This window comes from Delphinapterus leucas, chromosome 1 (genome assembly GCF_059928025.1).
Source record: "Delphinapterus leucas isolate spDelLeu-1000000601 "Yukka" chromosome 1, BTC_Dleu_Yukka2, whole genome shotgun sequence".
In the NCBI taxonomy this organism is placed as follows: domain Eukaryota; kingdom Metazoa; phylum Chordata; class Mammalia; order Artiodactyla; family Monodontidae; genus Delphinapterus; species Delphinapterus leucas.
The window spans coordinates 76,415,061-76,559,239 of NC_143129.1; the positions used below are offsets into that span (position 1 = coordinate 76,415,061).

The 144,179-nt window shown below is 40.6% G+C and overlaps 2 protein-coding genes and 1 non-coding gene across 11 annotated transcripts; 2 read left to right on the plus strand and 1 right to left on the minus strand.

Moving 5' to 3' along the window:
* Nucleotides 1–20,981: 20,981 nt before the first annotated feature.
* Nucleotides 20,982–46,991, plus strand: FCRL4 (Fc receptor like 4). Of its 3 annotated transcripts, XM_089913315.1 has the most exons (13): nt 20,982–21,507; nt 23,420–23,443; nt 30,456–30,710; nt 31,727–31,981; nt 32,415–32,693; nt 33,502–33,789; nt 38,823–38,933; nt 39,347–39,457; nt 40,078–40,105; nt 40,852–40,934; nt 41,134–41,202; nt 45,203–45,234; nt 45,332–46,991. In XM_089913315.1, the coding sequence occupies exons 1-13, from the start codon at nt 21,447–21,449 to the stop codon at nt 45,446–45,448; spliced, it is 1,713 nt and encodes a 570-aa protein (XP_089769441.1). In that variant the 5' UTR covers nt 20,982–21,446; the 3' UTR covers nt 45,449–46,991. The 3 variants fall into 3 exon arrangements, with proteins under 3 accessions (XP_089769441.1, XP_022415059.2, XP_022415057.2); XM_022559351.3 differs by lacking the exon at nt 39,347–39,457 and having other exon boundaries at nt 20,983–21,507; nt 45,304–46,991; XM_022559349.2 differs by lacking the exon at nt 39,347–39,457 and having other exon boundaries at nt 21,362–21,507.
* A 15,713-nt stretch (nt 46,992–62,704) lies between these two features.
* Nucleotides 62,705–62,811, minus strand: LOC115801599 (U6 spliceosomal RNA). Its single transcript, XR_004021902.1, has one exon. It is a non-coding gene; the product is annotated as a U6 spliceosomal RNA (small nuclear RNA).
* A 6,146-nt stretch (nt 62,812–68,957) lies between these two features.
* On the plus strand, nt 68,958–118,804 carry FCRL5 (Fc receptor like 5). 7 transcript variants are annotated; one of them, XM_089913278.1, is made up of 18 exons: nt 68,959–69,104; nt 76,327–76,347; nt 77,598–77,852; nt 78,935–79,207; nt 79,497–79,781; nt 81,242–81,517; nt 84,311–84,460; nt 89,421–89,699; nt 93,020–93,298; nt 96,623–96,901; nt 100,226–100,504; nt 113,343–113,621; nt 114,061–114,177; nt 114,852–114,879; nt 116,004–116,086; nt 116,289–116,357; nt 118,463–118,494; nt 118,573–118,804. In XM_089913278.1, the coding sequence occupies exons 1-18, from the start codon at nt 69,074–69,076 to the stop codon at nt 118,660–118,662; spliced, it is 3,105 nt and encodes a 1,034-aa protein (XP_089769404.1). In that variant the 5' UTR covers nt 68,959–69,073; the 3' UTR covers nt 118,663–118,804. The 7 variants fall into 7 exon arrangements, with proteins under 7 accessions (XP_089769397.1, XP_089769423.1, XP_089769404.1 ...); XM_089913284.1 differs by having other exon boundaries at nt 118,466–118,494; XM_089913271.1 differs by having other exon boundaries at nt 68,958–69,104; nt 118,463–118,804.
* Nucleotides 118,805–144,179: the final 25,375 nt, after the last annotated feature.

Here is a 144,179-nt window from a genome sequence, read left to right on the forward strand (position 1 = left end):
TAACTAACACAGGGAAGGAAAAGGACCCCGGCACTCACTTAATATCCCCAGTCACAAAAGGAGCCTATTAAAATGCCCTGTGCCAAGAGACTGCAGAAGACCTTCAGAGCGAAATGTCCCCATGAAGATACTAACCAGAGGGACAGAAGGGAGCCTGGCACACACCAAACAAGTGGTTGCAGATCTCCATGGCCTTGAAGGGTATTTAGAGTGTTTTAAAGTGCCTTATTTTCAGGACAGAGGAAGGAAGAATATAGACTCCAGCAGGATGAAGACTACCCTGCCGGCTAAGGGTACCTGTTAAAGTTCATGTTTATTTCATTTAAATATTCACTTTTTAAACCTTCCAGGCAAGACTGTATATTACTTGTGCAAAGCAAATCAGTGATGGCCAAATAATTAAAATCCTCAAGAATTCAAAATTGTGGGTCCTTTAATTTCAAAATCAAGTATGTCCTGAATATATGCTATAGGATTACCCTGAACTGTGCCTATGTGGGACACAGAACAGCATCTCAGCCTCTTAAGACTGGAAGAAACCAGGTCAGAGTCACCACGCAGTACAACTCCAGGGGATGCCATTCACATTGTAGCCTACAGAGACAGCATCCCATAGGGTTAAGCAGCATAGCCCTGGAGTCAATAAATCTGGCTGCACAACAGAATCAGCCATAGAATAAACAAATATCTGATCCCAGCCCAGACTTACTGAATCTGAATTTTTGGAAATGAGGATCAAGAAATGGTATTTAGGGCTTCCCTGGTGGCGCAGTGGTTGAGAGTCCGCCTGCCAATGCAGGGGACACAGGTTCGTGCCCCGGTCCGGGAAGATCCCACATGCCGCGGAGCAGCTGGGCCCGTGAGCCATGGCCGCTGAGCCTGCGCGTCCGGAGCCTGTGCTCCGCAACGGGAGAGGCCACAACAGTGAGAGGCCCGCGTACCACAAAAAAAAAAAAAAAAAAAAAAAGGTATTTATTTAATTCCCTGAGTAACTCAAAAGCACAGCCAGGTTTAGGCTAATTCGTAAAACTAACAAAATAATATTAATAAAAATAATAGCAGCAAATATCTTCACCGTGTGTCAAATGCTGTTACCATCACTTTAGCATGCATTGACTAATTTAATCTTCATTTGAGAGGTATTATTATTATTACTGTTTTTCCCATTTCACAAATACGGAAACAAGAGGTACAGGAATGATGACTAACCCTAAAGTGACCCAACTACAGGGTGGCTGAAGAAGTGCGGCCCCAGAGCTCATGTTTAATGCACTACACTATACTCATAAAGAGCACACCAAGGTCTACAGAAGCTAAGTGATTCACTTAGGTTACACAGCCAGTAGCCAAATCTCTAAATTTTCCAGGTGTAAAGCACCTGCTGTCTGCCCCTGGGAAGGCAGGCATTTCACATTTTTCATTCATTCCACTAACACATATTAAGCACTAATTCAATGCCAGGAGCAGGGGGTCACGTAGAATGTGGGATGCTTATTCTGACTGTAAACTTCCCAGCAAGAGGCCTTCCAGACCATCATCTACTGATATGTGAAATAAGTGGACTCCTTTTATGCCAAATCCATCCTAGAGAGAGCTTCCCCTTGGCAAACACTAGTTCTTCTCTGCCTCACAGGAGCAGGTTCTGGTGCCGACCCCCACAGGTGAGGCCTTTGTGTCTAGCCCACATTTATGTGTTGGTTCATTTATTCAACATCTAGGTGTGCATGTACTGTGTGCAAAGGATGCTGGAACTCTCCTTCTAACTTATTTAACACTCAAAATGGAGAACTTGGAAAATGGCTCAAAAATAGAAATTTGAACGTGCCATATTCTGCACCCCTCCCTGCTTCTAGCCCTACCTTGCAACACTCCATGCCTTTCTGGGTACTAAATCCTCTGAAACTCTGTCTACACTTTAGCCCCCTGGCCAGCCTTTCTTCTCCTCCTAATTCACTGTCCCAAGCACCAACACATTTTTTTTGCTTTCAGAAACTTTCAGCCCAGGTCTCCCAGGATGCCTCTACTCTAGCTCACCTGCCCCAGCCAGGGACCAGGAGCCCGTGTATAGCAATGGTGAATACTGCTGTTAGGTCAGGGCTCCAGGTGAGGAAAGGTGTAGGGAAAGGGCCAATGAAGTGAGGCTTGTAGGGATGTCCTTGACATCCCAGGTCCTGCTGAGACTCATTTGGGGTTGTCAAGGTAAGTATGAAGCATGTGGTCAGGAAAAGTGCCTGTGTGAGTCCCTGACCACCACCACCTGTCTAATCTTGTCCCCTCTTTCAGTGAATCCAGTGTGTCCGTGCATGGTTTATTCCCAGGTCTGGAGCACCCAGCAGGGACAGGAGGGTGCAGGTGAGCCTTGGGGGCAATGCTTTTGTCTTCACTGGAGCTGAGGGGGTAAGTGGGCTGCTAGGCACAGCAGAGCTTTCCAGAGCAGCAATGTCTGTCCCTTGGCACTGATAGCAGTCATCGCCCTGCACATGAGAAGACAATGTGGGTCTCTCCTGATGGCTGAATCTTAAAGAGCCTGCTGCTATTGTGTCTCTTTCCTGTCTTGGGAGAGAGGCTGAAACGCTGGGGGATGGTTTAAGGACTGGGCTGTAAGAGGCTTGCTGTTTTTCACTGCTCATGATTTTCTAATTTCCTCCCCAGCAGAGCACCTAGGAACATGTCTGGAAGGCAAGTGGGTCCACATTCCTGGCTTGTCTCTTCCCGGGACTTATTCCCCCTCAACGAAGCATGTAGTTCAATGCATTAGACACAGTGGGCCCTCAACAAAAACAGTAACTTCCTTTCTCTCATGAGCTTGTTCCCCTCAGAATTCCTCTGTTGTCTGTCCTAAGGTGGGGAGAAGGCAGCCTCCAGAAGCCTCAACTCAGCATGAAAGGAGCCTGAGAGGCACCTGCAGTGAGTCAGAACAGGTCCTGCAGGCATGTCTTGACCTTGACTCAGATCACTGGGGTCTTCAGGTGCCCACCAGGATAACTGTGTACTTCTCTCCCAGGAAGGAAAAGAATTATTTGCCAGGGACTGAGCAGGGAAACTCAGGGCTAAGAAGTACGCCATGAGGTTGCTAGAGAAGGTTATGAGAACATCCAGTCCCCATGACCTGCTTGTGACCCAGACCCTGCGCTTCCTTCAGGGACCAGGCGTTGCTGTTGGAGCCATCTTTCCAGTTTTCTTCATGCCCTCACCCGGACTATCTCTATACCACCCTGAGGTAGAGCCAGAGCAGCCCAGGGGCCCTCATCCCAGAGACCCAGGTCACAGACAGGACACAAAGGCAAGGGGACCCTTGTGAGTAGGAGCTGCCCACAAATCCCCCGAGGGCCAGCTTTGCAGTCAGCACCTGCACACAGTAAGCAGAAGACTTGGGCCTGTGTTAGCAAGTCGCAGGGCCCTAAGAGAGAATCCCTAAGTTTAATTGTGAGAGAGGGCTCTCAACGTGGCAAGCAGTGGAGGAGATGTAGACTCAGCCACTCACACTGCAAAATTGGTGTCCCTGTCAGAAACTGTGATTCTGCTGTCCAGTGAATCCTCGTGCCAGAGCAAGATCTGATTTCTCTTAACAACATTCCTGAACAGCGTCAACTCATGATCTTGCTCTCATTGCTTTGGTCACAAGAAACCAAGACATGAGCTTTCAAGCACTTTTAGCATCAGGCAAGACCTTGTGGTATGCGTGTCATGTTCTAATTCCACTCCTGGCTTTGTTTTACTAGTTTACCCCATTTCTTCAGCTTTCATCTTTCGACATACATTTAAGTCTTGATCGTCATATATATTTTTATATATATTCTAGCTTCATGAGGCTAGAATAGATCAATAAATTAAACATAATAATGTAGCAAAGTAATTCTAATTGGAATAAAAAAACTAGTTGTGAAAAACAAACTCTTGCAATGACTTCCTGTATCAGTGGTAATATGTTTTTATATTCATCTGCTCCTACTATAGCAATGTAGTCAGACTACATCATATTACATTAGTGTAGCTTAATTATATGAAAAACTACCTCAAAACCATTAAGTTCCTAGCTAAAGGGTTTCTCTCCTCACTCTGCATCTTCTACTTCCCATTCCCCCCCACCAAAACCCAAATTAATTCTTAAAACTGCTTCTAGATTAACTTTCAACTTCACATAAATTTAAAAGAAAAAGAAATGACTTTCTTAGGCAATTTGAGCGTAAATATTCTTTCCAGAATCGTTTTTTATATACTATCAGCCTTAATTTCATATCCATTTAATCCCTAGTCCTAGAGATTTCAAATAGTTATGAAATGAGGCTTTCATACCAAGAAATACAAAATAATTGAGACCGATATAAACCTGCCTTTACAGAAAGTTTGTTGCACTGTCCCTGAAAGCAGAGACCTGTCTCTTTTATTCCAAAATGTTCAAAGTCCATGGTCCCCCAAATACCACAGACTGTCTCTCCTATCTTCCTTATCCCCACCTTTACTTCCTACCATACACTACCTTCAGCCTCTTTGCTCTGGATTGCATGAAAAATTTAAATCTTTGAAATGTTTCCAGAAACTTTAGGCAAATTAGACAAGACATATATTTCTGAAACAAAAGGGAGGAAACTAAATTCTAAAAAGGAGAAATGATGAGTCAAACAGCCCCTGGTCACTGCAGAAATAATAAAAAGGTCATAGACAAAAGGAAGGAGAAAATAAAAAAGAAGAAGAAGAAAGGAAAACCTGACAACTACCTCCGGTAAAGTTGAGATAAGCGATGGTTAATTTTATTTGTCGACAGGACTGGGCTCAGGGTTGCCCAGATCACTGGTAGAGTATTAATTGTAGATGTATCTGTGAAGGTGTTTCTGGAAGAGGTTAGCATTTGAATCAGTAGACTGAGTATAAAAGACCCAGCCTCATCAATGCAGGTGAGCTTCATCCAATCTGTTGACTGCCAGATTAGAACAAGAAGGTGGAGAAAGGGCTTGAGTTGGGACATTGATCTGCTCCTGCCTTCGGACATCAGCACCCGTGGTTCTTGGGCCTTCAGACTCAGACTGGTTACACCACTGGCTCCACTGGCTCTCAGGCCTTCAGGTTTGGACTGGAACTACACCACTGGCTTTCCTGGGCCTCCAGCTTGCAGACAGTAGATCATGAGACTTCTTAATCATGTGAGTCCATTCCTCATAATAAATGTCTTTTGATATATCTACATATATTCTACTGGTTCTGTTCCTCTGGAGAACCCTAACAAAAATACAAAGCACAAAGGACTATCTAGGTCAACAAAAAAGAGGATGGTGTGTTTGGAATAAGAGCATCCATACTCCACCTAGCAGCACTTGCCTCTGTGCTCCGGAGCTAGCAATCCTGACATGCTCCTGTCAGTAAGTTACAAACCAGTGAGATCTAAAAATAAAATGAGGGTCTGAGAATGTCTGGTTGACACGGTGGTTAAAAAAAATAACTGCAGAGACTTAGCAATATGAGGTTCACAAGGTATATTTTGGGCTAGAATCTCCCCCCCCCCGGTTTTGTTTGTTTGTTTGTTTGTTTGTTTGCGGTAAGCGGGACTCTGACTGTTGTGGCCTCTCCCGTTGCGGAGCACAGGCTCCGGACGCACAGGCTCAGCGGCCATGGCTCACGGGCGCAGCCACTCCACGGCATGTGGGATCTTCCCGGACTGGGGCACGAACCTGTGTCCCCTGCATCGGCAGGCAGACTCTCAACCACTGCGCCACCAGGGAAGCCCCCCCTGCCCTCTGTTTTTGGAAGAGAGATGACCTTGTAGAACAAAAAGAGAACAAGATTTGGACTGGAGGGGAATGTTGACTGACTTTTTACCAGTTGTCTAACCTTGGGAAATTATTATCCTCTCTGAACCTCAGTTATCTTACCTATAAAATGGGAGTAAATGCTCTTATCTCATAGGGCTATTAAAAGATTGAGACCTTCTAAGAAATAAATGTCTTTTGTAAAGAAGGCATGTAATAAATGGTAATTTTAATGTTTGAATTATTGTTATAATCATTATTATGGGAAACATTGTCTCTTACAGACATTCCAAAAACAATTTATCAAGAGGTTTCTAGTGAATTTTACCCATGTTGCTGTTACCCCCTTTTTTCAAACATAGGCACATACCTAGAACCCTACATGCATTCTACATACCCTTATGTATTCTAATCAATGGAGTAGACTTTGCAGAAAGCTCATGTCTCTTCTCCAGTCTTCAGGTAATATTTTAATCAGGGTTCTTGGTTCTAGCAACAGAAATCAATTCTGGCTCTCTTTTCAAAAAGGGGATACTTTACTGAAAGTATATCAGAGACTCAGAAAACGGGAGGACTGGGCTTAGGAAATGAATAGGAACAAGAGAGAGTGGGAAGCCCAAGCAGTAGGGACCACAGCAAATGTCATGCTACAGAAATGTTGTGATCCACACATGGACCTGTCCACTGCAGCAAACCCGCATCCCAACGCCACCAGCTCAAGCTGCAAAGTCTCGGGCCAGAGGACTGACTGACTGAGCCTAGGTCACGCATCCATCTCTTGACAACCCAGGAATAGGGAGTGGAATAATCTTGTTCACTGGGCTTTTAAAAGGAGAGGCTGCCCTATTTCCCACCAAGACCATACATTGGGTTAGTCCACCTAAAAGGAAATCAAAGTGATGATAAGAAGGGTGTGTTGTACTCAAGAGATCAAATAAATAACAAGAGTCTACTAAAGATAGTAACTTGGGCATCTTAGAATATGACTAATTGGGTCTATACCCTTATTTTTCTCCTTAAATTGCAGAGAATATCCATGTGGATATGATTCTTTGAACAGCCACTTCTTATAAGTTTTTCATCCTAACTTCATGAGAACCTCAGTAACCACAACTCTCATAGCAGCTTTGGGGCATCGAGAGTTTGCAAGTCAGTGGTACTATTTATATTCCAGTATTTACCCCTGGACATCTTCATGAGAGTGCCAAGTTCTGCTGGTCCCGGCTCCACAGATAACTAAAATTAGTTGTGTATAGCCTGCTTTAGCACCCCACACCTCACCCCTTACAACCATGCATACCCACACTCACCAAGTTCCATTCCTGACTGGAAAACTAGGACATTAAAAGAACTTGCATCTCAGAAGTTCTGGATTCTGTATGTTCCAATCACAGATTTATTTGATTAATCAGAGTGTTTTCTTGACTCTACTTTCTACTATGAAATGGAAGATTTATGATTAGAGGTGCTTTGTGATCCTTATAAAAATACCTTGCTGGTGTGACTTACCCTGATATAGAAGGATCAATTTCTTCTTGCTTTGCTCTCAATTTATACCACCATTAACTCCCACAAACCAACAGTAACCTCAGTCCAGCTCTGGCAACCACACATATGCTGAGATTTTTTTTTTTTTAATTCTGGAGTTCTTCAAGGTAGGAACTCCACCCAGTTGCCAAGAACTGGACCGGGAGATAAGCTTAGGAAATCCTCCAACTATCTGAACCTAAGAAATGTCTTCTTGGGCTTGAGAGACCATTATATTCAGAAGTAACTGGATGAATGGGGAAGGGAGAGAAGAAAGGGTCCTTAGATCCTGTCCTACTCCCCCAAGCAGAACCCTTTCTTGGAAAATTGATGGTTCAGTGTTCTTCATCTCTTTGGGTATCCCACCTTTTTTTTTTTTTTTTTCCAACCATAACCCTTTCCACAATCTGGAGAGGATGCAAGGGGTCTTGCTTCAAAAGGAGTTCAGATTTTAGATCCTATTAAAGAAAAGCATCTCTGTCAAAGAGGTAGAGTGTTTCATCACGCAGAGCATGAGGAAGCTATGGGAGAGGGAGATATTTTTCTTCTTTCTTGAGATCAAGTCTCCTTCAGAATGCCTCCTCAGTCGGCCCTCCTGCTACTTTTGTCTTTTCCTTTTCCTCCCTGAATTACTTTACCAAATCCTGGAGCAAAACCCTGAAAAGGTTTTGTCCTTCCCTATTTTGTGTCCCTATTTTATACTATCCTATCATTCATTTATACATTCATTCATCTAGTCTGTGTTTAAGCCACTTTGCTTAATACTACATACTGACTGGGAGGAGAAACGTAAAAATCCCACTCTGCTCATGTTCATCTGGTGCACATCCTTGACTCACACAGTGTTTAAAGTTACAGTTTAAATCAGTTGTAATTTAGAACTCAGGAGGTTTCACATAAAAATCTGTATCTGGAGCTTCTCTTAAGAAGTTTGAAAAATCAGATAACAGATTTTCAGATTTGGTGACAATATTCTAGAGTTGAATAGCAGCTTCTGCTTTCAAATGGAGCACATGCTCTCCAATTGACCAGAGTATCTGCTATTCCCTTTGTTTCATTGAATCTAAGCCAAGTGGCAGTTTCCATTTATTCTCTCAAATGTCCAACTGTTTACTTACAGTAAATTTAAGAAAAGAGTGACTTTTTTACCCATGTCTCTACCAAAAGTAGGAAAACAGAAGACAGAATGAGAAGAACTTGTGGTTTCAAGAAGAACTTGTGGTTTCAAGAAGAAGAGATCATTTCTTTATAAAAGTAAAAAGTATTCCTACATATATATGCAAATAAAGTGTGTCTTTTTTTTTTTCTTTTTTGGTCACAACCCGAGGTTTGTGGGATCTCAGTTCCCTGACCAGGGATTGAACCCGGGCCACGGCAGTGAAAGCGCCGAATCCTAACCACTAGACCGCCAGGGAATTTCCAGTGTGTCTTTTTTTTTAATTAAATGCAAATAAAGGTACAATTATAAAACAAATTATAGCAAGAATTATGACAGGCTAGAGAAAGATGCACATTGAAGAACTTAATGAACTAAAAAAATAAAGAATTGAACTTTAAAGAGGACCTCTTTTTAGTGTTCATAAATGAAATACTACCACTATAAAATGCAGTTATGTGCTCAGTAAGTAACAAAAAGTTTTCCAAGTACAAAAACTTTCACAGAGGGTAAATCTATAAAAGAATGTCTCTTGAGGGCAAAAATATTATGTTTCCTGAAGAGAATCAAGCGTTGGCTGATGTTCAGGAAGTTGAAAATATGGTTTAAGAGCTGAAAGGCTAAGTGTGTGGTATTTTTAACCAATGCATGGCATTTTCTACAGCAGTTTATAAAAGTATAAATACTACCACCTGGAATAACTATATTTATTTCAATATCATTAAGAATTAAGATGGAACTAAAAACTTTGGTCGTGATGCTTATAGTGTATTGAGATAAGTCATATCAGATAGTAATTCTGTGTAAAAAGAACCACCCTAAAACTTAATGGCTTAAATCAACATACATTTATTTATCTTATGATTTGGCAGTACAGTAACTCAGCCTGGATTTATCTCAACAGCTGTTCTGGCCTGGGCGGTGCTGGACCGTTATTGGCGGAACTTACTTATGCATTTCTGCTGTCAGCTGATGGCTGGGTTTGGGCTGTCTGGTTTATGATGAAGCAGTGAAGGCAGAAGCATGCAAAACATCTTGAGACATTTATGATTTTCATATCATTGCTTCTGCCACTCTTTATTGGCCAAAGCAAGACACAAGGCCAGACTGTATTCAAGAGAGAAAGAAACAGATTTCCCCCTCTTTTATGAGAGAAGCTACCAAGTCACATTATAAGGTCACAGATGCAGGTTGGGGAAGAGTTTGTGGCCATCTTTGCATCTACCACAAGTCTTGAACAGTTGAAAATAGTCTGGTCAAAATTAGTAAGACAAATATAAATGTGCTCCTACAGTGGCCAGTGTTAATGGTGAACTTGTTATGTAAAGAACTAAATTCTAACATAACACCATTCATGATAAATCACTCTGCTGAAAAAGAACCCATCTCAAATTCAGTCATTAAAATCATAAGCCAGATAAATTCCCAGGATTTAGGAACACAGACAGATTAGCACTTTACTTGATGAATAAGAGGCAGAGTATGGTGGTCACTTATACATGAATTTTAGGTGACTTACTTGTGACAGGGTACCAAGGAGAATTGAAAGAAATTAACTCGTTCATGTCATCGACCTTGACTCCCCACCAAAGATTAGATCAAATACTTGGTCTTTTTAGTGAAAGATACAATTCATTTAAACACTATTTTCTCAGGGAGACATTTATTAGTAATTACCCAAAATTATGGTCCCATTCACTGAAATCAGTTTCTAGAAATAAAAGGGATAGATTGAGCTATCTATCTCAAATTATGGAGCTGAAAAGTAAATTTGGAAAAGAAATGTGAAAATAAACCAGCATGATTAGATTGGTCTTTTCCAATTAATGTGACAGCTGGGTTCAAGAGTTACAAATAGAAATAATTGAAGAGTAAAGCAATATAACTGAACAACAAATATGACAAGGTAGGAACACCAGAATTCCAAACATCCAAGAACTAGTCCTTCTAAATATAAAATATTTATATTTTAGATATAAAATCTAAATATAAAAACCACTATGCAAACTTTCTACCCATGATCAGAGGTGCTTATAATAATATAATATAATATATAAATATGTGATATTTCATTGTATATGTGTGCCACATCTTCTTTATCCATTCATCTCTCGATGGACACTTAGGTTGCTTCCAAGTCCTGGCTATTGTAAATAGAGCTGAAATGAACATTGTGGTACATGACTCTTTTTGAATTATGGTTTTCTCAGGGTATATGCCCAGTAGTGGGATTGCTGGGTCATATGGTAGTTCTATTTTTAGTTTTTTAAGGAACCTCATACTGTTCTCTATAGTGGCTGTATCAATTTACATTCCCACCAACAGTGCAAGAGGGTTCCATTTTCTCCACACCCTCTCCAGCATTTATTGTTTGTAGATTTTTTGATGATGGCCATTCTGACCACTGTGAGGTGATACTTCATTGTAGTTTTTTTTTTTTAACATCTTTATTGGGGTATAATTGCTTTACAATGTTGTGTTAGTTTCTGCTTTATAACAAAGTGAATCAGTTATACATATACATATGTTCCCATATCTCTTCCCTCTTGCGTCTCCCTCCCTCCCACGCTCCCTATCCCACCCCTCCAGGCGGTCACAAAGCACCGAGCCGATATCCCTGTGCCATGCGGCTGCTTCCCACTAGCTCTCTACCTTACGTTTGGTAGTGTATATATGTCCATGCCTCTCTCTCGCCCTGTCACAGCTCACCCTTCCCCCTCCCCATATCCTCAAGTCTGTTCTCCAGTAGGTCTGTGTCTTTATTCCTGTCTTACCCCTAGGTTCTTCATGACATTTTTTTGCTTAAATTCCATATATATGTGTTAGCATACAGTATTTGTCTTTCTCTTTCTGACTTATTTCACTCTGTATGACAGACTCTAGGTCTATCCACCTCATTACAAATAGCTCAATTTCGTTTCTTTTTATGGCTGAGTAATATTCCATTGTATATATGTGCCACATCTTCTTTATCCATTCATCTGATGATGGGCACTTAGGTTGTTTCCATCTCTGGGCTATTGTAAATAGAGCTGCAATGAACATTTTGGTACATGACTCTTTTTGAATTTTGGTTTTCTCAGGGTATATGCCCAGTAGTGGGATTGCTGGGTCATATGGTAGTTCTATTTGTAGTATTTTAAGGAACCTCCATACTGTTCTCCATAGTGGCTGAACCAATTCACATTCCCACCAGCAGTGCAAGAGTGTTCCCTTTTCTCCACACCCTCTCCAGCATTTATTGTTTGTAGATTTTTTGATGATGGCCATTCTGACCACTGTGAGGTGATACTTCATTGTAGTTTTGATTTGCATTTCTCTAATGATTAATGATGTTGAGCATCCTTTCATGTGTTTGTTGGCGATCTGTATATCTTCTTTGGAGAAATGCCTGTTTAGGTCTTCTGCCCATTTTTGGATTGGGTTGTTTGTTTCTTTGATATTGAGCTGCATGAGCTGCTTGTATATTTTGGAGATTAATCCTTTGTCAGTTGCTTCGTTTATGAATACTTTCTCCCATTCTGAGGGTTGTCTTTTCATCTTATTTATAGTATCCTTTGCTGTGCAAAAGCTTTTAAGTTTCATTAGGTCCCAATTGTTTATTTTTGTTTTTATTTTCATTTCTCTAGGAGGTGGGTCAAAAAGGTTCTTTCTGTGGTTTATGTCATAGAGTGTTCTGCCTATCTTTTCCTCTAAGAGTTTTATAGTGTCAGGCCTTACATTTAGGTCTTTAATCCATTTTGAGTTTATTTTTGTGCATGGTGTTAGCAAGTGTTCTAATTTCATTCTTTTATGTGTAGCTGTCCAGTTTTTCCAGCACCACTTATTGAAGAGTCTTTCTTTTCTTCATTGTATATTCTTGCCTCCTTTATCAAAGATAAGGTGACTATATGCGTGTGGGTTTATCTCTGAGCTTTCTATCCTGTTCCATTGATCTAGATTTCTCTTTTTGTGCCAGTGCCATAATGTCTTGATTACTGTAGCTTTGTAGTATAGTCTGAAGTTAAGGAGCCTGATTCCTCCAGCTCCGCTTTTCTTTCTCAGGATTGCTTTGGTTATTTGGGGTCTTTTGTGTTTCTATACAAATTGTGAAATTTTTTTTCTAGTTCTGTGAAAAATGCTATTTGTAGTTTGATAGGGATTGCGTTTAATCTGTAGATTGCTTTGGGTAGTATAGCCATTTTCACAATGTTGTTTCTTCCAATCCAAGAACATTTTATATCTCTCTACCTGTTGGTATCATCTTTAATTTCTTTCATCAGTGTCTTATAGTTTTCTGCATACAGGTCTTTTGTCTCTGTAGGTAGGTTTATTCCTAGGTATTTTATTCTTTTTGTTGCAATGGTAAATGGGAGTGTTTCCTTAATTTCTCTTTCAGATTATTCATCTATAGTGTACAGGAATGCAAGTGATTTCTGTGTGTTAATTTTGTATCCTGCTACTTTACCAAATTCATTGATTAGCTCTGTAGTTTTCTGGTAGCATCTTTAGGATTCTCTATGTATAGCATCATGTCATCTGCAAACAGTGATAGTTTTACTACTTCTTTTCCAGTTTGGATTCCTTTTATTTCTTTTTCTTCTCTGACTGCTGTGGCTAAAACTTCCAAAACTATGTTGAATAAGAGTGGTGAGAGTGGGCAACCTTGTCTTGTTCCTGATCTTAGTGGAAATGCTTTCAGTTTTTCATCATTGAGAACGATGTTGGCTATGGGTTTGTCATATATGGCCTTATTATGTTGAGGTAAGTTCCCTCTATGCCTACTTTCTGAAGGTTTTTTTTTTATCATAAATGGGTGTTGAATTTTGTTGAAAGCTTTTTCTGCATCTATTGAGATGATCATATGGTTTTTCTCCTTCAATTTTGTTAATATGGTTTATCATATTGATTGGTTTGTGTATATTGAAGAATCCTTGCATTCCTGGGATAAACCCCACTTGATCATGTTGTATGATCCTTTTAATGTGCTGTTGGATTCTGTTTGCTAGTATTTTGTGGAGGATTTTTGTATCTATGTTCATCAGTGATATTGGCCTGTCGTTTTCCTTTTTTGTGACATCTTTGTCTGGTTTTGGTATCAGGCTGATGGTGGCTTCATCACCACTATAGAATGAGTTTGGGAGTGTTCCTCCCTCTGCTATATTTTGGAAGAATTTGAGAAGGATAGGTGTTAGCTCTTCTCTAAATGTTTGATAGAATTCACCTGTGAAACCATCTGGTCCTGGGCTTTTGTTTTAGGAAGATTTTTAATCACAGTTTCTTTTTCAGTGCTTCTGATTGGTCTGTTCATACTTCATTTTTTTCTGGTCCAGTCTTGGAAGGTTGTAGTTTTCTAAGAATTTGTCCATTTCTTCCAGGTTGTCCATTTTATTGGCATATAATTGCTTGTAGTAATCTCTCATGATCCTTTGTATTTCTGAAGTGTCAGTTGTTACTTCTCCATTTTCATTTCTAATTCTATTGATTTGAGTCTTCTCTCTTTTTTTCTTCATGAGTCTGGCTAATGTTTATCATTTTTTTTATCTTCTCAAAGAAGCAACTTTTAGTTTTATTTTTCTTTGCTATCGTTTCCATTTCTTTTTCATTTATTTCTGATCTGATCTTTATGATTTCTTTCCTTCTGCTAACTTTGGGTTTTTTTGTTCTTCTTCCTCTAATTGCTTTAGGTGTAAGGTTAGGTTGTTTATTTATGTTTCTTGTTTCTTGAGGTATGATTGTATTGCTGTAAACTTCCATCTTAGAACTGCTTTTGCTGCATCCCATAAATTTTGGGTCATTGTGTTTTCATTGTCATTTGTTTCTAGGTATTTTTTTATTTCCTCTTGGATTTCTTCAGTGATCTCTTGGTTATTTAGTAGTGTATTTTTTGGCCTCCATGTGTTTGTATTTTTAACAAATTTTTTTCCCTGTAATTGATGTCTAGTCTCATAGTGCTGTGGTTGGAAAAGGTGCTTGATACGATTTCAATTTTCTTAAATTTACCAAGGCCTGATTTGTGACCCAAGATATGATCAGTCCTGGAGAATGTTCCATGAGCACTTGAGAAGAAAGTGTATGCAGTTGTTTTTGGATGGAATGTCCTATAACTATCAATTAAATCTATCTTGTTTAATGTATCAATTAAAGCTTGTGTTTCCTTATTTATTTTCATTTTGGATGATCTGTCCATTGGTGAAAGTGGGATGTTAAAGTCCCCTACTATGATTGCGTTACTGTCTATTTCACCTTTTATGGCTGTTAGCCATTGCCTTATGTATTGAGGTGCTCCTATCTTGGGGGTATAAATATTTACAATTGTTATAACTTCTTCTTGGATTGATTCCTTGATCATTATGTGGTGCCCTTCTTTGTCTCTTTTAATAGTCTTTATTTTAAAGCCTATTTTGTCTGATATGAGAATTGCTACTCCAGCTTTCCTTTGATTTCCATTTGCATGCAATATCTTTTTCCATCCCCTCACTTTCATTCTGTATGTGTCCCTAGGTCTGAAGTGGGTCCCTTGTAGACAACATATATACAGGTTTGTTTTTATATCCATTCAGCCAGTCTATGTCTTTTGGTTGGAGCATTTAATCCATTTACATTTAAGGTAGTTATAGATATGTATTTTCCTATTACCATTTTCTTAATTGCTTTGGGTTTGTTATTGTAGGTCTTTTCCTTCTCTTGTGTTTCCTGCCTAGAGAAGTTCCTTTAGCATTTGTTGTAAAGCTGGTTTGGTGTTGCTGGATTCTCTTAGCTTTTGCTTGTCTGTAAAATTTTTAATTTCTCTGTTGAATCTGAATGAGATCCTTACTGGGTAGAGTAATCTTGGTTGTAGGTTTTTCCCTTTCATCACTTTAAATATGTCCTGCTACTCCCTTCTGGCTTGCAGAGTTTCTGCTGAAAGATCAGGTGTTAACCTTGTGGAGATTCCCTTGTGTGTTATTTGTTGTTTTTCCCTTGCTGATTTTAATATGTTTTCTTTGTATTTAATTTTTGATAGTTTGATTAATATGTGTCTTGGCATGTTTCTCCTTGGATTTATCCTGTATGGGACTCTGTGCTTCCTGGACTTGATTAACTATTTCCTTTTCCATATTAGGGAAGTTTTCAACTATAATCTCTTCAAATATTTTCTCAGTTCCTTTTTTTTTTCTCTTCTTCTTCTGGGACCCCTATAATTCGAATGTTGGTGCATTTAATGTTGGCCCAGAGTTCTCTGAGACTGTCCTCAGCTCTTTTCATTCTCTTTATTCTGCTCTGTGGTAGTTATTTCCACTATTTTATCTTTCGGGTCACTTATCCGTTCTTCTGCCTCAGTTATTCGCTATTGATTCCTTCTAGAGAATTTTAAATTTCATTTATTGTGTTGTTCATCACTGTTTGCCCTTTAGTTCTTCTAAACGCTCGTTAAACATGTCTTGTATTTTCTCCATTCTATATCCAAGATTTTGGATCATGTTTACACTCATTACTCTGAACTGTTTTTCAGGTCGACTGCCTATTTCCTCTTCATTTGTTTGATCTGGTGAGTTTTTACCTTGCTCCTTCATCTGCTGTGTGTTTCTCTGTCTTCTCATTTTGCTTAACTTACTGTGTTTGGGGTCTCCTTTTCACAGGCTGCAGGTTCATAGTTCCCATTGTTCTTGGTGCCTGACCCCGGTGGGTAAGGTTCGTTCAGTGGGTTGTGTCGGCTTCCTTGTGGAGGGGACTGGTGCTTGTGTTTTGGTGGTTGAGGCTTGATCTTGTCTTTCTGGTGGGCAGGACTGCATCCGGTGGTGTGTTTTGGAGTGTCTGTGAACTTATTATGATTTTAGGCAGCCTCTCTGCTAATGGATGGGGCTGTGTTCCTGTCTTGCTAATTGTTTGGCATAGGGTGTCCAGCACTGGAGCTTGCTGGTCGTTGAGTGGAGCTGGGTGTTAGCGCTGAGATGGAGATCTCTGAGAGAGCTCTCGCCATTTGATATTATGTGGAGCCAGGAGGTCTCTGGTGGACCAATCTCCTTAACTCGGCTCTTCTACCTCAGAGGCTCATGCCTGACACCTACCCAAAGCACCAAGACTCTGTCAGCCACACAGCTATAGAAGAATAAAAAGAAGAATGACGTTCAACTTCTCCTCAGAAACCATACAAGCATGAAGAGAATGGGTGAAATATTTAAACTGCCGTGCCCCCTGGAGCCGTTGCCTGCCTGCTGCCTCTGGAGGTGTGGGGACGTCCCCTCGGAATCTGGTCCTCGTTCAGCAGCTTTGCTTCATGAGCTTTCAGACTCTGAGCATTTTTTTTTCCAAATTGGGTCCCAAAACCAACTGGAGTTGACCTAGGTCCGACTTAGAAACAAGACTGACTTATTTTGAAACTGGAAGTTTGTACCTCTTAATTTCCCTCATCTATTTCTCTCCTCCCCCCACCCCCTTTCCCTCTGGCAACCACATTTTTGTTCTGTACATCTATGACTATTTATGTTTACTCATGTTTGTTCGCTTCTTTTGTTTTTAGATTCCATATATAAGTGAATCATACAGTATTGGTCTTTGTCTGACTTGCTGCACTTAGCATAATACCCTCTGGGTCCATCCATGCTGTCACAAATGGCAAGATTTCATTCTTCTTTATGGTTGAGTAATATTTCACTGTGTATTTATATGTATACATATACATATATACATAATATTTCATTGTGTGTGTGTGTATATATATATATATATATATATATATATATATCTCACATCTTCTTTATCCATTCATCTATTGATGGGCACTTAGGTAGTATCCATATCTTAGCTACTGAAAATAATAGTGCAATGACCATAGGGGTGCATATGTTTTTTTGAATTAGTATTTTCATTTTCTTCTGATAATATCCAGGAATAGAATTGCTGGATCATATGGTAGTTCTATTTTTAATTTTTTTAACGGCTCTCCATACCATTTAAAGGTTACAAGGTTTACAAAACTGAATCTTATATTGTATATACAATGTGAAATGTAAATTCTGATACTGATTTCTTGGTGCAGAAGAAAAGATGTCAAGTTTCCAGTTCCCAATGGAGAAATAATAAATAATGTAAGAGAAAAAATAATGAATTAAGTCTGCATTCCAATTTGTAGTTTTCAAGTTTGGATTTAAAATATAATCTCTAGTTTCACACATGCTTGTATTATGTTACACACATATCCAATAGTTTGGTAAAATAATTAAACTTTTATTGCATTATGGTAATTGATTTTTCTCACACTCTACACTGCCTGTCTGGCTCCCATAGGCTTTGAATACACACCCCTTGAAATAGACTGAGTCAGATTAAAACATGCCAGAGGCACCGATCTATGAAAAGCAATTAAAACAGAGTAAATTGGTAAAATGTAAACTTGCCCCACTCCCATAAAGTAGAGAGCACCCTCCCATGTAATTTTTTAAGACTACGCCTCTTGAAAAACCAGCCTTCTCTCTATCAAGGCTTTTGTGATGTGCACTTGCAGCTAAAAATGGGTAGATACAGACAAAATTTAGAACCAGATGCATAGTTTAATGCTGTTTACCAGTGATGGGTGATTTTACTTTGGTATCTAAATTTTAAATTCTTTCATATACAGCCTCCTAATGAATTGCCTGGCTTGGAAAATTACAAAATCTAACTAAAAGTTATGGCTTCAAAATTTTTATTTTGTTTATTCTTTTTCAAAATGTTTTGGCCAATGGAAATGAAGTAGTAAGAAAATCAATTTCCACATATAACCAAAATCATTGGAAAAGCAGTATCTCACTTTCCCTTCCAAATACATGTTAGAGACCACCTAACATGTGTGGTCCAAGACAAGAGTAGAAATGGAGGCCTTCATTGTATATATCTGGAGGTTTAAAAGTTATCAATCAATCTAGTGAACTAATAAAATATTTTTATCCTACACCTTGACAAATATACCTTTATAATGACCTGGTAGTCTAGGTTCAAATATAAAATTCTTGGGTCTTTGGAATTCCATGCTGGAACATAGAACCATAAGAAATGCTAGCTCTGGTTGCAGATCCCAAGCCTGCAGCTTCCTCTTTCTCTCCCCACACCCAGCTCCACCCCACAGCACAATCCATGTCAAAGGGAAATAGAAGCTCAATTGAAAGAGCTCCCAATGCCCAAAGCTGAAACAATTAAAGCAATGAAGTAGCATTGGATTATTACCTAAAGTATAAAATAAACGCACATGAGTCCGTAGGGATATAAACAAAGATTGAATGAATGAATGAATGAATAAATGAACACACACAAACAGACAAACAGTAAATAAATGGTGGAGAAAAGACAAATCTTCATTACAAATTTTCATTTCTTAATCTCCTCCCAGCCCTACTTCCTGAGTGTGGGCTAGACTTAGGGACTTGCTTCCAGACACTAGAGTATGGAAAGGGATAGATAGCTTTACATTGAAGAAAGCTGACAAACACTACCATAACCCAGTGATTGAGATAAATAGTACTTACAGTAAGGCATGTTGATATCACGTATCCCTCGATATGATGAGATGAGAAATGCACTCCACCTCTGTGGCATTCCCTCTGCAAACCCATAACCCCAGTTGAGTCATGAGAAAAACATCAGACAAACCCAAATTGAAGGGCATTACAGAATATCTGGCCAGTGATCCTTAAAGTTGCCAGTCACGAAAAACAAAGAAAGATTGAGAAACTGTCACAGACCAGGGTAAACTAAGCAGAAATATCTAAATGTAATGTGGTATTTTAGACGGGATGCTATAAATGAAAAAGGATATTAAAGGGAAAATTGGTGAAATCTGAGTAAAGCGTGGAGTTAGTAGTTGACAAATATACCGCTGTAACATGAGACGATACCATTACAGGAAACTGAAATGGGGTGAGGGATACATAGGAACCCTCTGTACTATCTTTGCAACTTTTCTGTAAATCTAAAATTATTCCAAAATTAAAAATTTATTTTTAAAATGTAGAGTTTTAAATGTTTCTTTTTTCATAAATGAAAAAGATCAGATTTTTCACAGTTTCTTATGCTGTCACTAAATACAAGTATTACTTTCCCTCGTTAATATAAAATCTAAAAGTTGTCCCTGATTAGTTAAACAATTGCCTAATAAATTGTGGTATACGTTGGTGTTTTGAAATGAAACTACAGTTTTGATACCAATAACTGAGGCATTTATATCAGTGACTTAAACACAACAACAAAAATAGTACCTGACTTAAATTATTTAAAATTTTACACAGTGGTTGCCAATATGATTTTTGTGTTTGGACATCTTATATAATGTCATAAATATAAAATTTTATTTGCTAATTGAAAATCCTTCATTCAACAAAATTGATGCCAGAAGCGAGAAAACAGAAGATGTAATTTCAACTTCCCCTCAACCTTTACTCAATCAATATTATTAGTGCTTAGTCTAAAATACTCTTTGTAGAATACTGCATCAATTATAAAGTGCTCTCCAGCTCATGGTCCTAAAATAATAATAGTGATTTACTGAGTGTTTACATGGTGCCAGGCACTGGGCCACGAGTTCTACATCATTACTGCATTCATACACACATCAATAGCAACATCGCCTTAAAGTGGATATTATTTTTATCTTCTTTATACCAGTGTTGAAGTTGAGGCCTAAAGAGGCTAAGTACTTGACCAAAGTCACACAACTAATAAAAGTTGGGGCCAAGATATGAATCCAGGTTCATCATGTCTCACCCCTCCGGAGCTGAAAGATGATAGAAAGGTCCCAGGGCTAGGTGACAAAGGACATAAGTGCCACCTTGACACTCTTTATGTTCCCATTGTGCCTCATGCCTATGTCTACTTTGGCCCTTACCACATTTTACAAAGTCTTTAAAGGAGATGCATTTTATTTATTTTGTGATACTTCTAAGTTCATGGACATTGCCTGGAATTGATGTTCAATACAAACCCCTAATTAGAGAAAGAAACTATTATAGATATATAGAAAAATGTTGCTGTAAGAGAAGAATGCAGACCATTCCACATAATTCATCCTATGTCTGTTATTTTCACCTCCTAGGAAGGCCAACGGTCATTTATTCACAGATATCATGAGTATGATGAAGACAGTGATGCCACTGCATTCACCTTTGTCCTTGCTCATCTCTCAGTCAATTTGGGTGTCTCTTCCACAGGGAAGCATCTCCTGATTCCCCAGAACTGGGTCAGATTTCCCCCCCACTGAACTCTAGGAGCACTTTTCACTCTGTATTTAACTCCCCGTTAGCTTTTCTGTCTCCCCACTAGAATGAAAGCTTATCGAGTCTTGCTTACCACTGTGCTCCCATCACCTGGCACCATGCCTAACATACAGTTATATAATCAATATGTATTTGTTGAGACATTCATTCCTTTAGCAAATTTTGGATTCTAGGACCTTAAGTTAAAAATTTCACAGTCCATTCTCCAGGAAGAAAGTGATGAGGCTATAATTTATTCGTTGCTGCCTGCTCAGACCAAAGTTTGTGGCTTCCTCTGAGACAAATGAGTCAGGATATTTTCATATATGTCAGACAAGGTGCAAGTTGTCTTATGATTCAGATACTTCATCATATACAGATGGTCATCTGGAGGTGGTCCAGCAGAGTCTGTCAGGGGTCAGAGAAGGCATTTCTGTATTGAATGAGAAGTTTTCCGGCTCAGGAGTGATTTAGACACATCCTTGGATTATGTGAATCTCAACAGAACTGCAGTCTTACCTGATGTCTGGTAGCAGAGAGAATAAGTTGCAGTTTCCTTGGAAGGCAGAGACTGGAGCTTTCTGAAAATAAGACAACTAAAGCCTTGAGGGGCTATTCACACCAATATATCAGAGCAGTACTTAAATTTTTTTTTTATCATATGTTGACTTCCGTCATTGAGATTTTCTTACACCTCGTAACATAACTGTTCGGTATTTTAAGAAAGATTCCCCTACTTCCTCCTTTCACTTTATTAACTCAACCAGCTGTACTCAGAGGAACAACTTGCTGAACTCACTCTCCAGCGCTGGGAACTGGCCTGTCTCCTATGAGATGCTCCTCAGGACCCCAGAGCAGACTTCCATGCTACTGTGGGCATCCTTGTTGGTCCTCGGTAAGTAGTGGGGGAAGCCTCTGTTTGCTGGGAAAACGGAGCCTCTCCACAGGCAAAAGACCTCTCCTCTGTGCTGCTGAAAAAATGGATTTTAATCTCATTTAGAACAGCAGAAAATGAACAAAGGGGAAAGATATTGATACAATGGAATGAGAGGGAAAAATTATTTCTAGTAATGTGTTCCTTGTTTGCTTTTAATTGCCTATGAAAAATTCCTCTTACCCCCCCAAAAGTGGGCTTTTTTTTCCGTGCAGAAAACTACAATTAAATTTGGTTACCTTTCTAATTACAGATCATGAAAACCAAGAGTGAAAGATGAACTGAGTCCCTTGTGAAAGGACCATGTTCTGACCGTGAGCTGATGTAGAATGATTTTCTGCTGAGAATAGTTATTTCTTTCTTGTATTCTAAGATCAAACCTGCTCTGATGTTCGCAAAGAACATGAGAAGAGGAGAAATAAGACAATTTCCCTTTGATTTTTCTTCCCTGCTTGCCAATATTTGTTCAAATGAGACACTGATTTTCTAGTAGCTCAAGCTTAGGGAAATAAAGACCAGTCAGTCATTTGTACACCGAATTTTGTTAAATGTGTTTGCCTTGTTCTCAGCTATATCTCCAGACTCCAATTAAGAAAGGAAGAGTACGGGGCTTCCCTGGTGGCGCAGTGGTTGAGAGTCCGCCTGCCGATGCAGGGGACATGGGTTCGTGCCCCGGTCCGGGAAGATCCCACATGCCGCGGAGCGGCTAGGCCCGTGAGCCATGGCCACTGAGCTTGTGCGTCCAGAGCCTGTGCTCCGCAACGGGAGAGGCCACAGCAGTGAGAGGCCCGCGTACCGCAAAAAAAAAAAACAAAGGAAGAGTTATTAGTGTGACTGGCACATTATGGGAACTCAGTAAATAGTGAATGAATAGCTATATGGGGCATAGCATGGTGCGGGGCAATGCAGAGTATGCAGGGACACGGAGGACATGGCCTCTGCCCTCAAAAACTGACATTCTGATAAAGAAATCAAAGGACAAATAAAAGAGCATTTGACATGTCAATACAAGAAAATTATTACACAATGGATCATAGGATAATGATAATTAATTATTCTTGCTGAGCGCTATGTCAGACAGTCTTCTAAGAATATCCCATTGTATTAATGTATCCAATCCTCGAACAATCAATGAGCTGGAACTTCTATAAATCCTGTTTTACAGATAAGGAATCTAAGGCATAGAGACGGTCTCTTGCCTTAAGTTTCATGCAGTAGTAAAGTGGCAGAGTCAGGATTCAAACCCATAATCTGATATTGGAGCTGTGCTTTTAACCACTGCCCCATACTGTATGTCCAGTTATGAGTTTCAACTGAGCGGGAATGGGAGGGGTTCTGAATCAATAGAAAAGTGAGGGTGCTGCAGCCTACAGGCATCTCAGAGGGCTTCATGGAGGAGGTGGGATTTTATCTGGGCTTTGATGTGTGAGTGTAACTTGCTTTTGCTTCATAATGAAGGAGGAGAATAACACTCCAGTCAAGAAGATAGTGAAGCCAAGCCTCAGCAGCAGCCACAGTCATGTCAAAAAAAACAATTACAGCAACCTTAATTGACGACTTACGAATTTAACTCATTAAAATACGGTCATGAGGTCAGTTTGATGGCCCCCATCTTACAGAGGAGAAAACTGAGCCGTGGAGGTTTTGTGTAGTTTGCCCAGGGTCACACAGCTAAAATTCAAACCTGTTTCTTCCTGAGTCTGCAGCCTGAGCTTTTGGCCATGACGTTATCTTGTTTCTTCAGGGTGGGTGGAACTGGGCATGTTTCTCCTCCGTTTGGCTGGAAGTCGAAAATGGGCGGGTGAACTCTCACGGTAGAATGGTTTGGGACTCGTTGCCTTGTGCTGATGCCTTGCTCTTGACTCTCTTGCAGCAGCTCCAGTCAGTGGACCACTTGGTAAGTCCATCTTTTCTTTCCCTTTCTCTTTTATGTTTCTGGATATCTTTTATTTACTTTCTATTTTTTTTATAAGGGTGTTGTTTTCTTTTTTTTTTTAACATCTTTATTGGGGTATAATTGCTTTACAATGGTGTGTTAGTTTCTGCTTTATAACAAAGTGAATCAGTTATACATATACATATGTTCCCATATCTCTTCCTTCTTGCATCTCCCTCCCTCCTACCCTCTCTATCCCACCCCTCCAGGCGGTCACAAAGCACTGAGCTGATCTCCCTGTGCTATGCGACTGCTTCCCACTAGCTATCTACCTTACATTTGGTGGTGTATATATGTCCATGCCTCTCTCGCGCTTTGTCACAGCTCACCCTTCCCCCTCCCCATATCCTCAAGTCCATTCTCTAGTAGGTCTGTGTCTTTATTCCTGTCTTACCCCTAGGTTCTTCATGACATTTGTTTTTCTTAAATTCCATATATATGTGTTAAGATACGGTATTTGTCTTTCTCTTTCTGACTTACTTCACTCTGTATGACAGACTCTAGGTCCATCTGCCTCATTACAAATAGCTCAATTTCGTTTCTTTTTATGGCTGAGTAATATTCCATTGTATATATGTGCCACATCTTCTTTATCCATTCATCCGATGATGGACACTTAGGTTGTTTCCATCTCCGGGCTATTGTAAATAGAGCTGCAATGAACATTTTGGTACATGACTCTTTTTGAATTTTGGTTTTCTCAGGGTATATGCCCAGTAGTGGGATTGCTGGGTCGTATGGTAGCTCTATTTGTAGTTTTTTAAGGAACCTCCATACTGTTCTCCATATTGGCTGTACCAATTCACATTCCCACCAGCAGTGCAAGAGTGTTCCCTTTTCTCCACACCCTCTCCAGCATTTATTGTTTCTAGGTTTTTTGCTGATGGCCATTCTGACTGGTGTGAGATATCTCATTGTATTTTTGATTTGCATTTCTCTAATGATTAATGATGTTGAGTATTCTTTCATGTGTTTGTTGGCAGTCTGTATATGTTCTTTGGAGAAATGTCTATTTAGGTCTTCAGCCCAATTTTTGATTGGGTTGTTTGTTTTTTTGTTATTGAGCTGCATGACCTGCTTATAAATTTTGGAAATTAATCCTTTGTCAGTTGCTTCATTTGCAAATATTTTCTCCCATTCTGAGGGTTGTCTTTTGGTCTTGTTTATGGTTTCCTTTGCTGTGCAAAAGTTTTGAAGTTTCATTAGGTCCCATTTGTTTATTTTTGCTTTTATTTCCATTTCTCTGGGAGGTGGGTCAAAAAGGATCTTGCTGTGATTTATGTCATAGAGTGTCCTGCCTATGTTTTCCTCTAAGAGTTTGATAGTTTCTGGCCTTAAATTTAGGTCTTTAATCCATTTTGAGCTTATTTTTGTGTATGGTGTTAGGGAGTGATCTAATCTCATACTTTTACATGTACCTGTCCAGTTTTTCCAGCACCACTTATTGAAGAGGCTGTCCTTTCTCCACTGTACATTCCTGCCTCCTTTATCAAAGATAAGGTGACCATATGTTCGTGGGTTTATCTCTGGGCTTTCTATCCTGTTCCATTGATCTATCTTTCTGTTTTTGTGCCAGTACCATACTGTCTTGATTACTGTAGCTTTGTAGTAGAGTCTGAAGTCAGAGAGCCTGATTCCTCCAGCTCCGTTTTTCGTTCTCAAGATTGCTTTGGCTATTCGGGGTCTTTTGTGTTTCCATACAAATTGTGAAATTTTTTGTTCTAGTTCTGTGAAAAATGCCAGTGGTAGTTTGATAGGGATTGCATTGAATCTGGAGATTGCTTTGGGTAGTAGAGTCATTTTCACAATGTTCATTCTTCCAATCCAAGAACATGGTATATCTCTCCATCTATTTGTATAATCTTTAATTTCTTTCAACAGTGTCTTATAATTTTCTGCATACAGGTCTTTTTTCTCCTTAAGTAGGTTTATTCCTAGATATTTTATTCTTTTTGTAGCAATGGTAAATGGGAGTGTTTTCTTGATTTCACTTTCAGATTTTTCATCATTAATGTATAGGAATGCCAGAGATTTCTGTGTATTAATTTTGTATCCTGCAACTTTACCAAATTCATTGATTAGCTCTAGTAGTTTTCTGGTAGCATCTTTAGGATTCTCTATGTATAGTATCATGTCATCTGCAAACAGTGACAGCTTTATTTCTTCGTTTCCGATTTGGATTCCTTTTATTTCCTTTTCTTCTCTGATTGTTGTGGCTAAAACTTCCAAAACTATGTTGAATAAGAGCGGTGAGAGTGGGCATCCTTGTCTTGTTCCTGATCTTAGTGGAAATGCTTTCAGTTTTTCACCATTGAGGATGATGTTGGCTGTGGGTTTGTCATATATGGCCTTTATAATGTTGAAGAAAGTTCCCTCTATGCCTACTTTCTGGAGGGTTTTTATCATAAATCGGTGTTGAATTTTGTCAAAAGCTTTCTCTGCATCTATTGAGATGATCATATGGTTTTTCTCCTTCAATTTGTTAATATGGTTTATCACATTGATTGATTTGCATATATTGAAGAATCCTTGCATTCCTGGAATAAACCCCACTTAATCATGGTGTATGATCCTTTTAATGTGCTGTTGGATTCTGTTTGCTAGTTTTTTGTTGAGGATTTTTGCATCTATGTTCATCAGTGATATTGGCCTGTAGTTTTCTTTCTTTGTGACATCCTTGTCTGGTTGTTTCTGGATATCTTAATGGCTATCCTGTATCTCAAATACTTGTAAAAAGAGGCCTTGTTGTGCCCACATCATTTTCTTGAGGACTACGGGCAGGTGAAAACATGTCTTACGACTCTGACCCTAAGAGTTTGGGAGTCACACTCCTGGTTGAAACCTGGCATCATGCTGGATGATCTTGGAGACAGGGCTGGGATACATGTCACAGAATTCAAGGAAACGGGGTGTCCCCGCCTGATGTGGGATTCTAGCCAACTTGACAGAATGCGTAGAATCCTAAGAGGGGAAGGACAGAAATAAGCCATTACCTCATTGGGGGAGGATGAGGTGCAACCAACTTTCCGGCTTCCCCATGTCCCCCCAAGCGTGACAGAGCCATGGGCAACCAACTCATCCCGAACTTCAGCATTCTGTGTAGACATTTCTCTATTAATAAGCTCAGATCATGATAACTTTGAGCCCCCATCCTACTGGTCAGCAGAAAGTTCAGCCTTCTGTTGGGAGCTGTCTCCACGAGTTTTGGCAATACCTGCTGATTTGTCCAGCCCACCCCCGCCCCCCATCCAGGGAGCTTCTTATGGTCAGCCAGCTCCAGCCAGTGGGAGCCACTGCCCCTTGATGCACACCATCCCCTGCAGCTTCTGGGCCTGTGATTCTCCCCCTCAGTGCTGTGGCTACAACCCATTTCCCACAAATCTCTGCCTAAGTGGGAGGAGATCTTAACTGGACTAGGTTTTGTTAAACATTCTAGGATGGAGAAATAAAATACAGAGAGTGTCAGCTAGTAGATGTAGCTAATCTCAGAACCCATTGACTCAGTCCCAACCTCTTAAAGACGCTGACAAGATGTGTCTCCCCCTGACCACTGTACATGGCAGGGGCAACTTACTTGGACCAGCGAGGAATAAAGCTGCATACACCAAAGAAGTTCTCCCTTCCCTCCAGTATAAGACCTACTGCCCAGTCTCCATTTCCCTAACCCCAGATGCTTCCCAGGAACATAAACAGTGCAGATTTCCATTCTCTTTAAGAGAAACACAACCCCGTACTCACTGGGGCGTAGTATATCTGTATAAACCTCTAGAGAAAGAGAAAGGAAAAAAAGTCTGCAGAGACACATGAATGTTTCTATAATCGAACAGAACATTTAATTTCTTTATTTAAAACAAGCGTTCAGGTTATTCTACAGTTTTTGCCCCCAAACAGAGTATTTCCATTACATTTGGGTACAATTCTAAGGCATATTTGGGGCAGTTCTTACAGAAAAAGGTAAGAATATTTAAAGTCTCAAGCTTTAAAAAAACAATTGCTTGTACGCCCTTGAATACAGACAGTTCTCCTTACCTGAGTATAAAAAGTACTAAGATAAAAACACACTTAATTTATTCCACTTATGATTTTATGGTAAATTGCATATCCCCAACAATGAGATTTTATTTTTGGAAAAAAGACAATACAAATGGAAATAATGGTTTTATTTTCTACATCACAGAATTTAGATTACCAAGGCAATTTGTAGAACAAAGCATGAATCAAATGTTTTTTGTGTGGTTTTTTTTGTTTTGTTTTTTTTTGTATGTGATAGCTGTAGGAAACTAAAACTGCAAAAGAGCTCCCCTGCTATGCTTCTCTCCTTTCATCATAAAGGAAAAATCTTCCCTCAGAATCCTCACCCATTAGTTCACTCCTAGCTTTATTCCTCTGACATCTCCTTACTCAGAACTGTGTCACGTGGCTGGGCAAGTTAGTGCTTCTGTTTTTCAAACCCGCTGGTGGGCAACAGGCTCAACAGAAGGACATTGGGACTAACTTTCAGAAGCCAAACAAATATTTTCCCTATCATTGTTTGCTCCTCTTCAACTGTTAACAAATCTTGCTTTACTACACTTGTCAGTGGCTTTGGGAGCCAACAGAGCTGTGGTCCCACAACACTTTCACCACCTTCATGAATTACTGCATCTTTGGCAGAATCTGAAGTATCACTTTACAATAAATTTTCATTGTATACACAATGAAGGATTAGCCTATCAAAACATTGATCTTTGTGCAGGCTAGAAAATAGTAGTGTTAAAGGGGTAAGAATGTTTGAGTGGTTGTTTCCAATAGTGAATAATTTGGTCTGTGATTACTTTTATTATGTCAAGGAAGAAAACCTTTTTTTTTCTATCCTCTTAGGTTTTCATAATGAGGGCCTGCAAATTAAACTGACAAAAGGCAGACTAGCAAGAGAAAAGACAAATTTTTTTATTAAAAACTTACGGGAATACACAGAAAAATATAAACTAAGGAGGCAGTTAGAATTTGGGACTTATATAACATCTGGATAGGGAAAGGGGCAGGTGAGAAGGCTACTTACTGGAAAACAAATGATTTTTAGGAAAGATAAATGGGCCCTTAAGAGAATAGATGGGAGCTATGCTGGTTTTGTGACAAGTTCTGCTTTAGGTGTGGTGCCAACTTCCAGTGTCTGGTGATAAGAGCTGATCATTTATTTGCTCCTGGGGAGGTGATTTATGACAATTGAACTCTTCACAGGCTTTGCTTTTAGGCAGATAAGAGAATTCAGAATAAAAAAAATAAAATCTATTCTCAAATGCCTTCAGCTCAAAATAATTTTTATGCCACAGTGGTAGATTCATCCTCCAGTTACTAACTCTCACACCTTGAAGCTACAAAACTTAGGAAATAAACTCAGATAAGAAAGAGCCACAATAATGGCTGCAGGAAATAAAGTTAAAAACAAAATCTCCCAACCCAGAAATCCTCTCCACAAAGGTAATAAAGAAAGCAAACACTTTTAGCATTGAAGAAGCATTAAACCATATGCTTAATAATAAACATGCTCATCACAGACAATCCACCAAGAGATTGCAAAGACAGAAAAGGATCTCTCACTCTTATATTGCCAAGGGGATTCAGCCCATTACATACATGTTTTCAAGATTAAACAGTAACTAGTTCTCAAGCAGGAGGACTTGACAGCACCTTTTGTCACACATAGTTTATCCTAAATTTATCATGGTTATTGGCTTTTTTCCAGAGGAGGAATAAACATCTCATATCTTTAGGACTGGAGGTAGTCTTGCATACTGCAACAAGGTACCTACCAAAGGTAAATGCTTACCCTGCCACAGGAATGGGGAGACAGGATCCAGGGGAGCTATCCCGCTAGACGTCTGCATTTCAAAAAGATGGCTCCTGGGGCTTCCCTGGTGGCGCAGTGGTTGAGAGTCCGCCTACCGATGCAGGGGACACAGGTTCGTGCCCCGGTCCGGGAAGATCCCACATGCCGCGGAGTGGCTGGGCCCGTGAGCCATGGCCGCTGAGCCTGCGCGTCCGGAGCCTGTGCTCCGCAACGCAAGAGGCCACAACAGTGAGAAGCCCGTGTACCGCAAAAAAAAAAAAAAGTTGGCTCCTTCTTGAGAAAGATGTTCCTGAGTTATGAGACTGGCAAGAGGCTTTTTAGCCATTATAAAGATTCACATACATTTGAAAGAAATTCTGAAAGAAAAAAACAGAGGGAGAAGTTGTTTCCCTTATTTTCAACAGGGAGAATTAAACCTCTTATCTTTAATTTGTATTGATATTTACCCTTACATTCTCCAGCTTCTGTCCATTAATTATTCAAAGATCTTAAGGCCTGATTTTATGCAGGGCCCACATTTTATTTTCATGAAAGAGTATCTTTGGGGTGTGGGGAGTTAGAAGCACCTAGTTCCCAACACTCATACTCTTTGTAGTTATTTCAATATAATTTTCACTTCAGACAACAGCCTGCTCACCCCTCCCCTACCTACTTCTTGTTGGAAAAACATACTATGGACCCTTTTCCATAACTGCGTAATTGACCCCAATTCCTATACTCCCTCCCTCTACAATCCCTCACCCCACCATATGGCCACGCCACACAAATGCTCATCTAAGAGAGGTGTGTGTAACATGAAGAGCCCAGGTGGGAGGGAGTTCAGGAGGAATCTACTTGAGGACCTGGCCTGTTGGAAAAGGTAAGGGGGTTTGCGAACCTCCCATCACTGATCTTCTGTGGTGAGTAGGTCCTGCTGGGGTTGCCCTCTGAAAGGTTAGTCTGTTTCTGTAGACCACAGAGCAGTTGCTGCACTCCTGGGTAAGGTGAACACAGCTGGAAAACTTGAAACCTGGGGAAACAGCAGCCCCGCCGGGGGGCCTTTCAGAGACTCACCAAAGCTGGGTGCTTCAGTCCACTCCACACAAGCCACTGCAGTGGGGACTGCAGACACCTCCACCTCAGACTCATTTCTCTTCTCCCCAGCTGCTGTACCCAAATCCATGATTTCCCTCCAGCCTCCATGGACCACTGTCTTCCACGGAGAGAGAGTGAATCTGACTTGCAATGGATTTCACTTCTATGCACCAGAGAAAATAAAATGGTACCGTTTGTACTCTGGAAGACAACGTCCAAGTGAAACCCAAGGAAACACCCTCGAGGTTCGTGATTCTGGACAGTACATTTGCCAGGCCCCAGGCTCACTCCCGAGTAACCCTGTGCGCTTGCTCTTTTCTACAGGTGAGAAAGAAGGTGAATTAGTTAAAACATTGGAAGTGCTTGCAGTACATCTTAGCTCCCTGGATTTTCCAAGAACTGAGACCCTTCATTCTACTCTAACTTTGATCTTTCAGGTTCATGTCCCCCCTCACTGTCTATAAGTGTTTTTCAAACTACTATTGACATTAGAGTTTAAATGTCTGATATTAATCAACAGACATTCTTACACACACAAAGAAGGAAGTTTTAGTTTTAGGGGATTCAAAAGTGAAGCTGTCTTAGGTCCTGCCTTCAAGGGCTCTACAGCCTCCTTGGGGAGAACTTACGTATACATGAATGTACTAAGCACAAAATAGAAAGTGAAAAGTGCCATAAAATAAGAATTCAGAGGTGGGAAATCTCCAGCCTCAGGGCTTGTGTCTTCACCTGTCTTAGGATATGTCCCTTCTCTATTTCAGAAAATTTAGATCACTCCTCAGGCATTGGTCTATAGGAGCAGGCATTCACTGCATCGTCTCAGAGAGAAAGGATAGAACTAGCCTGTAATCAGAATCTGAAGAGCATGAGAGCTTCATGAGTGGACCGCATTCACGGTCCCTTGACCCTGAATTTGTATCTGTGACCATAAGCCCTCTGCATAGCGCACTCCAATGCACTGTAACAATTCCCAGTGTATTTCTCCAAGAACTACGTCTTTGACGACTCCTGTTCTGTTATTTGGTGAGCAAGTCGGTGTTGATCTTCTCCGTAATCAATGATGTCAGAGATTCGGTCACACCTCCTCTCAGCTTTTCCTCTCCACATTAGAATCCTTATATTTCTGAATCTGTCCCTGAATGGTTAAATAGACGTGTTTAGGATTTATTTAGGAATTGTATCTGAAGCAGGTCAACTGATTTGGAAGGAAATGAGTGAGCTTGAGTCAGGAGACTAAATCCTGGGGGAGAAAAAAGGAAGAAAAAAAAATCTCTGTAATTCAGGATGCACAGAGGAAGGAGTGCCTCAATGACAACGTCTTATCTGTGTGTGGTTTCCAGCCTCCTTCATCCTCCAGGCCCCACATTCTGTGTTTGAAGGTGACCAGTTGATTCTGAGATGCCGGAAAAGGGGGAGAGAGAAACTGACTACTGTGAGGTACTTTTGGAATAGAAAAGTTATTTCTGATTCTAATAAAAGCTTGGATCTTCTGATATCACAAGCAAGTTTAAACAACAGTGGCTGTTACCAATGCACTGGATCCTTGGAAAACAATCGTGTATTGAGAACAAGTCTCGCAAATATTCGAATTCAAGGTAAACACTTCATTTCATACAAATTTGCTTAGCAATGTCAGGGCAGGGTAAATTGGGCACATCCGCGGGGATCTATGTAAGTGGTGTTTTTTGGTTTTTGGTTTTTTTGGCTGTGACGCTCAGCTTGTGGGATCTGCTTAGTTCCCTGACCAGGATTGAACCAGGGTCCTCGGCAGTGAAAGCACAGTGTCCTAACCACTGGACCTCCAGGGAATTCCCTATATAAGTTGATATCATAACAAACTCTGGAAATATTTGAGACCACGTCCTCTAAGAGGCAGAGAAAGTGGAACAATTTGACTTAAATAATCCTGGGAAAGAAAAATGTGATAGAGGGGTCAATAAGTTTGTCTTGCTGGGTGTCTGAAGTTTTCCAGAACCGCGAATCCAAGCCTGCCTCATACTGAGAACTTGATTCACCTCTTCTCTCTAGAGCTATTTCCACGTCCAAAGCTGAAAGTCACAGACTCCCAGCCTAGAGAGGGGAATTCTGTAAACCTGAGCTGTAAAACACAGCTTCCTCTAGAGCGGTCGGACACTCGGCTTCGCTTTGTCTTCTTCAGAGACCATGGGGTCATCCTCTCAAACTGGAGTGCGTCCCCAGAACTCCAGGTCACAGCCATCTGGAGAGAAGACTCAGGATCATACTGGTGTGGGGCCATGACCAGCGGCATCCACAAACGCAGCCTTCCACTTCAGATTGACGTGCAGAGTGAGTGCTGGAGAGCCGGGCAGTGGTGTCTCCCCTGACTGCTCCTTCTGGCCCAGTGAGGGTAGGGACTGCCCAGTACAGATGGATTTTTTCATCCTGACAGAGGCACCAGGCTTAGACTGAGAAGTGAGGTAGATAATAAAAGAAATACAGGATTTCATTTCCACCTCTATTTCTCTAAAAACTTAGTCTTTCTTTGAAATTCTAGCACCTTGAAATGACAGAGGTGATTCACGGAGGCAGATACAAGAGTTGGGCAAAACAAAATGAAAACAAGAAACAAAATTCTCTGCTACTGAATCAACAGATTCTAGGATGTCAGATCTTGGGGCAAACTATTTAGAAGACACATATCCACAGAGGTGGACCCTAACCAGTAACAACAAACAGTGTGATGTGTAAAACAGAAGAGAAGGACATACATACACACAAAGATAAATACAATGAATATCAGCTTGTCTTAGGTACCAAAGCAGAACTTCTGGAAACGGATGTGGTCTAGGTCAGTGTGATGATAGCCACTATTGCTATTACTTCTCCCAGGTCAAAATAATTCACACTGACAACTAGGAAAGGACATAAAACCCAAATGATTTTTCAGGGAGACCCAATTTTTCTCTCCTGGAGTCTGGATGGAAAGGTTTCTACATTTAATGATACTCTAGGTCCCAAATCCACAGTCTATGAGCTAGAGTGCTAACACCTGCAGAAGAGTATATCTTGAAGTCCCATAAAAAGTGACCCTGTCCAACATCCCAACCCTGTCCTCCTCTCACCATGCCCTCACCTGTTGTCTGTGTTCATACAGGAATCCCCGTGTCTGGAGTGTTCCTGGAGACCCAGCCGCAGGGGGACCCGGTGGTTGAAGGGGAGATACTTGTCCTTGTCTGTTCTGTGGCTGAGGGCACGGGGAACACCACGTTCTCCTGGCACAGAGAGGACACCAGGGAGAGTCTGGGGCAGAAAAGTCAGCGCTCCCAGAGAGCAGAGCTGGAGATCGCTGTTATCAGGGAGAGCCACGCAGGGGGCTACTACTGCACAGCTGACAATGGCTACGGCCTCATCCAGAGCGAGGCGGTGAACGTCTCTGTGAGAAGTAAGTCTTAATCCCCATTGACCTTATTTATTCTCAGATTTCTCAAATTAGGGGTGGGCATAGCCAACACTATCTTTGTGACTCTAATTTTTCTATTTCCATTTTGCCATTTTCCACTGCGATATTCACTTTTTTCCATTAAATATCAATAATTCAGGTTATAAGGAGGTACTACAGTGAGGGAATGCTGGCCAGGGGCCATTTCATCTCTTGGGGATGATTCTGTGTGCCTGTACGCTGATCCATTGTGTGTTGCTCTCAAACAGCAGTCTTCTGTCATTAGCAGTGTTTTAGGGTAGGGTATAGCTCCTTCACCCTAAGCGTCAACTATACTCTCCTTTTGATAATCCTCCACAGGGCCAAAGACATAAAACATCCCTTTTCTCCATTACTGTAGGTCTAAGAGTGTGTCAGTACCAACTTGTATGCAGGTCAGGAAACTTACAAGTACCAGGAGCGAATACAGAGCCCCATTATGTCCACAGAGGAGATAAGCCTTCCTTTGGGATAGCACAGTCGTAGCTTATATCTTTACCTTCCTCTGTCTCCAAGGAGTCATACTAGGTCAAGCCAGGTTCCCACTCAGCTCCCCTGGGACTAAAGAAATGGTTTCTATGGGGCTTCAACTCATCCTCTATCTAAGGTTCAGTTGCATCCCAGGCTATCCAATAAAGCTAGTTTTATGGAGGAACTACTGGAAAGCTAGATTTCCCTGCTTTCCTTTACAGTAAAGCCCCTTAAAAGAGTTATCTCTACTCACTCTCTTTACTTCTGTTTTCCCTCAAACCCATCACCTTGAGCCTTGCCTCACTCCAATGGTACTTCTATACCTATTCATCAGATACCCCTTTTAAGGTTTTTTTTTTCTTTTTACTGGATCCCCATCACATTTTTAAAAAATAAATTTATTTATTTTATTTTTGGCTGCGTTGGGTCTTTGTTGCTGCGTGTGGGCTTTCTCTAGTTGTGGTGAGCAGGGGCTACTCTTCGTTGCGGTATGTGGGCTCCTTATTGCAGTGGCTTCTCTTGTTACAGAGCACGGGATCTAGGCGTGAGGGCTTCAGTAGTTGTGGCACGCGGGCTCAGTAGTTGTGGCTCGCGGGCTCTAGAGCACAGGCTCAGTAGTTGTGGTGCACGGGCTTGATTGCTCTGTGGCACGTGGGATCTTCCCGGACCGGGGCTCGAACCCGTGTCCCCTGCATTGGCAGGCGGATTCTCTAGATCTTCCAACTCTAATACACCTGCAAGTCCAGATAGCTCTACCTTCAAAGTATCACCAAAATATGACTAATTCCCACCACTTCCACTGCTACCACCTGATCCAAGCCACCTGGATGATTGCAATAACACTCTGATTTTCTGCTTCACCTGTGGCTCCACACAACCTGTTCTCAACACAGTATCAGAAGGAACTCTCTAAATCATAAATCAGATCATGTTACTCTTCTGCTCAATATCTTCCCATGGCTTCCCATCTCCTTCAGAGGGAGAGCCAATGTCCTCTCAATATCCCACCAGATCCTGATGATCTGGCTATCCTGCTGTTCTGAGCTGATGGCCGACCACTGTCTCCTCACCTTCTCCACTCTAGCCACCATGGCCCCCTGTCTCTTCTTCAAAACTTCCAGTCACACTCCAACCTCAGGGCCTTTGCACTGCTCTTCCCCAATATCTTCATGCTCATCCCCTCACTTCCTCCAGGACCTTACTCACTTTCTCAATGACACCTTCCCAGCCACCCTATGTAACATAGCAGCTCTTCACCAAGGCCCTCCCTCTCCAAGTCTTGCTTGATTCTTCCTCACAGCATGTGTCACCAACTGCCATGCCATGCAGTCTTTTTCTGTCTCTTTCCATGCCTCCCATAGTAGCCTCATAAAGGTAAATCTCTATTTTGACCATATTTTATCCCAAGTGCCTATTCCACTGCTTAGCTCATATTAGGCATTCAATAAATATTTGCTGAATGAATAAGCTTTGCACATATCATTTTTGCTTATCGTAGTCATAATCCTAGAAAATAAAGATATTATCATCTCCATTCTACAGAAAAGGAGTGTGAAACTCAGAAAGGTTTGGTAATTTGCCTATGGTCACAAAGCTTATACCTGGCAGCCCAGATTTGAACCTCGACACAATCTTTTAGCTCAGAAAGACAGAGATCTTTCCCTCTGTCTGACTTGTCATACTTAGCATAATGCCCTCAAGCTTCATTCATGTTGTTGCAAATGGCAGAATTTTCCTTCTTATGGCTGTATAATATTCCATCATATTCACCTTCCATCATGATGGAATATTATTTATATATATATATATATATATATATATATATATACCAGATTTTCTTTGTCCATTCATACATCGATGAACACGTAGGTTGCACATGTCTTGGTTATTGTAAATAATGTTGCAATAAACATGGGGATGCAGATATCTCTTCAAGACAGTAATTCCATTTCCTTTGGATATATACATAGAAGTGGGATTGTTAGATCATATAGTAGTTCTATCTTAAAAAAATTTTTGAGGATCTTACATACTGTTTCCATTGTGTTTGCACAGGTTTACATTCTCACCAACAGTGTACAAGGATTTTCTTCTCTCCACATCCTTACCAACACTTGTTATTTCTAGTCTTCTTTTTTTTTTTTAAGTTATAGGGAGTAAAGTTTATTTTGGCAGAGAGTGTTAAACAAAATTAAAGTTGCATACGTTAGTAACATAACTCAACGTCCTTAATTTAGTGTAAGTGTGACACATTTTCAGGCTCCAGACGCGCAGGCTCAGCGGCCATGGCTCATGGGCCTAGCCGCTCTGCAGCATGTGGGATCTTCCCGGACCGGGGCACGAACCCGCGTCCCCTGCATCGTCAGGCGGACTCTCAACCACTGCGGCACCAGGGAAGCCCAATTTGACTGTTTTTGCTTATGCTATGATTCTAAACAAACTTTATAAAAAAAGCCATTGTAACAGGTGTGAGGTGCTACCTCACTGTGGTTTTGATTTGCATTTCCCCAATTAATGATGTTGAACACCTTTTCATGAACTTGTTAGCTTTTGCATGTCTTCTTTGTAAAAATGTCTATTCAAATCCTTTGTCCATTTTTAAATTGGATTATTTGAGGGTTTTTTTTGCTATGGAGTTTTATGACTTCCTTATATTATTATATATTAACCTCTTAACAGATACATGATTTCCATGTATTTTCTCCCATTCTATAGATTGCTTTTTCATTTTGCTGATTATTTCTTTTGCTGTGCAGCAGCTTTTTAATTTGTTGTAGTACTATTTGTGTATTTTCACTTTTGTCGCTTGTGCTTACCGTATCCTATCCAAAAAGTCATTGCCAAGGCTAGTGTCAAGGAGGTTTTTCCCTATGTTTTCTTCTAGGAGTTTTATGGTTTCAGGTCTTACATTTAAGTCTTTAATACATTTCAAGTTAATTTTTATGAGTTGTATAAGATGGAGGTCCAGTTTCATTCTTTTGCATGTGAATATCAAGTTTCCCCAGCACCATTTATTAAGAGATTATCTTCTCCACTGAGTATTCTTGGCTCTCTTATCCAATATTAGTTGACAGTATATGCATGGGTTTATGACTGGCCTCTTGATTCTGTTCCACTGATTTATGTATCTGTTTTTATGCTAACACCAATTTGTTTTGGTTACTCTAGTTTTGTTATATAGTTTGAAATCAGGAAGTGTGAAGCCTCCAACTTTGTTCTTTTGTTGCAGGATTACTTTGGCTATTTGGTGTCTTTTGTGGTTCCACACAATATATATTTTGTAATTTCTGTAAAAAATGCCATTGGAATCTTGATAGGGATTGCAGTGAATCTGTAGATGACTTATATAGTATGGACATTTTAACAATATTAATTCTTCCAATTCACAAACATAGGATATCTTTCCATATTTGTGTCTTCTTCAATTTTTTTCAGCAATATCTTATAGTTTTCAATATACAGGTCTTTCACCTCCTTGGTTAAATTTACTAGTAAGTATTGTATTATTTTTGATGTTATTGAAAATGGGATTGTTTTCTTTATTTCTTCTTTGGGTAATTCATTGTTACATGGATAGAAACACAGCTGATTTTTGTATGTTGATTTGGTATCCTGCAACTGTAGTGAATTTGTTTATTAGCTCTAACAGATTTTTTGTGGAGTCTTTAGGATTTTCTTTATATAAGATCATGTCACCTGCAAACGGAGACAATTTTTCTTCTTCCTTTCCAATTTGGAGGTCTTCTATTATTTTTTTCTTGCCTGATTCCTCTGGTTAGGACTTCTAGAACTATGTTGAATAGGAGTGGTGAGAGAGGACACCCTTGCCTTGGAGAATGGATCCAATGGAAAAATCAGAATTCCCCAACAATTTAGTTTATTCCTTCCATCAGTTTCTTTCCCACCTCCCCTTCAAAGACTCAGGCTTCTATGAGGAAGGAAACTGGTGGCATTTCATTGTGGTGTCCCAATATATTTTTTTAATGGAGAGCAATCTCAGAGTTACTGCTGGTTCAGCTAGTGCCCTAATCAGTGGTGATATTTGCTTTCTTTCTCAGGCAGGCTGCTGTTCCAAAGTTAGGTGCTGCCAAGCCGCTGTTGCATAACATCTTTCCAGATGTCTAGGGGAAATTTCCAAAAGGCCAAAGTACAGAATAGAGAGATAGAGAGGCAGATGTAGATTTTCCCCCAAATATTAATTTCTGAAATGATGTCTGGGGGTCAGTGGAGGGAGCTGTCTACCTTTCTCCCCTTTGCCACAATCCACCCAGGCTCTTGTCTTCTACCCCTTCACAGTGAGTCACTTCCTGTCTCATGCAGGCTCAGGGCTGTGCTGCCCACAAGTAGAAACCTGCTTCCTGTGCCACACCAGTCCTAGCTTAGTCCTCAAAGGCCCCCATGAGTCCTCATCTTTTAGATTCTTCCCTCTACCAGGGCTCAAGGCCCCAGCCAAGCTGAGGAAAGGTTCCAGGGCTCCAGGCCCTAGACCCCTCCCGTGGAGGCTCATACAGGCTTTTCCCCTCCAGGCACCCCAGGGAAAAGAAGAGGCCTTGTTGCCGCGGGAACCACTGGGGGGACATTCAGCGTTCTCCTGGCTGTGGCCCTGCTGTTTTACTGCTGGTACCAGAGGAAACTAGGTTTGTGTTCTCTCTTACCTTTTGCTAGAGCCCATGCCCTGTCCCTGCCTCAGACACCCCAGCTCATCCCAACCTCAGTAACAGCCACGCCACCGTTCTCTACCTCACCACCCCAGCGCTCATAGACACACTCATACTCTTCCTTGAAATGGCAGTTTCCTTAATAGGTATCTAGTCTAATTTACAAAGCCTCAAGTGGAAAGGTAGGGAGGAAATAAACATTTTAATGTGAAGTTTCAAAAACTTTAAATGGTTTCCTTGAGTAGTTTCTTTGGTCCAAACAGACTGGTCAACTAGATGCTTCAGCCCACCCTACATCCCCTAGAAGTGGACAATCAAAATAAACTGGAAGCCCCTATGAAGAAATGACTGAGAATGGGAGCTGGCTAATCTTTATCCTTCTTCTTCCTCAGAGACTTGCCAGAGTCAAAGTCTGAAACGAGCACCTTGTGCTCCAATGGCTCTGCTCTCCACAGGTCAGGCCACTGCCTCCCCCTCTACTTGGTGGAGAGAGTTTCTCCCTGGTGCTATCTGCCATGTGCTTCCAAAGGCTTCTTGCTTTAACCCAGGTCAGGGTAGTTTCAGATGCCAGGAAACCTGGTGTAGAAGACAGGCACAGAAATTTTTCAGCTCTAGTATAATTACCCATCCTTCATCCCTGCCTTTTAATTTAATTCAATTCAACTCAACTCACCAGATCCTTCTGAGCACCTGCTATGTGCCCTGCACTGGGCTGAATGTAGGGAGCTTTGGACCTTTGACCATGAGTCTCCTTAACGAGCTTGAGACTGAGGTTCCTCTGGGCATAACCACAGATGTTCCTGGAAAGCCATCTACAGCCCCTCACTACTCTGCAAGAAAGACAAATTTGGCTGTATTTAGTATTTCCTGAGGTAGATCAACACAGCCTTGAACCTTAATAAGTCTCAAATAATTGCATATTCAACATAGAAATGTGTAGCCCTGTCCCCAGCAAGTTATATGCTTTGTTCAGTTCTTTTTCACATGGTTTTCATGAGAATATGGGACTGGGCCCATGTTTGAAATAACTTTCTGATGACCTCTCTTAGGCAGTGCATGTGTGTGAAATATTTGAGAATGAGCTCCCTCTGCTGACACAATCTGCCTTCGTTTTATTTTGCAGGAGATGGTTCTCTGGGAGACACAACCAGGTGAGGCCTCAGCCTTCTGGTTTCCGAAGAATAAAATGTGCAGAACTGTGGGGCTGCAAGTTTAGGCTAAGTGATTTCTCTGTGTCCCTGTGTCTAGGTACTCCCGTTTTCACATTCCTTAAAATGGCCACAATCACAGCTTCCTAGAATCCTTCTAATAGTTTGTATAATGGATTTTGCATGTATTTAGATCAGTTTCTTATTTGAAATTTATCTGAATGGATGATACCAAAGGTTATAGATTTTCTAGGTTGCTGCAGAATATTTCTGGTGCAAATAGTCCTATAGTTAGGCAACGTGTTACTATAACTATGTATAAAATGACTGTTAATTCTAGACTTTCTAGAGGAACCTCAGCTTCTAGGAATCTTCTTTTTGCCCCACATGTGCTCCTATACTCATCAGATTTTGTGTTTTTAAATTTGGTTTGGAAAATATGGTCTTCTTCTGTCTGTGTCAGTGCCTCAGTCTTATAGTCAGGGACCTGGAGCATGGATTATGTCTAATTTCTTCTGGAATTGTCCAGATAGAATGCTTTGAGGACACTTCCTCCAGGTGATGAGGCTGGGTTTTTTTAACCAACTGAGAGTCACCATTCTATCTATGAGATCATCATTCCTATGATGTTAGAGACTCTTCTGGCCTTGTTCTGCTGACCTCTCCCCATTCCTTTTTGTCTCTGTCTATCCCACTCTTGTGCATATTATAATGTTCCAAGGATGATCCTGTGTTTCTGTGCCTCGCAGGAGACCCCTGACCCTAGGCCCAGGAGTGTCCTTCCATCCCATGTGCCCTGCCCCAGTGGAGCTGCAGCAGTTGTATGGCAATGGTAAAGATTTCCTGGTAGGAAACTGCTCCCAGCCTGAGCCAGGGGGAGGTACTTTGTTCTGAGGCCTGGCAAAGGCCCCTGGTCTCCCTAAGTATCCCAAACCCAGACATTCACAACAAATAATTGCTTAGGAAGAAGCACCTGCAGCATACCCCACTGACTGGGACAGCTTAGAAAGTGTTGCTTTTTCTGTTCTCAGTGCACCCCAAAGAAAGAGACCTGGTATATTCTCAGATCCAGATTATTCAGCCTGGGGAACAAGGAGAAGGTAAGTCACTGGGGAGAGATTCTTGCTGCAAACTATATTCATTCATTTGACACATATTTACTGAGCACCTCCTATGTGATGGGTACTGCTTTAAGTAAAGGGAGTAAATCAGTGAACAAGGCAGATAAAAATCCCTACAGTGTGATGCTTAGATTCTGAAGAGAGAAGGCAAACACAGAAAACTACATAACATATCTTTGCTGATGATCAGAACAAAAATTAAACATCCTTCTAACAGATATTATAATCATGAAGGTGTATGTACAAAGATTTCCCTTAAGTAATGAATGAATGATTGCAACGCACCTATTATGTGATAAGGATTTATATGCATTATAATATATAAAAATATACATATGTATGTATATGTTTAGTTAATCCATATAACAACCCTGTGTAACCAGTATACTGAACAAGCAAGACTCATGACTTAATTACAAAAATCTTCCGTCTCCCACTGTCTGTTTAAACTTTCTTCTGTGAGAGATCTTCTCGGGCACTCTGGATGAAAATTCTGGCAGCCAAAGTCTTTACAAAACATTATCTTAGACAATAGACAGTAGGTGGACACTTTATGTCATAGTCTCTATTAAGTAACTAGAACACCTAGTTTGAAGATGTTAAGCAAAACTTTCCCCTCTCCTAGTTCAGGGAAATTTCAGAATGGAAGCTGGCAGTGGTAGGGATGAGGGGGAGGACGAGGCAGAGTTGGCCTCTCTGTTTCTTTGGTTGGCTTCCCCTAATTAGCCTGGAGAAAGAAGTGGGAAAGGAGTTACTTCAGCTGGTATTTTGGAAGCTGGCTTCTGCCTCTCTGGGATGGCAGATGGTTAAGCAGGCACTCCCCTGTATAAGGTACATGTGTGGTCTCTTGAGGTTTCCTGCTGGACCCCTCCTTCCTAAAATTCCTTTGGCACACCTGGTGCATTTCTAATTCCAGGAGTTGTTTGTGACTCCTTCATTGGCCTCACCTCCAGTCAATCACATCCAGCTTCCTGCTGCTGGATTCCCTTGGTACCTGGAGGCCCTATTGAACAGGACCCAAGGTGACCATACTCCTGCTTGTTCTGTCTCCCACGTGGACCACATCTGTCCTTGGGGACACCTGGGAATTTCAGGTCCTTGCTGACCCACAGCTTTCTTCCAGTCCCGCCACCAGTCATGAGTCAGAGCTCTCAACGCTCTAGATAAGGGTGTTGAAATATTTTTTATTGTTATCTGCAGTAAGAAGTGCAAATTGTACCGTTAAGCAGTGTGAATGTGCACACACTCACACACACAAACACACACATAACTGAACTAAAGTTTTAGGAGACAGTACTTAGTGTGATGCACTCTGTTTCCTAATCTACTCATTGATTGTTTTAATCAGCTTTATTGAGGTATAATCGACATACAATATAATTCTCTACGTTTAAACGCACAGTTCAAATTATTTTAGTAAATGCATCCATTCACAGAACCACCACCACAATCACGACGTCGAACATTTCCAACAGCCCAGAAAATCCTTTCATGCTCCTTTGCAGTTAATCTCCCCCCAGCTCCACCCCTGGCACCCACGGATCTGCCTTCTGTCCTATAGTTTTGCTTTTCTATAATTTCATATAAATGGAATCTTATGTAATGGAATCTTTAGGTCTGGATTCTTTCACTTAACATAATGTTTTGCAATTCATCCATATTCTAGCATATCATAAGTAGTTCACTATTATTTTTGTCATGTGAAAAGCTATGCACATTTAATGTATACAACTCATGAGTTTGGAGATGAATTAACACCAAGGAAACCATCACCACCATTAAGGCCATAGATATATACATCATCTTCCAAAGTTTCCTTCCACACACTTGATGATGATGGTGCTGTGTGGTAAGAACACTTAACATAAGATTTACCTTAGCGAACTTTAAGTATACAATAGAATATAGTTAGCTGTAGGCACTATGCTGTATAGTAGATCTCCAGAATTTATTCATCCTTCGTAACTCAAACTTTGTACCTTTTGAGCAATACCTCTAGTCTCCTTTCCCCCAGCCCCTTGGAACCACCATTCTACTCTCTGCTTCTATGAGTTGGAGAACATACAGTATTTGTGTCTTTCTGTATTTGGCTTATTTTTCTTAGAATAATGTCCTCCAGGTCCATCTGTGTTGTCACAGAAGACAGGATTTCCTTCTTTTTTAAGGTGGAACAATATTCCATTGTGTGTGTGTCTGCGTGTGTCTGTGTGTGTGTCATACTTCCTTTATGCATTCATCCATCAGTAAACACTTAAGTTGTTTCCATATCTTGGTTACCGTGAATAGTGCTGGGATCTCTTCAAGATCCTGATTTCAATTCCCTTGGATATGTACTCAGAAGTGGGATTGCTGAATCACATGAGAGTTTTACTTTTAAATTTTTAAGAAACCTCCATACAGTTTTCCATAGTAGCAGTACCAGTCTGCACTCCCACCAACAGTGTACCAGAACTTCTTTTTCTCCACATCCTTGCCAACACTTGTTATCTTTTGTCTTTTTGATGATAGCCATCCTAACAGGTGTGAGGTGATATCTCACTGTGGTTTTCATTTGTGTGATTACTGATGTTGAGAACCTCTTCAATAACTGTTGGCCATTTGTATGTCTTCTTTAGAGAAACATCTATTCAGAACCTTTGCCCATTATAAAACTGGGTTATTGTTATTGTTGTTATTTTAGCTATTGAGTCCTACGAATTCCTTATACATTTTGCATATGAATCCCTTATCTGATATATGGTTTGTAAGTATTTTCTTCCATTTTGTAAGCTGCCTTTTCTACCTGTAGCACCTCTCCAGTATTTTTGTGCCTAGTAGAAATTTCAGTTGTAACGTGATCCTGAACATGGTTTACAAATGAGGTTAAGGACTTTTACAAGGTCACAAGCCAGTAAAAGACTAAGTCTTCTGTTTTGCTGTAAGATTTGCTGTATATAGTGCCTATTGCTCTATTTGACTAACATGCATCATCTGAACACCTGCTTTGTCTGTTACTTTGGTTTCTCAGCCATCCCCACTAATCAGGACCTTTTGAATGATAGAACTGCCACCAATTTGATTGGGTTAATTGGGTACATCTTATAGAGTCACCTTGATCAGTTGCTGCTCTTCACACTCTGCCCTTGACATATTTGTCAAAACACCACTGACGCTGAGCACTCTTTTGGTGGACGAGTTATATTTTAGGCACTTTACGTGTTGATGATCTGTAGCAAGATTTCTTCACCAGTGCCTCAGTGTTTGCATGAAGCCCCTGAAACTTTATGCAAATGTCCATGCATATGTCTATTGTTCTGGGGAGGGAGTACATAGCTTCTATCAGGTCATTAAAAAGATCTGTAAATCCAGAAGGTCTATGGTAAAAATATAATGAAAACAAAAGAGTTCCAGGATGCATCTTTTTTCCCAAGCTCTATCTCTCCATAAAATTACTATATATAGCTCTCATGATTCTACCTTCTCTGAGATTCTTAATTTCTAATATGCAGGATATGACAAATCATACCTGCTAAACTCTTCTCTCACTATGGCTCCATCTCTAAGAAACTTTGGCAATAAAATCAATAACCAGAACATACTAATGCAAGAGAATTTTTCTCACAGGGCAGACATTTGAAGAGGTCTAGTGGGAACTTGCAGAACAAGCAGGGGTTGGACTTCAAGGTTGGTAAGATGGAAGTTAAGAGAGGCAAGAATTGTAGCTAAGAGAGAAATTATCTCTTAACATCTGGTAAAGGAAGGGAGTGAGATTTCTTTCTGTGGTATTAAGGGAGCCTGAAAAGGACATGCAGAGGGCTGGGTTAAGAAATGGTAAAACAAAGTCACACGTGTTGTAGGACATGTTGGGGGTCGGGGAGGAGAAAACATGACAATCAGTGCAAAAGGCCTAGTGACTCCCAGATTCTGGGAAACAAGCTATAAGACTGAGTTCTGAGTGGATCCAATACTCATAGTTCAGTGGTTTCCTTTTCTTCCACAGGAAATACCTTCAGAACATCTCTAGAGGACCAGGTGAGTTTCATTTCCTGACTGTTTTCTCTCCCACTACTGCTTATAACCCCATACTCCTTCTCCTTCCAGTTCTTCTTCTACCTTTTTTCCACCCCAGCATGCCTCAATTCTCTACTCTGAGGTGAAGACACAGCTCCAAGATGATTCAGCTGGAAAGGTCGGCTCTAAAGATGAAGATATCATGGAAAATTACAAGGATGTCCTACTCATGTGACTTGTCCCTGATCCCAAGACCCAGCTCAGTGCAGTCCTTGAGGTCTCTAGACTGACCAACTAGTTCCAACTTGCCGGTTCTTCTTGCCCATGTGCATTCACTCCCAGGACTTCTGATTCACCCACTCTGATGCCGTGATGGGAAAGCCCCTCAAAGACGTCACTGAAATGACCAGGGTCCATGGTTAAAAAAAGAGCCTGTGTACCTGCTCTGAGCCTAACCTAATGTGTTCCCTAGGGTGTGATTTAGGGGAAAGGAATAAGGGGGGAGAAGGACTGCTGCTGAAAAACAGAAGCATAAATTTTGGAGAACTGGGATTTGCATCTAGACAGAAAGGACCAAGTGACTCAGGTCTCTGTTTAATACATCTTCAACAATTCTCCCACTGGGGAATCAGCTGCATCAATTAATTTCACTATGAGTGGCTGCATGTGTACTTTACAGGTAATGCATAACCCCATCCCTCCTGCTTACACTGTTTACACTGTCAAGATTCAGTTGCAGGCAGAAGAATCCATTCCAAGTGGTTTACTGATAAAGGAATTTAAGTTTATATTAACTACTTTGAAAAATCATTAGAAGACCTGAAGAAGCAGGCTCTAGACTGAGTTTCCAAAAGCAAAAGCTAATTACGTTAATGTTATTAGGGACAAAGATTTTTAACATTGGAGACAAGAAATACAAATATAAAATTAAAAAGTTAAGTAGGTAACTTTAAGTAACCCCCAAAACCTAAATTTGAATTGGAAATGTTAGTACAAACTGATGACAAACCCTGTCTTTTTTTTTTTTTCAAACCCTGCCTTTTAAAAAAATTATTTATTTCCTAGTTCTGTCCACTGGAAATGTCTAGAAATAATTAACAACTCAATAACAATGAGCACCCATTGCACATGTTGTAGTCTCTAAATACTATTCCCTACTCAAAGGATACAGAGCTGCCTTTCTTGTAGGAGCTGTATCTTTGAGTTATCAAATAGGTGATGTTAGAATAATTCTTCCAATAGATGAAGAAAGACTGAAAGAAACAGAAAATGACTATTTTGTGTGAACGTTTCATGCTACTGATCAAGTTGACATACAAAAACCAGCCTAATATTATGTGCCTCCTGATGGAAGTATCCAATACCACCTACAAAGTATTTATGCCTGAAATATCAAAACTGAATCCACTCAAGTCGCTAGGTCTAACTACCAGTTTACAGGAAATAAATGGGACAAAGGACTATGTTAAATAGCACCATGGGATTGCAATCAGAAAAATCTAAACTATGGAAAAATTCTACAGGACAAATGACCTGGTTTCTTCAACAAACAAATGACTGAAGGAAAGAAGGAAGGAAGGAAAGAGGGAAGACCTATAAATTAAATGAGACTTGAGACATGTCAGTCAAAAGGAATAAGTGAGGCTGGACTCAAACAAATTAAGTTAAAAAGGAATTACTTATGGAATACTAAATGAAATTTGTACATTAATATAAAGAAATTATGTTTGGATAATTTATGTGTTTGAAGAATTTATGTGTTTTGGATATAAATGATAGTATTGTGGTTATGTTTTTATTAAAAAATATTCATCTTTTACTTCATACTGAAGTATTTGTAGATTAAATGATATGCTTTTGTTTGAAATAATCCAGTAATGAGAGGGTGGGCAAGAAGTGGATAAGGGTATAGATGAAACAAGTTTGGTCATGTGAGCACCGCTTCTGAAGCTGGGTGGTAGGTACATTACAGGAGGAAGGAGGGTTTATGCTGGCCTCCGCTTTTGTATGTTTCAAATTTCCATGATAAGAAGTTAAGGACTCCCCATCTCCCTTACTCTGCTTTACTTTTTTTCTCCACAGCACTTATCCCTTTAAAGTATACTATACAATTTTCTTATTTATTATGCTTATTGTATGTCAGCCCTCTAGAAAGTAAGTTCAGGGCAACAACCTTTGTCTTTTTTGTTCACTGATATATCCCAAGCACCTAGAACAGTGCCTGGTACATTGTAGGTGCTTAATAAATACTTTTGAATGAATGAATTACCTATTTCATTGAGGAGAATAACCACCCTCTCCAGAATGGAAGAGCTCTAATGTAAACACTCTACTACCATGTAACAAGCTGGCCCCCCCATGGATCTGGCAGTTTATCAAACTCCGTCTGGCCTCTGTATGTGTCAGGCTGGGCACTTAAGAGTGGCCAGACTGGCCATGGTGAGCACATGCTTATATAACTGAGTACATACTTAACCTCTGCATCTTCCACCGATGCCACTTTTTACATGAATCCTTAGAGTAATAGGCAGAGAAGCCGGGTAAAGAGCTGACTGACGTTCACCTAGGGCAAGTTATCATGTCCCTCAGATTATTGAGATCCTCTTCTGCAGCAAGGCCTTTGGTGAGCATTCATATGAGACACAAATACTCTCATGCTCTGGGTCCAATCAGAGAGGTCCACCCATGTAACTTTTTCCTAATCTCCTAACTTTTTTATTTCCAACCCCCAGACCATATGGCCCCTGCTCATGAATCAGAGTAGACATCCATCTCTGGATATCTCATCTTCCAGTCAAAGTGCACCTCTATATGTGCCACTAAAAGTTCTGTCACTGGCAAAACTCTTCTTCACAGTCCTTCAAGTACTCCCCAGATGGGGCTACAGTGTTGCAAGAGTCACCTCCAGCTGACACTGGCATATTTAAGCCAGGATAGACTTTTTCCTCCTCTGTCAACTGGTCATAGGGAACTCACCACCAGGCCATAGTTGTTAGTTGAGAGAGAAGTTGGAGAGACGAATATGAGCCAGTTATTATTTATTCAACTTACTCATACCTTCAGGTGTCAGATCTTCTGTAATCACTTCCACTTGGTGATGGTATGAGCTCTTGATTAGTGGATCAGACATCTTCCGGCTAATGATGAACAGCTCAGGTCTCTGGTGTGTCATGTTCAAGTGTTCAGTGACTACCTGAGCAAGGCTACCCAAGAGCTTTTGCAAAAAGATGGTAGTTACTTGAAGAGGGCATAGGTTTGCTCCAAAACCCTAGGGTCATTGACTGTGATTCTCCTGTCTAGGCTTGCTACAGCATCCACAAAACATCCTAATTGGCCTCAGCACTTTTGGACCCTTTGGGTATACTAGGTCATAAAAACCAAGGACAGAACTGATTGTACTCTAGCCTCGACCAGCTGAAGAACTCTTCCTTCCTCAGGGACTCTCTCAAAGATAACAGCTTTATGGGCAGTTCAGTTATTGAGTCAGAACAGGGCAACCAGTGTGATATATGTTGCTTCCAATATCCAGAGGTCTGGGTTGGGCTTCTTTCTTAACAGAATGCAGTAATAACTAATCTTACTTTGAGAGGACTATCTCAATATGTTGTAGAGGGCCAATAATACTGCAAAACCCAGAAAAGGAAGGATAACATGGTAAGAGAATTTTTTACATTTATGAATTTATAATAGCAAAAGCCTGGATATTTTGCCGAGGATAGTAGACTAGGGATGGAGGAAGGTAATTTTCTTTGGGGCTAAATTAATTGATATAGTTTCAATTGGTAGAGATCCTGGATTCAGTGTATGAACACAAGCAGCTAGGAGTGGTCCTAAATAGTTGCTCTCTTGGAGGATCAAAAATTATACTCAGCAGTGGCCTGGGTTAAATGAGGTTGAGAGAGCAACTATGTATTGGTATAATGTAGTGGAAAGATTCAAAGATTAATATAAATGAGATTGCTGAAGTGGATTTATCACATATGACCCACTCGCATACACTCTGACTATATCTCCCAAAAGGGCCTGGAGGACACCCCTTTCCACACATAGCAGTGAAAAATACATGAGTGATAAAAGTCCAAGCATCTTTGTGAAGCATAATAGAAATAGGCAAAGGTGAAGATACCACTTCTGAAATAAGCTCCCTGATAGTGATGGAGTTCAGTGTAGCAGAGTCCAAGGAGGGCATGTCTACTATAATAGGAGGCAAGGTCAGAATGGTAATTAGAATACTATGGCTGAAAAGGACTTTGAATCGTGGTACCAAAATAGATGAGCAAGCTATATATGTACAACTTGTACATATATAAAATGTATGTACATATGTACATTACATATGTACAACTTGTACATATGTAAAACAAACTGGACGCCTGAAAGGGATTTAATATAGGGTATTAAGGGACAGGCTGGAGAATGAGGCTCTAGGCTGAGCCTCCAAGGGCAACTCCCAGAATAAAACTGCCAATTTGGCCTGGCAAGAGAGCAGCCACTGCAAGATCCACAGGGTCTCAGCTGCTACTGGCAAAGTTTCAAAACTGAGAAGCTGCTATAACTTCCATTCAACACAAAAGCCTCTCCTTCTTCAGCTCAGAAAAATCAAAACATCCAGCTCTACCATGCAGCTTCCAGAAGAGCTCACAGCTGCAATTTCATTACACCAAAGTCCATTTCTAAGTCTGGCAGGTGATCTGTTTAGTGAAGGAGAGGTTACATGCAGAAACCCTAGCTTCACCCTTCTAGTCTCTATTGAGTAAGAAATCACATAGAAAGCATTGGTATTAAGAAAGCCATTCATCATGACCTCCCATGACAGTTCTTTTAGAATGGTGTGTGTGTGTGTGTGTGTGTACTTTTAGTGTAACTAAAAGTAAAAGTCACAGGCTGGAGAGTGTATCAGAATGAATATGGGCTTTTAAATCCAAAAGATTTCAGTTCAAGCCTTGAATGTGCCACTTATAAGTTCTTTGATAAGTTACTTAAATTTTCTGGGTTCAGTTTCTTTCTATGCAAAATGAAGATACTATGTACCTACCTTGTACAGCCATTGTGAGCACATTCCTACTCAAGGCTTTTGTCCTTGCAGTTCCCTCTGTTTGTAATGATTTCCTCCTGATAACCACTACTTGTTTCCTCTCAACCTTACTCAAATGTTATAATCCCCACAAGGTCTTCCCTTATCACCCATTTAAGATAGCCGCATCTCCTAACCCCCATTAATTCCTCTTCTTCTTATGCTACTTCATATTTCTCCAAAGCACTTTTGCCATCTGACATTCTAAGAGTTTTTTCTTATTTGTTTATTATCTGATTACACAAAGTATAATTTATGCTCTATGCAAACAGGGACTTTGTTTTGTTTACTAATGTATCCCCAGGGCCTCTTTCAGAGCCCAATACATGTTTTGTCTACTAATGTATCCCCAGGGCCTCTTTCAGAGCCCAATACACAATACATGGTAACCACTTAATTAACATTTGTGAATTATTAGAATTATATAAAGCAATGAATATGTGCTCGATAATGTGCCTTTTGCATATAAGCATTCAAATCATATTATCAATATTAGTATTTAGTAAGCCATTGATATATTTTCTAGGTCAACAAATATTTATTGTGTACTTAATATACCAAACATAAAGATTGATCAGAAAAAGTGTTTCCCCTTAAGATGTTTCCAAACATCTTATTGGAAGAGATAGATACATAAAGAGATAATTACCATATAATATGAAAGTAACATTAGATGGAGCACTTAGCCCATGTGCTAGGGAAAGTAACATTAACAGTGTTAACAGCACTTCCCTGGTGGTGGAGTGGTTAAGAATCCGCCCACCAATGCAAGGGACACAGGTTCAATCCCTGGTCCAGGAAGATCCCACATGCCTCAGAGCAACTAAGCCCATGCATCACAACAACAGAGCCTGCACTCTAGAGCCTGCAAGCCACAACTACTGAGCCCATGCACACGACTACTGAAGCCCTCACAGCCTAGAGCCCATGAGCTGCAACTACTGAGCCCACATGCTGCAACTACTGAGCCCACAGCCTAGAGCCTGTGCTCCGCAACAAGAGAAGCCACTGCAATGAGAAGCCTGTGCACCACAATGAAGAGTAACCCTGCTCACCACAACTAGAGTTGTGGCGCACAGCAACAAAGACCCAATGCAGCAAAAAAAAAAAAAAAGTAAAAACAAAAAACAGTTGTAACTGATGACCCTAGAAGTCTTAGGAGCTTTCCAAATAAAGCATCACTTGCTCCCAGGATGAAGGGCAAAGCTGTGCTCCATCCAGTCATTTAGGAACCTAGGCTGCTTACATCTCATGATACTGTCATCTTCTGGGCTTCCAATTTCTTTGCAAAAAGAGAGAGAGTGTGGAAGGTCACCAGAGAGACTTTAGGGGCCAGCCCTGAAAGTGGCATGCACTCATTCCTCCCATAGCCCATTGACCAGAACTTAGCCACAGTTTCCTTGCCTAACCTAGGGGTGGGAAAAGCAATCCAGCTGTGGCCTGGGAAGCAGAAGACACAGATCTGTTGAACATCCCAGACAGCCACTGCCCGACTCAACCAAGGGAAATTTTTCTGGAAGAGATAGTACACAGTGATTAAGAGAGTATTAACATGTGGGAGCCAACCAGATCTGAGTTCAGACCCAGGTCACAGTTCATAGCTATGTAACCTTAGTTAAGTTACTCAAACAACTCCTTAGAGATTAAAAATGGGAATAACTGTAGAATCTAGTTCATAAACTTGCCGTGAGGATTAAAAGTGTGGGGTCTTAAGCATAGTGCCTAGACATAGTAAACATTTAATCAATGTTAGCTGTCGGAGGAGGAGGAAGGAAGAATAGAAAGAAGAAGAGGAAAAGGAAACTGAGTTGGAAAACTAGACACAGAAAGGATGGGCTAGGGAATGAAGAAAAGGACTTAAGCAGACATAGAAAATGTGCACAGGCATAAAACAGAAAAATGTGTTTAGGAACTTACAAGCAGTTTAGTACATTTGCAAAATAAAACTCTGTTTACTGGAAAATTGGGTCAGTCTGGAAAGGAAGAGCCCCCAGTAGCCTTGGTGCCGTAAAGAGCTTTATCTTGTAACCGCAGGGAACCACAGATGTTTTAGTCAAACCACGTGTCTCAGATTTGTCCTCCAGAGAGGTCTTTCTAGTGGCTGTGTCAAAGACAGCTTCATGGTGGGAGAGCCTGGTGACAGGGAGAGTGGTTAGGTACTGTTACTGTCATCAAGGTTAGATGAACAGGGCAGAGCCACAGATGTAGTAGAGGGGAGGGGCACACACCTTGTTTTGTAGGTAACTCAGTAAAAGCAGTTATTGATTAGAGGTGAAGGAAGGCATCTAGGACAAGTCCCAGGAATTTGGCTTAGGCAACCAAGGGAATGACGATGCCATAGATGAAGACAGACTGAAGTATCGTTCAAAAACCCCTTGGGGGCTTCCCTGGTGGCACAGTGGTTGAGAGTCCACCTGCCGATGCAGGGGACACGGTTCGTGCCCCGGTCCGGGAAGATCCCACATGCCGCGGAGCGGCTAGGCCCGTGAGCCATGGCCACTGGGCCTGCGCGTCCGGAGCCCGTGCTCCGCAGTGCAGTCTCACCCAGCTCCTCTCAGTGTTGCATTTTACGTGCCAAGATTTTATTTACCAAAAAAACTTGAAGAAAATTTGAGATTCACATTCAGATTTCTCTCCTCCTGGCCAATCACTTTGTGGCCTAGACATTTTTTTTTTTTAAACAATTTGCAATTCCCTGCCTTCACTCTTGAGTCATTAAAATGTTTACCTAGATAATCTCTACAATACTTCAATCTTGTATATTTGGTGATTCTGCTGTGCACACCATCAGCCTTCAGTTTTCATTAGCTCCATCCCAGTTTCTTGCTTATTATATTTAATAAAACCTCTAAAGCTAAGCATGACCTTGAGATAAGATGTAAAAACAGCCCCCACCCAAACGTCAGTTCAAGAGTATCAGAAAGAGGAACCCCAAGATAAATATATCATTTATGTTTATGCAAAAATGTGTTGTGTCTTCGGACTTCCCAGAGGCATGGAAAAATAACACCTCAGAAATTTACATAAGCTGGAGGGGTAAGGGGAAAGCCTCAAACCAGTTGGCTTCTACTCTTTTCTGACTAAAAAAATGAGAATTTTCATTATGAAAAGAAGTCAGTTCATTTGCATAGGGCCTCCTTCCCTTAGAGCACAAGTAGCCCAAGTTCTCCCCAGGAAGTTATTCAGGACCACCAAGAAGAGAGCAGAGTTAGATGCAGGATGTTACATAAATTTTGTGGCCCAGTGAAAATGCAAGACCCTCTGTTCAAAAACCAAGAGAAAAAAAGTGATGCTAAATGTACTAAAATATAAAGCTTTTTTTTTTTTCTTTTTTCCATGGTCTCTGCCTCTTCTTGTCATGATGCTTTTTATTTGCTATTTAAGGTCATTATAAGAAAAGAAAAAACAAAATTTTAAATCATTAGCATGAATTTTATGTTTCACCTTTATATTTTGCAATGCCAGCTTTAACTGCAAATGTGAGAGTATTTCACTCATATGTAGAACCACAGAAATTAGACAATTTGTATTTCATAGTTCACTCATCATATGTATTTTGTTCTTTTGAGACCAGTGGAAATTCTGCAAAAAAAAAAACCTCTCAACTTTTAAAATTTCATTTCTTAATATGAGCACGTTATGCCAATACTTTCTATCTTTAGATTACTGACAAGTAAGGAAAGACTGAAATATAGAGATTGTCTTATCTTTCCTTTTCCTTTTATGTTATTTTCAGCTAACTTGATTAGCTAATATAGGGAAGTACCTTATATTAGGGTTCCTTGGTTGTTGAAGTTTCTTAGAACACAATTGCCTTCTTACTATGTTTAAAGCCAGTTCCGGTTCAAATGGAAAGCATGGCTTCTCAAGGCTGTTAGTCATTGATGTAATATGTTTACTCTGTACTCCCTTTGAGTCTTGCTGACTCACACATATTGTGGATCCAACAGGAATTCTGTGTTCCTGGGGTATTTGAATGCTATTTGCATTTGGGCAGCAAGGAAAGTGGACACACCTATAGCAAGTACCTTCTCTGCTCATGTGCTGACTCCATTGTTCCGTCAGACTTCATTTACAAAACACAATTTAAAGATAAAATTATTAGAAATTTCAAGACGGCAACAGCAGAGTGTTAGACCAAGCTCAGGGCCTTTATAAATAAATGTAGGGTCCTGTGTGACTGTACAGGTCATATGTTCATGAAACCAGATGTAGTTGTGATGCTTCCAGCAAGTCGTAAGTGGCTAGTCAGAGGTCTTCTCCAATGGATCTTCCAGAATCAAACAGGCCCAAAACAAGTTCTCTCTTTTTCTAAATGCTTTCTAACTAAATACTTGAACCCGTCATTGGAATTTGTGTTTGTGCTAGTGCTGGGATTAGAAGGCAATTGGATCTGAAAGCCCCGGGCTGAGGGCAGCCTTGGAGAATGCTACCTAACACAAGTTCATGTGCCCAACACACAGTGAGGCCAAACAAACTGAAACGTCAGAGTTTGGAGCAGTGAAATGTTTATTGCAGGGCCACGCAAGGAGACGGGTGGCTCATGCCCCACCCCAAAACCTGAACTCCGCAAAGGGCTTCAGCAAAGCATTTTTAAAGTCCAGGTTGGGGGATGGGGGTGGTAACAGGGTATGTGATCAGCTCGTGCAAAATTCTCTGATTGGTTGATGTTGAAGTAACAGGGCAGTTAACTTTACCAGCCCTCGGGCACCAGTAGGTCTGTGTGCTATGTGCTCATGATCACCAAGTAGTTAATTTCTTCCATTTGGTGGTGGTTTTTAGCATCTGAAAAACTCAGGAAATATGCATGAGATACTATTATCTGGGTACTGTGGAGAGGAGTTAAAGCCGAGGGTATGGGGGAGGGGTCTGTCATGGGAAAGCCCCATAGGGTGCTGCTCAGTTAAGTGAATGGAAAAAAGAGCTGAGTTCAGGGTGGCAGGCTAATAAACTTCATAACTGCCAGTTATGCAGCATCTACTGTGTTCTTGTGACATATACTTTGCAAACATTTAATGCTGACAACAACTAGAAGGCAAGTATAATTTATACCTGCTTTATAAATGAGAAAACTGGGACTCAAAATCTTGCATTGTTTGCCCAAAGTCCCCCAGAGGGTAACTGACAGAGCTAAGATTCAGTTTCATGTCTATCCAATTCGAATACCAATGTACTTCCCATACAACAAGCTTCCTCCATGGCCAATGATCAGAGTCTGAATACACAAGGCAGTTGGTGTATTGGGATGTCCAAGTTGGAAAAAAACCACGAAAGAAGTGTCTTTGTGTAGAGAGTCACCTTGGCAGGTCCAGCATGTATCTTAAGATGGGGAGAGATTTGCTTGACAAACCCAATGATGGGTGCCTGTTTTGATTACTTTTTCTAAATGTAACCAGGTAGATAAATTAATAAGAAATAAAAATCAATATGAAGTAATGAATAGAGGGTATTCAGAAGTTGAATTAGGTGGAGGAATAGACATAGATTGGAGAACTAGCAAAAAGTTGGAAAGCTGGGGAGCTTTTGTTCTTTGCTACCTGTTCAAGGTAGCAAAGCCACAGCACACAAAAAGAAAGTCCCAGCATTCAAAGACAGAAGTCAAGAGCAGCCTAATCTGACCTAATATCCCTTCTGGACATGGTCGGGAAAATGGTAGCAAGTATGCAAAGTGACCCACAGGCATGGGTATCTCACCTCAGAACCCTAGAAAGTTTAACGGGGGATATCAGACATGTTCTTTCCTTATTATCTCTGGCTGTTGCTCTTGTTTATCAAACTCAGGTTGATGTAGACAGTACCTTAAAGGAAACGGAAATATTCGAGGAGATTCTTAACAAACCTTGTTATCCTAGCCAAGAAGGTTCAAAAAACAAAGCATACATTCACGAAGTACTGATGAATGCTAAAACACGGATGAGCCTTGGAAGCATACTAAGTGACCACATATTGTATGAATCAATTTCTATGCTCAGAATAGGCAAATCTATAGAGAAAGAAAGTAAATTAGTAATCTGTTGCCTGGGGCTGTGGGTGGGAATGGAGAGTACAAATGGGTGCCAAATTTCTATTTGGGGTAGTGGAAATTTTAAAAAAATCAGACTGCGGTGATAAAACAAATGGATTTTATCATTGAAAATTATACTTCAACAGAGTTATTAAATATATATGCATTCACCCAGTGATTTTTAATAAGCATTAATTACCACAAATAAAGGCAATTTGGTTAAAAGGCTGTAGTGTAGAAAGTGAATAGAAGTTTGAAAGAACAGCAGATTTTGGTTTCATGCAGGTCTGGGTTTTGAATAGGCTGGCACCAACCTAATAAGATGGGTGGTGTTGTCTCCTTTATAAAGATGAAGAAACTTGGGATCAAGTTTGATTATTTGCTCATGGTCATCCCTCTGGTAAGTGGCAGAGCTCGGAGTCTCTCTGGTAACAGAGCCTGTGCTCCTTTACCTCTCTGTCACGACAGAACATTGCCAGTTAGATTTTCCTTCAGGAAAATGACCTGATGGTAATATTTAAATTCTCCCTTTGTCCCGATTTGTTTATGCTGCCAACACTCGCTCTTCATATCTGTCAATCCTCTCTCATCACTGTATCTGACACTTTTTCCTCCAGCTGCCTATAGCCAGAGCACCTGAGAGGTTCCAACCCTTTTCCATATTGATTGACGGAGCCCTTGAACTGAAAAGTTTATCCAGTGATCATGAGATTACCGTGGTTAATTCCTCACATCCTACTTTAAATATGTCTCTCCCTTTGTCCTCCAAAAGCCTTTCATTCTAATTTGTACTGTTATAGATAGTACCGTGCTTACTTATAAACTTCAGAATACCAAGTTTCCATTTCCTGCCATCAGGAACCCAGAATAGGTCCTTAATATTGCCCTTGAGATAACCATTTAACCATGGAAACTGTTGCTGCTACAGATGGCTTTAGAACAGTGCTTTACCTAGATTCCTATTCAAATGTTAATGACTGTTGAATCTCTGTATTGAATTGGTTATTCTCATTCTCAGACAGATCTGGGTTCCAGACCTGGCTCTACTACTTACTGTCTTTGAGTCTTTGGACTTACAAGGTACTTGAAATTAAGGTACTTAATTTCTTTGAGCTTCAGTTTTCCTCATCTGTAAAATGAGGACAATAATACCCACCTGACAGAACATTGCCTGTGTTATTTCACTGTTTAACTGTTTTAGTGTTGAAGCAAAGATTAAATAAAATAATATATACATAGTACCTGATGTGATGTTGTATCACAGTAAGCATCCAATATATGGTAAGCTATCAGGATAAACATCACTTTCAGTTCAAAATAAAAGCATATCTACCACATTTTACTTTCTGAGACAAACCACAAATGACTAAAAGAGTGAAAAACAAAACTCCATCTTCGATGAAACTTTTTGGGGGAGGAGGAGTTTTAACAAAACATTTTTTCCAAGCATATTTTTCCTTGGTATTTAAACTCATGTGTATTTCAAGGAAAAAAAAAATCCATTTCTTTCTGATTCATTTATACTTAACTCATCAGGATGTTACTAGAGAAGTGTTATTGGGTGTCCAGGTCACTTCCTTCCACCCTTCTTAAACTTCTGTTACTTCTCTTCTTCCTTTTTTTCATCTTGAATTTGTTGATTAATGTGGTAAGATTTAAGGTCATTATGTTATTGTGTTGCTATCCACAAATATGATATAACTCTCCATTTATCCAGCTTTTTCATGTCAATAAATTTTACAATTTTCTTAAAGTATTACCAAATCAGGTCCAGCTGCTCACCACTCAAAAATAAATACTCAAGAGAGGCAAATGTTGGTAGAAAGGAAAGTTGCTTTTAATCAGAATGCCGGCAGTCTGGGGAGATGGTGGACTCAGTGTTCCCCAAAAACCGCCTCCCAAGATTCTGCTCAGCCATGAAAGTTTTAAAGGGAAAAGGGGAAGTTATCTCAGTTAATCACTGAGATAGGGGGTCAGAGTCGTTGCCATCCCCCTCTGCATGCAGGTTTGTGTGCAGGCTTGTCAAATTCTTGTGATCTTTCTTTTGATATTGTCTTGTTCACACAGTTTGTTCGTGAGATTACTGAAAAGGATGCTAAGGAAGAGATCTGGTCATCTGTTAATTACTTATTCTTCATTTCTACTTCTTTGATCTACAGAAAAAACCAACAGGTTAAACAAGGTATTGTGTGATCAAAAGATTTGAAAGTTGTGCTAGGGCTAGAGATGAGTACAGCATAGGGGTGCCTGGTTTAAGTTTTGTGACAAGACAGAAGGGGCCTCCTGCGAAGAGCTCTTTCCTGCCAAAGGCTGCTTACAAAAAGACTTGTACATTACTTTCCTTTTTTCTTTTCATTCCCTTATTTCTACCACCCCAAACCCCCTGCCTCTTTCAGATTCCACACCTAAGAGAGGTCACATGGTATTTGTCTTTCCCTGTCTGACTTATATCACTTAGTATAATGCCCTTGAGGTCTACACATGTTGTCACAAATGGCAAGATTTCATCTTTTTTGTGGCTGAATAATATTCCACTGTGCATATGTACCACAAGTTCTTTGTCTTTTTATCCATCGATGGACACTTAGGTTGTTTTCATATCTTGGCTATTGTAAATAATACTGCAGTGAACATACGGGTGCATATATTTTTGAGTTAGTGTTTCTATTTCCTTCAAATAAATGCCCAGAAGTGGAATTGCTGAATCATATGGTAGTTCCACCCTTTTCTCCACATCCTCACCAACATGTTTTTTCTTGTCTTTTTGATAATACCTATCCTGATAGGTGTGAGGTGATATCTCATTGTTGTTTTTATTTACGTTTCCCTGATGATCAGTGATGTTCAGCACTTTTTCAGATACCTATTGGCCGTTTGTGTGTCTTTTTTGGAAAAATGTCTATTCTGATCTTCTGCCCATTTTAAAATTGGATTGTTTATTTTTTTGCTGTTAAGTTGTATGAATTCTTTATATATTTTGGATATTAGCTCCTTATCAGATATATGATTTGAAAATATTGTCTCCCACTCTGTAGATTACTTTCCTGTTTTGTTGATGGTTTCCTTTGCTGCACAGAAACCTTTCATTATGATGAAGTCCCACTTCAAAACCATACTGTTTTAATTACTGTAGCTCCACAATATAATCTGATATCAGGGAGTGTAATACCTCTAGTTTTGTTCTTCTTTCTCAAGGTTGCTTTGGCTATTCAGGGTTTTTGGTGGTTCCATACAAATTTTGGGATTATCTGTTCAATTTCTATGAAAATGCCATTGGAATTTTCATGGGGATTGCATTGAATCTATAGATTGCTTTGGGTGGTATGAACATTTTAAAAATACTGGCAGAACATTCTTTGACATAAATCACAGCAGGATCTTTTTCGATCCACCTCCTAGAGTAATGAAAATAAAAACAAAAATAAACAAATGGGATCTAATTAAACTTAAAAGCTTTTCCACAGCAAAGGAAACCATAAGCAAAACAAAAAGACAACCCTCAGAATGGGAGAAAATATTTGCAAATGAATCGACAGACAAAGGATTGATCTCCAAAATATACAAACAGGTCATACAGCTCAATATCAAAAAAACAAACAACCCAATCAAAAAATAGGCAGAAAACCTAAATAGACATTTCTCCAAAGAAGGCATAGAGATTGCCAAGAGGCACATGAAAAGCGCTCAACATCACTAAAAATTAGAGAAATGCAAATCAAAACTACAATGAGGTATCACCTTACACCAGTTAGAATGGGCATCATCAGAAACTCTACAAACAACAAATGTTGGAGAGGGTGTGGAGAAAAGCGAACTTTCCCACTTTGTTTAGTGGGAATGTAAATTTGTATAGCCACTATGGACAACAGTATGGAGGTTCCTTAAAAACTAAAAATAGAACTACCATATGACCCAGCAATCCCACTCCTAAGCATATACCCAGAGAAAACCATAATTTGAAAAGATACATGCACCCCAATGTTCATTGCATCACTATTTACAATAGCCAGGACATGGAAGTAACCTAGATATCCATCAACAGATGAATGGATAAAGAAGATGTGATATATATATATATATATATATATATATATATATATATATATAGTGTGTGTGTGCGTGTATACACACACACACAATGGAATATTACTCAGCCATGAAAAAGAACAAAATAATGCCATTAGCAGCAACATGGATGGACCTAGAGATTGTCATACTGAATGAAGTATGTCAGACACAGAAAGACAAGTATCGTACATATATATATATAACTGATTCACTTGCTGTACAGGTGAAACTAACACAGCATTGTAAATCAACTATACTCCAATACAAATTTAAAATAAAATAAAAATACTGATTCTGCCAGTACATGAATATGGTATATATTTCCATATGTTTGTTTCATTTTCAATTTCCTTCATTAGTGCTTGAACTTTTAAATATACAGGTCTTTCACCTAATTGATTAAATTTATTCCTGAGTATTTTATTTTTGATGCAGTTGTAAATGGAACTGTTTTCTTTCTTTTCTTTTTTTTTTGCGGTACGCGGGCCTCTCACTGTTGTGGGCTCTCCCGTTGTGGAGCACAGGCTCTGGACGCGCAGGCTCAGGGGCCATGGCTCACGGGCCCAGCCTTTCCGCGGCATGTGGGATCTTCCCAGACCAGGGCACGAACCTGTGTCCCCTGCATCGGCAGGCGGACTCTCAACCACTGCGCCACCAGGGAAGCCCCAGGACTGTTTTCTTTATTTCTCTTTCTGATAGTTTAGTTTATTAGGGTATAGAAATGCAGCAGATTTTTGTATATTGATTTTGTATCCTGAAACTTTACTGAATTCATTTATTATTTCTAACAGTTTTTTTTATTAAGTCTTTAGGATTTTCTATACATAATATCGTGTCATCTGCAAATAGTAAAAGATTTACTTCTTTCTTTCCAGTTTGGACGCATTTTATTTCTTTTTATTGCCTATTTGTTCTGGCTAGGACTTCCAGTACCATGTTGAATAAAAGTGGAGAGAGTGGACATACTTATCTAGCTCCTGATCATAGAGGAAGGCTTTCAACTTTTCAGTGTTGAGTATGATGTTAGCTGTGGGCTTGTCATATATGACCTTGATTATGTTGAGGTACTGTTTCCATGCCAACTTTGTTGACAGTTTTTATCATAAATGAATGTTGAATTATTTCAAAAGCTTTTTCTTCATTTATTGAGATTATTAACCTTCATTTTGTTAATGTGGTATATCACATGACTGAATTGTGGATGTAGAACTTGGAACAGCTGTATCCCATAACTTTTGGTACATTTCAATTTTTGTTCATTTCAGAGTTTTTTATTTCTCTTTTGACTTCCCTCTGAGCCATTGATTGCTCAGTAGTAAGTTGTGGGTTTTGTTGTTGTTGTTGTTGTTTTTAACATCTTTATTGGAGTATAACAGCTTTACAATGGTGTGTTAGTTTCTGCTTTATAACAAAGTGAATCGGCTATACATATACATATATCCCCATATCTCCTCCTTCTTGCATCTCCCTCCCATCCTCCCTATCCCACCCCTCTAGGTGACCACAAGCACAGAGCTGATCTCCCTGTGCTATGCAGCTGCTTCCAACTAGCTATCTATTTTACATTTGGTAGTGTATATATGTCCTTGCCACTCTCTCACTTTGTCTCAGCTTACCCTTCCCCCTCCCCTTGTCCTCAAATCCATTCCCTACATCTGTGTCTTTATTCCTGTCCTGCCCTTAGGTTCTTCAGAATCTTTTTTTCTCTTTTTTTAGATTCCATATATATGTGTTAGCATACAATATTTGTTTTTCTCTTTCTGACTTACTTTACTCTGTATGACAGACTCTAGGTCCATCCACCTCACTACAAATAACTCAATTTTGTTTCTTTTTATGGCTCAGTAATACTCCATTATATATATGTGCCACATCTTCTTTATACATTCATCTGTCGATGGACACTTAGGTTGCTTCCATGGCCTGGCTATTGTAAATAGAGCTGCAATGAACATTGTGGTACATGACTCTTTTTAAATTATGGTTTTCTCAGGGTATATGCACAGTAGTGGGAGTGCTGGCTCGTATGGTAGTTCTATTTTTAGTTTTCTAAGGAACCACCGTACTGTTCTCCATAATGGTGGTATCAATTTACATTCCCACTAACAGTGCAAGAGGGTTCTCTTTTCTCCACACCCTCTCCAGCATTTATTGTTTGTAGATGTTTTGATGATGGCCATTCTAAATGGTGTGAGTTGATACCTCCTTGTAGTTTTGATTTGCATTTCTCTAATGATTAGTGATGTTGAGCATCCCTTCATGTGTTTGTTGGCAACCTGTATATCTTCTTTGGAGAAATGTCTATTTAGGTCTTCTGCCCATTTTTGGATTGGTTTTTTTGTTTTAAAAATATGGAATGCTTCACGAATTTGCATGTCATCCTTGCACAGGGGCCATGCTAATCTTCTCTGTACCATTCCAATTTTAGTATATGTGCTGCCGAAGCAAGCACAGTAGTATGTTGTTTAATCTCCAACATATGTAAATTTTTGTTATCTTCATGTAATTCATTTCTAGTTTAATATTGTGTTCAGAAAGACACTTGATATGATTTTAATTATCATAAATTTATTAAAACTTGTTTTGTAGCCTAACATATGATCTATCCTGGAAAATATTCCATGAGCCCTAGAGAAGAATGTGCATTTTGTTATTTTTGAGTGTAACGTTCTGTATATATCTGTTAAGTCCATCTGGCTAACACATCCTTTAAGGCAGATGTTTCCTTATTAATTTTCTTTCTGGTTGATCTATTCACTTATGTAAGTGGGGCATTAAAATCCCCTACAACTATTACTGTCTATTTCTCCCTTTAGGTCTGTTAAAATTTGCTTTATATATTTAGATGCTCCTATGTTGGATGCACAAATATTTATAAATGTATTCTCTTGTTGGATTGACTCCTTTATCATTATGTAATGCCCTTCTTTGTCTCTTACTACCATCTTTGTTTTAAAGCCTATTTTTTCTGATATAAATATAGCTACTCCAGCTTTCTTTTGGTTCCATTTGCATAGACTGTCTTATTTCATCCTTTCACTTTGAGTCTGTGTGTGTTCTTACATCTAAAATGACTCTCTTGTAGACAGTATATATATATGGGTCTTGTTTTCTTATCAGTCAGTCACTCTGTGTATGTTGGTTGGAGGATTTAGTCCATTTACATTTAAAGTAACTATTGATAGGTATGTACATATTGCCACTTTGTTAATTCTTTTCTACTTGTGTTTGTAGTTCTTCTGTGTTCCTTTTTTTCTTCTCTTGCACTCTTTTTTTTTAATAGCTTTCCAAATTTTATATTATTTTTATTCATTAAGTGAATAATTATTTTAGCTACAAAATATTTAAATATACAAGCAAGTGAAATTATATGTTCAACAAAATTAAATTACAATCAGTGATGTGTTTCCAAACATGTTTGTTCTTTTGAATTTATCACACCAAATTTACAAGTGTTAGTTTTTCATCCTAAACAATCTTCACAATGTTTTAGAAATTTAAATGTTATCTTTCAGATAAATTTTTAAATCACCCTGGTGTCTCTGTAAGAGTGTACCAGTTTAAATTATAATTATTTTTAATTGAAGCATAGTTGACTTACAATATTATATTGGTTTCTGGTATACAACATATTTATTCAATATTGTTATAGATTATACTCCATTTACAGTTATTACAAAATAATGGCTACATTTCCTATGCTGTAGAATATAATTATTTATTTTATACATAGTAGTTTGTATCTCTTAATTCCCTACCCCTATCTTGCCCCTCCCCCTTCCCTCTCCTCACTGGTAGTCACTACTTTGTTCTCTATAGCTGTGAGTCTTTTTCTGTTTTGTTATATTCGTTTGTTTTGTTTTTAGATTCCACATATAAGTGATGACATACAGTATTTATCTTTCTCTGTTTGACTTATTTCACTAAGCATAGTACCCTCTAGGTTCATCCATGTTGCTGCAAAGGCAGAATTTCATTCTTTTTTTTGGTTGAGTAATATTCCATTATATATATATATATATATATATATTCAATATATATACCACATCTTTATTTATTCATAGGTTGCTTCCATATCTTGCCTATTGTAAATAATGCTGCTATGAACATTGGGGTACATGTATCTTTTTGAATTAGTGTTTTTGGTTTTTTTAGATGTATACCCAGGAGTGGAATTACTGGATCACATGGTAGTTCAATTTTTAATTTTCTGAGGAACCTCCATACTGTTTTCTACAGTGGCTGCACCAATTTACATTTCTACCAACTGTGTACAAGTGTTCCCTTTTCTCCATATCCTCGCCAACATTTGTTATTTGTCTTCTTTTTGATGATAGCCATTCTGACATGTGTGAGGTGATATCTCATTGTGGTTTTGATTTTAATTTTCCTGATGATTAGTGGTGTGTCTGTTGATCATCTGCATTTACTCTTTGGAAAAATGTGTATTGAATTCTTCTGTGCATTTTTAATTCTGTTTTTTGTTGGTTTGTTTGTTTTTGATGTTGAGTTGTATGAGCTTATTGCAAATATTTTCTCCCATTCAGTAGGTTATCTTTTCATTTTGTTGATGGTTTCCTTTGCTTTGCAAAAACTTTTAAATTTAATTAGGTCCCATTGTTTATTTTTGCTATTGGTTCTTTTCCCTTAGGAGACTGATCCATAAAAATATTGCTGCAATTGATGTCAAAGAGTGTTTTGCCTCTGTTCTCTCCTAAGAGCTTTTTCACGTACTACATTTAGGTCTTTAATCCATCTTGAGTCTATTTTTGTATATGGTGTGAGAAAATGTACTAATTTCATCCTTTTACATGTAGCTCTCCAGTTTCCCAGCACCACTTATTGAATCTTGTTCTCTTCCTTTGTAGTTTGATGAATTTTTTTTTTACTGTTATGCTTATATTACTCTCTCTCTCTCTCTCTCTCTCTCTCTCTCTCGGTATTTACTAAAGGATTGTTTTGTGGTTACCAGGAGGCTTTTGTATAATAACATAATATTCTATTTTAAATTGATAACAACATAAGTTTGATCCCTATATCTCAAAATTTTTACTTTCCACCTCACAGTTTATATCTTTATGTCTTGTATATCCCTTAACTAATGATTGTAATAGTTGTTTTTACTGCTTTTGTCTTTTAATCTTTATACTAGCTTTATGTGATTAAACCACTAAATTTACTATATATTTACCTTTCCAGTGAAATATTTTCTCTCATATGTTTTCTTGTTAGAAATTAAACTTTTTTTTCATTTTAAATAAGTCCTCCTAACGCTTCTTGTTAGGCCAGTTTAGTGGTGAAAACTCCTTTAGCTTTTGCTTGTACGGAAAACTCCTTCTCTCTCCTTAAATTCTACCAGATAACTTTTCTGGGTAGAGTATTATTTGTTGGATTTTTTATTTTTTGTTTCAACACTTTGAATATATCATTCCACTCCTTTCTGGCCTGCAAAGTTTCTGCTGAAAAATCTACTGTTAGTCTTATGAGTGTTCCTTTATATATAACAAAATATTTCACTCTTGCTGCTCTTTAAGATTCTCTCTGTGTCTTTAATTTTGACATTTTAATTATAATGTGTCTTGGTGTAGGTTTCTTTGGATTCATCTTATTTAAACTCGGAACTTCGTGGATCTGGATGTCTATTTCTTTATCCAGGTTAGGGAAGTTTTCATCCATTATTTCTTCAAGATTTCTGCTATTTTCTCTCTCTCCTCTCCTTCTGGGACACCTATAAGTTGAATGTGTGTCCATTGGGTTTTGCCTCATAAGCTCCTTAAGCTATCTTTACTTTAAAAAAAAATTACTCAATTTATTTTTTGCTGCTTTGATTGGGTGAGTTCTACGGCCTTGTCTTAAAGTTGACTCATCCTCTTTTATGCTTCATCTAGTCTGCTGTTGAATGTGTCTAGTGTATTTTTCAGTTCAATTATTGTATTCTTCAGCAGTGATTTCTATTTGGTACTTTCTCATATTTTCCCTCTTTTTGTTGAAGCTTTCCTGTGTCCATCCATTCTTCTCCCCAGGTCAGTGAGCATCATTATGACCATTACTTTGAACATTTTATCAGGTAAATTACTTATCTCTATTTTATTAAGGTTTTTTTTCTTTCTAGGTTTTATCTTGTTCTTTTATTTGGAATATATTCCTCTGTTTCTTTATTTTGCTTGACTCTGTTATGGTTTGTATACAGTAGATGAAATGAAGGCTTCTCCCAATATTGAAGAGTGGCCTCATGTAGGAGATAAAACTTATTATTCAACCCTGCTCCAGCTCTTTGTCATCTCTCAAATCTTTGTGCTTCTTCAAACAGACTATTATATTTTTAAATGCTCCCAGTATTTGAGCATATGCCAAAAACTCTCAGAGTTCCTAAGAGGAGTATCTCAATACCTAGATTCAAGCTGTTTGGAAGCTCTGTTCTTTTTTCTTAAAATTGTTTTGCCTCTTCAAGGTTTACTGTCTTTCCATACAAATTTTAAAATTGTTTGTTGTGGTCTGGGAAAAAAATGCCATTGGTATTTTGATAGGAATTGCATTAAATCTGTAGATTGCCTTGGGCTAGTATGGTCATTTTAACAATATTAATTCTTCCAATCCAAGAACATGGTATAGCTTTCCATCCATTTGTGTCATCTTCAATTTGTTTCATCAGTGTTTTATAATTTTATGTATACAGGCTTTTTACCTCTTTAGGTAGGTTTATTCCTAGGTATTTTATTCTTTTTGATTTGATGGTAAATGGGATTGTTTCCTTAATTTTTCTTCTGATAGTTTGTTGTTAGTATATAGAAATACAACAGACTTCTGTATATTAATTTTGTATCCTGCAACTTTACTGAATTCATTAATGAGCTCTAGTAGTTTTCTGGTGGCATCTTTAGGATTTTCTATTTGTAGTATCATTTCATCTGCAAAAAAATATATGCCAATAAAATAGACAACCTAGAAGAAATGAACAAATTCTTAGAAAGATAAAATCTCCCAAGACTGAACCAGGAAGAAATAGAAAATATGAACAGACCAATTACCAGTAATAAAATTGAATCGGTAATTTAAAATTTCCCAAAAAACAAAAGTCCAGGACCAGATGGCTTCATAGGTGAATTCTACCAAACATTTAGAGAAGAATTAACACCTATCCTTCTCAAACTATTCCAAAAAATTGCAGAGGAAAGAACACTTCTGAAGTCATTTTATGAGACCAACATCACACTACCAAAACCAGACAATGATATCACGAAAGAAAAACTGCAAGCCAGATGAAATAAAATTTGTATTTTAAGGCAAGAAAAGAAAAAATGACCAGTGAGATTAAAAGAATATCCAATTCACCAATTAGAATATGAAAAGATGCTCAATTGCATAATTCACCAGGGACATGAAAATTAAAACTGCATTAAGATAATCCTAGCACAGTGGCTAAAGTTTACAAGATTATAATACCAATATCAGTAAATATTTTACAGCAACAAGAACTCTCACACACTGGTTGATAAGGTAGGAATTAGCACAACCACTCTCCAAAATAATTTAGCAGTACCTTCTAAACTGAGCCTTCTAAAATAATTTTAAGAGCCAGGAATTCTACTCCCAGGTATATATTCAACAGATATGTGTGCCCACATGCACCGAGAGACCTATACAAGAATATATGTAGCAGAGCTATTTGTATTAGCTTCAAAAGCAAGTAAAAGCTCTTTGTTCCCTGGAGGTCCTCCTGCTGGACTGAGATGGAATAATCTCTATTTACCCTTATATGCTTTTCTTGTCTCAGAATGAAGTAGGTAGGATATAACATAATATATGTAAGGTGATATGCATTTGCAGATATGAGATTAAATGTCCCCTTAAGAAGACCAAGGTATGGACTCAGAAAGAAAGGGTGGGGAAAACTATTTGAAAATAAGGAACTGGCATTTCTCATGGCAGCTAATGTCTTAGTGATCTTTGCTGTCAGTATACCAGGATGGAAACTTGAGTTTTAAAAAGTTATAAAATCAATTCACAAACATAGTAATTTTTTAAAAGTTAAACAGTATAGAAAGACATAAAATAAAATGTCTCTTTCCCATCCGCAGTTCTTCAAATATAACCACTATTTTAGGTATACTTTCCAGGAAATAAAAAAGGATACTTTGTCAGTTTATATACACATGTACTCTATTTTTTACATCTACCCCAATGTGTTAATACTACAAATACCAATCTACTCCTCACTTTTTTCTCTTCACATTAATCAAGGTTGTCTTGCCTTCTTATATGTGCAACTTTATCTCATTCTTAATGTCTGCATTTTATGTCATTGTTTAGATGTATCAGAATATTCTTAAGCAGTCCTATTATGTTGCTTCAAGTGTTTTGGCTATTATAAATAATGTCACAAAAACATTATTTTAGAGCTATCTTCCATACTTTCCTTAAGGTATTTTCCAAGCAATAGAAATGTGAGGTCAAGGATATGAGCTTTTTAAAAACCCTAACATTTATTTTTTCACTTTGATCACTGGGCAGGAAACTTTGATTAGTAGTTGAGGATGGGTACTTCCACTTCCTTTTTTCTAATTTACTAATGCATCCTGCTCTTTGAAAAAGCTGTTTCTCAGATGTCTTCCTTGGGGCTACTGTGACAGTGTACAACTGTAAGATCAAGGCCAAACCTGGTATTCCTGAGAAAACCTCTCTTTTGGTCTCAGCCCTGGGCAGGCCAAGTCTTCATGCTGCTGTGGGTATCACTGCTGGTCCTGGGTAAGTAGAACAGCTCAACGTGGGCCCTGGGTGGGGTTGGGACAGCACCTCTCTACCATGGACCTGGCCTTTCCTTGGGGCTCAGCCCCTGCTCAGAGATTCTTTTCTGCCTGGGGAGATTATATTCTCTGGCTTCACTGTATAGCTTAGAGATTTCTCCCTTGAGGCTGAAAGCGTGGTCAGAGCTTCAACTTTACAAAGAAGGAAACCACAGTGACCACAACACTTAAGGGTTTATTCATTTTTTTCTACAACAAATGTTACTTGATAAAGTCCAGAAAATGTATTATGTTTGCTTGTTCATATTGTCTCATTCAGAGAAGACCCTAGTTTTCTCTCTGCAGAGGAAGAGTGTTTATCCCTTGTATGACAATGCCAGAACATGGTGCTGGACATGGGAGGGAAAGTTTTCTAATACAAAAGATGTCTCCTTCTTTTGCACACAAATGCAAACCACAGCTGTGAATTCAGATAAAGAACACAGGGAGGGGGAGACAAAGACCGAGACTCACAGGGGGAAGTGGACAAGGCAAGGGAAAAACCTAAGATTCATGACATTCTTTCTTTTTCCCTCCAGGTTTATTGAAGTATAGTTGACAAATAAAAATTGTGTATATTTAAGATGTACGAGATGTTTTGATATACATATATTATGCAGTAATAACCACAATCAGCTAGTTAACATTTCTCTCACTTCACATAATTACCGTGTGTGTGTGTGTGTGGTAAGAACACTCAGGATGAATTCTCAGCAAATTTCAACAAAACATTATTAGTCACCATACTCTACATTAGATATCCAGTACTGCTTCGTCTTACAACTGAAAGTTCATTTCCTCTGACCAACATCTCCCCAGTTCCCCTACATCTTACTCACTGCCTGGCAAACACCATTTTATTCTCTGCTTTTGTGAGTTCAACTTTTTCAGATTCTACATGTAAGTGAGATCATGCAGTATTAGTCTTTTTCTGGCTTATTTCATTTAGCATAATGTCCTGTAGGTTTATCTATGTTTTCAAAATGGCAGGAATTTTTTCTTTTTCTTAAAGCTGAATAATATTCCGTTGCATATATATATACAATTTGTTAATATTGTATATTAACAAATTAACGGAATATTATTATACACCACATTTTCTTCATCCATTAATCAGTTGACAGACACTTAGATTGTTTCAATATTTTAGCTACTGTGAATAATGCTGCAATGAATATGGGAATGCAGGAATCTCATCAAGATACTGATTTTATTTCCTTCAGATACATACCCAGAAGTGGGATTGCTAGATCATATGATAGTTTTACTTTTATTTTTTTTAGAAACTTCCATACTGTTTCTGCATAATGACTGTGTGAATTTATATTCTTACCAACAGTGTACAAGGTTTCTTCATCAACACTTGTTATCTTTTGTCTATTTGGTAATAGCCATTCTAACTGGTGTGAGGTGTTATCTCCTGGTTTTGATTTGCACTTCTCTGATGATTATTAATGTTGAGCATCTTTTTATATACTTTTGGACACTTTTATGTCTTCTATTAATATCTATTCATGTCCTTAACTGTTTTTTAATTAGGTTATTTGTATTTTGCTGTTGATTTGTTAGAGTTCCTTAGACATTTTATATATTAACTCCTTATTAGATATATGGTTTGCATATATTTTCTCCCATTTCATAGGTTACTCTTTATATTGTTGTTTCCTTTGTTGTGCAAAAGCTTTTACTTTTGATGCAATCCCATTTGTTTTAGTTATTACTTTTGTTGCCTATGCTTTTGGGGTTATATCCAAAACTCATGTCCCAGATCAATGCCAAGAAGCTTTCTCCCTATGTTCTCTTTTAGTAGTTTTACAGTTTCAGGTCATATATTTAAGTCATTAATCTACTTTGAATTGATTTTTGTACATGGTGATATATAAGGATCCAATTTTTTTTTCACGTGGATATTCAGTGTTTGCAGAATGATTTACAGGAAGAACTATTCTTTCCCCCTTGTGGGTTTTTGGCACCCCTTTTGAAGATCAGTTGACGGTAAAAGTGTGGACTTATTTCTGGGCTCTCTGTTCTTGATCCATTGATCTATATGTCTATTTTTATGCTAGCTTTGATTACCATAGCTTTGTAATAAAATTTGAAGTCAGGGAGTATAATGCCTCCAGTTTTGTTCTTCTGGTTCAAGATAGTTTTAGCTTTTGGGGGTCTTTGTGTACCTATTTCAGTTTTTTTCTTTGTGATTACTATGGGACCTTATAAAATATAACAGACAATTTAAGTTAAGAAATGTATTTCAATCACATATTAAAACTCTACACTTTTAGTTCTCCCCCTATTTTGTTATGGATATCACAATTTACATATTTTATATTGTATATATATTAACAAATTGTTTTAGCTATAGTTATTTTTAATACTTTTGTCTTTTTAAACTCTTTTCACTAGAATTAAAAGTGATTTATATACCACTATATAGGATGCTATGGTCTGAATGTTTGTTTCCCCTCAAACTTTATATGTTAAAATTTTGACACCGAAGGTGATAGTATTAGGAGGTGGTGGGACGTTTGGGAGATGATTATGTCATGAGGGCAGAACCATCATGAAAGAGATTAGTGCCCTCGTAAAAGAGGCCAAAGAGAGCCCTCTTATGCTTTCTTCCATAAGAGATTATAGTGAAAATATAGCTGTCTATGATGAAGTGCACTGTACTGGAGATAAGTCTGCCAGTGCTTTGATATCAGACTTTCCAGGCTCCAGAGCTTTGAGAAATAAATTACTGCTGTTTATAAGCTACCCAGTATGGCATTTTTTTCATAGCAGACTGAATAGAATAAGACCCAGTATTCAGAGTAGTCTGAATATAACTATACTGATCTTCCTCAATTCATGATGAGGTTATGTCTTGATAGACTCATAAAATACCATAAGTCTAAAATGCATTTAATACACCCAGCCTACTGAATATCATAGCCTAACCTAAACTGCTTTAAACATGCTCAGAACACTTACATTAGCCTACAGTTGGGCAAAATCATCTAACACAAATCCTATTTTATAGTAAAGTATTGAATAGTTCATGTAATTTATTGAATACTGTACTGAAAGTGAAAAACAGAATGACTGTATAGATACAGAATTGTTGTAAGTTTACCCTTTTGACTGTGTGGCTGACTGGGATCTCTGGCACACTGCTGCTGCCCAGCATCACAAGAGAGTATCATACCACATATTGCTGGCCCAGGAAAATATCAAAATTCAAAGTTCAAAGTATGGTTTCTACCAAATGCGTATTGCTTTTGCACCATCACAAAGCTGAAAAATCATAAGTCAAACCATATATATACTCACCTTTAACAGTGAATTTTATAATTTCATGTGTTTTCATGTTGCTAGTTAGTGTCCTTTAATTTCAACTTGACGAACTTCCTTTAGCTTTTCTTTACAACAGGTTTTATGGTAGTTAACATTTCCCAGCTTTTGTTTATCTTGGGAAGTCTTTATCTCGCCTTCATTTTCAAAGGACAGATTTGCCATGTATCGTACTTTGGGTTGGCAGGGTTTTTTTCTTTCAGTATTTTAATTATCCCACTCTCTCATGATCTGAAATTTTTCTACTGATAAATCCACTGTACGTTTATTAGGGTTCCCTTGTGTGTGATGAGTTGCTTTTCTTCTGCTGATTTCAAAACTTTCTCTTTGTCTTTGACTTTTGAGAGTTTGATTATAATATGTCTTGGACCTTTTGATGTCTAGCTTATTTGGGATCCTTTGGGAATCATGGATCTAGATGTTCAATTCCCTCCCCAGATTTGGGAAGTTTTTAATTATTTCTTTAAACAATCTTTCGCTCTTATTCTCTGCTCCTTCTGGGACGTCAATAATGCATATATTGATTGGTTTAATGTTATCCCATAAACCACCTAGGTCGTCTTCACTCTTTTTTGGTCTTCTTTCTTTTTGTTCCTCTAACTGGGTAATATGAAATGGCTTGTCTTTGAATTTACTGATTCTTTCTCCTGCGTGAGCACTTCTGCTATTGAAGGTGTCTACTGAATTTTTCAGCTTAGTCATTGTATTCTTTAGCTCCAAGATTTCTGTTTTGGTTCTTTTTTATGTTTTCTATTTCTTTGTTAAACTTCTCATTTTGTTTATCTATTGTTTGTGGATTAATTTACTTGTCTGCTTTTTCTTATAGTTCATCGAGCTTCTTTAAGACTATTATTTTGAAATGTTAGTCAAGCAGTTCATGGATCATTAGGGGAGTTACTGGAGCTTTATTAGTTTCCTTTGATGTTGTCATATTTGCCTGACAAATATGATCTGTGTAGCTCTGCATTGGTGTCTGTGAATTTAGAAAAGCAGACACTCTTTCTGGTATTTACTTGTTTGAACTGTTAAATACTCTTGCTTCTTCCATGAACTTATAGGACTGCCTCCAGGATCATGGTTGAGCTTGGCTGGAGCTGGATCTCATGGTTATTGCTGGGTCTGCATTTGGGTCTGAAGTTGGCAAGCCTGTTACCAAGGGCATGGATGGGTGTGATTTCTGCTAGGTCCCTGAGCATTCTCTCATTGGGTTGTTTGGCTGGTCCCTGGGAAGTCAGGACTTCCCTGAACTTCAGTAGAGTGGTACTGGAGTTTGGTCACAGGATGGCTTTAGGATCACAGTCAAGTTCAAGACATGAAGTTCTGTTGTCAGGGGTGCTTACAGGTGTGGCTTTCACTGGGTCCCTGGGTAGAACCCTGGGCAGGCAAGACTGCTTTGGACTACAGTAGAGTGGGACTGGATCTCGGTCACAGAACTGCTTCGGCAATAGAACTCAGGTCTGAGGCTGGTGGGCTTGCTACCAAGGGCATGGATGAGCATGGATTCCTCGGTAGAAAAGGCTGTGGCAGGACCATGGACAAGTGGAGCTAGAGTTGAGTTTACAGGAGAATAAGGCAGCTTTCAGTCTGTAGCTGGGATCATAGTCAGTGAGTCTTCTACCAGCGCATGTGCTTGTCTTCTCAAAGTGGCCCTCCTTGGTCTCGGGCTCCAATGGGGTTTCGCAATCTCTAGATCTCAAAGCTCTCAGTTTTTGTTTGTAGATGGCTGCCAAAACTTTGTTTCTGTAGAGGGTGGAGACAAAGACTAGAGACCTCCTCTTCTACCATCTTGTTCATGTCACTCCCAACATGTGACATTCTCTTTGTGCCTGTGGGTGTGTATAAGTCTATCAATTCACACATATCACCTGGTTCGTTTTTTACCAAAGTTGAAAATATTAGAATAAAACATATTTATTCATTTGTTCAACAAATTATTTAGTAACATTAATACACAGCACTATGCTAGGTGCTGAGAATGAGGGGAAGACACAGGAGGCAGCATTTCTGTGCTTAGGAAGCTCATAATATAGAAGGACCTTCAACAAGGCCAATGTACAAGAAATATCTATGTAACAAGATCTCAGTTAAACAATTGTCCAAGCAAAGTTACCAATGATCGTATAAGTGGTTAACAAACTATATGCCAAGTAGCTGGTAATGACTTCATGAAACAGATAGACAGTAGGAGATGGAGGGGGCAGGGATGAGGTGCAGCACAATGTGAGAAAAAAAGACCCCATAGTTGGAAGCTGCATGGAATACTCCAGAAATAGGAAGCACATCCTAGTGTGGCACCAAAACAAAGGAGCAGGATAGGGTAAAGGCCAGGAACATGTGCTTTGGGGTCAAACAGGATGGGTTCAAATAAATGGGTTAAAAACTCAATTCTGCCCTTAACAGCTACTTAAACAGTTTCTGGTCTGTAAAATGGGGATAATCATAGAACTTTCCTCATAGGGATAGTTAGGAAGATTACATGAAATAATGTGTGTGAATATCTACCACAGAGAATACACTCAGAAAAATATTAGCTACTTATAAAACAATACAAATCCATGGTGCCAAGATATTTAGAAAATGGCAAATAATCCATTGCTCTGATTATAACACTTAGGTTTGGATTATTTCTCATCATCCCCATGTGGACAGGGATAATATCCCTTTTGCTCACTGCTGGATTCCCATTGTCTTGTCCAGTTCCTAGATACAGTTGGCATTCCACAAATTTCTGTTGAATGAATGAATCAAATCTGTCCCTCATCTGGAATGGGTAATCAGTTTACAAACTAGTCAATTTTGCCTCCTCTGCCTCTCCAATACCCCTTTCTCAAACCTGTATTCTCCCAAGTAGAGATACTTACTAACTTAGTACTTTAATTAATTCATTACTCAATAAATGTTTATGAAATGTCTCTTCTAAGCCAGGCACTGTTATAAATTCTGCGTGATATTTGGTGAACATGAGAAGTCCCTGCTTTCACATAGTTTCTATTCTAGAGAAGGGAAAGTAAACAAACCAAGTAAGCAAGCAAATAAGATAATTTCAGATAAACATTCTGAAGAAAATTAAATATCATCATCTGTTGCTCTGCCTTCCCTCCAGTCCTTCTGCTTTACGTCTGCCAGAGTGCTCCAACGAGTTACAACTTTTAATCTTGTCACTTTCCTACTTGAAACGTTTCCATGGCTCCCTGTTACTTTTATGATGAAACCATAGCTACATACTATCCATAACTTAGGCCCTGCCTATCTGTCTAATTTGATTTCCCCTAAACTCTCTACCTTCCAGAACCACTGCTGCATTCAACTTCTAAACACCAGTGCTATTTCTTCACATCTGTGCCCTTTCTGTCTTAATTACACCCCCCATCAGCTCTTGCCACACACAGACACCTTTGCCCGGCTGACTCCTATGTTCTCATTCAGTCTTCTCAAGCATCACTTCCTTCAGGTATCTTTCATCGCCCACCCACCCTCTTTGCCACACACTGACTCACATACACAGACCCTACATACTGGGATGGGTGACCCTTCTGCCTTCAAGATGCCCATGTGTATTTCTGTTACTGCACTTATACCCTATATTATAATTATATTATTTTGCTTAGGGTTTCTGTTTATCCCACCAATCAACTTCTTTTATCAGATACCATTTTTTTATTCATCTTTTTTATTCACGCTTTAGTCTAAGCACAATGACCAGTATAAATAGACATTTGACAAATGACTATTACATTAAAAAATAAATTTTAATGAAAGAAATAATAAATGAATGAAAAAAAAACAAGCATTCCCTTTGAAAAGCCAAAGATTCCTTGCTCTGTGCTCATCTCTGGCTCTTTATATTTTTACAGCTCCTGTCAGTGGACAATTTGGTGAGTTCTCCTTTCTTATGTACTTCAGTGTCCCTGGATAAGAGTGTCTCCCTAATAAATATGAAATATTTGTGATGATTGCCTGAGGATCTCTAATATCTCCTGTTTCTCTTGCTGAGGTCGGCAAAGATGTGAAAGTGTCACCTGGTCTATTGGCATTGCCTAAGAGCCAGGATAGCCATGTGGTCATCCTCTGACCCTCCCTGGAAGAAGCAGCAAATGTACAAGCAACTCCTGGCCTTCACTAGGTCCTGCACTTACTCCTATTGCAAATGGACCCCAGATAACAAGGCAGGACATCTTAACTCCATATCAAATGTGCAGGACTTGGGATAAGACGTTCTCCAATCAGCAAGCCTGCAAAACTTCTCTGAAAACATCACACTGTGGAGATACCAGTGGGAATGTTGCCTTCTCTGAAGTTTTAGGAGTAAAATCCTCCAGGAAATGTGTGGGGAGCATAAGAACATCCAACAAATGGTCCCTTAAAAGGAAGAAATACACAAAAAGAGGAGATTGAGGGAGAAGACAAATTGTCTGTATCCCACATTTTTTTTAAGTTCTAACACTTAATTGCCAATCTTCTGGGTCAGAGTATTTTGGCTATTTGAGGACCCATAAATAGCAAGAATTCACTACCACCTCTCTCCTGTCCAAAATCAGCTGCCCAGTGTTTCATCCTTAATTAGATCACCTCTGGATTCTAGCTAACAACTTGTCCATTCCTTGCTCTACCACAATTAGCTATGATGGGATTTTTCTGGGCATTTCCTGGACATGATCTATAAGATGAAGGTGTTAGACAAGTTAATCTCTCAAGCTTTTTCCAGTGCCAAAATCTTAATATGATTTATCCTTTTTTGGAAAGTGAAAAATTGTGATTTTAACAACTCCCTGGGAAGTTCTTATGAGTTTATGAACATGATGAAGTGGCAGGGGCAGGGGATGACATTTCCCAGGATCCAATTCCATAACAGACTAACCTACCATTTTTTTCCCATTGACATTTGGCAGTGAACCTTGCCTGGTATCACCCTCTTGAAATAATTTTGCTCATTGTCATCCCCTCAGCAATCACTTTCTGCTGGGTGAGTGCTTTGGTTGAAACACAGACTTGAGCAATCAGTGACCTTCCCAGGGGGATTTCTTAGGGATTCTCCAAAGCCAGGACCTCCAGCCTGGGCCTCACAAACCACTGTGATGGGGACTGCAGGCCGCTCCACCTCAAATTCTTTCTCTTTCATCCACAGCAACTGAACCAAAATCTGTAATTTTCCTCCATTCTCCATGGACCACTGTCTTCCAAGGAGAGAATGTGACACTGACTTGCAAAGCATTTCACTTGGATGCATCAGAGAAAATAAAATGGTACCGTTGGTATCTTCTGGAAAAAACACAAAGTGAAACCTCAGGAAACACCCATGAGGTCCATGAATCTGGAGATTACAGATGCCAGGCCCAGGACTCACCCCTGAGTAATCGTGTGGGCTTGTTCTTTTCTCCAGGTGGGAAAGAAATGAAAGAACAAAGTTTAGAAATAATAAAGTTACCCAGAACTCAGCTAGATTTACTAATTCAAAAGCTATAGAAATAGGGCCCAGGAATTTATATATTTTACAAGCTGCTCAGGAAAAAGGAAATTTGAGAAGCAATTTATCTGAATGGTTTCTGAAACTATGTATAGTTTGAGGCTTATAAAATTTATTAGGAATAATAATCTACATGAGGATTTGCTAATATTTGACAGATAGATAGATAGTTAGATAGATAGTTAGATAGATAGACAGAAATTTCCATTTCTGTCCTAAAGCCACCTGTTTTGAGTTGAAGCAGTATCTTTCTAGTTATAATGCTCTTTAATTTAGTGAACAAGGAAGCAGTATAGTAGCAAAGAGCTAAGAGCTTCTTTGACCTGATAATTCCCCTCTTAAGAATTTACCTACTGAAATAATCATAGATATATACAACCAAAATTGAAGAACATTAAATGGTCAAGAAAAGAAAACTCATTAAATAAATTACCTTACTGCCATTGTAGGAAAACTTTGTGGTCATTGAAAACCAGATTAGGGAATGATATTTATGACATAGGAAAGTGTTCATAGCAAAGTAAGTGAAAAGCAAGTTATCAAGTAGATAAATATTTTAATTTCATAAAAAGAAAAGAAATACACACAGACTCTCATATACATGCACATAGAAAAAAGAACTTGAAAAAATCTGGGTGGTGAGATGATAAGATTAATTTACATTTCCGTTTACAAAATTTTCTCAAACGTATGTGTTCCTTTTAAAACCAGAAAAAAAGAGGGATTCCCAGGTGGTCCAGTGGTTTGGGCTCTGCACTTCCATTTCAGGGGCACGGGTTTGATCTCTGGCTGGGGAACTAAGATCCCGCAAGCCGTGCATCATGGCCAAAAAATAAAATATGAAATAGATAGATCGATAAGACCAGAAAAAAAGAAATGATAATTATTTTAAGAATCCTTTTTCCTAGTCCCTCTCTTATAAAATCTATTGGAATAATAATGAAAAGAAGGGAGAAACAATCAGATGAAACAAATAACTGCCCATGTGTTTCCTACAGCCAACCTGATCCTGCAGGCTCCACTTGATGTGTTTGAAAAAGAATCTGTAATTCTGAGATGCCGAGCAAAGGCAAACACAGGACTGAAAACTATAAAGCTGTACAAGAATGGAAAAGTCCTGGAAGATCACACTGTGGAGATATCAGTGGGAATGTTGACTGACTTCCATATTCATCAGGCAAGCCTGAAGGACAATGGCAAATATCACTGTACTGGAGTTAAGGAAGATGATCAGTTGGTTTCTTCAAACTCGGTCAAAATCGAAGTCCAAGGTAAAGCCTTCATTATTTTGTGAAATAGGTTAGTCTAAAGGAGGACCCCTGAGATTGTAGAGGATAAAGAGGGTGGACTGTAATACCATTGAACCTCAGGGCACAGTCCTACAAGGAACAGAGAAAGTACTACTGTGCTTTGGGCTGAAGGATATTAGTAATCAAAGGTAGCATCTCTTCTGCCTGCTTTTGTATGCTCTGCTTGCTCGTGCTGAGGATGAACTGTGTTTTTCTCCAGAGCAGTTACAAGCCTTCCTGCTCCAGGGACTGTTTTGATTCTTCTCTCTAGAGCTGTTTCCACGTCCTGTGCTGAGAGCCAGCTCCACCCAGCCCACTGAAGGAGGAGCAGTGACTCTGACCTGTGAGACCCAGCTCTCTCCACAGAGGCCAGATGTCCAGCTCCAGTTTCACTTCTTCAGAGACAGACGGTCCCTGGGGTCAGGCTGGGGAAGCTCCCCAGAATTCTGGATCCACACCATATGGAGAGAAAACTCAGGGTCTTACTGGTGCCAGGCACAGAGCATGAATTCCTCTGTCCAGAAACAGAGCCAGAGATTACAGATACAGGTGAAAAGTAAGTGTTAGTGAGGTGAGACTTGCTAAGACTGGGGCTGGGAAGAGCCGGGCAGAGTGGCACAACAGTTGTTTATTTTTTTCTTTCAATCCCATGAGATACAACTCTTTCTTTTTCTTCTGAAGTTTCTCTTCCTTGACACCATTTTTTTTTTTCCTGGTAGGCCTATAGGCATAAGCCATGGGATATGGCAGAGCCCTCCGACTGGGCTGGATGGACTCTGCTCAGCCAGATGGACAGATTCCTAGAATGCTAGATCCCTGGAGCAGAGCACTTAAGAATAAAAAAACAAAGGACAAGAGATTGGGGAGTAAATAGTTTCAACTTGCTGTCTTTAAGGATGGTGTTTTACCCACGATTACTTTTCCCTACGTCTCTGAAACAGTGTAGGTCCTCATGCATGACTGCTAACCAATTGTCAAATGCCTCTTCTGATTAAGTTTGACCCATCTCATAGGAAACGTGTTTGAGCATTAGGAAAGATGCAGATCTGGGGTGCATGCTTTCCTGAATGAGGAAGGGGTGAAAGCGGTAGCATTCTCCATAAATTCACTCCCATTCCTAAGCAAAAAAGAAGGTTCTATGTTTCTTCTAAACTGTCCAGAATTTATTAATCTTTGTTCTCCAGTCACAGGCAACAGGTTTTTCTTAGGTCCCTGGTTTGGACTGGAAAATTGAGAGGAAGTGGAGAGGGTGTTACCCAACAGTTGCAAAATAGTAATTTCTAGCATAGGATCTCCCCTAGCATAATTGATGGAACCCCAGTCTCAAACCCTACTCCCTCTCTGTTCCCAGGTATCTTCCCTTGTTCTTCAAGCCCCCAGGATGACTCAGAAAGGCACCGCCCTAAGCCAACATCCTAGTGTAAAACCACAACCACCTGGAGTATAGAACACTTTCATCACAGATTTTCCCAGTTTTAGGAGGACTGTTATGTGTCCACCTCCTCTGACCATCTAACTGACTGGCAGAGGTGTTAAGAAGTGCTTATTCCAGGGCAAGCTTTCTGTATATGCCAATGATTGATTTCCAACTAGCCATTGCAGTTGTCACAGCTTCAGAACAAGCACCTCTGATGGCAGGTCTTCCTGTCCCCTTCACCATCCACCACTTCCCCCCCCAAGCAACACCACTGTTGGGCACCGGGTGTAATTTCTAGAATGATTAGTCCATGTTCTAACAGGTAGGGCATGAGGGGAGGGTGGGCAGGGTTGCCTCTTTTTCTTGTGCCAGATGCTCCACCATTTCATTAGGGAGTTGAAGTTCTCCCAAACCATGGATGGACCACAGTCGCTCCACCACTTTCTCCCTCGTCCCAAGGAACAAGCCCAATTCTACTCCAGGCCAACTTCCCATCGGGTCAGCAGACTTAGCCCCTCCCATTCTGAGACTCTTCTTCTATGACTCATTCTGTGACACCCCAATACCAAGAATCCCACGTGTCATTTTTATTCATTTAGAAGTTGTTCCTGACATCCGTATATACTCTCGCCCAAAGTTGGTGTTTGAAGGGCAGGAGCTGGTGCTCATCTGCTCAGTAAATGGAGTTCCAGGCCCCATCACAGTTTCTTGGTACAGAAAATTCAAGCTGAGGACAGAAAGAAAGCTTCACACTTCCTCAGAAACAGAATTCAAGATCCCTGTGGTGCAAAACAGCCATGATGGAGAGTATTATTGTGTTGCCAGCAATAGTCGCTCCTCCTTCCGCAGTGACCCAGTGACCATCAATGTGAAAGGTGTGTCTGCCAGATATTGTCTGAGGGATGGCTTTTCAAACTTCATGAAAACCACAAGGTGGTTGGGTGGGAGTGAATGTTGATAGTTGCCAATAATTTACTACTCTGAATAATCTACCAGAAGTTAGAAACTAACAGGAGTGGGATTTAGGGATAGAAGGAGTTATGGGAGCTTTTGGAAACTCCTAGAAATGGAGGTCAGAGAAAGTACTCAGTGATTGGCATATGTCTGGACTCTTCATATTTACAAATTACTTTTTAGCTTAAATGCAGTGGCTCCTGGGATAAAGCCAGAACAAACAGAATTTTAGAACTGGAACAATCTGGGACCATGTGTCTTCATAAGCCTCATTGATTTAAGGATGTGCAGGGATTCCCTACCTCCCACTACCTCGTTGTCTCTTTTAGTTCCAGATGACACATCCTTTCACCACCCTCAGGGCTCCTAGGGCACAGGATATTGGGAAGAATGAGATAGAGTTCCAGATCTCTCCTGTGAAACCAAGGGAGCCTCTCTTTCAATTCTGTATCAGTTTTATCATGAGGCTGAAATCCTGAGGACCCCAGACCCCTATAGTAGAGGAATTCCCTAAATCTCTCTGCCCACAGAACATTCTGGGAATGACTCCTGTACTCAGACAATGACCTGGGGACCCAGGCAGTGAGGAGAGGCCACTCTCCATCAGAAGTGAGTTAAGTCTGACCACCAGAAGTCACAGGATCAGGTTGTTTGTTACCCCACAATCTAAAGACTGCAGCTTCAGAAATTCACAGGCTTTTGGTTCACGTGGCACCACGGCAGGTTCATTGCCTCTGCTTGGCAGATCTGAGCTCCTTCCTGTGACCACACTCTCAGGAATTCCCTACAGTGAATCATCAACAGTAAAATACACAGTCTGACCAAAACTCTCCTAACATAGCTATGAAAACTTTTCAGGGTCCAGATGCTGTCAGAGTTCACCATTATTTGGTTTAGATGATACGCAGTCTTTGATTTTTCTGTCAATCAAAAAAAAAATAGTCCAGCGATTCCTGGGTCTAATCTTCCTCTTACTGAATCCCAACAAATCTCTACTCCCTTACCTACTTCCTGCTTCTTCCCCAATTCATCTATATTAGTTTGCTCAGGCTGCCATAACATAATACCACAGACTGGGTGGTTTAACAACAGAAATATATTTTCTCACAGTTCTGGATGTTAAAAGTCCAAGATCAGGTGCCAGTAAGATTGGTATTTAATCAGGGCTCTCTTTCTGGTTTGTGGTAGGCCACTTCATCTATGTGTCCTAACATGACCTTTCCTCTGTGCCCTGGGAGAGAGAGAGGCCTCTCTCTTCCTCTTCTATGAGGACACCAGTCCCATCTGATTAGGGCCCCACCCTTATGACCTCATTTGACATTTATTTCCTTAAAGGCCCTATCTCCAAATACAGTCATATTGGAGATTAGGGCTTCAACATATGTATTTGGAAGGGACACAGTTCAGTCCATAACACCATTCTAATATCCCCATTGGTTCCCAGGCCTTTGAACAACTGTCTCTATCTTGTGGCCTCATCTTTCAACAAGTTCAGATACCATCACACCCCTTAATAAGTCTGTAGCATCTGTCTCTCTCCCCCTCCTTGGTCCCTGGCATCTACAGAATTCACTGTTTTTCTCTTTTCTTTCTTTATCCTTCAAATCCCCAGGTGCTTGAGTTTCCAATCAATCTTAATAGTTCTCAAATCATTTCTCTATCCCAGAGTTGTGGAGATATCTGTTGTTCCAATCAACAATTAATTATTGGCAATAACCAATGTGCAAATCTATGTAGGATACAGACAGGTAGCAACATCACAGTTACTCCAACCATGTAACTATGGTTACTACACCACCCCAAACTACACCACCTACTTTACCAGTATCTGATGCCATCTTACGCTGAAAGCTATTAAGGTAGTTGTGGTAGTGAGAGGAAAATAACTTCTGTAGAGCCGTATGCTGTTTCCTTCATTGGTGGCAAACTCCAGTTCCACTTTCAAGGAGATGATATGATTCAGCATTAGACCATGAGTAAGGAGACAGACTCAGGTCCTATCTGGCCCTGAAAACAGCCTGCTGAGGGACTACAGGTGGATCTCCTAACCTTTTCCTGACTCAGTTTTCTCACCTGTAAATAGAGAGGGTCAGGCTGGATGCAGGGAGAGTGTAGGAACAGAAGAGAGCGTCCTGGAAGAGTATGTGAATCTGGAACAGAAATGGACCAAGGGCAGAGGCCTGAGGCCAATCCCAGCAAAGGGAGAAGTGTAGAGCAGGGACTGATAAGAAGACTCAGAGAGGCTTGGCAGGTGAGGGAACAGATCTTCCATGGTCATATGGCAAAGGGAAGGAACAAGGTAAATCTGTCAGTCTGGTGGAGCAAAATAAGGGACTTCTTCCCAGAGAACATCATTTCCTCTGGAAAACAAGAATGAGGGTCACCTAACAAAGGGAGACAGGAGAAGGGCCAGGTCTGATGGGAAAGGAGAAGACCAGCATGGAAAACAGGAGAGAGCTGGGGAGAAAAGCCTGGGAGGCACTGGGCTGCCCTGAGGGCCAGTGGACTTCAGACTGGACATCTCACTAGCCACTGATTTAAAGCTCCAAGAAGTGTCAGATGCACCTGTTGACTAAGTGTTTCTTTCGCTCAGTCTCAACCTGTCCTCACCCTCAGCCCTCCTGGGACCTGGACTTTTGTGGGAGATGAGGTGAGCTTTGACTGCGAAGCTCAGAGAGGTTTTCTGCCCATCTGATATCAGTTTTTTCATGAAGGTGTGCTGCTCATGAAGATAGAAGCTACTTTATGGAGAACAATGTCCTATAGATTCTCTCTGACTGAAGAGCATTCTGGGAACTACTACTGCACAGCTGACAATGGCCTTGGCCTCCAGAGCAGTGAGACCTTGAGACTCTCTGTCACCAGTAAGCTCTGGATTCCTGTCAGTGACCCATCCCTGACCCTCTCACACCAACCTTTTCAGAGGTCTGCATGGATCTTCCAGTTTCCTACCCCAGTCAACCTCATGCCTGTCTTGGTTCCCTTCTTATAGAACCAGCTATCTGTGGGCCTTAATCCTCACCCATCCCTGGCTCAGCCAGACCCCTATGATAGCTCAGCACCTCCCCCAGCTTTTACCAAATGAATTTGTTTTCTCAAATTATCTTCTCAGGCCCTGTATGTTCAGTCTCCAAGCCAATTTCTCTTAACTCCATGCACAGAAGCATCTCATATTTCCCCAATAACACTTACATATTAATTTAGCTACAAGCACAGTCATATGGGCATATAGTGGGCAAGACCTTACTTTCTCCAAAGTGTTCTCAAGCAGTTCAAGCTCTTCCAGTAGGTTTAAAGAGGGCTGAAGGTGAAGGGAAGGGAGGAAATTGTTTCCTGGAAACCAGCTCATTTGTTTTCTGGGGTTTCCGTGATCCTTTGACTTAACCCAGTAAAATAAGTGTCATTTCATTGTATTATGTTTTTAAATTTTTTGTTGCAGTATGACATACATTTATAAAGGTATATGAACCATAGTTGTACAGATCATGGTTTCCCATGGAACCATGAAAAAGTGTCATTTTAGGAGCAAAATTGCTTCTGTTTACACTTGGAATCTTTGTTAGTAGAGAGTGAAAGTTCAGTTTTCTTTTCAGAGAAGAGAAATATAAATAGAAAAATCTTGAATCTGGTATATCAGATCATTTTAGGTCAGAAGAAAAAAACCCTGATGTCTCCCGTGGGTGAGGGTTTGTTAAGGATATCCAGGGATTAAAAAAAAAATCAACAACAAAACAAAAAACAGGAAAGACATTATATTCAGATTCATGGAATAAGAACTGGGAGATCTCTCAGAATTCAACTTATTTCTCAAAAACAGATTATACTGATGTCTGAGGATCTAGAAGCTTTCATTATTCTCTACTCCTAGGCCCATTAGCTATTTCCTTTCTATGTCCTTCTGACCCATTGTTCTTACTGCTCCTAAGTGCTTTCCACCCTCATTCTTATGACTCTATCTTATAACTTATCTTTACTCAAAACTCCTGTTAATTTCAGCATTGACTGCCTTGGACTTCTAGGTATGACGTCCTGCTCTGTATTTCAGCGTCTGCCCCAACTGCCAAAACGGTGCTTCCAACTAGTCTAACTAGTCAAGCAGCCTAGCTCTAAGACACCTCATAGGCCACTGGCAAGTCTATATGTAGAATGTTCTTAAACCAACTGCTCACCTCTAATTCAACAAATGATGGCCAAGAGAGCAGGGTCACTTGGGACAACATGACATGTAATGAACTACTTTTAAGAAAATACTTTTTCTAGGAATGATATGCACAGCAGGACCTCTGAGGTTTCCTAGAAAGAGCCAGTGTACATGAAAAACACCTTGCTCCGGTTGTCTGATGTCAGCGTGGGTCAGAAAATCTGAATTCTAGCCCTGGATATGAAAATAGCTAGCTCATAATTTGGGCAAAACTTTTAAATTTTCTTTGTCTTGCTGTTTTCATCTTCTATTGAAAGTTAGATAAGACAGTAATTAGTGTCCCTTAGAGCCCCAGAATTCTGTGATTCGAGTTGGAATAGGAACCCAAAGGCCATGAATTCATGAAGCTCTGGAAGAAACAGAGTGAGGGAGAGGCTGAGCGACACTCGTCAAAGCCCCAGACAAGACAACCAGGGAAATCTGTGGGTGCCCCAGAGCTGGGCTTGTTTACCTGGCAAAGCAAGGGAGAGCATCAGTTTCACAGAGTCTCATCATCTCTCACAGCAGGGAGTTAGGTGAGGCACTTTTAGGGCTTTGGGAGCAGGAATTGGTCAGAGTGTGATTGTAACTGCAAGTGTGGTCTGGTCAGAATTTGTAAATTAGGCAAGTTTCTGTTATAGTCTGTGGTCTTAGGAACCCATGAGTCCACGTGGAGTTCTTATTACTATGGTCCTATCTTGGAACATATGGATCTGAAGGACCTCTTGCTCCTCGATAGCTGTTTCAGATCATAGAAATAAAACATGGCCAAAGGAAGACATTATCCCAATATAAATTGTTGAATAAAGAGGTTATTTTAAAAATGTAAATGATCTGAGGCCCAGACTCCAAAGCCTGAAGCCAATCTACCTAGGAAAGCCCCAAGCCCTAAGACATCCTCTTTCTCATTATGATGCTGTATTTTCTTCTCAAATTTAGCAATATCTGAAACCCCTTTATTTCCCATTTAGTGTCCGTCTTCCTCAATACCAGAGTATAAGCTTCATGAGAATGGAACCTTATCAGTTTTGGTCTGCACCTCATCCCTGTGCCTACTTGGTGTCTGGCATAGAGTAGGTCCTCAGTCAGCATTTGTAACTCCATGAACAAAAAGGCTTTGAGATGAGATGAGGAAAAAAAGAGCAGGGAGAAAACATTGATCTTTGCAACTGTTTATATCAACTGAACAGAAGTAAATGAGCCCTAAATTAGCAAACAAGTTGAGAAGCTTCACTGTGAGCCATGCAGACTTTCTGGCAGAATAATCTGGGTTGTTTTTTTCCCCAAGGGAATATACCCCAAAGAGAAGACACAGAAATTTCTTGGGAATGTAAGTTAATAAGATATACCCATTTTGAATCTATCAACAGCCCTGGGTCACTAAAACACTACCCGCCCCCCATACACACACACAGCTTTCTCAAGCAAATACAAAACTCAGAATATAATTTTATTCATTGAAGTAAAAGCCATAAAGAAAACAAGTCCAATATGAGAATCTTATATGTATAGCTGATTCACTTTGTTATAAAGCAGATACTAACACACCATTGTAAAGCAATTATACTCCAATAAAGATGTTAAGAAAAAAAGAGAGATGATAACAGAAAAGAAAAAAAAATATATATATATATATAACAGAGCTCAGGAGAAAAACCAAACCTATGTTAAAAATAAAATCCAAATTTGAAGCAGTAAGAAGAGAATGCATACTTCCAAAATCTGTTACTGGAATGGAGAATTGGTTTGAGAAAATAATACAGAACACAAAGTAGAAAGACACAGAAAAAGGCAAAAAGAAAGTAAAATATGGAGATCAGACAATGAAGCCCACAAGTGTGGATAATTAAGTGTCTAAAGAGAGAAACAAAACTCAAAGACATAATAAAAAAGTTTCCTGAAGTGAAGAAAACTTGAATATGTATATCAAAAGACATATCCTGATGAGGTTATTGACTTTCAAGGCTAAAAATATACGTGTGTGTGTGTGCACGCGCCCGCGTGTGTGTGATCACAGCAAAACAAAAGAAAAAATAGCAGTCATCTCAAAAAGAAAAAATATGCAGTTGGTCTTAGTCTTTACACAGAAGTCAATGCTAAAAGAGAGAGGAATGGTATTCAGACTTGGACTTTCAGAGGAGAAATGAGAACTGAGAATTTTATATCAAATCAAAAAAACATTTTCAAACGTGCAAGAATTCAGGGAACTTAGTACCCATTAACGCTTCTTGAAAAATTACTTGATGACAAACTCTAGCCAGCCAAGGTATGAATCAATATAAAAGACTCCAAATGAGGAAACTATGATATGAAAAGTGAATACTGAATCTATTCAGATCAGTAGTTCTCAGCCTTGGCTACATATTAGAATCACCTAGGAATTTTGAAAAAAGACTTTTTACTAAGCTCTCTCCAGACCAATTAAATTCAGAATCTCTCAGATGGGGTCTCAGAATCCATATTTTTTAACACATCCTCAGTTGAAAATATTATACAGATATGGTTGAAAACCACTGATTCAGACATAAAAATAAAGGCTAAGCAACATGAGAGTTATGGTTACAGAAGAGAAAGCAACTATTATAAATGCTGAAAATGTAAAAAATATATGTAACAAAGGAAAATCAGTCAGAGGGAGAAGAGGAAATTAAAAAACCAATTTTCTCATGATTATTATTATTTCATAATGGAGAACAAAAATTGACTTGATAATTTAGAAAAATTAATGACAGATTTCAAAGTTTTCATTTTGTAAATAATTTCTGGATACTTTATAGAGAACAACTCATCATTAATGTATTATAGTTCACTAGCAGTCCATAAAAAATCAAATAATAAACTGTAAGGTCCCATAGGATAGAATAAGTCAATTCTTCAGATGGAACAACTGTAGAGTTTAAAACTAGGAAAAGAGAAATGATAAGAAAAATAAGCCTGTGCATTTATATGACTATAATTGATCAGAGAGTGGGGAAAGGAAACTCTTACATACTATTAGTGCAAGTGTAAATTGGTTGAAACTTTCTGAAGAAAAATTTAGCATTATATATCATTATTTGAAATGCCCATATCCCAATCCCAGAAATCCCACTTCGAAGAATTTATCCTAAGAAATGCATTGACAAAATACAATGATATATATACAGAATTGTGTAATGCAGCCTTATTCAAAATTAGAAAACAATAACAACCTAAAGTTCCATAATGAGGAATTGCTTCAGTGTATTACAGTAAATTCATACCATGGAATGCTTTGCTGTTGTTAAAAATAATCAAGCAATATTTACCCTAAATTATCAAATTTTAAATTTAGAGGAGTTGCATTTTATGCATGTAAATTATACCTCAATAAAGCTGATTTTTTAAGTGACTGAGATAGATCTTTAGGTAATAACACAGAATGATGCTCATGATATTTTGCTAAGGGGAAAAATCAGGTCATAGACCAGTATGTATACTGTGATCCCATGCATGTATGTGGGTTTTTTATGCATTTGTTTATGTGTTGATAAGAATAAGAGTTCTTACACATAGAAAAGATCTAGAAAGTGTCACCAAATAATCATCAGAGGTAACTTCTGAAAAATAAAAATAGAGTCAATTGGAAAAGATCTTGGTATCAACTAACTCATTTTTGCTCTCAGTTCCAGTATCTCACCCCGTCCTCACCCTGAGGGCTCCCGGGGCCCAGGCTGTGGTGGGGGACATGATGGAGCTTCACTGTGAGGCCCAGAGAGGCTCTCCCCCGATCTGGTACCACTTTTATCATGAGGATGTCAGCCTGGAGAGCAGCTCAAGCTCCTTTGGAAGGGGAGCTTCCTTCAACCTCCTTCTCACAGCAGAGCATTCTGGGAACTATTTCTGTGAGGCCAACAATGGCCAGGGGTTCCAGCGCAGTAACACAGTGTCACTCACTGTCAGAGGTAAGTGGACCCAACTACAGCACAGCCAGGGACAGACCATCTCCCCCACCTTCACCTGTAGCCAAGATTGGAGGTACCCCAGGGCCATTTGCTGTGTGACATCATTGCTACACAGCCTCCAACTGAGAGTTCTGTATTCTACATTTTCAGGAACTCGCACCTTCCCTTTGCTTGCTTTGCCTCTCTTGGTAGCAGCAGTGCAAGGCATTGTGACTAAAAGTTTCCTAACGTACGAATAAAGGCTTTTAAAACACAAATTGCATCCTGGCCAACAATGATCAGCAAGAAAGGAAATTATAAAGTTCAACATGTCTCACCTCAGAAGAGATTTAGTTGGAGTTTCCTTTGTCAGTCAATCAATAAAAAGGCCAACTCATCCTTTCACTGGCTCATGAATTTCTCTCTAGCTTCTCCTGACCCTGTCCCAGAGCAACTCAGACCTCCAGCCAGAACTCCTGCTAAAAGACCTTTCAACATCACTCTCCTGACATCTTACCTCTCATTCAGCTATAGCACTCTCTCTCCTACCTGGCCTCTCATGGGCTGACCTCCTAGTCATGCCCACTTTCAGTGCAGGCTTGGCACCTCACTCATAGTCTTCCTCTCTACCCTACACTCTGTCATCATTCCATAACTCGTCCACATGGATGACCCACTCGACACCATGGCTTGTCATTCTTTCCGCCACCCACTGACACGTACGTACACTACTCCAATCACATGACCTCCTCCTAGCCCTCTACTTGTTTCTTCAAATCCTCCAATCACTAGGGGCAGGACAGGAATAAAGGCGCAGATGTAGAGAATGGACTTGAGGACTCGGGGATTGGGAAGGGTAAGCTGGGATGAAGTGAGAGAGTGGCATGGACATATATACACTACCAAATGTAAAATAGATAGCTAGTGGGAAGCAGCCACATAGCATAGGGAGATCAGCTCGGTACTTTGTGGCCACCTAGAGGGGTGGGATAGGGAGGGAGAGAGGGAGACGCAAGAGGGAGGAGATACGGAGATATATGTATATGCACAGCTGATTCACTTTGTTATAAAGCAGAAACTAACGCACCATTGTAAAGCAATTATACTCCAATAAAGATGTTTAAAAAAAATAAAAGAATACAGGAATTAAAAAAAGTAAAATCCTCCAACCATTATTTTTCTCAGACCTCAACAGAACCCCCAGTTCATTAACACCTTTACTTCCTCCCAGACGATCACACCCTCGACTCCCACCACCATTTGAGTGTTTGTCTCTGTATCCATCCAGTAACTCATCCCTCCTCTTCCTAAGGTATAGAAGACTGCTTCCTATGAAAGGTGAACATCTCCATCTCACCTCTAGAGTCCATCCTTCCTTGCATTCTCAGACACTTTGAACAACTTTCTCTCCTGCTTTATAGGACCCTTCCCATTGACATTTAACATGCTATGTCTCTCCCATGTCTAAGAAAAAACCCTAACTTGGTCCCACTTATGTCTCCAGCCACTGCTCTATTATGGCTAAACTTCCAGTAAAGAGTCAGTTGCACAGATTGTCTCCATTTCCTCCTTACCTTCTTGGATTTAACACTTGGTCTCTTCCGACCTTTATATAAAAAATGATTCTCACAAAGGTCACAGATGACTCCCATGGCTTTAGATGCAATGGCCATTTTCCAATCTTCACCTTACTTGGTCTCTCAGAAATAGTATTTCTTTCTTCTTGAAACCCTCCCTTCCTTGGCTTCAATGACTTCACCTTCTCCTGGATCTCCTTTCTCTGCCACTCCTTCTCAGTTCCCTTTACTAGCTCCTCCTTTTATAGACAAACTTTAAAAGCATTGGTGTGTCCCAGAGCTTTGTCCTGCATGTACCCTCTTCTCTTACATATGTTCTTTCTCTGGATAATCCTGGGGGTGTCATCTATAAATGATTCTTAAACTTTTATCTCCAGAAGAGACCTCCTACCTGAGCACCTGCCTATGCCATATCTCTTAAAGGCTCATGAACTTGAACATCTCTAAAACTGAACTCATGGAACTCCCCCCATATCTGGTCCTCCTCCAAGTGTCCCTAGCTCTGTGAAAGACACATCCATTCACCCATATATACAAGGCAAAATCCCAGGAGTCTTCCTTGCCATTTCTCTCCCTTGGTCTCCATAGCCAGTTAATCATTGACTCCTATTGATTTTATTTCCAAAACAGTCCTTGGATCTTTTCTTTCTATCTTTACTGCCACTATCATAGTCAAATCTACCACCATTTCAATCACTGCAACGCCACCACTCCACCCCTAATAACCTCTCCATTCCATTTCTGTCCCATTACAATCCATTTTGCACACTGAGATCAAAATTGTCTTTAAAAAAGACAGGTTTGATCATCTCATGCCCCTGTATAGAGACACTTACAGGTTTCCCATTGCTCTGTGAAGAAGGATCAAAATCCGTACCATGGCTTGTGAAGCTCTGCCTAGCTCTCCAGCCTCCTATTTCATGGCACTCTTCAAACCCTTCTCTTACTGCTGCTGTCACCTCGTTTCAACAGCTCAAAAGCTCCAACCTTCTTCCCAGCTCAGGGCCTTTGCGCACACTGTTTGCCTGCCTGTGCAGTCTTCACTCCCTTCCTCACCTGGTTAATTCAGATGTCACTTTGTGAGGAAGCATTACCTGACTAACCCATACTAGATCAGGCCCCATTATTATACATTTCACAGCATCCTATTCTTTACTGTGTATCAATTATAAATGTTTTAATTATGTATTTGTATTTCTATTTAATTGCTCTCTATCATCTCAACTAGATTGCAGGCTTCATGAGGGCAGGAACTGTGTCTTTCTCACTATTGAATCCCCAGCATATTGTGTAGTTCCTGAGACTTTTAAACTGCTCACTTAATTTTTGATGAATGAATATAAAAATGAGCCAATAACTTGATCAATATTTATTCTCTTTTGGGTCTTATTTTTGATGCGGCCAAGGCTCGGTTACATCTCTGGCTATGTAAGCAGCAGTCTCCCCTGTTTCTCATTTTCTATTGAACTGATTTCTCCTTTTCTCCAATTGTCTTCTGACTTCTCAGATACTTGGGTTTCAATTTAATCTCTGTTTTCAGATTCCCCAAACACTTTTGCGATTGTATATCGAAGTATTCCAGACTATATATAACACTACACAAATGATTTGTTTCTTCAGATATGAAGAAATTATAGCTGAGTTCTGAGTGATGTCACAAGGTCATTAAAAACAGAAAAACATTCTCCTGTTTGAAATGTCTTTTCTGTGGAAGAACAAATTTAAACAGCATGAACTGATGGTTAACTATCTTTCTCCCTTCAGTTCCAGTGTCTCAGCCTGTCCTCACCCTCAGGGCTCCAAGGGCCCAGGCTGTGGTAGGGGACATGATGGAGCTTCACTGTGAGGCCCAGAGAGGCTCTCCCCCCATCTGGTACCACTTTTATCATGAGGATGTCAGCCTGGGGAGAAGCTCAAGCCCCTCTGGAAGGGGAGCTTCCTTCAACCTCCTTCTCACAGCAGAGCATTCTGGGAACTATTTCTGTGAGGCCAACAATGGCCAGGGGTTCCAGCGCAGTAACACAGTGTCACTCACTGTCAGAGGTAAGTGGACCCAACTACAGCACAGCCAGGGACAGACCATCTCCCCCACCTTCACCTGTAGCCAAGATTGGAGGTACCCCAGGGCCATTTGCTGTGTGACATCATTGCTACACAGCCTCCAACTGAGAGTTCTGTATTCTACATTTTCAGGAACTCGCACCTTCCCTTTGCTTGCTTTGCCTCTCTTGGTAGCAGCAGTGCAAGGCATTGTGACTAAAAGTTTCCTAACGTACGAATAAAGGCTTTTAAAATACAAATTGCATCCTGGCCAACAATGATCAGCAAGAAAGGAAATTATAAAGTTCAACATGTCTCACCTCAGAAGAGATTTAGTTGGGGTTTCCTTTGTCAGTCAATCAATAAAAAGGCCAACTCATCCTTTCACTGGCTCATGAATTTCTCTCTAGCTTCTCCTGACCCTGTCCCAGAGCAACTCAGACCTCCAGCCAGAACTCCTGCTAAAAGACCTTTCAACATCACTCTCCTGACATCTTACCTCTCATTCAGCTATAGCACTCTCTCTCCTACCTGGCCTCTCATGGGCTGACCTCCTAGTCATGCCCACTTTCAGTGCAGGCTTGGCACCTCACTCATAGTCTTCCTCTCTACCCTACACTCTGTCATCGTTCCATAACTCGTCCACATGGATGACCCACTCGACACCATGGCTTGTCATTCTTTCCGCCACCCACTGACACGTACGTACACTACTCCAATCACATGACCTCCTCCTAGCCCTCTACTTGTTTCTTCAAATCCTCCAATCACTAGGGGCAGGACAGGAATAAAGACGCAGATGTAGAGAATGGACTTGAGGACACGGGGATTGGGAAGGGCAAGCTGGGATGAAGTGAGAGAGTGGCATGGACATATATACACTACCAAATGTAAAATAGATAGCTAGTGGGAAGCAGCCACATAGCACAGGGAGATCAGCTCGGTACTTTGTGGCCACCTAGAGGGGTGGGATAGGGAGGGAGAGAGGGAGACGCAAGAGGGAGGAGATACGGAGATATATGTATATGCACAGCTGATTCACTTTGTTATAAAGCAGAAACTAACGCACCATTGTAAAGCAATTATACTCCAATAAAGATGTTTAAAAAAAATAAAAGAATACAGGAATTAAAAAAAGTAAAATCCTCCAATCATTATTTTTCTCAGACCTCAACAGAACCCCCAGTTCATTAACACCTTTACTTCCTCCCAGACAATCACACCCTCGACTCCCACCACCATTTGAGTGTTTGTCTCTGTATCCATCCAGTAACTCATCCCTCCTCTTCCTAAGGTATAGAAGACTGCTTCCTATGAAAGGTGAACATCTCCATCTCACCTCTAGAGTCCATCCTTCCTTGCATTCTCAGACACTTTGAACAACTTTCTCTCCTGCTTTATAGGACCCTTCCCATTGACATTTAACATGCTATGTCTCTCCCATGTCTAAGAAAAAACCCTAACTTGGTCCCACTTATGTCTCCAGCCACTGCTCTATTATGGCTAAACTTCCAGTAAAGAGTCAGTTGCACAGATTGTCTCCATTTCCTCCTTACCTTCTTGGATTTAACACTTGGTCTCTTCCGACCTTTATATAAAAAATGATTCTCACAAAGGTCACAGATGACCCCCATGGCTTTAGATGCAATGGCCATTTTCCAATCCTCACCTTACTTGGTCTCTCAGAAATAGTATTTCTTTCTTCTTGAAACCCTCCCTTCCTTGGCTTCAATGACTTCACCTTCTCCTGGATCTCCTTTCTCTGCCACTCCTTCTCAGTTCCCTTTACTAGCTCCTCCTTTTATAGACAAACTTTAAAAGCATTGGTGTGTCCCAGAGCTTTGTCCTGCATGTACCCTCTTCTCTTACATATGTTCTTTCTCTGGATAATCCTGGGGGTGTCATCTATAAATGATTCTTAAACTTTTATCTCCAGAAGAGACCTCCTACCTGAGCACCTGCCTATGCCATATCTCTTAAAGACTCATGAACTTGAACATCTCTAAAACTGAACTCATGGAACTCCCCCCATATCTGGTCCTCCTCCAAGTGTCCCTAGCTCTGTGAAAGACACATCCATTCACCCATATATACAAGGCAAAATCCCAGGAGTCTTCCTTGCCATTTCTCTCCCTTGGTCTCCATAGCCAGTTAATCATTGACTCCTATTGATTTTATTTCCAAAACAGTCCTTGGATCTTTTCTTTCTATCTTTACTGCCACTATCATAGTCAAATCTACCACCATTTCAATCACTGCAACGCCACCACTCCACCCCTAATAACCTCTCCATTCCATTTCTGTCCCATTACAATCCATTTTGCACACTGAGATCAAAATTGTCTTTAAAAAAGACAGGTTTGATCATCTCATGCCCCTGTATAGAGACACTTACAGGTTTCCCATTGCTCTGTGAAGAAGGATCAAAATCCGTACCATGGCTTGTGAAGCTCTGCCTAGCTCTCCAGCCTCCTATTTCATGGCACTCTTCAAACCCTTCTCTTACTGCTGCTGTCACCTCGTTTCAACAGCTCAAAAGCTCCAACCTTCTTCCCAGCTCAGGGCCTTTGCGCACACTGTTTGCCTGCCTGTGCAGTCTTCACTCCCTTCCTCACCTGGTTAATTCAGATGTCACTTTGTGAGGAAGCATTACCTGACTAACCCATACTAGATCAGGCCCCATTATTATACATTTCACAGCATCCTATTCTTTACTGTGTATCAATTATAAATGTTTTAATTATGTATTTGTATTTCTATTTAATTGCCCTCTATCATCTCAACTGGATTGCAGGCTTCATGAGGGCAGGAACTGTGTCTTTCTCACTATTGAATCCCCAGCATATTGTGTAGTTCCTGAGACTTCTAAACTGCTCACTTAATTTTTGATGAATGAATAAATATAAAAATGAGCCAATAACTTGATCAATATTTATTCTCTTTTGGGTCTTATTTTTGATGCGGCCAAGGCTCGGTTACATCTCTGGCTATGTAAGCAGCAGTCTCCCCTGTTTCTCATTTTCTATTGAACTGATTTCTCCTTTTCTCCAATTGTCTTCTGACTTCTCAGATACTTGGGTTTCAATTTAATCTCTGTTTTCAGATTCCCCAAACACTTTTGCGATTGTATATCGAAGTATTCCAGACTATATATAACACTACACAAATGATTTGTTTCTTCAGATATGAAGAAATTATAGCTGAGTTCTGAGTGACGTCACAAGGTCATTAAAAACAGAAAAACATTCTCCTGCTTGAAATGTCTTTTCTATGGAAGAACAAATTTAAACAGCATGAACTGATGGTTAACTATCTTTCTCCCTTCAGTTCCAGTGTCTCAGCCTGTCCTCACCCTCAGGGCTCCAAGGGCCCAGGCTGTGGTAGGGGACATGATGGAGCTTCACTGTGAGGCCCAGAGAGGCTCTCCCCCCATCTGGTACCAGTTTTATCATGAGGATGTCAGCCTGGGGAGAAGCTCAAGCCCCTCTGGAAGGGGAGCTTCCTTCAACCTCCTTCTCACAGCAGAGCATTCTGGGAACTATTTCTGTGAGGCCAACAATGGCCAGGGGTTCCAGCGCAGTAACACAGTGTCACTCACTGTCAGAGGTAAGTGGACCCAACTACAGCACAGCCAGGGACAGACCATCTCCCCCACCTTCACCTGTAGCCAAGATTGGAGGTACCCCAGGGCCATTTGCTGTGTGACATCATTGCTACACAGCCTCCAACTGAGAGTTCTGTATTCTACATTTTCAGGAACTCGCACCTTCCCTTTGCTTGCTTTGCCTCTCTTGGTAGCAGCAGTGCAAGGCATTGTGACTAAAAGTTTCCTAACGTACGAATAAAGGCTTTTAAAACACAAATTGCATCCTGGCCAACAATGATCAGCAAGAAAGGAAATTATAAAGTTCAACATGTCTCACCTCAGAAGAGATTTAGTTGGGGTTTCCTTTGTCAGTCAATCAATAAAAAGGCCAACTCATCCTTTCACTGGCTCATGAATTTCTCTCTAGCTTCTCCTGACCCTGTCCCAGAGCAACTCAGACCTCCAGCCAGAACTCCTGCTAAAAGACCTTTCAACATCACTCTCCTGACATCTTACCTCTCATTCAGCTATAGCACTCTCTCTCCTACCTGGCCTCTCATGGGCTGACCTCCTAGTCATGCCCACTTTCAGTGCAGGCTTGGCACCTCACTCATAGTCTTCCTCTCTACCCTACACTCTGTCATCGTTCCATAACTCGTCCACATGGATGACCCACTCGACACCATGGCTTGTCATTCTTTCCGCCACCCACTGACACGTACGTACACTACTCCAATCACATGACCTCCTCCTAGCCCTCTACTTGTTTCTTCAAATCCTCCAATCACTAGGGGCAGGACAGGAATAAAGACGCAGATGTAGAGAATGGACTTGAGGACACGGGGATTGGGAAGGGTAAGCTGGGATGAAGTGAGAGAGTGGCATGGACATATATACACTACCAAATGTAAAATAGATAGCTAGTGGGAAGCAGCCACATAGCACAGGGAGATCAGCTCGGTACTTTGTGGCCACCTAGAGGGGTGGGATAGGGAGGGAGAGAGGGAGACGCAAGAGGGAGGAGATACGGAGATATATGTATATGCACAGCTGATTCACTTTGTTATAAAGCAGAAACTAACGCACCATTGTAAAGCAATTATACTCCAATAAAGATGTTTAAAAAAAATAAAAGAATACAGGAATTTAAAAAAGTAAAATCCTCCAACCATTATTTTTCTCAGACCTCAACAGAACCCCCAGTTCATTAACACCTTTACTTCCTCCCAGACGATCACACCCTCGACTCCCACCACCATTTGAGTGTTTGTCTCTGTATCCATCCAGTAACTCATCCCTCCTCTTCCTAAGGTATAGAAGACTGCTTCCTATGAAAGGTGAACATCTCCATCTCACCTCTAGAGTCCATCCTTCCTTGCATTCTCAGACACTTTGAACAACTTTCTCTCCTGCTTTATAGGACCCTTCCCATTGACATTTAACATGCTATGTCTCTCCCATGTCTAAGAAAAAACCCTAACTTGGTCCCACTTATGTCTCCAGCCACTGCTCTATTATGGCTAAACTTCCAGTAAAGAGTCAGTTGCACAGATTGTCTCCATTTCCTCCTTACCTTCTTGGATTTAACACTTGGTCTCTTCCGACCTTTATATAAAAAATGATTCTCACAAAGGTCACAGATGACCCCCATGGCTTTAGATGCAATGGCCATTTTCCAATCCTCACCTTACTTGGTCTCTCAGAAATAGTATTTCTTTCTTCTTGAAACCCTCCCTTCCTTGGCTTCAATGACTTCACCTTCTCCTGGATCTCCTTTCTCTGCCACTCCTTCTCAGTTCCCTTTACTAGCTCCTCCTTTTATAGACAAACTTTAAAAGCATTGGTGTGTCCCAGAGCTTTGTCCTGCGTGTACCCTCTTCTCTTACATATGTTCTTTCTCTGGATAATCCTGGGGGTGTCATCTATAAATGATTCTTAAACTTTTATCTCCAGAAGAGACCTCCTACCTGAGCACCTGCCTATGCCATATCTCTTAAAGGCTCATGAACTTGAACATCTCTAAAACTGAACTCATGGAACTCCCCCCATATCTGGTCCTCCTCCAAGTGTCCCTAGCTCTGTGAAAGACACATCCATTCACCCATATATACAAGGCAAAATCCCAGGAGTCTTCCTTGCCATTTCTCTCCCTTGGTCTCCATAGCCAGTTAATCATTGACTCCTATTGATTTTATTTCCAAAATAGTCCTTGGATCTTTTCTTTCTATCTTTACTGCCACTATCATAGTCAAATCTACCACCATTTCAATTACTGCAACGCCACCACTCCACCCCTAATAACCTCTCCATTCCATTTCTGTCCCATTACAATCCATTTTGCACACTGAGATCAAAATTGTCTTTAAAAAAGACAGGTTTGATCATCTCATGCCCCTGTATAGAGACACTTACAGGTTTCCCATTGCTCTGTGAAGAAGGATCAAAATCCGTACCATGGCTTGTGAAGCTCTGCCTAGCTCTCCAGCCTCCTATTTCATGGCACTCTTCAAACCCTTCTCTTACTGCTGCTGTCACCTCGTTTCAACAGCTCAAAAGCTCCAACCTTCTTCCCAGCTCAGGGCCTTTGCGCACACTGTTTGCCTGCCTGTGCAGTCTTCACTCCCTTCCTCACCTGGTTAATTCAGATGTCACTTTGTGAGGAAGCATTACCTGACTAACCCATACTAGATCAGGCCCCATTATTATACATTTCACAGCATCTTATTCTTTACTGTGTATCAATTATAAATGTTTTAATTATGTATTTGTATTTCTATTTAATTGCTCTCTATCATCTCAACTAGATTGCAGGCTTCATGAGGGCAGGAACTGTGTCTTTCTCACTATTGAATCCCCAGCATATTGTGTAGTTCCTGAGACTTTTAAACTGCTCACTTAATTTTTGATGAATGAATAAATATAAAAATGAGCCAATAACTTGATCAATATTTATTCTCTTTTGGGTCTTATTTTTGATGCGGCCAAGGCTCGGTTACATCTCTGGCTATGTAAGCAGCAGTCTCCCCTGTTTCTCATTTTCTATTGAACTGATTTCTCCTTTTCTCCAATTGTCTTCTGACTTCTCAGATACTTGGGTTTCAATTTAATCTCTGTTTTCAGATTCCCCAAACACTTTTGCGATTGTATATCGAAGTATTCCAGACTATATATAACACTACACAAATGATTTGTTTCTTCAGATATGAAGAAATTATAGCTGAGTTCTGAGTGATGTCACAAGGTCATTAAAAACAGAAAAACATTCTCCTGTTTGAAATGTCTTTTCTATGGAAGAACAAATTTAAACAGCATGAACTGATGGTTAACTATCTTTCTCCCTTCAGTTCCAGTGTCTCAGCCTGTCCTCACCCTCAGGGCTTCCAGGGCCCAGGCTGTGGTGGGGGACATGTTAGAGCTTCACTGTGAGGCCCAGAGAGGCTCTCCCCCGATCCTGTACCAGTTTTATCACAAGGATGTCGCCGTGGGAAACAGCTCAGCTACCTTGGGAGGAGGAGCATCCTTCAACCTCTCTCTGACCACGAAACATTCTGGAAACTACTCCTGTAAGGCCGGCAATGGCCTGGGGGTTCAGCAGAGTGAGGTGATGCTACTCAGTGTCATAGGTGAGTTGGTCCTGCCCACAGACAGCACAACCAGGGACTGACCGCTTTCTCTCCCCGGCAGCAGAAATGGAGCTCCAGCACTCCTGTTTGCTGGTGTGACAACCCAGCATATTTCCTGCACATAGAATTTCCAATTGAAAGTCTGGGATCCTTCCTGTGGCTGTGCTTTCAGGAACCTGGACCTTCCCAGCAGCACAGTTCAAGAAGTCTTCTTGAATGCGATCAAAACTCCTCACTAACAATGCAAAGAGGGTTTTTAGAACCAAGACTATATTTTCATCTGCAATTATGATACAAAAGGGAAAATAACGAATTCTAGGTATAGGTTTCGTTGCCCCAAAAAAGGTTGGGTCATTCTTTGTCCTGGTTTTTCTCTCTTTGACTTCCAACAAACTTCTACTCTTGATCTTCTTTCACTACCAGGGATATAAACATGCCTCACATTTCCATATTAAAAATTCTATATTAATATTAGCTAGGTACATAGCTTTTAAGGGTATACAATCACAACCAATCCAAGTTAGTTTACAAAGTGATTCTTAAAGCAGTGGGGACACAGAGGTGAAAGCAGGATGACATGGAATGAAAATGGTCACCCGTTAATCAAATTCTTTCATTCTCTAAGCTGTCTGACATCTTGCCATTAGGTATAAAGACCAAAGGAAAACTGCTTCTTGTCATCTCTGAATCTGCTTTGTGATGATCCCCTACAGGCCAATCTTATGATAGAGCAAAAGTATGCTAAGGGCTGTTGAGATGAATGTTCTAGTGCTGGTTCTGAAGATACTAGCTCTATGAACTTGGCCAAGCATATTTCCCTATATTGACCTCAATTTCCTCATTCACAAAGTGAGAAAATTGAACTAGATGAATATCAGGGTCATCCTCAACCCTAGAATCCTATTATTTTGGTGCACAGGGAATATGGTGTATGTCAAACTCAAAGGTTCCTGGAAGGAGACATGCTAAAGGAGGAGCTGGGAGTCACTGCTCCTGGGATACAACCCAGAGAAACACGAGACCATGAAATAACATGCAAATGCTTTCTGAAGTACATAAAGCAAAATACAGGCTGATACTCTTAGTCTCCCTTGGCTGGGTCCCTGAGTATCATAAGAAATACAGACAAAATCACATGAGCAGGTTGATTTAGGCATACCAGCCCAGGAGCCAGCATCCCATCAAGGTGGCTGGGGCAGCCATCTCTTTGGCATCTAGCAGGCTACCTGATTGCAGATTTGATTTTTTTCCATTCAACTAGTCCATTCTTCTTCCCCCAGTGGTAGGCAGCACCTGCTTCAGCCAATTTTCCTCTAAGGTTCACAGGGACTCTTACCGCATGGTTTACACACTCACCTTTTAGATCCACCACACAGGCATGTACTTCTGACCAAGTGCCACTCCCTCCCTCTTCACAACACAGTGGACCAGCACATCATACCCCTCACACTCTGTATTCGTGATTTTATACACATCCTCATTCCTTTGTTTCTATGATCCCTGGTGCAAATGTCTATTATTTATGCTGGTGCTATCACACCTAAAGGACTTCTTGCTAGATGATTGTGTCTGAGTCCTAGAACTAGGACACATCATGGAGAACTACAAGAAAAAGGAATACTTATTATCATTGTCACTACCATCATCATCACCATCATAAATACTTACTGAGCCCTTGTATGTGCCAGGCCCTGTGCTTTGTACTTGACATGCAATATCTCATTTAATCTTTAAAATAAACCACTTAGGTTAAAAATGAGATCATTTTTATCCTCAGTTTGCAGGAGAGGAAACTGAAGCTTAGAGAGGTGAAGTAACCAGCTTAGAGACACAGCTAGCAAAGGTAAAGCCAGGTTGAAAAATGAGCCTATCCAACTCAATGTAAATCTACATTATAATATCTCTCATCCTTTGTGGCCAGGTTTAACACAACTTTTTAATAATTTATTATTCTGGAAGAATACATAAACTTTCACGATAAAAAGTCAAATGGAACAAAAGGGTACTTTCAGGTATATTTTTCTAGAAATATTAAAATATATTATAAACATAAAGGCATAGAATTTTTTACAAGTACAATCATATTACACATATAGTTATGCCACTTGCATTTTTTACTTGATATATCTTGGATATCTTTCATGTTTTATTAACAAGTCAACTAGGTTGTCTCCAGTTTTTAGCATTTATAAAAATTCTACAATAGAAATCTTTGTGCAAATATATTTGCAAATACTTTTTTAAATAGAAGTATAGTTACAATAGTATAGTTACAATGTGTACAGCAAAGCGATTCAGTTTCATACACGTACATATATATATAAATATATATTCATTATCAGATTCTTTCCATTGTAGGTTATTACAAGATATTGAGTATAGTTCCCTGTGCTACACAGTAGGCCCTTGCTGGTTATCTATTTTATATATAGTAGGGTATACATGTTAATCCCAAACTCCAAATTTATCTCATCGCTGCCTGCTAGCCCCCTTGGTAACCATAATTTTGTTTTCTATGTCTGTGAGTCTATTTCTGTTTTATAAATAAGTTCATTTGCATCATTTTTTTAGTGATAAGTGATATCATATGATATTTGTCTTTCTCTGTCTGACTTCACTCAGTATGGCAATCTCTAAGTCCATCCATGTTGCTGCAATGGCATTATTTCATTCTTTTTTATGGCTGAGTAATAGTCCATCGTATGTATATATACCACATGTTCTTTATCCATTCATCTAATGATGACATTTAGGTTACTGCCATGTCTTGGCTATTGTAAATATTGCTGCTATAAACATTGGGGTGCATATATCTTTTTGAACTAGCATTTGCCCAAGAGTGGAATTGCAGGATCATATGGTAACTCTATTTTTACTTTTTTGAGGAATTTCCATACTATTCTCCATAGTGGCTGCACCAATTTACATTCCCACCAACAGTGTAGGAGGGCTCCCTTTTCTCCACAGGCTCTCCAGCAATGTTTCTTGACTTTTTTTTTTTAACGTCTTTAGTGGACTGTAATTGCTTTACAATGGTGTGTTAGTTTCTGCTTTATAACAAAGTGAATCAGCTATACATATACATATATCTCCCTATCTCCTTCCTCTTGCGTCTCCCTCCAACCATCCCTATCCCACCCTTCTAGGTGGTCACAAAGCACCGAGGTGATCTCCTTGTGCTATGCAGCTGCTTTCCACTAGCTATCTATTTTACATTTGGTAGTACATATAAGTCCATGCCACTCTCTCACTTCGTCCCAGCTTACCCTTCCCCACCCCCGTGTCCTCAAGTGCATTCTCTACATCTGCATCTTTATTCCTGTCCTGCTCCTAGGTTCTTCATAGCCTTTTTATTTTTTTTAGGTTCCATATATATGTGTTAGCATACGGTATTTGTTTTTTTCTTTCTGACTTACTTCACTCCGTATGACAGACTCTAGGTCCATCCACCTCACTACAAATAACTCAATTTTGTTTCTTTTTATGGCTGAGAAATATTCCATTGTATATATGTGCCACATCTTTATCTCTTCATCTGTCGATGGACACTTAGGTTGCTTCCATGTCCTGGCTATTATAAATAGAGCTGCAATGAACATTGTGGTACATCACTCTTTTTGAATTAAGGTTTTCTCAGGGTATACGCCCAGTAGTGGGATGCTGGGCTGTATAGTAGTTCCATTTTTAGTTTTTTAAGGAACCTCCATACTGTTCTCCATAGTGGCTGTACCAATTTACATTCCCACCAACAGTGGAAGAGGGTTACCATTCCTCCACACCCTCTCCAGCATTTATTGTTTGTAGATGTTTTGATGATGGCCATTCTGACTGGTGTGAGGTGATACCTCATTGCAGTTTTGATTTGTTTTGCTCTAATGATTAGAGCATCCTTTCATGTCTTTGTTGGCAATCTGTATATCTTCTTTGGAGAAATGCCTATTTAGGTCTTCTGCCCATTTTTGGATTGGGCTTTGTTTGGTTTTTTTGATATTGAGTTGCATGAGCTGTTTGTAAATTTTGGGGATTAAGCCTTTGTCAGTTGCTTCATTTGCAAATATTTTCTCCCATTCTGAGGGTAGTCTTTTCGTCTTGTTTATGGTTTCCTTTGCTGTGCAAAAGCTTTTAAGTTTCACTAGGTCCCATTTGTTTATTTTTGTTTTTATTTCCATTACTCTAAGAGGTGGACCAAAAAAGATCTTGCTGTGATTTATGTCAAAGAGTGTTCTTCCTATGTTTTCCTCTAAGAGTTTTATAGTGTCTGGTCTTACATTAGGTCTCAAATCCATTTTGACTTTATTTTTGTGTATGGTGTTAAGGAGTGTTCTAATTTCATTCTTTTACATGTAGCTGTCCAGCTTCCTCAGCACCACTTATTGAAGAGGCTGTCTTTTCTCCATTGTATATCCTTGCCTCCTTTGGCATAGATTAGTGGACCATAGGTGTGTGGGTTTGCCTCTGGACTTTCTATGTTCTTCCATTGATCTATGTTTCTGTTTTTGTGCCAGTACCATATTTTCTTGATTACTGTAGCTTTGTAGTATAGTCTGAAGTTATGGAGTCTGATTCTGCCAGCTCTGTTTTTTTTTCCTCAAGACTGCTTTGGCTATTCAGGGTCTTTTTTGTCTCCATACAAATTTTAATATTTTTTGTTCTAGTTCCATAAAAAATGTCATTGGTAATTTGATAGGGATTGCATTAAATCTGTAGATTGCTTTGGGTAGTATAGTCGTTTTCACAATATTGATTCGACCAATCCAAGAACATGGTATATCTCTCTATCTGTTGGTATCATCTTTAATTTCTTTCATCAGTGTCTTATAGTTTTCTGCATACAGGCCTTTTGTCTCCCTATGTAGGTTTATTCCTAGGTATTTTATTCTTTTTGTTGTAATGGTAAATGGGAGTGTTTTCTTAATTTCTCTTTCAGATGTTTCATCATTAGTGTATAGGAATGCAAGAGATTTCTGTGCATTAATTTTGTATCCTGCAACTTTACCAAATTCATTGATTAGCTCTAGTAGCTTTCTGGTGGCATGTTTAGCATTCTCTATGTATAGTATCATGTCATCTGCAAACAGTGACAGTTTTACATCTTCTTTTCCAATTTGAATTCCTTTTATTTCTTTTTCTTCTCTGATTGCTGTGGCTAGGACTTCCAAAACTATGTTGAATAATAGTGGTAAGAGTGGGCATCCTTGTCTTGTTCCTGATCTTAGAGGAAATGCTTTCAGTTTATCACCATTAAGAATGATGTTTGCTGTGGGTTTGTCATATATGGCCTTTATTATGTTGAGGTACATTCCCTCTGTGCCCACTTTCTGGAGAGTTTTTATCATAAATTGGTGTTGAATTTTGTCAAAAGCTTTTTCTGCATCTATTGAGATGGTCATATGGTTTTAATTCTTCAAGTTGTTAATATGGTGTATCACATTGATTGATTTACGCATATTGAAGACTCCTTGCATCCCTGGGATAAATCCCACTTGATCATGGTGTATGATCCTTTTAATGTGTTGTTTCATTCTGTTTGCTAGTATTTTGTTAAGGATTTTTGCATCTATATGCATCAGTGGTATTGCTCTGTATTTTTCTTTTTTGGTACTATCTTTGTCTGGTTTTGGTTTCAGGGTGATGGTGGCCTCATAGAATGAGTTTGGGAGTGTTCCTTCCTCTGCAATATTTTGGAAGCGTTTGAGAAGGATGGGTGTTAGCTCTTCTCTAAATGTTTGATAGAATTCACCTGTGAAGCCATCTGGTCCTTGACTTTTGTTTGTTGGAAGATTTTTAATCACAGTTTCAATTTCATTACTTGTGACTAGCTTGTTCATATTTTCTATTTCCTCCTGGTTCAGTCTTGGAAGTTTATACCTTTCTAAGAATCTGTCCATTTCTTCCAGGTTGTTCATTTTATTGGCATAGAGTTGCTTGTAGTAATCTCTTAGGATGCTTTGTATTTCTGCGGTGTCTGTTGTAACCTCTCCTTTTTCACTTCTAATTTTATTGATTTGAGTCCTCTCCCTCTTTTTCTTGGTGAGCCTGTCTAATGGTTTATCAATTTTGTTTACCTTCTCAAAGAACCAGCTTTTAGTTTTATTGATCTTTGCAATTGTTTCCTTTGTTTCTATTTCATTTATTTCTGCTCTGATCTTTATGGTTTCTTTCCTTCTGCTAACTTTGGGTTTTGTTTTTCTTCTTTCTCCAGTTCCTTTAGGTGTTAGGTTAGATTGTTTATTTGAGATTTTTCTTGTTTCTTGAGGTAGCCTTGTATAACTATAAACTTCCCTCTTAGAACTGCTTTTGCTGCATCCCATAGGTTTTGGATCATCGTGTATTCATTCCCATTTGTCTCTAGGTATTTTTTAATTTCCTCTTGGATTTCTTCAGTGATCTCTTTGTTATTTAGTAATGTATTGTTTAGCCTCCATGTGTTTGTGTGGTTTTTTTGGGGTTTTTTTGGTTTTTTTATGTGTGTGTGTTTGTGTTTTTTAATGTTTTTTTCCCTGTAATTCATTTCTAATCTCATAGCATTGTGGTCAGAAAAGATGCCTGATATGATTTCAATTCTCTTAAATTTACTGAGGCTTGATTTGTGACCCAAGATGTGATCTATCCTGGAGAATGTTCCATGCACACTTGAGAATAAAGTGTAATTGGCTGTTTGGGGATGGAATGTCCTATAAATATCAATTAATTCTATCTAGTCTATTGTGTCATTTAACGCTTCTGTTTCCTTATTTATTTTCATTTTGGATGATCTGTCCATTGGTGTAAGTGGGGTGTTAAAGTCCCCCACTATTATTGTGTTACTGTCGATTTCCTATTTTAGAACTGTTAGCCATTGCCTTATGTATTGAGGTGCTCCTATGTTGGATGCATATATATTTATAATTGTTATATCTTCCTCTTCAATTGATCCCTTGCTCATTATGTAGTGCCTTTCCTTATCTCTTGTAACATTCTTTATTTAAAGTGTATTTTATCCAATATGATTATTGCTACTCCAGCTTTCTTTTGATTTCCAATTGCATGGAATATATTTTTCCATCCCCTCACTTTCAGTCTGTATGTGTGCCTAGGTCTGAATTGGGTCTCTTGTAGACAGCATATATACGGGTCTTGTTTTTGTATCCACTCAGTGAGCCTGTATCTTTTGGTTGGAGCATTTACTCCATTCACGTTTAAGGTAATTATTGATATGTATGTTCCTATGACCATTTTCTTAATTGTTTTGGGTTTGTTTTTGTAGGTCCTTTTCTTCTCTTGTGTTTCCCACTTAGAGAAGTTCCTTTAGCGTTTGTTTTAGAGCTGGTTTGGTGGTGTTGAATTCTCTTAGCTTTTGCTTGTCTGTAAAGCTTTTGATTTCTCCATCAAATCTGAATGAGATCCTTGCTGGGTAGAGTAATCTTGGTGGCAGGTTCTTCCCTTTCATCACTTTAAATATATCATGCCACTCCCTTCTGGCTTGTAGAGTTTCTGCTGAGAAATCAGCTGTTAACCTTATGGGAGTTCCCTTGTATGTTATTTGTCATTTTTCCCTTGCTGCTTTCAATAATTTTTCTTTGTCTTTAATTTTTGCCAATTTGATTACTGTGTGTCTTGGTGTGTTTCTCCTTGGGTTTATCCTGTATGGGACTCGCCGCGCTTCCTGGACTTGGGTGGCTATTTCCTTTCCCATGTTAGGGAAGTCTTCGAGTGTAATCTCCTCAAATATTTTCTCTGGTCCTTCCTCTCTCTCTTCTCCTTCTGGGACCGCTATAATGCAAATGTTGTTACATTTAATGTTGTCCCAGAGGTCTCGTAGGCTGTCTTCATTTCTTTTCATTCTTTTTTCTTTATTCTGTTCCGCAGCAGTGAATTCCTCCATTGTGTCTTTCAGGTCACTTATCCGTTTTTCTGCCTCAGTTATCCTGCTCTTGATTCCTTCTAGTGTAGTTTTCATTTCAATTATTGTACTGTTCATCTCTGTTTGTTTGTTCTTTAATTCTTCTAGGTCTTTTTTAAACATGTCTTGCATCTTCTCCATCTTTGCCTCCATTGTTTTTCCAAGGCCCTGAATCATCTTCACTATCATAATTCTGAATTCTTTTTCTGGAAGGTTGCCTATCTCCACTTCATTTAGTTGTTTTTCTGGGGCTTTAGCTTGTTCCTTCATCTGGTACATAGCCCTCTGCATTTTCATCTTGTCTGTCTTTCTGTGAATGTGGTCTTTGTTCCACAGGCTGCAGGATTGTAGTTCTTCTTGCTTCTGCTGTCTGCCCTCTCAAGAATGCAAGAGTTTTCTGTGCATTAATTTTGTATCCTGCTACTTTACCAAATTCATTGATTAGCTCTAGTAGTTTTTGGGTAGCATCTTTAGGATTCTCTGTGTGTAGTATCATGTCATCTGCAAACAGTGACAGCTTTACTTCTTATTTTCCGGTATGGATTCCTTTTATTTCTTTTTCTTCTCTGATTGCTGTGGCTAAAGCTTCCAAAACTATGTTGAATAAAAATGGTGAGAGAGGACCACCTTCTCTTATTCCTGATCTTAGTGGAAATGGTTTCAGTTTTTCACCATTGAGAATGACGTTGGCTGTGGGTTTGTCATATATGGCCTTTATTATGTTGAGGTAAGTTCCCTCTATGCCTACTTTCTGGAGGATTTTATCATAAATGGGTGTTGAGTTTGTCAAAAGCTCTTTCTGTATCTATTGAGACGATCATATGGTTTTTCTCCTTCACTTTGTTAATATGGTGTATCACATTGATTGATTTGTATATACTGAGGAATCCTTGCATTCCTGGGATAAAACCCACGTGAGCATATTGTATGATTCTTTCAATGTGCAGTTGGATTCTGTTTGCTAGTATTTTGTTGAGGATTTTTGCATCTATGTTCATCAGTGATATTGGCCTGTACTTTTCTTTCTTTGTGACTTCCTTGTCTGGTTTTGGTATCAGGGTGATGGTGGCCTCGTAGAATGAGTTTGGGAGTGTTCCTCCCTCTGCTATATTGTGGAAGAGTTTGAGAAGGATAGGTATTAGCTCTTCTCTAAGTGTTTGATAGAATTTGCCTGTGAAACCATCTGGTCCTGGGCTTTTGTTTTTAGGAAGATTTTTAATCACAGTCTCAATTTCAATTCTCATGATTGGTCTCTTTGTATTTTCTATTTCTTCCTGGTTCAGTCTTGGAAGGTTGTGCTTCTCTAAGAATTTGTCCATTTCTTTCAGGTTGTCCATTTTTTTGGCATATAGTTGCTTGTAGTAATCTCTCATGATCCTTTGTATTTCTGAAGTGTCAGTTGTTACTTTTCCTTTTTCATTTCTAATTCTATTGATTTGAGTCTTCTCCCTTTTTTTCTTGATGAGTCTGGCTAATGGTTTATCAATTTTGTTTATCTCCTCAAAGAACCAGCTTTAAGTTTTATTGATATTTGCTATTGTTTCCTTCATTTCTTTTTCATTTATTTCTGATCTGATATTTATGATTTCTTTCTCTCTGCTAACTTTGTGAGGGGTTTTTGTTGTTGTTCTTCTTCTATCTCTAATTGCTTTAGGTGTAAGGTTAGGTTGTTTATTTGAGATGTTTCTTGTTTCTTGAGGTAGGATTGTACTGCTGTAAACTTACGTCTTAGAACTGCTTTTGCTGTATCCCATAGATTTTGGGTCGTCATGTTTTCATTGTCATTTGTTTCTAGGTATTTTTAAATTTCCTCTTGGATTTCTTCAGCGATCTCTTGGTTATTTAGTAGTGTATTGTTTATCCTCCATGTGTTTGTGTTTTTTACAGATTTTTACCTGTAATTAATATCTAGACTCAGCGTTGTGGTCGGAAAAGTTACTTGATGCAATTTCAATTACCTTAAATTTACCAAAGCTTGATTTGTGACCCAGGATATGATCTATCATGGAGAGTGTTCCATGAGCACTTGAGAAGAAAGGGTATGCTGTTGTTTTTGGGTGGAATGTCCTATAAATATCAATTAAGTCCATCTTGTTTAATGTATCATTTAAAGCTTGTGTTTCATTATTTATTTTCATTTTGGATGATCTGTCCATTGGTGAAAGTGGGGTGTTAAAGTCCCCTACTACGATTGTGTTACTGTCATTTTCTCCTTTTATGGCTGTTAGCATTTGCCTAATGTATTGAGGTGCTCCTCTGTTGGGTGCATAAATATTTACAATTGTTATATCTTCTTCTTGGATTGATCCATTGATCATTATGAATGTCCTTCTTTGTCTCTTGTAATAGTCTTTATTTGAAAGTCTATTTTGTCTGATATGAGAATTGCTAACCAGCTTTCTTTTGACTTCCATTTGCATGGAATATCTTTTTCCATCTCCTCACTTTCGGTCTGTATGTGTCCCTAGGTCTAAAGTGGGTCTCTTGTAGACAGCATATATGTGGGTCTTGTTTTTGTATCCATTCAGCCAGTCTATGTATTTTGGTGGGAGTATTTAATCCATTTACATTTAAGGCAGTTTGATAACTACCTTATCAAACAAAATAGGTATGTTCCTATTATCATTTTCTTAATTATTTTGGGTTTGTTTTGTAGGTCTTTTCCTTGTCTTCTGTTTCCTGTCTAGAGAAGTTCCTTTAGCATTTGTTGTAAAGCTGGTTTCGTAATGCTGAATTCTCTTAGCTTTTGCTTGTCTGTAAAGGTTTTTATTTCTCCATCAAATCTGAATGAGATCCTTGCTGGGTAGAGTAATCTTGGTTGTAGGTTTTTCTCTTTCAACACTTTAAATATGTCCTGCCCCTCCCTTCTGGCTTGCAGAGTTTCTGCTGAAAGATCAGCTGGTAACCTTATGGGGATGCCCTTGTATGTTATTTGTTGCTTTTCCCTTGCTGCCTTTAATATTTTTTCTCTGTATTTAATTTTTGATAGTTTGATTAATATGTGTCTTGGCCTGTTTCTCCTTGGATTTATCCTGTATGGGACTCTCTGCCCTTCCTGGATTTGATTGACTATTTCCTTTCCCGTATTAGGGAAGTTTTCAACTATAATCTCTTCAAATATTTTCTCAGTTCCTTTTTTTTTTCTCTTCTTCTCTGGGACCCCTATAATTTGAATGTTGGTGTGTTTAATGTTTGCCCAGTGGTCTCTGAGACTGTCCTCAATTCTTTTCATTCTTTTTTCTTTATTCTGCTCTGTGGTAGTTATTTCTACCCTTTTATCTTCCAGGTTACTTATCCGTTCTTCTGCCTCAGTTATTCTGCTATTGATTCCTTCAAGAGAATTTTTAATTTCATTTATTTTGTTGGTCATCATTGTTTGTTTGCTCTTTAGTTCTTCTAGGTCCTTCTTAAATGTTTCTTCTATTTTCTCCATTCTATTTCCAAGATTTTGGATCATCTTTACACTCATTACTCTGAATTCTTTTTCAGGTAGACTGCCTATTTCTTCTTCATTTGTTTGGTCTGGTCATTTTTACCTTGCTCCTTCATCTGATTTTTGTTTCTCTGTCTTCTCATTTTGCTTCACTTACTGTGTTTGGGGTCTCCTTTTCACAGGCTGCAGGTTCGTATTTCCCGTTGTTTTTGGTGTCTGCCCCCAGTGGCTAAGGTTGGTTCAGTGGGTTGTGTACGTTTCCTGGTGGAGGGGACTGGTGCCTGTGTTTTGGTCAGTGAGGCTGAATCTTGTCTTTCTGGTGGGCAAGACCGTGTCTGGTGGTTTTTTTCGGGTGTCTGTGACCTTATTTTGATTTTAGGCAGCCTCTCTGCTAATGGGTGGGGCTGTGTTCCTGTCTTGCGAGTTGTTTGGCATAGGGTGTCCAGCACTGTAGCTTGCTGGTCATTGAGTGGAGATGGGTCTTAACATTGAGATGGTGTTCTCTGGGAGAGCATTTGCCATTTGTTATTACGTGGAGCTGGGAAGTCTCTGGTGGACCAATGTTGTGAACTCCGTTCTCCCACCTCAGAGGCATAGGACCTGACACCCGGATGGAGCACCAAAACCCTGTGAGCCACAATTTTGGGAAGTCTGAGGTCTTCTGCCAGCTTTCAGTAGGTGTTCTCTAGCAGTTGTTCCACATGTAGTTGTTTTTCTGATGTATTTGTGGGGAAGAAAGTGATCTCCACGTCTTACTCCTCTGCCATCTTGAAGGTCTCAGTCCTGTTGACTTTTTTTTTATTCAAAATATAAAATTTATTCAAAAGCAATAAAATAACAGTTTCTATGAAGTATGAACTGTGTATAATAAGTAAACACATCACAGTACCAAACCTGTTGACTTTTTAATGATGGCCATTCTGACTGGTGTGAGGTGATACCTCACTGTAGTTTTGATTTGCATTTCTCTAATAATTAGCCATATTGAGCATCTTTTCACGTGTCTGTTGGCCATTTTTTACATAACTTATGTTAGTAGCCCTAAAGAAAATAACCTTAGAAGTAGATTTGCTGGGTCAAAGTTTATGTGCATTTTAAATTAGATATATATTTCCAAATCACCATTCAAGGAAGTGTCTCAAATTTGCATTCCCACTGAGAGAATATCAGGGTGCCTCTTAATCCACAACCCCATCAGTATTATCTGCCTTTTTAAGCTTTGCCAGTCTGATGGGTGTTTTTATTTGTATATACTTAATTAGTAACAAAGATAATATCTTTATATATTTATTGGCTATTTGAAGTTTTTAGTGATTCATACCTTTTTCACACTTTTCTGTTGGATATTTTTGTGCATTGAAAGTTATTTGTGGATTCAGGTCACTAACTTTGCCTGTCATATGTGTTTCAATATATTTTCCTTGATTGAGATATGACTTTTATTATTTGTTTATATTATTTTTTGTTCCTTTCTGAATATGTTAGAAGTAGGAACTTCTATTGACTTTTTATTTTTTCCTCAGTTCCAGTGTCTCGCCCTATCCTCACCCTCAGGGCCCCCAGGGCCCAGGCTGTGGTGGGGGATGTGGTGGAGTTTCACTGTGAGGCCCAGAGAGGCTCTCCCCCGATCCTGTACCAGTTTTATCACAAGAATGTCACCCTAGAGAGCAGCATGTCCCACTCTGGACAAGGAGTGTCCCTCAACCTCTCACTGACTGCAAATCATTCTGGAACCTACTCCTGTGAGGCCGACAATGGCCTGGGTCCCCAGTGCAGTGAGGCAGTGACACTTTCCATCACAGGTAAGTTTCCTATTCTCAGGCCACAGATGTGGCCAAAAGATTTCCTCCTAGGATACTCTGATAATCCTTGTAATGCCTGACCAGGACAGTGTTTCTCAGGGACAGGTACACAAAGCTAGATGTTCTCCAAACTGTTATTTTCATTAAGTGTTTCTGAAGGCTTGTCATTTGGGTGGGAAAGGAGGCTAAAGAAGACCACCAAATTTAATACTCTTCAGCTAGCATCATCCATCCTGACCCTCAACCCTTGCATCAGCCACAGACATGAGCTTCCCCCCCAAGAGAAGTTCCATTCCCTGTGCCACACTTGCACCTCATTAGCCTCAGGAGTCCTGGTCCCCTCAGTTCATCCTCTCTCCCAGGCATCAGCTCCAGGGATCAGGGCAGTTCAAGACCACAAGCCTCTCCATCTGGCTCATGCCTGGGGTCTCCCCCTCAGGGCTGACAGGGAGCAGAAGTGGCCCTGTTGCCACCAGTGTCACCGGGGGGCTGCTCAGCATGATGGGTCTCGCTGCCGTAGCACTGTTGCTCTACTGCTGGCTCCCGAGAAAAGCAGGTGAGTAACTCTCTGGTTAACCTTTGCTTGAGTCCCTGTCCTTCCCATCTCCATTCCCTCAGGCCCATGCTGCCTTTGGAACCAACCCCAAGCTCTCAAAACCTCCTTTCTGCACAATTCCACAGCTCCTACCTTCCTCTCTAGTTCCTCCAGATTTGTCTTCATCAAATGCAAAGTTTCCAGAACAGCCCTATTGGGTGTAAGATGTCTTCACAAGATGTAGTTTATCTGACATGACAAATTACAGTGTCTTTCCCTCTCTACCCTTACAAGACCCCCAAGGAACGGAAGAGGAGAAGAAAAACTCTGAGAAATAGGAGTGAGAACAGAAACCAAATGTAATTTGATAACTTACTGATTTTGTAAATGTATGGTACTTTCATAGCCGATCAAGTCTATTTTCCCACATTCAGCTATTGACCATTGTTCTTCACAAACTCCACGTTAAAAGATTATGGATTGTGGGCTACCCTTTTGTATTATAACTATACCCCTCTGGAATCCAGGATCAGTAGTTTTTGCCCAATCTGCCACCTCCCTTGGACATAGCAAAGGAGGGTTCACATCTTAGAGACAGTGACTCCTGGAAGGTTCTAGGTGAGCCTCCTATGAGCTGTGCTCCTTGTGAAGTCTTCCTTCTCCTGGACTCAATGTCTCTCTGCTTTCCTTTGCAGGAAGAAAGCCTACATTTGACTTCTCCAGGTAAGACCTGCCTATATTGCTGTATGGTTAATGAAATGCCCACCAAGCATGAAAATGGAATTAAATCTGGTTACTGCTGAGAGCACGGTCACTGCTTCATGTCACTGAGATGGGTTGTGCCAATTTCATGTGGCCACCTCCCTTGGGATATCTCAATTCCCAGGACCTTCTCACCCATCAGCTTAGCTAAATAGGTCTTTTTCTTGCAGCAAGTGTTAATTGCTTTTTATTTATTAACTTACATCCTTGGTCCAATGTTGCCTTGGTTGTTTGAGTGTTTGAGTGACACTATGACCACTGAATCCATCCGTTTCCTAAGATGGTCTTAGCTTAATCAGCCTGGAAAGCTCTGGTCATGGCCAACCCAACCTAACCAACATCTGTTGTGATGACAGCCAAGAAGATGGAGTCATGCAACTTGGCCACCCCGAGAGACCTCTCTGCTAACAGGAGGTGGTGCCTGTGAAGAAGGGGCTGCCATCTTGGATTCCAAAGGCTGACTTTAGGAGTCACACCACAGCTCACAAACTATCCCTGGGCAAGCTTATGGTAGCAGCATCCAAACCATCCTGAGTTCCTCTGAGCCTTTTTGTTTGTTTGTTTGTTTGGCCATGCTGCACAGTTGCAGGATCTTAGTTCCCCCACCAGGGATTGAACCCGAGCCCTTCTTAGTGAAAACACCAAGTCCTAACCTCTGAACCACCAGGGAATTCCCATTTGAGCCTTTCTAATTATGGATTTCACTCAGATACTGATCTCTCTCGGAGTGTAGACCTTGGAGCCAGGTTTGATTCTTGGCTCTTTCCCTTTCTAGTTACATAGTCTTGAGCAAGTCATTTTACTTCTCAGAACCTCCATTTTTTCCATCTAAAAAATAGAGATAATAATAGAATCAACTTAATATTGTTATAGGCACTAGCACAGTGACATACAGGTGATCATAAAGTCTGGATTAATATTATGATTTATAATATAATAGTCCATAACAATAGACCATTTTTTATAGGCTCATCTATGTTTCCAGGCTTGGCAACTATCCTGTGGTAAAGACTCACTAACAGGGAATGATCCTTACAGCTACTTCATCAGGATTCCTGGGAAACAACAATGCTTCTATCTTACAGGAACCCATCAGCTTCAGACCCGCAAGAGCCCACCTACCACAATGTACCAAGCTGGATAGAACTGCAACCAGTGTACAGCAATGGTGAGGACAGAGGACCCTCCATTTGGGCAGGGACACCAGGGTTGGTCCAGGAAGTGGTGGGACAAGAAATGAGGAAGGGACAGTACAGAGGCCTGGAGGGCTCTGCCACCTCCAGAGAACAAACTCTATCTGGGGGAGGAGGAAGTAGCAAGACAAGGGGCAAGAACCTTAGAGTCCTCTCAAACTTCAACTTCTCTCCAAGTAAATCCTAACAGAGGAGACGTGGTGTACTCGGAAGTCTGGACCGTGAAGGTGGAGAACAAACAGGCAGGTAAGACCCAAGGACCCTTGATTTTGGCGGTCTATTGCTATGTGTGGCTCAGTCTCTACCCCTTCAGTGGGTCTGGGCCAACCAGACACAGAACTGCCCCTCAGGCTGGGTCACTGGGCTTCTTACTTTGTGCCCACCTACTCTGCTGCGATTAACCCAAGCTCACCGTGCAGAGCTGCTTTCTCCATTCTCCATGGATGGCCTCAGCATCACTTGAGTAACAAAGTCATCACCCTGGGCAGTCAGCCCCTCAGAGCTTCAGTGTCCCATCTGTGAAATGAGACAGGACTGTCTATCATTCCCTACCTACCTGTACCTGTTTTCTACTGCTGCTGCGGCAAATGACATGAGGGCCTAAACAATACCAGTTTATTATCTTACTGTGCTGTAGGTCAGAAATCTAACACCGGTCGCGCTGGGCTAAAATCAGTGTTGGCAGAGGTCCTTTCTGGAAGCCGGGAGAATGCATTCCCTTGCCTTTTCCAGCTTCTAAAGGACACTCTTTTCCTTTCTGGGGCTCATGGTCCCATCCCTCCAGCTTCAAAACCAGCAAGTGGCACCTCTCTAACCATTTCTTCCATAGTCAGTGCTCCCTTTGACCACAACTAGAAAAAGTTCTCAGATTTTAAAGTTCTCCTTAAAATTCCACCTGGATAATCTAAAATAATCTCACCATTTGAAGGTCCTTAATCTTAATCACATCTGCAAAATCCCTTTCTCCATCTTAGGTCACATATTCACAGGTTCCAGGTATCAGGACATGGACATTTTTGTGGGAGACATTATTCTGCTTATCACACTCTCTCATAGGGTTATTGTGAGGATCAAACGAGGAAGTAGATGTGGAGATGCTATTACAGCAGCAGAGTTTAAGCAGCTTTTATAATGAGTATATGCAGGTTGTCTGTCTGTGTCAGTAGTCCTCACTCATGGTAGATGGTCAGCCATGAAGAATCCCAACCTGGTTTCGTCCTGCTCAGAGCAGGAAAGGGAAAGCCTTTGGGGCTATTCTAACTTCGTTCTGTAAAAAGTGCGATGTGATTTTTAGCCATTCTGCTTCCTTCTCTGGTTTTTTGATTCTTCTTGTATAAAATTAAAAGAACTCTATTTTGTTCCATTCTTGGTTCAGTGGCCCACCTCTAAAACATATGAACTCATTCACACTTACAATCTCCTTCGATGTGTGTTGTTGTTACCCCATTTCACAGATGAGAAAACAGAGGCAGAGAGACCTTAAATGACCAGCCTGAAGTCACAGAGCTAACAAATGACAGAAGAGTCTGTCTCTAGAGTCCAAGCCTTAGGCCAAGCTCTGCTTCTCAGGGCAGTTCCAGGGAGCCTTGAGGCTCTTTCCAAGCCAAAAAGAGAAAGCCTTGCTTGATGAATGCCATATTTCATTACAGCTTTAAGACAATATAATAATAATAACAACTTCTATTATCATATCAACATGTATTGAGCAGTTCCTATGTGGCTGGTACAGTTCTGAGTACTGTAAATAAATACATTAAAAAAATATATATATATATATGCCATAAATATGTACACACACACATATATTTAAAGTTTGTTTGTTTATAGCCCTCAGAAGTGTACCTGCACATTGGAACTGCTCAGCACATAACAGATGTTAGAAATCAAACACACACACACACACATAACCCTATAGGTAGGTATTATTATTCCCAACATACAGATGAGACACCCGAGGCAGGAGATACTGAGTGACTTGCCCAAGGCCACAGAGGTGGCACGGCTGACCTGGGGCTCAGTCTGGGGTGGTCTGGATCAGAAGTCTGCTCTGAACCACTGCACTGCCTCTGCTCCAGGCCAGGCTGCTTCTCCATAATATATACTATGAATCTATGATCAAAGCATGAACAAGATAAAAAGTAGATTTCTTTCTTTTGAGAGTCCCTGGGGAGCTCAGCATGAGGAACAAAGAGTGGAGTGATGCTGAGGAGAGAGTTGGTCGAAGCTGTGAGGTTGAAGTTCTTAGGAAAGGTTCAGTGCAGCCACATGGAGATGGCTGTGGCTGGGCTGATGGCACAGATGCAAGGAGAGAGTTCTGAGTTCACAGATGAATGCTTCCTTTCTTTCCACAGCAGCCTCTGACCCAGAGCTTCTCAAGAACATGGTGAGTCCCGTGACCTGTGTACTCTCCCACCTAGGGCCTGCTGGCCTCTGGCCCTCACCTATGTGCTCCTTCCCCCAGGATTCCTGCGTCATCTACTCCCAGGTGAAGGGGGCTTACACCGCAGCCCCTAAACCCCAGCTCTTGGCTGCATCCACTCCTCACAGATGAATCCACGCAGCTCCCGACTGCTGTCTCAGCCTCTGCACCCAAAGCCACCCTTGGGGGAGAAGGGACATCAAAGCGGGAAGATTTAAACCTTGGGTCCTAGACCCAAGGCCACACCCAGCAACCTGTGCATCAAGTGCCCACACCCTAGTGTGAACAGAACACAGGGCCCCGCAGGACTCCCACCTATTTCCAAAGTGACAGCCCTGGCCCAGTGGTCTTTTTCTTAATGCCATGTGCTCCCAACCCAGGGCCCATGATGTTGCCTGGCTTCCTTAATGAACTTCAGCTTTGGTCACTATTCCGAGTCCTACTCCCATACACATCCCCACCATTCCTCCATGAGGACTGCCCCTAAAATCTGCCACGGATAACCTGCTTTCAGTGGGTGCTTTTCTCAGTTGCCGTCAGTCTGGTAAGGCTACAGTGGGCTCTGCCAAATGGGACAGCACACACCCGTGGAGACATGGACACTGGGCTCGTCATGGACCTCCCCATGATGGGACTGCATTCCACACTCCCCCTGTCTGTCTGAAACTCTAAGCTCAGAATCTGACACCAGGATAACTCCTCTCCTGCCCATGTGCCAATATCTACCTGCCCAAGTAAGTGGATTTCACACCCTAGGTCCTAGATCCTTCCCACCCTGCCAGAAGTAACCCAGGACAGTCAAGGCCAGGAGGACCAGAGATGCAGATAGAATACATATTGAAATATAGGAGGTGCTCTATTACTATTTGATTGATTGAATGAATGAATAAATGAGGAAGATATTATGGGTCATTATGGTGTATTCCTACCCTCAAACTGGCATCTGATCCAGTGTGCTCCCTAGTAAATCCAAGAAGTACTCTTTTCTCTTCCCTGAGTAGGAAATAAACTAAGGGAAGGAGTTTGAGTGAGGAAAGCTGTGTTCAGCAAGCAGGAAGCCTTCTCAAACTTTAAAGTGCTTATGTAAGGAGGGTGGGAGGGAGACGCAAGAGGGAGGGGATATGAGGATATATGTATACATGTAGCTGATTCACTTTGTTATACAGCGGAAACTAACACAATATTGTAAAGCAATTATACTCCAATGAAGATGTTAAAAAAATAATAAAATAAAATAAAGTGCTTATGGGTCACCTGGAGATCTTGTTAAAATGCAGATTCTTATTCATTGAGTCTGGGTGGAGGCTAAGATCCTGCATCTATAATAAGCTCCCACGTGATGCTGATGCTACTGATCCTAGGAGCATACTGAGTACCCAGGCCCATGAAGAAGTAGCGTGGGCTCTGGCTGCCCACTGCCCGACTCCATGGGGGCCACTCACGTAGATCACATGCTCCCTGCACCATCCTTCCACTAGAACACCATCAGATCCTGCTGCTAAGAGAACTTCTCAGCAACATGCTGGGTTTCATCAGCCTCCCTAGGTCAGTAAAAAGCAGCTGCCATCATCTTCGTTTCCCCACCTCAGGCCTCACACTTTCCCATAGAGGAAATGAATACACTGTGAATAAATATACCTCTTAGCCTTCTCCATTCAAAGTTGATCTATCTCGCCTCTGAGCCATGGGATGTTTTGCTCCATTTTTATGATGTCCATCACACCTCATCTTGATCTCCACCCTCCGGTGGATTGTACAGGGGGAATCTTTTCCAAGCCACATTGCCTGGATTAATAAAATCCTTGACGGGGCATTCATGGCCCTTCTCCACATAGTACCACCTACTTCCCTCTCCAGGTTTTTCCATGGTCATTGTCCTCCACACCCTACACTCAATCACCAGGTGATCTTCCCCATTTTCTAACATAGCCACTCTGCACTTCCTCCTCTTAGCCTTTTCCATCATTTGCATATGCTAGAATCCTGCTTATTCATTGAGCCCCAAGTCAAATGTCAGCCCCTACTGGAAATGATCTGTCTTTGGACTCCTATAGCACTTGTATACCGTGAGACATGGAATCACTAATGGCTGATGTTTGGAGGGAACTTAGAGTTTATCTAAGCCACTTCTTTAATTTTGTGGTTGTAAATTGAGAACGAAAGAGGTAGAGCAACTAGCTGAAAATTAAATAACGAGTTAGTGGCAAAGCACATACTAAATTAAACCCAGGACTCCTGGTACCCAGGACAGTGCTCTTTCCTTTACACGGCTCCTCTGCTACAGAGACGTGTGCATTTTTGTGTTTCTCCAACAAGACTGAGAGTTCCTTAAAAGCAAAGCCCAAGCAGCCAGCATGGTACCTGGCATTCAATTGGTGCTCAATGAATTGTTGTCGAATTGGATGTCCATTAAATCCCCCTGATGAATAAACATCACCTCTACAAATTTGTCTATATCATTACCTGCTCTCTCTTAACCCAAAGAAGTACAACACATGTCCTTCAATCTTAGAGTTTTTAATAATCCCAATAAAATCATTGCTACAAGGTCCACCTGTCAGTTTGAGATGAATGCTGTGTATTGTTCAAAACAAGAACAAGATACTTGCATGAACTGCAGGTATCTAAAACACCACACAAAACCCAATCAGTTGTCCCCACAAAACTTGCTCTCCTTACTGTGTTCTTTTTCTTCCTTCCTTCCTTCTCCCCCTTCCCCCTTCTTCTCCTTCTTCCTCTTTTCTCTCTCTCTCTCTCCCTCCCTCCCTCTCTTTTCCTTCTTCTTCTTCTTTTTCTACTTGAAGATAGCACTCTACCCACTCACCCAAGACAGAAGATGCATAGCCGTCTGTGAGTCTCTACATTGAATTGGTCACCCAAGCCAATCCAGTCAACTTTCTTTTCTTTCTTTCTTTCTTTCTTTCTTTCAGCTGCACCACACAGCATGCGGGATCCTAGTTCCCCAACCACCAGGGATCAAACACGGGCCCCCTGCAGTGGAAGCTTGTAGTCCTAACCACTGGACCACCAGGGAATTCCCCGTCAGCTTTATTTTTGAGATATCTCTCAAATCACATCCTCCTTTTAGTTCCTACTGCCACTTCCTTAGTACAGGCCTTCATCACCTACCACCAGCATTACATAATAGCCTCGAAACTGGTTTCCCAACTTCCAGATTCTCTCTTTGCATAACCATCCCCAACAGATTTGCCAGTTAGACCTCCCAACAGAGTTGCTAATATGACCTTTCTAAAAACCAGCTCTATTTATTCCTCTGCTTGAAATCCTTCAATTATCCAGATTTCAGGCTCTATCAGTGGACACAAGGGTCTTCAGGATTTAGTTCCAACTTACATTTTCAGCTCCACCTCCCAATATCCCCTTTAACAGACAAGAACACACACCATGTGCTCCTGTCACACGAACTTCTTTTCATTTCCTATACACACCACCTTCTTTCAAGCAGCCATGGCTTTTTTCCTAGTAACTTTCCCCTTTTTGTTTGGTCAAACTCACTCATCCTTCAACACTTAGTTCAAATGTCAATACTCAGTGAGGCCTCATTTCTCTCTATAACCTTTGGCATCTATGTTTCTTGTAGTCCTTACAAAAGTGTGTGTGTGTGCGTGTGTGTGTGTGAGTGCATGCACCCACGTGCTTCTCTCCCTGGACTACTTAAAGCCTCTCTAGGGTTGAGTGTTATGGTTAGTTCTATTTTATAACCCTCCCCTCATCCTCGCATCATGCCCAACACACAACACAGGGCCTGGTGAATCACAGATGCTCAATTCATAGTGAATAAATGAATGTGCAACAGTGTTGAATGGACTTTTCCTGTTTCCCTCAGAAAAACGCTTAAGCCCCAAAGCTGAGCTCAACAGTCGATAGTAACTCACATGTTCTGAAGAGGAGCTTCTGGACACATCCCACAGGATTGACTCAGAAGTGGCCACATGACCCTTGGGTACTTCCCTGGTTCCTCACACCTCCTCTATCAGCTGAGATCAGAGTTCATTGAAAGGGGTGATGGAGGAGATGGGTGGTCTGGTGAGAGGCACTGGGTGTTTTACTTTCCCTCCCAACTCCAGCCAGGGGAAGGCAGGACTCCTAGATAATGGCTTAAAGAAGGGAAGACAGCCCCTCATCTCACCACTCAAGGGGAATTGTTGAGCCTCAGGTAGAGAGCAGAGCCCGGTGAGAGAGCTTTTAAGAAATCTTAACACAAGTGCCCTGGGGTTTGGGGATGTTAGAGAGCACACTATTCCCCACTCCTCTCATGGGAAGGGAGTTCCATTAACACCACACTCCTGGCCTCTAGTGGTCCAGCCCCTCTGTCTTCTTTTCTCATAGCCAAGAGCAGCCCACAGGACCATGTGTTCCCCTCTGTCCTAAGTTTTAAAAGACCTGCCTCTACAGAGGGATACTTACAGTTTCACAACCCCAACCTCAAGGTTTAGCATAGGAGGCTTCAAACCCTGAGAAACAAAAATGGAGAATTCAGAGGAGCAAAATGCATAGCAAGAGATGGAGGCTTCTGCTCGAAGCAGGGCAGACGGCTCTATGCTTTGGTGGTGCTTACCAGGCAGAGATCATATGGGTTTTTTACTGTGTTTTTTTTATGACAGTGTATTGGAGTTGACTTCTGGCTGCTGAACTTGAGACAGGAGCTTTAAGTCTTAGGCTGTGGTGTTTTGTGGCAGGGCACTAGAACTTAGACGAGGTTTTGACTGAAGGCTGTAGGGCTGGGGATACACACACTGACCATTAAGCAATGGGGAGCAAGTGCACTGGACTCTTCTGGGTGCAGTGGCCCTGGACACCACCTACACTATTCCCATGGTTGTGTATTCAGGAAGTTGCTTCTGCCAGTCAAGGGTTCCTGTTCCTTATGGCACTTGGGGGCATGACTTGACAACACCTCCCTCACACACATTCCATGAACCTTCCACCTCCACTCCGGGGCTCCCCTATTGGGCTGAAGTGCAAATGTGCAGGGAAGTTAACTTTGGGATATTGAAGGCAATGGATAAATGTTGCTCCTTTTGTCCTCTCCACAGCCCCCTCCCTAAATGCACCATTCAGAGATGTAAAAGCTTTATTTATATGACCTCTCCGAGGACTCCTTGAGTGACCAAGCAATCAACCTATTGCAAAACTGTGGCCAAGTTGGGTCTACACATTCTTAAATGTGTTCTTCTTTCCCAGCCTCCCTCCTATTCCCTCTCCCTTCTACTTCCCTGGGATTATACTCACCCACAGTATGTTAGCACATGAGCTTCTACTTCAGGCTATCTTCTAGGTGAGAGCCAAGGGCCCCAGCAAAGCCAGCAACTTTGAAAAAGGGACCACTGTCCTTCAACAGATTGGCTTTCTTGAACAGCTGTGGCTGTGACCAAGCTTCAGCCATAAAACAGAACCTTTTCATTCAAGGCCTTTGATATATTGGGAGCCAGGGCAATATTTTCTGCTTTCAATGCAAGGCAGCTGACTTCCATGTGTGTCACAGAGCTTTTCAAGCTGTTAGGTGTTAGGGCCTTGCCAAGGTAGGAAGGGCTGGGTCTGCTGACCCAACCTCAGCTGAACCTTTTAACAAGAACACCAGAGATATGAGCCTGAGCTGTAGCCCCGTGCTGCCTTATAGAGCAAGAGGAGAGACATCTGTCTCCACTACAGAACTGCAGCTAACATAAAGACAGACAAGGGGAACACATTCCCTAGGAGGGGGGTTTTTAGGCCTAACTGCAAATCGACAGATGACAACAGCGAGAGCAGCTCAGGACTAAAGGAAAAGATCTGCTCACCATCTGTGATGGAGGCCACATTACCCAACAAAGCTCATACCCAATGCCGCTCTGAGAAGGTGGTGGTAGCACCAGGCTCAAAATAAAAAGGAAATTTTAAAATTCTTCAGTGGAAAAGAAAGGTACCACTTAGGTGAATTCTACCCCTTTCACAGTATGGTGAATTCATAGTAGCAAAACAAAACTTAAGATTTTTTCCACTTTAGTTAAAATTACAGACTCTAGACTTTATAACAATTGCATTATGGTAAAAAGATCTTTTCCATTTACCCTCTGTGATTCAGACACCAGTTTCTTTGGCAATGCTAAATGCTGGTCTCCGGGGACATAATTTTGTTAGGATAAATGTTTTAGGACCCTGAGATTATCTTCTTTTCTAAAGTCAGTAAGTCTAGGGCCCGTGCTATGATACTCTGACATGTCCTATTAACTCTCTGGGTTCTTTTAAATAGTGTCTTAGTCTGCTCAGGCTGCTATAACAAAAATACCATAGACAGAGTGGCTTAAAAACAACAGAAATTTACTTCTTACAGTTCTGGAAGCTGGGACATCCACAATCAAGGTGCCAGCAGATTTAGTGTCAGGTGAGGGCCTGCTTCCTGGTTCTTAGACATGTCCCCACACGGCAGAAGAGGCAAAGGAGCTCCCTGGGGTCTCTTTTATAAGGGCAAAATCCCCTATGAGGGATTGTGTGTTGGATTTGACATAGATGAAGATGCATTGGAAATATCTAATAGGAATGTAGAAGAGTTTGTGTTAACAAATGTTGACATGGTTCAGTGTGACGTGTGCTCATTATCTAACAGAATGTCTAAGTCACTTGATACAGTAATTATGAATCCTCCCTTTGGGACCAAAAATAATAAAGGGATAGATATGGCCTTTCTGAAGACTGCTTTGGAAATGGCAAGAACAGCAGTATATTCTTTACACAAATCCTCAACTAGAGAACATACTCAAAAGGAAGCTGCAGAGTGGAAAATCAAGATAGATATTATTGCAGAGCTACGATATGGCCTGCGAGCATCATACAAGTTTCATAAAAGAAAATCAGTGGACATTGAAGTGAACCTAATTCAGTTTTCTTTTCTTTTTAAGCCTCCAAAGACAAAAGCAGCTTAAAATCTAATTAAAATGAATAAAAAGTATGTTTACTAAAAACAAAACAAAACAAAAGCTGCGGCCTCAACCGTCTTCTGCCCTCATAACCTAATCACCTCCCAAAGACCCTCATCTCCTAATACCATCACACTGGGGATGAGGTTTCAACATATGAATTTGGAGGGGACACAAACATTCAGTATATAGCAAATAGTAAGGTACATCATCTATGAGTTTGCCTTGGGATAAGTTGAGCATGAAAAATAATATTACTAGTAATAAATGATAACACATTAAAAGAATTTATGAGATAATTATTCTCAAAGGAAAAAAAAGAGCAGTCAAAATCTCTTATTTACAGAAGACAACAAATAATAAATGTAGAAGGAATGTTGACATTAGGAAATCACCACTTTGCAATCCCATGGTAACAATTGATTCAGGCAAGGATCGCCCATGGATGTTAAAATTACTGGTAAGAGGTTGCTAGGCAACAAGAGATCCACAGGGTCTCAGTGCATCACCACCCACAGTACAAAAGGGGAAATGTACCTTTATGACGGAGAGATCTGGCAGCGCCAGTCTTCAGTAAGTGATCAAATGTGGCATCTCTAGTAGTGGGGGACACTGACCCTCCGTGATCTTTAATGTGGTGCAGTGGGAAGTCCAGTCTCACCTTCAGAGTGCTCTTATCAAAGAAGCTAACCCAGAACCTACATGAGGAGACAAATTCAGAATGTGGGCCATTCTGAGAGAGATTCCCCAAAACTGTCAATGTCACAAAAGATGAAAACAAAAGGACAGTGTGACAAAGGGAGACTGAAAAGACACACCTAATAGGAACCTTGATTGGATCCTTGATCAAAAAAAAAATAAAAAGCCATAGGAGAAATTAGGGAAAATTTAATATGGACTATATATTATTGATAATATTGAATCAATAAGCTGATATTACTATATAAATATTTTTGAAAATATTCAAAATACTTTCAGATGATTCAGTAAATATTTTTTAAATTCTGTGTGTGTGTGTGTGTGTGTGTGTGTGTGAGAGAGAGAGAGAGAAAGAGAACAAATTTGGCAAAAAAATGGTGAATGCAAGGAAGGGCATGGCAGTGTTCATTGTACTATTCTCTTTTCCAACTTTTCTGAGATTTGAAAACTTTTAAAATAAAGCATCAGGTAGGGGAGAAGCACCTCAGACACTTGGCATTGAATTGATAGGTGCCCTGAGATGCTGACAGAACTTCACCCAGCCCTGTGAGCCACCCTCTGCACTACATGTGTCACGAGAATCCTGCTTGGCTCAGACACTGAGACACCCTGGCCAAGGATAGAGCCACACAGGACATTGAGGATGATGACTGGGGTTTTTAACTTAAAATATTTTACTTTAATTTCCTTGGGAATTTAATTTTTGAGCTGTCATTCTTCCCTGGGGATTTCCTAATGGAATGGAGTTTGTTCTCAACATCAGGGTATCTTTGTGCTGGCGCGTTATGATTGGAGAAGTAAATGATGTCATCAGACCTCAACGCAGAACCTCTAATAGACGGTTAGGAAATACGGATGAAATAACTAGGGGCGGGTAACAGAACAGAGAGGAAACTCTCAGCTTCAAGTACCCTGTGAGCTGGAGTGGACTCTAGTTAGTCCACTGTTCTGACCCATTTCAGAGCTCTCTACAAAACCTGAGCGGCTCAGCTCTGCTCCCAGAAGACTGCACAGAGGAGGAATATTTGGCTTGGGGACGCAGCCTCACACAGATGGGATCAGTAGATATTCTTTCTGCTGCCCACACCCGTGATCGACCACAGGCTTAAGGGATAAGCACAGTGAGCTGCACAAAAATCTAGGGAACATTAGAATTTTCCCTAAACACCTCTTATTCTTCCCCATTTAGTGGACAATGGACAATGTTTGTTCACATCTTCACTGGTGAGTCTATTCTATCCAAGTTAGAGACATGGGGATTTGTTCCCTTTCTCCTTCCTCTTTACTCTGGACCAGTATAAGTCTGCAATCTAGATGAGTGTGTCTTCTCTGAAGACTGAAACTTTCCCTCAGGTGGGTTGTCTCAAGTTCCAGCCTGGAGAGGGGTAGTTAGCCAGCCCATTTGGTTCTCACACCTCAGCTTTATTAATAATTACATTAGGATTCTCCAGATAAACAGAACCAAGAGATGACCTATCTATCTATCTATAAGAAAGATTGATTTATTATAAGGAATTGGCTCATGTGATTATGGAGGCTGACAAGTCCCCAGATTTGCATTTGGAAAACTGGGGACCCAGAAGAGCTGATGGTGTAATTCCAGTCCAAATGCCAGCAGGTTAGAGACCTAGGAAGAGCCAAGATTTCAATTTGAGTCCAAGAAAGGAAGAAAAGCGATGTCCTCGCTTGAAGCTAGTCAAGCAGGAGGAATTGTCTCTCACTTGGAAGAGGGTCAGCCTTTTGTTTTTTGATCAGGCTTTCAACTGATTGGATGAGGCCCACCTACATTAAAGGAAGGCAATCTGCTTTACTCAGTCTATCAATTCAAATGTTAATCTCATCCAAAAACACCCCCACCGATATACCCAGACTAACGTTTGTACAAATGTCTGGGCACCCTATGGCCCAATCAAGTTGACGCATAAAATCTACCATCAAAATCATAAGGTGGTCAGCTGGCTCCAATATATCTTTTGGTTTGTTTCTCAGTTGGTTCAGAACTCTGACAGGGAAGAGTGGTGTTCTTTGGGGGCTGTCCTCAAAGAGGAGAGGTACCTGTCTGGCCTCCCTCACTTTGGTAGTTAAATGAATGTCAAACCTCTCAAGGGCACACCTGTTTTCTCTTTCTGTTTTGTCCTTTGTTCCTCCTCAAGGTCCGTCTTTCTCTTTGACCTCCGGCTGGCCTGCACAAAATCTCCAGATTTAACTCTTTCGACGTCAACTAGCCAACCTTGCTGTCTTTCCCCTCTTCCAATCTCCTCTGATCAATACAGCCCCCTCATCAGAGACCTAACTCCTAAGAAAAGCTACTATTTATTGAAGAATTAATAAATATAAGGCAGCATGCCAAGCATTATGCTAGATATGGAAGCAACCTAGATGTCCATCAACAGATGAATGGAGAAAGAAGATGTGGTACATATACACAATGGAATACTAGTCAGCCATAGAAAAAGAATGAAATAATGCCATTTTACAGCAACATGAATGGACCTAGAGATTGTCATACTAAGTGAAGAAAGTCAGACAGAGACAAATATCATGTGATATCACTTATATGTGGAATCTAAATAGTGATACAAATGAACTTATTTACAAAACAGAAACAGATGCACAGACATAGAAAAGAAACTTATAGTTACCAAAGGGGAAAGGGGGAGAGGGATAAACTAGGAGTTTGGGATTAACATATACATGTAACTATATATAACAGAGATGACCAACAAGGACTTATTGTCTATCACAGGAAACTGCACTCAATACTTTGTAATAAACTACAAGGGAAAACAATCTGAAAAAGAATATATATGTATAACTGAATATATATATTATATAATGTACATATAACTGAATCACTTTGCTGTACACCTGAAACTAACACAACTCCGTAAATCAAATACGCTTCAATTTAAATTTTTAAAAATAAATTGATAAATAAATTTTAGCCATAACAAGAAAAGAGCACACATTGGTAAGTTGGAGCTAGCGTCAAAGTCAGTGCTCTTAGCCTCTTCACCCAATGTCCTTGCGGGGTCTCATGGGTCACTAGTCCTGTTTGGGGAGAGACATCTGTGAAGAAGCAGAGAGCAGATGAGAGCTGAAGCCGGAGGCCTGGCTCCTGTATGGCCCTACCGCCCACTATCCAGCCTCTCCAAGCTCTGCTCGCCTCACCTGTGAAACAGGAAAATAAAATCAGCTGCTTGCCTGGAGTACTTACTGAAAGAGATAATGCTGGCATAAACCCTGTGCAGGTGTTCTCAGAGCGGGTGGCGAGGTACCTGCATTCACTGCCAAGTCTGCGTTGCTGTCTCTGCCTTTATTGGTCCCTACTCCATCATTACAATGAAGCAGCCGCTGAACTGCCAAAAAGACGCTCCAGAAGAAAATAGTGGAAAATAACTTGCTAACCTTTTTAATGTGAAAGGAATGGGATGATTAGGTGGGAGGTGGGAAAATACATATATTAGCATTTCAGGGAATGACCTATGTAATTTGGGTTCTATCTGGTCATTTAGCAAAGAAATAAAAGCAAAGGGGTGATTTTGCTAGATATACATACTCTCCCAGGTCTCTTGTTGACAAAAGATCATGTCATTTGCTCACAAGAGGGCTTTGAATAAATTCTAATTCCTTGGGCCAGAGCTCAGCACATCCTGTAGCTCTAGGCTTTCTGGTACCAGGCTGCTGAAGAGATCAAGGGCTGGGGCGGGGGGTGGGGACGAAAGAGAGAAAATGAGAGTGCTTAGGTTGATGGGTACTTCAGGGCTGTTTCTCCAGGCTCCAGCCCTCAGCCTCCCTTCCTGCCTGACCATCGCCATTCTCATCCAGATCTCTCCTGTGCTTGTTCCACACTTCTGAACTCACATGTCCACCTGCGTCTCCAAGTGGAGAACCACAGTGCAAACCTGATGGATAAGTCTGGTCCAGAGCTGGCCATGTGGCCATGTCAGTGAGAAGGGGCGGAAATTAGAAGAAGAGATGAAAGAGTAAGGTTGAGAGGAAGGTGTCCCTCACTTACCCTCCTTCCATTTGTCCAGGCTGCTCTCTCTCAGTCAAGGACACTACATTGCCTTGGCAAAAATAGAATACGTTCTGTAGGGGAGGGGAAAGAGGTTCTGTGACCATAACTATGGAGTAATAGGGGTATAGGAAGGGTCAGGGGATGGCTCAGAGGGACCCAGCAGGACCAGGGATTCTAGGGCTGTGACTCAGGCTTTGAGGGATGGGGGAGATCAGGGGGAGGTCAGTCATCTAATTATCAAATCTTATTATTAGAGGAGAACTTGAAGGTCATCCACTATTAATGCTTTTCTCATGCTTGGGTCCCTTTGCACTATCCTTCCTGAGCCATCATCCAGCCTATGCTGGAATATCTCCAGGGAACTCAGCACCTCATATGGTCTGAAATTACAGAAGGTTGGAGCTGGAAAGAAGCCTTGAGACCAGCAGGTCCAGTGAATGCTGGGGTGGGAAATCCTCATGCTGCCTGATAGCCTTGCACTCTGGAAGTCACCACCCTGTAACTCTTAACTTTAAGGAGATCCTGCTCCCTGGACTCATTAACCATATTGCCTCCTCCTAGTGTCACCTTCAAATAGCTGGGCCAGCGGAGTATGCCAGTGTGGGAGAACCCCAACTCTCCTCATTGCCATTCATTCATTCACCAAATTTTACTTTGTGCCAGCAACTGAGTCAGGCGCTACACTAGGCACTTGGAATACATCAATGAATACAACAGATCAAGACTCTGCCTTCAAGAAGCTGACAGTCTAGCAGAGGAAAAGATACTAAACAATAAACATGAAAAATAAGTAACATGTGTAGTAATTTAGAGGGTGGTATGTGCCATGGAGGAAGAAGAAGAAGTAGAGCAAAGTAAGGAGAATCAGGAGTGGCCAGGGCAGGCTGCAGTTTTAAGTAGGGTGACCATGGAAGTCCTCATTGGGAAGGTGACGTCTGAGCAGAGGCATGATAGGTTCATCGGACGGACAATGGGTCTCTGAAGGAGGAGAGTCCTGGGAAGAGGGCATAGGCTGCAAGGCAGGATCATACCTGACAAGTCTGAGGATAGATGGCAGGGAACAATGGTGGAGGCGGAGAGACCAGTTAGGAGGCTGTGCACGGTCCAGGTGAGAGATGATGATGGCTCCCACAAGCATGGAGACGGTGGTTGTGGTCAGAAGGGGTAGGATACTGGGGATATTTTGGACACAGAGTACACAGGATTTCCTGATGGCTTAGATGCGGAATACAAGAAAAAGAAAAGAAATCAATGTGACTCTGAAATGGTTGGCCTGAGCAACTAGAAGGATGGCAACTCCATCCTGAGCTGGAGAATGGTGGGAGTGCGACAAGTTTGGGAGAGAAGGTGAGGGGTTTAGTTTTGAACAAGTTGCATTTGAGATGTGTATTGGACATGCAAACGGGGATGTCAAGTAGACAGTCAGGGATGGAAGTCTGGGCTTAGAAGAGAGGTCTGGAGACACGCACATGGGAGTCCCTGGCATAAAAGACAGCACAACATCATCAAGGGAGTGCCCAGTGGCAGAGGGTCCTGCGGGTCCTTCATGACCACTTCAGAAACATGCTTTGGCTGCCATGTTTCAGGGTGGTCGAACGGTCAATGAGCACAGTAATATACTCCTCTCCCTCTCCAAATCCACCAAATATTAATTTTTATCATTTATTCGTGACTGACCTAACAGTTCCACATGTATTATCTTAGCCCATCCCAAAATAACCAGTGAGGGAGCTGTATTATGCCCATTTTATAGAGGAGGACACCAAGACCCTGCACACACAGTTGTTCAAGACCACAGAATGATAAACGATGAAGCCAGGTTTCAAACTCAGGAGGCCAACTCTTAACTGCTATGTTATATGGGAGTATGTGCTCTAGCAAATCTGTACATTAGCAATAACAATAAATCCAAAAGAGAAAATAACCCACATCCAAGAAAACGTGGGACTCAGGCGTGCAGTGAAAAACTCCTGAGCTGACAACAGCATAGCAGCCCTAGAAAGTAACTGGTCCAAAGACAGAGGGCTCTGTGAAGATTGTGTTCAGAAAGCAAGCCACTTCTACTATGCAAATTATATGAATAAGAGCTCAAAATAAATATCCTAAGCAGGTCGTAGTTAATTCTAAACAATAAGATGAAGATATGTGATTCTCCAATAACAACAAGTAAAATGACAGTTAGAAACCTTGGGAAAAACCCAGTCTAAGAAAGTCATGGTTCAAATTTGGTGCAAACTAAACTGTGGGATAATTGTGAGTAAACAACAGAGTGGAAGGATATAGGACTTCATTCATAGAACATTCTCCTTTGAGTGGCCAAGGTTTAATTACATGTTACTTTCTTTCCTTTTCTGTGGGCCTAATCACAACACTTGGCTCTGCAGTGTTTACAGAATCATAATGCCGTAAATACTATTTAAGGGGTTTCAGTTTTCAGAATCAACCCAAAACACAGAACACTTAATTATGGTTACTTTAGCCTTTAACTGCTATAAACATGCTCAATATAAAAATGATAGTGTGGCTGACAGAAATCTGGAGGAGGAGAGCAGAGGGACATCTACATGCACTGATTTCCTTGTTTTGCGTAGTGGAAAATCAGTAGATTTTGTCTAAAGGTGATACATCAAGAAATAGAGATTTAAGTACACTCTTAAATCGTATATCTAACCACTGGAAAACCTAGTAACACTACAGATCGAAACCAGGAAGGAGACGGGGCAGGAAGAAAGGAAGCCCATATAATGCCCTAAATTCTTTACCTTTCCTGCAAGGTAGTTAATAGATACTACCTAAAGTTGGTAAATCAAGAATTTACATATATTGCCATGTTATTTACATTTGTGTGCTATTAACCAGATGACTCAGAAATTGTTCATTGCAGTAGTAAATGTGGAACAATAAGGAAGAGAAACTTTAGTTTTTTTAATTGAATGCCTTTATCTATTGTTTGAGTTTTAAACACGAGCATGTATCCTTTACACATGAATATGTCTATTTAGTATGGAGGTTATTACGGTACACTGAAAATTCAAAGTAAAGCTGTAGTTCTAACCAGTGACCACTAGTTATCACTGGTTTCCTGGCTGGTGCCAGGTCTGGGAGCAGAGTCCCCCGTAACAACCTGGGGGAGCTGCCTCCTGTCTCCTCGGGGCCTGGATAGGGAAGGAGGACAGAGGAAGGCAGCAGCTGGAGGTCAGTGGCTTTGCCAGCAGTAGGAGCTGGCATTGTGTGCACAGCCAGTGGTGCCTCAGACATGGGTAGCCTCAGGTTGGAGAGTGGGGAGCACACAACTCCCCTGTGTGGTGAGGGTCCTTTCTGGGCCAACGAATTCAGCGCTGCTGATAGGGGAACAGGGATGCAGAGGGACAAGTAGATCTCCTGATTGTTCGCTCTCAACTCCCGCCTAAATACAACCCATGGTCTTTCTGTCCATCCTTAGCCTCTATGCACATTCCGCTCACGCACCCAGACACCCCCTAACACACACACGCGCGCACACACACACCTATCAGTGGCAAATAAGAGCTTCAGCATCAAAAGTTTGGCACAGACTGCTCTTCAGGCAGCTTAGGTCGTAGACTGCTGGTGCCAGTGACCGAAGATAGACCGCGGGACTTCAATACTCAGACTCGCCACCAGGGGGAGCTTTACTAACATTTAGATGAGTTTGTGCGGAAATGTTTTTAGATAAGTTATTTAAGTCACAAAAAATAATTAGGGTAAAAACAAAAGGTGATTTGGAAATGTTCACAGGTTGATACAAACAATTCAGCAGTAAAGTTATCAAAATTTTAAAGTGCATGGTATTCAACGACTTATTTTTAATGCTGAAAACATAATTGTGGTGTCAAGGGAACAATTTCACTGTTCTTTTCCAACAGCGACAAAAAAATTTTGAAGTAATTTCTGAATTTTTAAAAATTAAAACCTAAACCCAATGTAGTGATTTTGTAATTTGCTAATCACTTTGTAGTGATTTGGTAATTACTGTCTTCCACCTTGCAGACAAGCTCTGCCCCATCTCCAGCTCCCACTAAGGGTGAAAAAATACACCTGAGACTTTTGGCCATGACCCCCACCGGTCTCCCCTTTCTTATGTTGGCAGCTACCCCAGGGCTTGCAGCCCATGAGGTTTTCACAAAAACTCTCAGTAGCTATTAAGCCTCAGGTTACACCTGTAGGGGTTCTTGAACTTTATACCTTGCCTACTTTTGTGTCCCTAGCCTATATGCCCTGAATAAAGACCAGTAAAATCCAGAAAACAAAGAGGCCCAGGAACAGGCAGGCACAAGGGAGCTGGGTCCAAAGTCAGGGTCAAGGGAAGAGAAAAGCTCATTTAAAGTGGCTGGTGAACACTTCAAAGGGAAAGAAAGAAAAGTTAGGCCCTGGGCCCTGTGGGAGGGAAGGGATTGGGTCCAGAGTGGTCTGGGATTCCTACAGGAGGGCTGGTGGGACCACCAGACACTCTGTAGACTCTCAATCCACAGAGGGACTGGGAGCCACATTCATGAGGTCACTGGCCTCAAAATGGAAGGAATCTTCAGTTTCCGTCCTTTCTCTAAGGCCCTTGAAAGCCACTAACCCTGTGTGGTGCATACAAATTGCACAGGCCACCACACAGGGGCGTGGAAATGTAACAGGCGCAGGGCTCAGGTGACCAAAAGTAAGGCATGTGGCAGCTGTGTGGCCAGTGGGTGAGGCAGGCGGTCAGGTCTCTAGAGGCAGCTTCATCATCCACAGTGTTTTCTAGAAGAGCCAGTGATGATAAGCAGGTGGTCGAGCATCAGAGCGAGATGTTCCACAACAGGAAGTACTAAATGAAAGATATGAAGCTTGAGAAAAATTCACATCAAGAAAATACATAGAAAATCCAAAGGATCATTTCAAAACTGGGCTCTGATTTCCTGAACCCCTGACAGATGCGGAGAGCACCCTTCTCAGAGGTTCCCACCATTCTAGGCCATCTCACATAGCCCCCACCTCCGCCCATTCTGGTAAGAGGCTATTTGTAAAAGAAAAACCAGAAAACGAAACCAAAAAATTAAAACATGATAATAAAATATTGTCATGTGGACTTGAAGAAACTGTCAGATATCGCTGCCCTTGGCACAGCTGTGTAAGAATGCACAACACAAATTCTCACACGTCCCTTTTGGGGTCAGCTTGCTACTGTCTTGTGGAGATAATAACCATTTTCCCAAGGGGAATGACAACTTTTTGATCATCAATGACCTAATGTCTGAAACCTCAAAAACTCCCCACTTGGATGCAGGAGGCCTTCACAGAATATTTTCTACATTTTATTCTTTGTGAAAAGCTATTTTCCTGAGACTGACAATCCAAGTAATAAAATGAGTTCTTTCAAACAAACAGAAAAACAAACAAACAAACAAAAAAACCCCTCAAGACAAATGATGGGAAGCAGCCTCAGTCTGACAAATGAACTCAGGAAAGCCTCGTTTCCTCTGGGCGGGCGTCCACAGAGCCATTCTTGATGGAGAATTTATACTCTCCCTCCCTCACAACCAGACCATCACTCCAGTCTGGCGATCTATATATAATTGCAAAAAGACCCTTGGTAATATTGTGGAAAGATGGAAAGATGCTTGACTAGGACATAAATACCAGTGTTCAATGTCTGTAAGAACACCAGCTTGCCCCAGCATATATGGAAGAATTTATCACCCAGTCCGGCAAAAGCTATACTCTGTGGGTCTATTACCCCATGAACAGTCAGCAAAGGAGCGTGCCTGTATTACAAGAAAAGGAGGGTTGTAAAAAGACTGAGCAAAGCCAGAAGCATCCAGAAAGGAAGCTGCTGGCTAGGACTGTAGCAGGAAGGGGAGGCAAGGTGGCTCAGAGTTTCTCACCTGGACTTCTTCCTGGTCTTTGGACTGACATCCACAAACATACCGGAAAATTTGCCCTGGTGCCGCACTGGAAGGAGCCGAGAAACATTCATCCTGATGGAAGAAAGTGCACCTGCCTCCAGCACCCTCCAGAGGGGACAAGTGTGTGTGTGTGTGTGTGTGTGTGTGTGTTTCTCTTGCCAAGGGCAAGAGGTGAGAAGAGTAGAGGAGACAACTTCCTTTTATTAATTCACTTGCTTTGTTAGCCGTGACGATGGAAAGGCTCCAAAAGGGTTAGGGTTTCCTTAAAGCAGAGACATGTCTCTTTCTTTCCCTTCATTCAACCCTTCGTCATTTTAGTCATACCATCGGCACACAGGCTTACGATCTCATTATAGAAAGGTACCAGAGCATCAATACCACACATCGGCGCACATGGGTCCCCACAGTGCTGTCACACCCTGGCGTCACTGGACATTGTTACCACTTGGCAGACCTCAAGCCCCTTCATGAAAGGGCCGGCTTCTGATAGTGGCTGGGAGGCTGTGCCTGCGTGGTAGGCGCCCTCAGAGTCTGAGCAGACAGAGCCTCACTTCCCCCCAGGGCATAAGAACCATCCAGGACAACGTGGGTCCTTGCAAGCTGTCTGGACACCTGTGGACATCCCCAGGCTCACATGTAAGGAGCCACTAGGGCAGGTTCCCTCCTATCCCCAAAATCGGTTTTCATTGAGACAGATGTTTCCTGTGAGTATCTTCATGCTGTGAGTCAGTGACCTTTTTGTCTTCTGACAACATGTTTCTCTCACTGGAAAGCCATTTTCACACACACACACACACACGTGCACACACACACACTCATTTTTAATCACATCTCAAGCATCTTCTATGCTTGAGAAGACTGGTAGAGAACCATTAACATTGGTTGGGACTGCCAGGCAGCCTGTTGGGCTCACTCCCCAGCTAAGCAACTTACAACACATACCAACCTCACAAGACATATGATTCAAAGTCTTGTATTTGTATATTTGTAAATTGCTACATGCTCTAGACCTTCTGAAGACCACTGATGTTGAATTCCAGCTTTCCATAGGTCATAATAGCCTTTACAGTGTTCCCTCCTCGGCAGCCCATGCCTGATCCCACACTCCCACGGCCACGCAAGCTTTCCCCCGCAAGTCACAGACCATCCTGAAAAAGTTGTCTGTACCATCACGGAGGCACCAAACACTTCTGGACTTTTCACAACTTTTTGCAACCTTGGGCGCAGGAGAGAGAGGGAGGTGGTTGCCACATGATTCTTCTCTATTAGCTCCATAAATTTTATAAATCCAAAACGTCTTTATAATCCAAACCTTTTAACAGTATTTAACAGCATAAGCCTCCTCCCAGTCCAACCAGATGGACCACTTTGGCCCTTGCCTGTAACTGTAGCTACATTGCAGTAACTGTAGCTCACCTCTGCTGAGGTCCCCCATGTGTCTGGCACTGAGCTGGGCACCTCACTGCACTTATTACAGCCAATCCTATGGGGCAGGTGCAAATAATATATTCATATTCTCATTTTAGAGAAGAAGGAAGCAGAGGCTCAGTGAAGTTCACCACCCTGCCTAAACTCACCCAGTTAGAAAGTGACAGAGCTGGGCCTGTGTCTGCAGAGCCTACATGGTCACCTGCTTTCAGAGAGCATCTCCAGGTGGTCCAGCGCATGTGGGCCCCGCAAAACCTTGCCCGATCCCCAGGCCACAAAAACCCCCTCCAATCCTTGTGCAGCATCAGACCCACCCATGTCTCCATAGGGACCATTTCTGCCCCTAAAGGGAAACACTGAGATTGCACTCAATGATGCTACCATGCTGCCAGGGGCTCCCAAGTGAGCCCAACGGTCAGACTCCCTGAAGAAGTCTGATGTGTTACCGAACCAAACTTGGGTCCGCTTGTCCACGTGCAGTAAAGGCAACCTACTAACACTGGGTTGTGGTGAAGGAAAGTGCAGCGTTTATTGTAAGGCGCCAGACAAGGAGTTTGGGGCAGCTAATGCTCCCAAAGCCTGAACTCCCAGATGGGCTTCAGGGAGGCATTTTTAAAGACCAGCTGAGGGAGGGGAGTCGCAGGGTGTGTGATCAGCTCTTGCACAATTCTCTGAATGGTTGATGGTGAGGTAACAGGGTGGTGCCACAGGGTTAACATTATCAATCCTCAGGCTCCACTAGGTCTGGGGGCTACGTGCTCATGGTCATCAAGTAGTTAACTTCTTCCACTGGTGGGGGTTTTAGCATCTGTAAAATAGCTCAGAAAATGTGCATGAGCTACTGTTATCTAGGTACTTCAGAGAAGAACTAAAGCAGAGGACATAGGGTCCTGCTCGGCTATACATGCTCCCTGGGCTCAAGGTCTCAGTGTCACTTGATCCTGAGGAAATTATTGTCAAGTTCAGTCAGGTCACACACATTCTACAGTTGATTGTTTGCAGGCAGGAAACTAATCATGGAGAGGATGGTCGGGTCACCCAGTGTAACAGTTGGATCTCAGAGCTTAGATCAGGTAGATTTTCCAGGGTGGGCAGCATCTCTCTCAAATAGCACAGATCCAGGGCCTGCAACACAGGGGCTCTGCGGCCAGGTATCCAGTTCCAAGGAAAGTGCTCGGGGCATCGCTGAGAAGGGCTTTGTAGAAACTCTTTGCATCTGATTTCTCCCCAATTCTGAAGAACCTGAAAACAGCGAGGCCTTCACGCTCCTCTTCTTTTTTCTTTTTTATTTTTTTTAACATCTTTATTGGAGTATAATTGCTTTACAATGGTGTGTTAGTTTCTGCTTTATAACAAAGTGAATCAGTTATACATATACATATGTTCCCATATCTCTTCCCTCTTGCATCTCCCTCCCTCCCACCCTCCCTATCCCACCCCTCTAGATGGTCACAAAGCACCGAACTGATCTCCCTGTGCCATGCGGCTGCTTCCTACTAGCTATCTATTTTATGTTTGCTAGTGTATATATGTCCATGCCACTCTCTCACTTTGTCCCAGCTTACCCTTCCCTCTCCCCATATCCTCAAGTCCATTTGCTAGTAGGTCTGTGTCTTTATTCCTGTCTTACCCCTAGGTTCTTCATGACCTTTTTTTTTTTTTTTTTCCTTAGATTCCATATATATGTGCTAGCATACGGTACGGAGCCAGAGGAATCAGGCTCTCTGACTTCAGACTATACTACAAAGCTACAGTAATCAAGACAGAAATATAGATCAATGGAACAGGATAGAAAGCCCAGAGGTAAACCCACGAACATATGGTCACCTTATCTTTGATAAAGGAGGCAAGAATATATAGTGGAGAAAAGACAGCTTCTTCAATAAGTGGTGCTGGGAAAACTGGACAGGTACATGTAAAAGTATGAGATTAGATCACTCCCTAACACCATACACAAAAATAAGCTCAAAATGGATTAAAGATCTAAATGTAAGGCCAGGAATTATCAAACTCTTAGAGAAAAATATAGGCAGAACACTCTATGACATAAATCACAGCAAGATCCTTTCTGACACACCTCCTAGAGAAATGGAAATAAAAACAAAAATAAACAAATGGGACCTAATGAACCTTCAAAGCTTTTGCATAGCAAAGGAAACCATAAACAAGACCAAAAGACAACCCTCAGAATGGGAGAAAATATTTGTAAATGAAGCAACTGACAAAGGATTAATCTCCAAAATTTACAAGCAGCTCATGCAGCTCAATAACAAAAAAACAAACAACCCAATCCAAAAATGGGCAGAAGACCTAAATAGACATTTCTCCAAAGAACATATACAGACTGCCAACAAACACATGAAAGAATGCTCAACATCATTAATCATTAGAGAAATGCAAATCAAAACTACAATGAGATATCATCTCACACCGGTCAGAATGGCCATCATCAAAAAATCTAGAAACAATAAATGCTGGAGAGGGTGTGGAGAAAAGGGAACACTCTTGCACTGCTGGTGGGAATGTGAATTGGTACAGCCACTATGGAGAACAGTATGGAGGTTCCTTAAAAAACTACAAATAGAACTACCATACAACCCAGCAATCCCACTACTGGGCATATACTCTGAGAAAACCATAATTCAAAAACAGTCATGTACCAAAATGTTCATTGCAGCTCTATTTACAATAACCCAGAGATGGAAAAAACCTAAGTGCCCATCATCGGATGAATGGATAAAGTAGATGTGGCACATATATACAATGGAATATTACTCAGCCATAAAAAGAAACGCAACTGAGTTATTTGTAGTGAGGTGGATGGACCTAGAGTCTGTCATACAGAGTGAAGTAAGTCAGAAAGAGAAAAACAAATCATGCTCCTCTTAATGGGTTAGGCAGCCTCCTTCATTTAATGAGAATTCTCTTATTCTGCCCCCACTCTCCAGGTCTTCAGGGACCTTGGCAGTTCCTTTGTTTTGTTTTGTTTTTAGCATTTTTTTAGAGTACAAGTTCTTCTTGTTTCAGGCTCCCTGTAACTCTCTACTGTATAAATAGGACCTTGGTCATAGCAGTACTTGTGTTGAATATCTCACATCCTTTTAACTGCATTTTGTCCATGACCTTTCTAAATTTATCACATTTGTTTTAAACAACCTTATATTGTCGTCATTCTCCTTCTCAGACTTTGTGGATTTTCCCCTAAGGCGCCATAGTTGATGGGCCTTCCACTTGTGAGGGGGTTTTGGGTGTTGCGCCTACCGTTTTTTTTTTTTTTTTTTAACATCTTTATTGGGGTATAATTGCTTTACAATGGTGTGTTAGTTTCTGCTTTATAACAAAGTGAATCAGTTATACATATGTTCCCATATCTCTTCCCTCTTGCGTCTCCCTCCCTCCCACCCTCCCTATCCCAACCCTCCAGGCGGTCACAAAGCACCGAGCTGACCTCCCTGTGCTATGCGGCTGCTTCCCACTAGCTATCTACCTTACGTTTGGTAGTGTATATATGTCCATGCCTCTCTCGCGCTTTGTCACAGCTCACCCTTCCCCCTCCCCATATCCTCAAGTCCATTCTCTAGTAGGTCTGTGTCTTTATTCCTGTCTTACCCCTAGGTTCTTCATGACATTTGTTTTTCTTAAATTCCATATATATGTGTTAGCATACGATATTTGTCTTTCTCTTTCTGACTTACTTCACTCTGTATGACAGACTCTAGGTCTATCTACCTCATTACAAAAAGCTCAATTTCGTTTCTTTTTATGGCTGAGTAATATTCCATTGTATATATGTGCCACATCTTCTTTATCCATTCATCCGATGATGGGCACTTAGGTTTTTTCCATCTCTGGGCTATTGTAAATAGAGCTGCAATAAATATTTTGGTACATGACTCTTTTTGAATTATGGTTTTCTCAGGGTATATGCCCAGTAGTGGGATTGCTGGGTCATATGGTAGTTCTATTTGTAGTTTTTTAAGGAACCTCCATACTGTTCTCCATAGTGGCTGTACCAATTCACATTCCCACCAGCAGTGCAAGAGTATTCCCTTTTCTCCACACCCTCTCCGGCATTTATTGTTTCTAGATTTTTTGATGATGGCCATTCTGACTGGTGTGAGATGATATCTCATTGTAGTTTTGATTTGCATTTCTCTAATGATTAATGATGTTGAGCATTCTTTCATGTGTTTGTTGGCAGTCTGTATATGTTCTTTGGAGAAATGTCTATTTAGGTCTTCTGCCCAATTTTGGATTGGGTTGTTTTTCTGTTATTGAGCTGCATGAGCGGCTTGTAAATTTTGGAGATTAATCCTTTGTCAGTTGCTTCATTTGCAAATATTTTCTCCCATTCTGAGGGTTGTCTTTTGGTCTTGTTTATGGTTTCCTTTGTTATGCAAAAGCTTTGAAGTTTCATTAGGTCCCATTTGTTTATTTTTGTTTTTATTTCCATTTCTCTAGGAGGTGTGTCAGAAAGGATCTTGCTGTGATTTATGTCATGGAGTGTTCTACCTATATTTTCCTCTAAGAGTTTGATAGTTTCTGGCCCTAAATTTAGGACTTTAATCCATTTTGAGCTTATTTTTGTTTATGGTGTTAGGGAGTGATCTAATCTCATACTTTTACATGTACCTGTCCAGTTTTCCCAGCACCACTTATTGAAGAGGCTGTCCTTTCTCCACTGTACATTCCTGCCTCCTTTATCAAAGATAAGGTGACCATATGTTCATGGGTTTATCTCTGGGCTTTCTATCCTGTTCCATTGAGCTATATTTCTGTTTTTGTGCCAGTACCATACTGTCTTGATTACTGTAGCTTTGTAGTATAGTCTGAAGTCAGAGAGCCTGATTCCTCCAGCTCCGTTTTTCATTCTCAAGATTGCTTTGGCTATTCGGGGTCTTTTGTGTTTCCATACAAATTGTGAAATTTTTTGTTCTAGTTCTGTGAAAAATGCCAGTGGTAGTTTGATAGGGATTGCATTGAATCTGGAGATTGCTTTGGGTAGTAGAGTCATTTTCACAGTGTTGATCCTTCCAATCCAAGAACATGGTATATCTCTCCATCTATTTGTATCATCTTTAATTTCTTTCATCAGTGTCTTATAATTTTCTGCATACAGGTCTTTTGTCTCCTTAGGTAGGTTTATTCCTAGATATTTTATTCTTTTTGTTGCAATGGTAAATGGGAGTGTTTTCTTGATTTCACTTTCACATTTTTCATCATTAGTGCATAGGAATGCCAGAGATTTCTGTGCATTAATTTTGTATCTTGCAACTTTACCAAATTCATTGATTAGCTCTAGTAGTTTTCTGATAGCATCTTTAGGATTCTCTATGTATAGTACCATGTCATCTGCAAACAGTGACAGCTTTACTCCTTCTTTTCCGATTTGGATTCTTTTTATTTCCTTTTCTTCTCTGATTGCTGTGGCTAAAACTTCCAAAACTATGTTGAGCGCCTACCGTTCTTATTGGGATCACTCTATAAATCTACAGCTCTGACCCCTGCGTCTCCACTGCACACAGTGTCACACATTAAGCCCATGGCCACCTTTGATCCTTTTATAGTGACAAAGGCATAATTCTCTCCCTGGTCTGTTAGCAGTTTAGAGTACATCAGCTCTTTTCAAAAAGAGCTTTAAGAACCTTCTTAAGGCAAAGTGACTTCTAGGACACCCAGATGTCTTAGAGAGGGCAGTGGCAACATTTTCTTCAATTGACCCTAATAAGAGCTCAAGTGATGTGGAGATGGTGAAGGTGGAGACTTGAATGGACACTTTTCAGAAGGTCATGGAACAGAGTGGGCTTGGGCCCACGACCCGGATCAATGGGTCCTACGCACCTGCTCTGAGGCACCCCCTTCTTTCTCAACCTACCTGCATAGAGTCACTGAAATCAGATTCAATTCTGAGCCTAAAGAACCTCAGGGCTGCAATGGGGCCAAGAGGCCTTCTAATCTCTCTTCCCACCAAGTTCAGGAGACCCTTCAGTAGAATACCTCCCTGATCAAATGGTCATTAGCTGCTTGTTAAACACTTCCGGTGGTGGGGAGCTTATTACCCAGAGGACATAAGGTCAAGGAATGTTAGAGTCACCACAAAAAAAAAACAAACAAAGAGAAGAGAATTTCTAGCCAAATTATGTACATTGTTGGACCATTGTAATTTTTAGAAATGCCTTCCTGAAGACTTCCTCACTCTAAAAGTCACCATTTGTTTCCACGTTCTGTTCCCAGCACATTAAATATAATTCTCTCCTCCATATAGTTGCTCCAAATAGCTGAAGAGCCACAGGGAGAGACCAGGGACTGGTGGTCACCTCATTTCAAGACTCATTTCAAGACCAGAGGAACACTGAAGTTTATCCAAGAGGAGGCTGTTTAAACCATCAATGAAGTTGCAGTTCTGCCTCCCGCCACTAAGTGTCACTGACATCAAGTGTGACAGACGTTACTTGTGTTCAGGCTGAGAATCAGAGATCCCTTTTATTTTTTTATTTTTTTGATCTTAATTATTTTTCTTATTAAAGTAGAATATATACTTTATATATATAGAAGAATACCAGAATGTAAACATTAAATATTATTTTAAAACTTTTACTCAGAAATTTTTATGCATCTATTTTTTTTTTTTTGGTTTAGAAATGTAGATATAAGAATATAGCAAGCATTCATGTACCCAAAACTCTGTAA

Excerpts from the sequence above, each read along its gene's own strand:
- FCRL4 (XM_089913315.1), top strand. The coding sequence starts at position 21,447 with ATGCTCCTCAGGACCCCAGAGCAGACTTCCATGCTACTGTGGGCATCC. Across the intron at positions 33,790-38,822 it reads GGTGAACGTCTCTGTGAGAA|GCACCCCAGGGAAAAGAAGA; the intron begins GTAAGTCTTAAT and ends TTTCCCCTCCAG. Across the intron at positions 41,203-45,202 it reads GCCTGGGGAACAAGGAGAAG|GAAATACCTTCAGAACATCT; the intron begins GTAAGTCACTGG and ends TTTCTTCCACAG.
- FCRL5 (XM_089913271.1), top strand. The coding sequence starts at position 69,074 with ATGCTGCTGTGGGTATCACTGCTGGTCCTGG. Across the intron at positions 79,782-81,241 it reads ATTACAGATACAGGTGAAAA|AAGTTGTTCCTGACATCCGT; the intron begins GTAAGTGTTAGT and ends TTATTCATTTAG. Across the intron at positions 114,178-114,851 it reads CTGGCTCCCGAGAAAAGCAG|GAAGAAAGCCTACATTTGAC; the intron begins GTGAGTAACTCT and ends TTTCCTTTGCAG.